Consider the following 144,179-nt stretch of genomic DNA (forward strand, 5'->3'; position numbering starts at 1 on the left):
TTTATTTATTTGACAGAGAGAGACACAGTGAAAGTGGGAACACAAGCAGGGGGAGTGGAAGAGGGAGAACCAGGCTTCCCACAGAGCAGGGAGCTGGATCCCAGGCCCCTGGGATCATGATCTGAGCCGAAGGCAGATGCTTAATGACTGAGCCACCCAGGCGCCCCTACCAAGTCATTACTCTGGAATAAATAAATACTCTTGACTTTGGGAAATGTGAAGCAGGAAGTTGGATCCTGGGGTTGAATCTATGGGTAGTGGGTAGAAGCTTTACTTTGGTAATAAAGCTTTGGTAATAAAGATTAGAAAAAGGGGAAAATCGGGGCACCTGGGTGGTTCAGTGGGTTAAGCATCTGCCTTCGGCTCAGGTTATGATCCCAGGGTCCTGGGATCGAGCCCCACGTCGTGTTGGGCTCCCTGCTCAGTGGGGAGCCTGCTTCTCCCTCTCCCTCTGCTGCTCTCCTGCTCTCTCTCTCAAATAAATACATTAATAAAATTAAATAAAATTTTTAAAAAGAAAAAAAAAGGGGAAATCTTTCTCAAAGAGAGACACAGAAATAAGATCAATGTGGGCATTTCAGAACCCTCTGAACATAAAAAATGACTTTCTGTGATGAGGGAGCAGAAGGCAAGCTGAGGACAAAGCACAAGTTGACACCCTGCAACCCCACCCCCCTCCCCCCAGGTGGGATATGTGTGACATTCCTCTAGCACTCCTGGCTGCCCTAAAACGAAGGGAAAGAAGAAAACAAATGGTTAACTAATAGAGATCACAATCCAGCAGGACATGAGTCTCCCTCAGTTTACAAAATATCTTAATGATTTTGAAGAAAAAAAGCATTCTTATCAATAACCTAACTTCCAGAAGGAAACTCTCAACTATCTTAATGTTAGTACTTTGCTAGAGAGAAAAACAACCTTAACTTGACGATGGCAAGACCTCCAATATCTTGTAGGTCCTCTTAGCATACAAAAGTTCTTTTAAAAACCTCCCTTTTCCCTTACCTCCCCCAACTCCCAAGTATGTAATTAGTCACCCCTCACAACCCCGGAGCTTCTCTTTTCACCCACTGGTCCTGTCCCCATGCTTTAATAAAACCACCTTTTTTGCACCAAAGACATCTCAAGAATTCTTTCTTGGTCGTCAGCTCTGGACCTCATGTATATTCCCAAACTACATCATTCTGAACACTAGTACTCAAATATTTGGTGTGCAGTTTAAAATGTTTCCTTCTCGGTTTAAACTTTTCTTCTGGTCCCATTTGGTAAAGTCTGGTATTTTCTAGAGCTTTCTGGATTGGGAATAAAAGTACCAGGAAATGAAGGGATGGATATACAGACACCAAATGCAGGAAACGGCCAGATTAGAGAATTATTTGTGCTTTGTTTGGGGGTAAGCAGCAGTGAAGTGAGTGATCCTTTATGGTAAGACAGGGAACAGAGAAAGGCAGATGGTGCTTGGGAATAGCCACATGACAAACATAAAGGCAGCTATGAGACAATCCCTCCTCTTTGCCTAATGCAATAGAGAGAGGCAATCCTTGATTTGAGAGATGAGAACACACATGTGCTACCAAATCACACACTTCACAGTGGAGGTTTCTATGGGACATCAGTAATAATAAAAATATGTATCAAAGACTCACCACTCTGATGTAATAGACGAGCTAATGCTGTCAGACTAAAGTCTTCTATGTTGTCAATGTCCTAAATGCCAAATGTATACTAAAACTTGTTGCTTTAAATCATTTTTAGAAAAAAGTTTGATGTAAGTTCATTAATTTCATATCATGTGAAGCTAATAAAGTCTCTTGGTTTTCACACAATAGCAGCACTAAGTGGAGATTTAAAAATAATAAACAAAGTGACTAACTGATAAAGTCATCAGACCTATTAATGAAAACCCACATTTATGAAACAGATTTATAAAGTAAATATATTTTTCATGACTCAATAGTATATTCATTAAAAGGCCAAGATCATTAGAATATGAGCAAATTCTCCAAAACCAACTTTGCAAAAGAGGAATGTTTCTGAAAATAGCAAAATCCCAGCCTTGCCAAAGACTGTTCATTTGGTGCCCGGAACATTCTGAGATCATTTCTCCACTTCCAGGCACTCCTGCCATCAGGTGATTCTGCATACTGCCATTTGCCTGAACTTTTTAAAACAGCACATCTTTCCTGTCATTCTTCTGCCCAACAAAATCTTGTGGTCCTTCAGTGCTTATTAAACTTGGTCCAATTCCTCCTCCTGGTGTTTATGCTCTACCATATTTTTCTACGTATCTATTGCTGCACAACAAATAATCCCAAAACTATGTGACTTCAAACAATACTCATTTTATTATCTCTCCTGGTTCCTGGAGGTCAGGAACTCAGGAGGTGGTTCTGGCATGGAGTGTCCTATGAGGTTGCCGTCAGAGGGAGGCTGGGACTGGAACGCTGGGAAGGAAGCTCCTGGAGCAAATGAGGCATCACTTGGTTTCACGCGTGGCAAAGCTCTCCATGTGGTCCTTCTACAGGTGCTACTTTGAGCTTCCCCACAGCTTGGTGGCCAGAAGGCAGTCAGATTGCTGGCATGGCCGCCAAGGGCCTGGTGTGATTCCTCCAAAGAAGTAGGAGGAAGGTGCATAGCCTTTTATAACCTGGGCTTGAAAGTAACACCGCATCACATTCACTGTATGCTTTTAGTCAACGAGTCACTGAGGCTGGCCCACAAACAAAGGAGGTGGTCTAGACCTCGCCACTTATGTGAGGCGTCTCAGTGTCACATTTTATATCTATAGGAGTGTGTGGAACCAGAACCATCTTGGAAAATGCCGTATGTTACATATGCTCTGATTTCAACTTAATTATTCAGCCTAATGATGTTTTCATTTGGTTTCTATCTATGCCCTCATTTCTCCCTACTCCACAAATTCACTCTTTGATATTTTGGGTTATTGTTCATAAAACAAGCACTCTCTCATGGTGAGTAAAGTATGCGTCCCTGCTTCATTGATAATTTTGTTCGGCCGTGTGACTACAGCCAATGGAAAATTAGCAGATATGATGCAAGCAGAGACTTTAAGTGTGATTGTGTGGGTCTTAAACTACAGTTGTCTGCCCTAAGAAGAGCTTTTCCTGGCACTGGATGCCCCTTTAGCCAGGCTCCCAGAATGAACAAGAATGGAGCTGATCTAAACCAATCCACAACTTGGAGCCAATCTCCACCGATAACAATTTCAATCAGAATGACCCAGCAAATGAGGTTTTGGTAGTTTGCATGTGGCATTATTTTGGCAGTAGTGACTGCTGTTTTAAAAAGTTCAGGCAGTAGTGACTAAAAAGTTTCTGTTGGTTCAATTAAGCTAGTTTCTTTATACGTCTTCTAACTTTCCGTGTATAGTCTGATCTTTGTTCATAGAACTGCTGGGTCTATCTTGGAATGTTATGCCCCACCCTCTTTTATCCAACTGAGATCAGCAGCAAAAGCTACTCACCCACAGCTGACTACAGATGCATGAATGGGTCCAGCCTTCCTTTAACTTAGGAGCAACAATATATGATTTTTGTTTGTTTGAAACCCCTGTGTTTTGGAGTAGTTTGTTACCCAGCAACAACTAACTGATACATGTGTCTTTATTAATACTGCTCAAATATATTAAAACACCAGTTTATATTAACTTCTGTGGGATATATATTTGAATTCATAAAAACAAAATGCAGAGACATTTAAGTAAAAATGTATCATGTTTGCATAGTGTGCAATAAAACCTTGCTGGATAAAAGGATCTTATGCCTTGACCACTCTTTAAAAGCTACCCGGTATTCCAGTGAGAAAATTGATGATTGTGTTTTTTGCCCATAATTCAACTGATTACATACTGAGCCACTTTGGACTAAAGGCCCCATCACACCCTCAAGATACTTAACAGGGAAACCTGAGTGTAGGAAACATCTTTAGCATCACTTTGCCATTCCCCCTCCCTTACACACCCTTCTCTCCAGCAATACCCATTTACTTGCATGTTCTTGAAAAAAAATCATGCTATTTGAAACTTCAGCACATTTCTCCATGCTTTTCCTATGCCCAGAACTTGTCTCTGCTTTTCCCTGCCTACAGAATGCTTAGCTAACCTTAAAATCTCAGCTCATATATCACCTTCTCCAGAAAGCCTTTTCTGACTCAGATTTGCTTTGTAATTCTGACTTTTGGTATCCCCACTCCACCCTGTAAATATTTCTATCACAGTGTGACTTTGCAGGAGTAGCATGTCCTAATCGCTGACTGAGAGACAAATCACATCCTGTAGACAGGCACTGCAATTTGTGGAATAATTCTGTATGCCTCCAGGGAGTATTGGGTATGAACACGGCAACCTAATGAGTCTGTGAGATCAAAGGCAAAGGTGTGGGTGAGAGATGAACAGAGTGTAACTAGTTCGGTTCCTTCAATAATGGAACCCCAAAGATATCACTCGGTGTGTCTGATTCACCCCACACCATCAGTTGTGGATACTGAAGGTCCACAGGCCATCGTGGTAGCTGACCATTCCGGAAATTGTCAGCCGCCCTTGAACTTTCAAAGATACAAATAATCGGGTTGTGAGCCTACCGCTAAAAGCAGTTGTTCTATAGTCTTTTAGGTCAACATTTTGGGAAATGAGTCATAACTGGGGTAACAATGTTTCCTGATTTGACCAAGAAAGTCCTGATTTACTCATTTTAACCTAGCAAAATTATCTTTCACTTCCAAAAGCACCCCAGTTTAGACACTATATTGTTGTCACCATGGTCATACCTTAGATGCAAAATAGATCTTTCCATATAACTAACACCAGCAGTTATTTTAAATTCAACATGAGCCAACACTTCATATAATAAAAGACAGCAATATTTTTTATGTTCTCACTTTTTTATTACTATTTTATTGAATTTAATTTATATATAATAATATAAACCAATTTTAAGTGAACAGTATGCTGAATTTTGGCAAATGTATTCATACATGTATACACCATTCTAATTAAGATACAGAACAAAAAGTATTCTATTTTTTTTCACTTTCTTTTTTTATTGGGAAACAGACACAAGGCACATCACAAGGTAAGAAGCAACATGGTGCCCCCCTGGTAAGCCCCAATTTCTTCATGTACCTTTTTGGTCTATTCTCTGATTCCTCCAGGAAAGAACAGTTTTGATTTCCACCATCATTAATTATTTTATCTGTGCTCCAAGTATCTATAAGTGGAAATATATGGCATGTGTTGTTTTTCATTTGTTTGCTTCCTTTGCCTACAGTAATTCTTTGACATTCATACGTGGTATAGTGTATATCCATAGTTCATTCCTTTTTATTACTGAGTGGTACTCTAGATATGCATAGAATATCATTTGTTAATCCATTCACCTGAAGGTGGGTGTCCAGGTTGGGCTACTATAGGTGAAAGCTGATATGCATATAAAAGTACATGACTTGGGCGCCTGGGTGGCTCAGTTGGTTAAGCGACTGCCTTCGGCTCAGGTCATGATCCTGGAGTCCCAGGATCGAGTCCCGCATCAGGCTCCCTGCTCGGCGGGGAGCCTGCTTCTCCCTCTGACCTTCCCCCCTCTCATGTGCTCTCTGTCTCTCTCATTCTCTCTGTCTCATATATATAAATAAAAAAAAAATCTTTAAAGTACGTGACTTAAAAATATTAAATAAAAAATAAAGAAATAGGGGCGCCTGGGTGGCTCAGTTGTTAAGCATCTGCCTTAGGCTCAGGTCATGATCTCAGGGTCCTGGGATCCAGCCCCACATCGGGCTCCTGCTCAGCGAGGAGCATGCTTCTCCCTCTTCCACCCCCCCCGTTTGTGTTCCTCTACTTCTGTCTCTCTCAGTCTGTCAAATAAATAAATTTTAAAAAAAATCTAAAGGAAAAAATAATAAAAAAATTTTTTATTGGATATGTATTTTTTTTGGATAAAAAATTTTATTGGATAAAATTTTCTTGGAAAGTACCCAGTAGTGAAATTGCTATGTCATAGAGTAAGAATATGGAAACATTTATTAAAACGCTATCAAACTCCATTAACTGATACCATTCTTTACTTCTAGCATCAATGAGAGTCCCAATTGCTCCACATCCTCATCAACACTTGGTATTTACAGTCTATTTAATTTTAGCCATGATGGCAAGTGAAAGTAGTGACAATAATCTTTGAATATTAGTCATAACCAAAAATACTTTTCAAAAATACTTTCCACAAATGCAATCTACCATGAACACTGAAAATAGAGATATTTTCATGAAGCCAACTAAGCACAAAATAAAGGTAATTGATTTTAGATCTTCTAATTCATCTTTATTTAAATACTTTTGAATATATCTTAAAAAGGATTATATACCATTTTGAGAAAAAAAAAGGAGAGCTTGGCAAAACACATATATTTTGACTCTAGTTTTCTTTTATAAAAGTGACTGTCATACTCTGACTTTAGAAATTATTTTCAGTTATGCTGCTTAGTGCCTCAGTAATCATTTCAAAGGAGGTTTGGGGGATTCTTCTTTATGGCAAGCTATAAAATATGGTAATAATCTTAAAATCCTAAAGTTTGATGTATTTCCTTACCAGGTCAGGAAAATTATATCCTTCTTAGTTCAGTTAGGTCACTTTAGAGTAACATGATTCATAAAACTGTGTTCAGAGAAAAATAGGTAATGTGAAAATTTAAAGCCAAAATTCATGATGTTAATTTTATTAAATGGTTATGTGATCCCAAAAGATCATATAAAACCTTACTTAAAAGTGAATATTGGTAGTTAAAGGCAGCTGAGCAGCAGTCTCACCTTGAATGCATTTATTTTTATTTTTAAACATTTTGTTATAGTTATAAGGAACTCTATTAATAAAGAATATTTTTTAAAAGCTTAATACAGTGTTAGACTAAGGAAGAATAATCTAAATTCAAGATAGAATTTGATGTTTATACTACCCACCCACAAAGTCAAGGAAGCAAATGACAGAAAGGTAATTTACCTGTAATCAGTTCGATATCTCAGTCTGCTCAGTGGAGCAACCCAAATTATAAAATGAAAATCTATTACAGCAATGGCTGATTATTATCCAAAGATGAATATTTACAGTGTAACTTTGAGGAAAGACATGCAATGACTAGAATCACTCATCAATCACCATATTAGCAGAAATTCATTATTCTGTCAGCCTAGGAGCTTTGGATAAAATGCATTTGATAAATCTTAATGAAAGATAACCTCTTTGCTAAGAAAGCAATTATAAACACAATTTTATATCAAATAAGAAGATAAACATTTACTTATTAAAGCTACTTTACAGCAATTGCTTTTCCAATATGTTGAATTACTATTAACACAACAGTAACTTTGTTTTACTACCTAAGATACTCTTGACAAATCTCTTACCTACTAGAAAAAAATATAAATACATAAATATATGTAAAATTCTTATTTTAACTTTACCAAATCAGAAGTTAGAATACATTAAACTATGGGTAGCCACACAAAAGCACATAGGGTGATTGGCCATACTTCACTAGGCTCTCTATATAAATGAAATTCCTGAAAGTTCAGATATAGCGAGAAACTAAAAGCATCCAAGATTAAGAAAAAAGAAAAAATAGCCATAAGAAAGTCTTAAAGTACTTTGATAACAAAAGACATGAAATTAATAAAGCAAGGTACATATGCTTTTATTCCCATAGAATGTCAACTAAACTCAAAATATGCTTCTGCTATTACAGCCATCCATGGAAAAATCTAGCACTCTATGAGATTCCCACTCACCCCATGTCCTTGCCTGGACTCAACTGAACCATAAGCTCTGTTTTAGAAGGCTTTTGGTGTGGGTTCCCTTGATATTTATGTATTTTACCTTTTTCCCTATAACTTGGCAATCTCAACCTTTCCATCAAACCAATGCCATACTTAATTAGTTTTGTTTGACTCTAATATGTATTGAAGTGGTTATTTATTCATTAGGTAATTAATGTCTAATTAGCTATACTAGTTTTTTATTAGGAGCATTTTTTACTAAGTTAGTTACAAAGCTGCATAGGATTCTAGTCATCAACTTTTGACTGTTTTGGCATAGGCCCCTTTAATTTTAATCCAACAATTCTGCAGAACAAAAGGGTTTGGGGGGTTCTTTTAAGGAATATACGTATCATGTGGTAGCAGGTATGCTTACAAGGCACACATACATAATCGTAAGAGGTGTTTCTAGCATTCCTAATGTAAGATAGAAAAGGAACCTATATCTAAATGTTTCTGTCCTTGCTCCAGCCCTGCTAAGTGTTTGTACATGCACTCACACACACACACACACTGCTAGTTATATTCAGTCTACCAATGAGCATGATGATGACATAAAACCCCTGAATGCCATAAGGCATATCAAAATAATTTAGTCATAAATTTAGCACATTAGTAAGTACTTAACCTAAGTATGGGAGGGCATATTCACAGGCCCCTGGGTGTTTGCTTTCTTGGGACAGACACACATAATATGCACACAGCTGTGCTGTGTAATTGTATCAAGCAGCGGGAATTTTTGTCAAGACAGGATAGGAAATATCACAAGAGTTCAGAAAAAGGAAGATTGTTGTACAATGTCAAACAAAATGCAGTACAATCTAGAGTGATTAGAGAAACTGGAGACAACAGAAACATACCCATCTTCCTGAGCATCAATTTTACCTAATGGTAATTTAAAACTTGTAATCATATCATTGTGAAACATCGTTATGTGTGCAAGTCAGTTTTCAAATATGCACAGATGACATAGAAGAGCTTTCTACCGTGGGACACTTCAGACTTACTCCACCATTCTTTCCATATCCTTATTTTATTTTTTAATTAGAAAAAATGTCAAACTGAGAATTAAGAAAGTATTATTCTAAATATCCATCTGTGCATCATCCATATTGAATATTTTGCCGTATCTGCTTTAAATCACTTTAGAGAACCATTAAGGAGTCAATGCCTCATTTGTATCCCACTGTGATATCAAACCCATCCCTTTCTCTGCAGAAAGCACTCATCTTCCAAAGATAGCATACATACTTTGTGCCTGTGTGTTCATGCTTTTAGCCTTAGACAGATATCCTGAAACAATGTATAGTATTTGCTTTCAGTGTTTTCCCAGTTCTCATACAAGAGCTCATTTTATATTACATTGTGCAGCTAGCTTTTTTTCCCCATTCACTGTATATTTTTAAGAATTATTCAGGGTGGGGCGCCTGGGTGGCTCAGTCGTTAAGCGTCTGCCTTCGGCTCAGTTCATGGTCCCAGGGTCCTGGGATCGAGCCCCACATCGGGTTCCCTGCTCAGCAGGAAGCCTGCTTCTCCCTCTCCCACTCCCCCTGCTTGTGTTCCCTCTCTCGCTGTGTCTCTCTCTGTCAAATAAAATCTTTAAAAAAAAAAAAAAAAAGAATTATTCAGGGTGATATCTTTAGATCACTCATTTCAATAGCTATGAAACATTCTATTATATGAATATGCCAAAATAATTTTCTCTTTATTGCCTTTGATAGACATTTTTCTCTATTGCAAGGAATGCTTCTAAGAACTTTTCTTGACGTGTCTCCTTTTGCACATGGGCAAAAGTATCTCCAGTTGATTGATAGAAGTGGAAATGCCAAGTCATAGGCTATACATGGCTTCAGTGGACTTTATCAAGTTGCAATGCATGGTGTTGACAGCAAAAGGGACAGCCATTTATGCCATTCACCAAATATATCTGTCGCTCTGCTTTCCAGGCATTTCTGACCCACTTAGGTTTAGGCGGGACCATGTGCCTGATTCTGGCCAATGAGTACTGAACAGAAGAGTGGTTGCTTTTTTTAAGGGTATGAAGTTATTTTGCATTGTATTTCACTTTGCTTTTCTTTGATTGCCTATAAAGAGGTTATGCATTTCTTAATTTGTTTATTGACCATTAGGGTTATTAACCATGAGAATTTCAGCTTCAATAAATTCATATCATTGCCAATTTTTCTATTGCATTAGTTAGTTACATTTTCTCAATTATTTGCCATGCATTTTACATTCTGGGTACATACCAATTAACAAGCCATAAATTTCCACTGTTTTCTTTTTTTATTATTATTATGTTATGTTAATCACCATACATCACATCATTAGTTTTTGATGTAGTGTTCCATGATTCATTGTTTGCGTATGACACCTAGTGCTTTATGCAGAACATGCCCTCTTTAATACCCATCACCAGGCTAACCCATCTCCCCACCTCCCTCCCTTCTAGAACCCTCAGTTTGTTTTTCAGAGTCCATTGTCTCTCATGGTTCGTCTCCCCCTCCAATTCCCCCCCCTTCATTCTTCCCTTCCTGCTATCTTCTTCTTTTTTTTTTTTAAACATATAATGTATTATTTCCACTGTTTTCTCCTAGTCTGCATCTTACCTTTCTCTGTTCTGTAGCATATCTTCCATCATGCAGAATAGTTTTAAATTTAATGTATTTAAACATATAAACTTATCCTTTGATGATTTATAACTGATTGCATATTTAAAGTAGATTTCCTTACCTCATAAATGTAGCCTTATAATTTTGCTTTTATTCTTATTTTGAGTGCTTCAGGAAAGGGAAAAATTGTATTTTGGGATATGCAATAGCACACTTCTTTCAAAAATAATTAAACCCACAGTCAGAGACATATATAAAATTTGTTTTATATAGTATATTTATTTCTTTTTTTAAGTTTATTTATTTATTTTTAATAATCTCTACACCCAGTGTGTGAACTCGTAACAGTTCAAGAGTCACATGCTCTTCCAACTGGGCTGGCCAGGCACCCTGGGTAAATTTATTTCTTAAAAATTATCCAACACTAGTAAATCACAATGTATTTTAAATATCTGATGATACTCTATCATTTATGCAGTGCTAAAAATATTTTTAATAGTGTGGAACCACCTTTCAGTTGCCTCTAAAAGAAAGGATCTTAATTTCAGGTTTCCTGAAGTTAAAAGAAATAGTTCAGAACAGAATAGAGTGAACAAAATAATACTTTATTGATCTTCGTGACACTGTCCAGCTAGAAGCACATGCAATCAAAGTTATTTTGTGCAATGCTAAAATCAATACCTAAGTTATTTAAAGTATCCACAAAATGGGACTTCTGTGAACATTAAGGCCAACTGACTAATTCAGACCAGCCCTTCAAACAGTATTTTTTAAAAGTATGATTTTTTTTTTTTAGATCTTCCTAAAAGTAGTAACCATTAAGTAAATAGTTACCAGGCCAAAACCTAGAAGAAGAAAAGAATACAAAAAGACAAGGCCAAACCTCAAACTTTTCTTTTTTTACCCCGAGGATTTTTTTTTTTTTTTTTGATTATGAGAGAAAAACCCCGAGACATAAATGAGCTCTGGTGATCATGTAAGACCAAGGTGAAGACATCAAAATTCAGAGTTCACCTAGGATTTGAGATGTTTGGGTTGGAATTTTAATTAATCTCCTTTCTTGATGCACAGATTCAAAAGATTAGGTTTCAGGGTAAGTGCGAATTGGGATTGAACTCGCTCCCTCCTAAAATTGAAATACAGCTTTGATTCATCCGGGTGGTCAGGAATTCTCAAGGATTGAACCTGGATTGAAGTGGGTGCGGGGGAAGGAGCTGCACCACCATAGACAGCTGTACATTGCCTCTGGCAGGCTCTGGCAAACCACAGCCCTCTGGCCAAATCCAGCCTACCATCTGCTTCTCTTCATAAAGTTTTCTCCAAACACGGCCACACCCACTTGTGTATACATATCTGTGGCTACTTTAGCTCTGTGATGACTGATGTGAGTACTCACAACACAGACAGTATTGCCCACAAGTTTCAAATATTCACTATGTACCTCTTCACAGAAGGTTTGCCCACCTCCGGTCTAGCGAACACCCTTCTGGGTTATCTTATTTGGATTCTTTGAGAGTTATCATGCCATACTGTGAGTTGTAGATAATTGATATAAATACACAGTAATCCTCATCTGTAGATATGCCAAGTACAGGCTCAAGCAATTTCTCTCCCCCGCTGGGGTGGCAGCTAGTTTTATCTCCAGTTGCAATATTCCTGATCTATAAATATGTCCTTTGGATTTCCCTCTGAGCTAATTTAACATCTTCCCACCTTCCTAATTAATGAGTTAAACAAAATCCCTAACACATGTTCACAGTTATATGCGCATGAAAGTCACGGTTTCAATTTTTTTGAAAATTATTCTTTGACAGGGCTCTCAGATTGACGTTTCAATATTTAAGGTTGAGCTACATAATTGTGTAGTCAAGTCTGTCTTAGAGAACACACATTAAGTTATTGATGAAAGAGGTAGAAATACTTGGTTTCTTTAGACCACTTTGCCATGTTGGTGGCAATTTACATGCAGTTTCGTATTGGACGTCAGCCTTCAGCAGGACAAAATGCATCAGATCCACTTAGATCAGATAGGTTGAGATACATGAAATACAGGGCTCCACACATGGGCAGTTTTGCTGTTTGCAGAACGCCACATATTTGTGTCCTAAAATCAGGGGAATTCTGTTAAATATATTTCATATGAGTTCCATTAAAAAGAAAAGTTGGTGTGTTTACAATTGTACATACTGCATTGTTCAGTCCATTTTTGCAGGAAGCTGATTCAGTGAGAACTAAGTCTTGCACTTAAGTTTTATGCATCTGATAATTAAACACATTTTTCAATGATTTGTTCTGGCTCTGTGTATTTTGTCTCAGTCTGAGCTGCCATAACAAAATACCATAGACGGGGTGGTTTAAGCAAGACATTTACCTCTCACAGTTCTGGAGGCTAAGTCCAAGATCAAAGTGCCAGCCAGGTTGGGTTCTTGGTGGGGGCCCTCTTCCCGGCTTGCCCATACCTGTTGTCCTGCTATGTCTTCATGCGGTGGCCAGAGAGAAAGAAAGCTCTGGTCTCTCTTCCTCTTGTTATAAAGGCAATAATAGTATCATGAGGGTCCCTCATGAGTCTTCTAAATTTAATTATCACCCAAAGACTCCATATCCACACACCATCACCTGGGGGATTAGGGTTTCATTCTATGAATTTGGGGAATTTCAGTCCATGACACATTTCAAAATGTGTTTCTCCTATGCAACCCAGATGTTTCCAGTGCTGCATTCTAAAGGACAGGATATGCTCATATAGGTGACAACAAGTGTATATGAATGTGACTATAAACCACTCAGATGGATTCCACTGAACACAGACCAAAGGCATCCCCATCTCTACCTCCCCTTAGCTGAATCCCAAAAGGAGCTGATCCACCCAACGAGAGGGGAAGTGTGACAGAGAGGAAAGCAAAATGGAAGAAACAGCGGGCTTACTTAAGCAAATGGCAGTTAAAATATGTTACTTTTTTAAGGTCCCGCCAGGGCCCCTCACGAGGTATGCCATAAAATGTCTCCCTCTACACTCTGAAGGCATTCATTTTGTGTCTTTGCTAGCTTAAGGCTTCTACCCTGTGGAAATACATTTAAATAATGACCAATGGTTGGAGAAAGATGACATTTCAAATGTCGTTACATCTTTTTTTTTTTTAAGATTTTTATTTATTTGACAAAGAGAGAGACAGCAAGAGAGGGAACACAAGCAGGGGGAGTGGGAGAGGGAGACAAGCAGATGGAGTGGGAGAGGGAGACAAGCAGGGGGAGTGGGAGAGGGAGAAGCAGGCTTCCAGGTGAGCAGGGAGCCCCATGCGGGGCTGGATCCCAGGACCCTGGGATCATGATCTGAGCCAAAGGCAGACGCTTAATGATTGAGTCACCCAGGTGCCCCATCAAATGTCGTTACATCTTAATGTGATTACAGGATGAAGGAGCACAGGAAATGACCAAGCCCAAGATTTATTTGATCTTGCCTTACTTGATTTCAAAATATAAAACAATGTTTTCAAGGAAAAATCTTCATCTTGCAGCAGCAGGAAGTTTAGCCCCAAATAAAATACTCCATCTGTTTCCTAAGACGAGAAAAAAACCTGACCTTCTCAGATAGTCAAGAATAGAGCCTGTTATGGATAATACATGGCAAATCAAATTTTAAAGCCTTTTATGATGTTGAAGCACATAGTGGTTTCAACTACCCAATTTCAGGTTTAATCAAAGGGCTATAAAGAATAAAAATTGACCTGATTCCTATACATAGGCTTAAATGTTCTTGTGAATCCTTCCAGGTACACGGTTTCCATGAGACGGTGTCGGTGGCACCCTTTTGCAAATCTGGGAAATCATTGCTGCATCATGTAGCTTCTGTGCCTGGGAATGGGTGTATAATAAGTATTTCACTTGTCTTTTCTCATCACCAAAGCCACATCATTAAGAGTGTTTTTTGTTTGTTTGTTTGGTTGGTAGGGTTTGTTGTGTTTTTTTTAGTGCAAAGAGCATCTGACTACTTGACATCTTGAACTGCTCAATTTTCTCATGATTTACATGGGCAGATGTCCCACTGTTCTGGTGCTCACCCACTAAATTTAGATAACTTCTCCACATAAAAAGATTTTGTGTCTGCTTTTTAAATATGTAGGAATTAAGGCTTCAAATGAAAATGTTGTGCTTAGTAGGAAAACTGCAAACTCTGCTGAATCTCTGAGGCTATTTTCAATCAACATGTATTTATTAAATTAGAAAGAGCACTCTGGCCAGTGTGAGTATTGATCTCTAAAGTAAGTCCTGAGCAACCTATCTTTAAAATATACGTGCTTTCAAGTATATCATTGTACATCAGAAATATTAATAAACAATCCTACAAAATAAGTTTAATCATGCAAAAACCTTCCAGGTAATCATATTTAACATACACATTACTTTAACTTTCCCCCCCAAGCCCCAACAAATAACAGTAAAAATATAATTTTAAAGCCTTAGAATATAATTTTATATATTTTATAAAAGGAGATTATAAAAGGTACAAAATTCAAGTTATAAAAGAAAGCAATAAACAATAAAATAAACAAATCACAGGGATGAAAAGTATAGCATAAAGAATATGGTAATTAATATTGGGATACTGTTGTATGGTGACAGGTGGTAACTACATTTATTGTGTTGAGCATTGTGTAAAGAACTGTAGAATCCCACTATGTTGTACAATTGAAACTAATATAGCATTGTATGTCAACTATACTTCAACTGAAGGATCAAATACATATTATATATTCATATTTATATTTTTTCTAAGTTATCTGATTTGTTAGTATATAATTATTTATAGTAACCTGACACTATGTGTTTCTGTGGTTATCTGTTGTATTGTTTTCCATTTCTCATTTTGGTTTTTGAGCTTCTCTGGTTTGTTTTTTGTTTTTTGGGTTTTTTTTTTTTTTAGTTATTGTCGTTAAAGCATTGCTGATTTTTTTTTTTTGGAAAAACTGATCATTACTTTCAATGTTATGTTATTATTTATTCTAGTCTCTATTTTATTTATTTCTGATTTTTCTTTGTTATTTCCTTCCTCTACTAAGTTTCAGCAAAGTTTTTTTTTCTTTTTCTAGTTCCTTGTGATATAATGTTAAATTGTTTATTTGAAATATTTTCTTTTTTTGAACTTTTTTTCTCAAAACAAACATCTGGTATCACCTCAATCATGACTCCTTTTCAACCTCTGAGGAGGGTAAAAGGCATAAATTTCACTTTAACAGCTTCTTTTGCTGCATCCCATAGGTTTTGGAATATTGTGTTTTCTTTTTCTTTGGTTTTGAGACATATTTTGATTTGCATTTGATTTCTTATTCGGCCCATTGATTAATATTTGCATTTAAATATTTAAAATTTACATTGTAAAAAAGAATCAAATATATATCATATATTAACATATTAATTACATTTAATATATATTTATGCAATATATTCATTATATTATTAATTATATAATTAATTAATTATATTATTAATATTCTATATAATTTTAAAAGCCAAAAAAACAATTGGAGAGAAAACTACAGCAATAAAATGTTGAAAGTTGAAAAGTACAAGGACTAGGGTAATATGACTTAGCAACCTAAGAGAAATAAAATTTGAGATTTCAGTGTAAGAAGTAAATAAAAAAAAAAACCTTGATTTATCCTGTAAAGTTCCAAAATGACTAAGAAATTTGAGGCACAAGGAATTTACAGAAAAGGAAAAAACAGGGACTAACACTATAAGGGTGGTTTAAAAATATTTTTTAAGGAAGAGCTAGATTCAAATAATGCAGAAAATCGGGGTGGGGGGAGGGAGGGAAAACTGAATGGGAAGAAATCAGAGAGGGAGACAAACCATGAGAGACTCTTGACTCTGGGAAACAAACTGAGGGTTGCAGAAGGGAAGGTGGGTGGGGGGATGGCGTAACTGGGTGATGGGAATTAAGGAGGGCACATGATGTGATAAGCATTGGGTGTTATATGCAACAGATGAATCATTGAACACTACTACATCAGAAACTAATGATGTACTATATGTTGGTTAATTGAATTAAAAAAAACAATAAGGAATTATAATAAAAAAAGGAACAGCTAGATTCTTAAGTGTTCTTTTTTCTATTCTGGCAAAAAGTTGATCAATAGCAAATAGAAAACTAAAAAGGTAAAAATAATGCCCTCTGAGGTGTGAAAAACGTGGATGAACTTTGTGAACCTTGTAAATCTACATGTTATGTATAAAACTGATAAAAACAAAAGTTTTAAATGTAAAATATAAAAATAGCTGTAGTGAGACTCTCATCCAGGGTCAAGAATAGGTACTAAGACCTCACTGCTGCAAGGGCTTGGGTGCATTTTACTCTCCTCAGAGGTTGAAATGGAGTCATGGTTGAGGTGGCACCAGATTCGATAGACATGCTCAGGTCAATCAAGAGACTAACTACACACCCAGGTGAGATTGTGTCTCCCCTAACTAGGCTCAAGAGTAATACCAAGTGTATTGCCTTCAACTTCCATCAGCACAGGTCAAGAGAGGGACCCATGAGATTCCTTCTTATTCCTGACCACCATCAGCTTCACCACAATTACCTGCCTTGAATCTGCTTGGATGTATCTCAGTAACTGGACATTTATCTTTGTGATAGTTGTTCCAAGTTCACAGACTTCCAGGCCTACATTTCCTTTCCACAAAATGTTCCACACATCACTTCTGCATAGGACTTCTCCCATCTCTCCCCAACTCCTAAAGCCCTTCCACTATGCCCTCTGGAATTGGTGGTCCATTGTCAACAGAACATCTTGTATCCTTAATCTATTCTCTAAACATTCTCTTTGCTTTATGCAAATCCTTGATCTTTGTTCTAAAGACACTGCTTCCTCTGTTGTCCTCTTAAGTGGGGACTATCTTCTTTCTCCTAAGGCTCATTGGCAGTCTCAGATCATTCTCTGTTCCTCCTCCATAGAAATCTGTTAGCTTTGATGCTGACATCTGATCTTACCATCCACTGTCCCCATTTTACTGCTTTCTACTGACTACCCATTTCTCTTCTTCATTCCCCGGATGCTATTAGCTTCTGAATCCTTGTTATTCTTTCCAATCAGAAATCTGTAAATGGAAATATACATTGTCCTTCCAATAGTTTCCCTTCATTTCTCGAGTTTCTCTCCTCTGATGATGCAATGATTTTATCTGGCAGCTACCTCAACAACTCAATTATTTTTAAGATTTTATTTATTTACTTATTTGAAGGGGGGGAGGAGAAGAGAGAGAATCTCAAGCAGACTCCATACTGAGCTCGAACACCGATGCGGGCTTGATCTCATAACCCAAGACCATGACCTGAACGGAAACCAGGAGTTGGGTGTTCAACAAACTGAGCCACCCAAGTGCCCCTCAACAACTCACTTTTAGGATCTTAGTCTAGATTTTGTCACTAAGAAAAGCTACAGTCCCTCCATAGTCTCCATGTTAAGCATCCCAATTCACTCACTACAACTTTTCCTATCTTCATTCCCTCCTTCCACCATACCACCACCACCCATTTTTTGGCTCACACAGAACCTCCAATTCTTTGAGTCTATCACTCATCTGCTGTCCCTCATTCTGTTAATATCTTCATTCCCCCACCTAGCCATCTTTAAGTCCCTGGGTTAATCATCATAATCAGGCCACTGTCACTACCTTCTATTTCCTTTTCCTTTACTCACTGTGATTTTTCACTTGGCAAAACCATGCATCTTGGTAGACACAACTTTACACCCATTTCCTGCCAGAACCCATGTAGCTGTGTGCCTGAAAACAAAAACAAAGACAAAAAATAAAAAACACAACTACATTAACTAGTTTCCTTTTAAACCCATGAGCACAAAGCTCAGTGAGACCTGAATGCTATAATCACACTGTACACCTCTCATCACTTCATTCTCCCACTCTCCTAGAATAACAGATATTTTTCTCCTCTCTCTTTAAGCCCATGTCATCCCCCTCAATCTCAATTTCAGCTGATAATTTTATTAGTCAGCTCAGGCTGCCATAACAACATTCCATAGACTGAATGGTTTAAACAGCAGAAATTTCTTTCCCACAGTTTTGGAGGCTGGGCAGTGTAAGATCAAGGTGGCAGTGAGGTAGGTTTCACTTTGAGTTGTCTTAGCTTATAGGAAGACACAATCTCACTGTGTGCTCTTGTGACCTCTTCTTGGCTTGTGGCTTGTGTGTGGAGAGAGGCCATGATCCTACTATATCAGGATCAGTCCTTAGGAACTTATTTCACTTTAATTGCCTCCTAAAGGCCATATCTCCAAATTCCATCACAATGGGGGTTAGGGCTTCAACATACGAATTTTAAGGGACATAAACATTGAGTCGATAAATACAACTTTGATTCCAACTTTAATAAGGAAACAGAAGCATTCACAAACTTTCATCACCTCTTCTACCCACTGACCAGCATCTATAGCTCTCACTCTCCCTCCTAGTCTGTTACCACAGAACTATCCATATTCTGATCTAATGCCAGTTTCTAAACTTGTGCACTGAACCCCATATTTTCTTTTTTTTTTAAAGATTTTATTTCTTTATTTGAGAGAGAGAATGAGAGAGAGCACATGAGAGGGGGGAGGGTCATGAGGGTCAGAGGGAGAAGTAGACTCCCTGCCGAGCAGGGAGCCCAATGCGGGACTCCATCCAGGGACTCCAGGATCATGACCTGAGCCGAAGGCAGTCGCTTAACCAACTGAGCCACCCAGGCGCCCACCCCATATTTTCTTGTATATTCAAAGATATGGTATCAGATCAGCAACTCTGTGTTCTCAATCCTATCTAATCAAATATTTTCCCTCTGTACTGGTTCATCCCCATCAGCATACAAACATCTTGCATGTTTTCTCATTTCAATAAAAATTTATCCTGACCACACACCCCTGACATTTACATTTCTTTTCTCTTTTCAGCAAACTTTTCCATAATGACCTAATTTACTGTCTCCAATCCCTCTCTTCCTTTTCTCCTGTACCTCCAATCAGGTTTTCACCCACATCATTTCACTGAAATTGCTCTCATAAAGGTTGCGAAGATCCTCCATAAGTTTAAATCCAATAGTCAGTTAGTCCTCATTTTGTTTGTTTGTATCTTATTAGACTGTTAGCACCATTTGGCCCAGATGATCATTTCTTTTTACTGAATATACTTCCTTTAATTGGCTTCTAGGATACCAAAATATTTCAGTTTTCTTCCTACATCACTGGTGGCTTGTACAGGGCATCTTTTGTTTATCTACCTTTCCCTGGCGACTCTATGTTGAGTTTCTGCATGTATCCGTCTTTTACCCTTTTAATTTCTACTTGACGTATATAATCTCATGGATTAAAATACCATTCATAACTTTCCCTAATCTGTAGCTCCAATCTGGATTTCCAAACATCTCTCCTGAACTCCTGAAACATATATTTGGCTGTTGACTTGACATCTTCACTTGCATGTCTTATAGGTAGCTCATATTGAACGTATGCTAAATTGTACTCCAGCTATTCCTGACCCTACTTAATGGCAATTCCTCCATTTTCTCAAGCCAAAACTATTTGGTGCCATCTTGACTCCCCTTCACTTACATCGCACATTCAGTCTAAAAGGAAATTCTGCTGACTTTACCTTGAAAACATATCCAGAATTCCCAGCACATCCACTGCTTCCAGTCTGCCCTTTACCATCATTCTTTCTTATCTGGATCATTGTCTCCCTGCTGTTACCTTGTCAACCATTCTCATTCTATTTTCAATCTATTCAGTAGCCACAGGGATTCCTATACAACCTAAGTCAGGTCATGTCATTGCTCTGGTCAAAACCCAGCAGTGGTTCCCAATGTCCTAGGACACAAAAAAATAGCACTGACAATCACATACAAGGGCCTGTTAGCTCTCTGACCTCATCTCTCCCTTGATATCTTACTGGCCACTCATAAGCATTGTTGTCCGTCAAAGATAACTGGCATACTTTATCTGTACCTACTGCCTGGGCCACTCTTCCCTAATATTTGTTTGCCTGACTCCTTCATTTACTTTATACCCTTCTTCAATATCCCGGGCTAAGAAGACCCTGCCTGACCATCTTATATAATTTCCCATCCTGAAAACTCCATCTCTATAGTACTCACACTCTTTTATCCTGCTGTGTTTTCTTTATCTGTTAACACTATCTATTCTTAAGATACCAAGTAATAAATTTATACATGCCTATTACATCTTTTACTTACTTGATAGCCCTGTCATTTAGTGTATCCTCCTTCTCCTGGTGTGTATGTTCTAAAAGCAGAAATTTATGTCTTGTTCAACAATATCTCCAAATGACTAGAGCAGTGCCTGGCACATAGTAGACGCTCCAAAAATAATTTCTGAAAGCATAAATTAACATTGCAATGTTGTAAGCTAATAAAATATTTAAAAAAAACTCATATGGATAATTGAAGAAACCTAACTGGGGATTTCAGTAGATTAGAGGTTTGGGAGTATGTGAGTTGAATGTAGAAGAGACAGGATAAAAGAGTGCCCCATTTACAGAGAAACTATGAAATAAAAGGGGTTCAGCAAGGCAGATAGGAACATGGATAAAATCTACAACCCCGAAGCCTCACATTTTGTCCAAATATCTGGTTGCCATGCAGCCCAGACCAACTGAGCCACCCAGCCAAAATAATTAAGCTTGGAAACTGATTCTAAAGTTCTCCTAAAATGGTTATCATTGATTCCCTAGAGGTTAATCATTTTAACTTTTAAGTTTTTAAAAATTAAGCATTAAATGACAAGTTTAGTCAAATCCTTAATAGTTATAATGTTGTATTAAATAATAATCCTCACAAATTTTATGTTTTAAGCTTAAGTAATTTTTAAAAGAATTTTGCCTATTGCACTAGCAGATTAGTTTTTAATTTCAATTTAAGACATCTAAATGAGTAATTATTTTAGACTGATATTTTAACTTGAAATTCCACTAGGTTAACAAACAAAAAAAATTAGATCTTAAAGAAATACTAAAAAACTTAGACTCATCTAAGGCTTAAGATTTCCAAGAATTATTTCCATACATGGGAATTTTATTTTTATTTTAGGTGAGGAAATTGAGGGCCTTAAAATAAGAATCAAATATATTACAATTACAAATTATTTTTATATATTAAAATATATTGAATTATTTTGTAAAATTGCTTTTAATGTGGTCATTAAAATGTATCAGGTTTATCAGGAGAAAAATGAGATATGTAGTTGACGTAAAAGCTTAATGATGAATCAGAACTTTGGGGCTTCTCATTGATATTTAATAAATGGGTCATTAATTTTAAAAGTAAAGTGGCTCTGAACTAATCTTTTCTGTGCACAAAAACACCCACACTTTATGAAACATTTCACACTAACATAAATGAGTTAAGCAAAAAGTTGTTGGAGTGATGTTATTTTGAAAAAATAAGGCAGAGGAAGAATGAACATGAGGAATTGATGTTGGGGGAAGAAAGTGAGCCTTCTTGGTAAAGAACTAGGACCAACATTACTTGTCCCACATCTACTCAGCCCAACAATATCAATTGCAATGACAAGTGCACTTTTAGCAGTCCCGCTCACATACCTGCCACATCTCTCCACTTTGCTGCCCAAGAATTTTTTGCAAAGACATAGGAGCTCACCATGAAATTCAAAAAATGTACAGACTCTAATACTGCTGGGGGCTAATATCAACTAGTTTGAGGTTGTGAATTGATAAATGTCCCACCAAGCTTCTGTTTATTCCTACCATAAGGCCTCAGAGGCTCTAGCATAATGGTGGTAACCAGTGTAACAGGGCAATCTATACCAGCATTTCCTTCTATGATATCTTACTTTCTCCTGCCTCTTAGCATCACATCCCAAGTAAACAATTTGTACCTAAGTCCTTTCTCAAGTTGAACTTGTAAGGAAAGGCAAAGCTACGATATCAACATACTCCCAAAAAGACTTCTACTTCCAACCAAGCTGAAGTAACAGTGACTGGATTTACACACCTACTTAACACAACCAAAAACTAAACAAGAAGCAAGGAATTTCTTGAACATCAGATAATGAAAGACAGTGATCACTAACAGATAAGAAATAAACAAAGTTAGTTATACAATCCCCTTAGTTTACTCCCTGAAGATACTGTCCAGACCAGAACACACACGGAGAGACAACTCAGATGGAGCCTGGTGATGTCCCTGCATTGAGAAGATGGAGCTGGGATTTCAGTGTGTGTGTGTGTGTGTGTGTGTGTGTGTGTGTTTTGAGGGAAGCATGGCAGGTGGAGTTTGCAGAGATGAATATCATAAAGAAGACACCTGCACAAAGAGGGAATCAGAGATGTCTACAGAACATCCCTTTCAAATATTCAGTTGAGTACTGATCAGCACTCTTGGAAAACTACCCAAGAAGCAGAAAAGAAGTACTCATAAAAATAAAAATAAATGATCCTCAGGGATCAAGAAAGGCTGGGAATAGCTCCTGTTCCCCATCACCATGGTGGAAAATCTCATACTTCATGAGACATTGGATGGATCAGACATTAGTGAGGAAAATTAGCAACAATCCAATTGCTGCTCTGGTCTATTCAGCCTAACAAAGCTTAAAAACAAAACCTGAAATGATCGACTATTTCCAGATAACTGAAAGACTTCCTGGAGCAAAGCTTGGGAATATTGATGGGACTACAACACATATCTGGTGCTCAAGAAGGAAAAGTGAAATGACATCCAACCATAGGTGGCCTTATATACAAGGTCAGGAAAATAAGACCCAAAATGAGGAAGAAAATTAATCAATTGAAATGGACAGAAAAATGACACTGTTGATAGAGTTAGTAGACAAAAGCATTAAAAGAGTTCTTATAATTGTGTTCAATATGTTTTGGAAAATGCAGGAAAGATTGAGCATGTTAAGTAGAGACATGGAAAATATAAAAAAGACCCAGATAGAATTTCTAAAGTAAAAACCACAGAGTCTGAAATATATGTATACACACACACATGCACATAGATAAACACACACACAGTGGAGCTTAAATGGATTAGACACTGCCTAAGAAAAGATTAGTGCACTTCAAGATACAGCAATAGATACTACCCAAAATGAAACAAAAAGACTGAAAGTAAAGATAAACCGACACTAGTAAGCTCTGGCCTAAAAGATGTGTAACTAAAGTCCTCAAAAGAGAGGAGCAAAGAGAAAGGCATACAGATATAAATTAGCACAGAAAAGGATATCAATATCAGTAGACATGAAGGAAATGCAAAGTAAAGCTGCAGTAAGATCCTGCCACACACCTATTTGAATGGGTAAGATTAAATGACTGGCTCTTGGGACGCCCGGGGGGCTCAGTCTGTTAAGCGTCGCCTTCGGCTCAGGTCATGATCCCAGAATCTGGGATCAAGCCTGCTTCTCCCTCTCCCTCTCCCTGCCACTCTCCCTGCTTGTGCTTCCTCACTCTCGCTCTCTCTCTCTGACAAATAAATAAATAAAATCTTTAAAAAAAATTTTTTTAATTTTAAAATAATAAATAAATAAATTAAATGACTGGCTCTTTACCAAGTGCTGGCAAAGATACGGAGCAACTGAAACTCTCAGACATTGCTGTTGACCTGGCCAAACCACTTTTAGGTATTTACCTAGGAGGAATGAAGGTATAGATGCCCATACAAAGATATACATAAATGTTTATAAGAGTTTTATTTGTCATCACCAAAAATTGAAACAACCCAAATGAATGATGATCCTCAGGTGAGTGTATTTCCAAGTTGTGGTGTAATCCATAAAATTGAATCCTATTCAGTGGTAAAAATGAATGAATTATTGACACATGAAATATGGATCAATCACAAAATAGTGTGTTGAGTGAAAGAACCACCCCCAACCACCACCACACATGAAAAAAAGGTACATAATTGGGGTGCCTGGGTGGCTCCGTTGGTTAAGTGTTGGACTCTTGGTTTTGTCTCAGGTCATGATCTCAAGGTTGTGAGATTGAGCCCCACATTGGGCTCTGGGCTCAGTGTGGAGTCTGCTTGAGATTCTCTCTCTCCTTCTCCCTTTACCTTTCCCCTGCTCTCTCTAAAATAAATAAATAAACCTTTTTTAAAGAAAGGTACATAATACATGATTCCATACATATGAAGTCTAGAAAATTCAAGCCAATATATAGCAACATAAAAATATCAGTGATTGTCTGGAAATGAAGGGTAAGAGAACAGGGAGAGGTGGGGAAAAGTATCATGGGGCATGAAGGCATCTTTGTATGATAGATGTCTTCAATATTTTGATGGTGGTAACGATTTAACATGGGTAAACATATGTCAAAACTTTTTCAAATTGTACACTGTAATAAAATATGAATAGTTTATTATATGTTAATTACATTTCAAAAGGCTATTTAATTGATAAGGAATTAATATCCAGAATATGGAAAGAACTTCTACAACTCAATAATACAAACAACCTGATTTTAAAATGAGTAAAGGACTTGAATAGACATTTCTCTAAAGAAGACATACAAATGGCCAATAAAGACATAAAAAGATGTCCATCATCACTAATCATTAGGCAAATGCAAATCAAAACTATAAGATACCATTTCACACCTACTCTTAAAAAAAAAACAGAAAATAATAAATGTTAGCAAGGATATGGAGAAATTGGAACACATGCATTGCAGGTGGGAATGTAAAATGTTGCAACATGGCAGTTCCTTAAAACATGAAACAAAATTTCCATAAGATCCAGCAATTACACTTCTGGGTACATACTCAAAAGAATTGAGAGCAGGGATGTGAAGAGACATTATTACTCGCACATTTGTGGCAACATTATTCACAATCACTAAAATGTGGAAGCAACCCAAGTGTCTGCTGATGACTGAATGAACAAACTAAATGTGGTACATACATATAATGAGGTATTAGTCATCCTTAAAGAGGAATGAAATGCTGCCATGCTACAGCATGGATGAGCCTTGAAGACATTCAGCTAAATGAAATAAGCCAGTTAAGAAAGAAAAAAATAACATTGCTTGAGTCCACTTCTATGAGTAGTTAAATTCACAAAGACAAAAAGTAGAATGGTGGTTGCCAGAGGCTGGAGGGAGCAGGGAATGGAGCATTACTGTTTAACGGGGACAGAATTTCAGTTTTGCAAGATGAAAAGAGCTCTGGAGGTGGAATTGGTTGTGGTCATTCAAGGACAGGAATGCACTTAACGTCCTGAACTGTTTGTTCAGTTAAAAATGGTTGCAATGGTAAATTTGATGTTATGTATATTTTACCACATTTTTTTAAAAAGCTGTTTAAAAATAAGGAAGGAAAATACAGTTAGGGCCATTGTTGAATGGTTATCCATGTCGCCGATATTGTTAAGAATGGGAGAATGTCGGGGTGCCTGGGTGGTTCAGTCAGTTAAGCATCTGCCTTTGGCTCAGGTCATCATCCCAGGGTCCTGGGATCAAGCCCCACATTGGGCTCTCTGCTCAGCAGGAGCCTACTTCTCTCTTTTCCTGCTGCTCCCTCTACTTGTACTCTCTCACTGTCAAATAAGTAAATAAAATCTTTAAAAAAAGAATGGGAGAATGTAAAGGGTGATCTACATAGGCACTGAATGAGGGATGTAAGCCACAGTTCAGAAGATGACTGCATTAGAGAGGGGTAAGGAATTCTGCAGTGTGCTTTCTCATAATTGCATGTGTTTCTAGAAGCAAAGTCATGGCCACCCACAGCCCAGGAGCAGGGCTGGGGGAAAATGTAAAACAAACACCTCTATATTTTTCTCTAATCCCAACGAATCCTAAGATTCTGTTGGTCCTCCACTGTAGGAAATGCTGACATAAATGGGAAGCAAGAGTAAGATTTATCATAGGTCTATTAGTATCTGGGTTCCCACACTCTATCCAGCTGCATAATGCACATCAAAATAATTTCCTAATCAACCTCAATCATTTTTGTCTCTCTACTCTTGAGAGTTTTCCACATCCTTTGTCTGGGGCTTCTAGGAAGATAGATTAGTCATAAATTAAAATTCTGGGTATGCAATCACTCTTAATTCATCTGTGCTTTTCTGGCAGACTTCTCCTATTTTATTCTGTAAGTTTCTTTGTACTAAAAATTTTGAAACTAATCAATTTTGTATCTATCAAAAGTGTCTATTTTTCAAAGTCACCATGTTTATTTCTACCTTCTATGAAAGTTTTATTCCTCCTTAAGGCATCTTTCTTTGAACAATCTCACATCCAATAGACCTCAGTCTATGTGTCCCACTTGCTGCAACTCACCTTTCCTCAGAGCCAGAACCCCTCAAAATTTTCCAGATTTGTCCCCTAAGATCATGGAATATTCTTTTTTCATTGTACCACTTATGTCACCTTGGAAATTACCAATTCAATGTCTGAAGTGTCCTATGGTAATTTTCTTGATGTCTCTTCCTATAGCTGTCCAGCTATATGATCGTTTAGAGACTAGAATGAGATTCCCCAACTGTCATTTTGACTTCCTTACCTGCAGCTTTTGGAAGGAGGTTTTCAATAATTTTGATAATAACCAATCAATAACATTTACTGAGTATTTATCAACTGCCAGGCCCTATTCCAAACACTTGGCCCATATTAATTCCATCAATCTACTCAACAACCCCCTGTAGAAATAGATACAATTGTTAGCCTTATTTTCTAGGATAGAATACCAAGAAACAGAAAAGTTAAGCTAAAAGGGATTCAAAACCAGGAGTCTGGATCCAGAGCACACACCCTAGACTACTATGTGGTTTGATTCTCATAATCTCTTTGAAACCATAGTCCTAATAACCAGTACAAGTCATATGCCCTCTCCCCCCTTATCCTAGATCTCCTTCTTTAAACCCATCTTTTAAATCAATTAAGATAGAGGATGCATTCTTTTTTTGTTCCTAGTGGTCTCCAAGGAATATCTTTTGTTCCTTTATGTCTTGGTAATCCTGTAGGTGCTCTCTGACATTTTTAAAGGATTTTTTTTTTAATTTGTGTTTATTTGAAACATTTTGTAATCTTTCTTTCAATAGATATCCTTTCACTATGGCTCAGACAATGTAATTCCTGAAGCAAAAAAACTCTGGTTATAACATGTCTTTAGGGATTTGGGAGAGGAGGCACTCTGATTTTTAATTATTTCTTTCAGAATTTTTCTCTCTCTCTGTCTAGGTGGTGACCTCAACATCTCCAAGTTCTTCATGCTTTAATATAAATAAATAAAATGACTCAGGTCCAATCATAAGTGTTGATCAGGGCTTAAGTTTCTCCTAATTATCTATAGCTCCGAATTTTGAGCCCTGCCTCTCCTGATTTTCCCAGCTCGTTTTGATCTTCCCTCCAGTAACTGTACCTTCTCTCCACCCTGTGATGACCCAAAGTCATACAGTCTCTTTTAATCTTGATTTCTGGCAACCACCACTCTCACAGGCAGTTTTAAGGAAATAAGCTTTCATTGAAGAGTCAAGAAATAACACCAGAGTTTATATAGAAACCTAGCAGAACCCTAAAACATAAAATCGAGTCTTACTTATCTCTTTAACAACCTCTCAACCATTCCCACTGCAGGGGATTTTTCACTTCCAGAACCTCTACACCTCTAGACCCCTCACTCATTCCCTTTCTCAATAACTGCCAAAGTAAGCTCAAATTTTGTTTCAATGTGTTAGGCAAGGCAACACATATTTATCAAAATTTTTGCTAAAATTAAGCATGATAATTCTCTACCTGTTTATAAAAATTAATGATTATATGTGTGTGGAGTGGGGGATTTTTGCTCAGATAAGGTTGAAAACTGCTTAAAATTATAAATGTCGCCTAGCTTTCAATGTGTCAGTGTGAGTTGTGTTGGGTAGGGAGATCTTGTAGCAACAACACCACTCAGCACACAATTGGGATACTCTCTTTTGAAGTTTCTTTACCTAGAAGTTTCTGTCAGGTGGTCACTGTGTTTAGATCTTTAGAATTTCTAGGACAATGCCCCATACATGGTGGGTCCTCAATAAATCTTGGATAAATCTAAAAAAATATATAATGAATGAATAAATAAAAGACTGAGGAAAGAATCTGAGTTTCCTGTAATGCACTCCTGTTTGGGATTTATTGGTTCCCTTTGAGAATTATGATTTTTATGTATGAGAATTAAGATTATTGTCTGGTAAGATTACCTGGGCCATCTCTCTCTACTTTGAAAAAGAGAGAAACTCTAAAGAAAATTATTGCACCAGTGAAAGCATCATGCTTCCAACTGACATTCTGTGACCCTCCACTTCATGTAAATCTAAGTTGAAATAGAGGATATTTAGTTATGGGAGGGAAAGAATGTAAGATATTTGAGTATGGAAAGGAAAGAAATAACTTCCACAAACTGAGACATGGAAAACAAAACAAACCATCTGCCTACACACTCTGTCTCTCACATCCTCTGTTGGATTGGGAGCTGGGACAGTTAGTGTAAATACAGGACCCTCAAGCCCAAAAGGAGATCCCTTCTGGTAATGAAGTTAATTGGTAACATCTACTCACCATTGCCAAGATACTTACTGAGGTATTTGTCACAGAACTATGACGTCCTTCCCAGACCTGTTTGTTTTCCCCTTACCAGAGAAATGTATAGATATGTTACCAATTATTATTGTTACTACATTCAGCTAACACGAAGGCTTACCCCTGTTTGCATTAACGTTTGTTAACAATGCAGATAGGTCTCAGGCCCTTACAAGCTCCTCTACACCAGAGAGGAAAAAAAGAATCAAAGTTTTGGCATTATCTTTTCTATTCTAAACCACAATAAACACTCGCTAGGACATTCATCTTTTCTGCCAACTGTATATGCTAAAATATTAATTTTCTAACAGAAAAGAGACTATGGCACATCTTGAGCACATGATGTCTATTTAAGTATCTGTTGTGACGATGTACTAACACGCGATCAAATTGTATTCAAGCCTGAAAGAAATGCACACAACTTCAATTCCTGTTGCTTCCATTTGATGGCGGACCAGGAGAAGCCAGGCGAGAATGGTAACTAGACCCTAGTGCTGATGACTCCTAAATCTCAGCAGATTTCATCCAGTGCATACCACATATTTTATGTCACATTGTAAAAACAGCTATAAAAGAAATGCAAATTCTAATAGATGTTTAGACAAGATTGAGGAAATGCAAAGTACTAACGGATTCCTAAGAAATCAATTTTGCATAAAGCTTCAATTTTTCTATGAAGGTATTCCAAAAGATTGATGAGGAGTAGAGGTCATGCAAGCATGGATGTTCTTCACATCTTATAGGGGTTGAGAGCCCCCATAAACCTGCTTTATTGCTAATTACTGCTGAATCCTGAAGGAAATGAAGCTACCAATTCCTTTCAGAAGTTGAAAAAACTAAATGTACATAAAGAAGGTGAATTGATCACATTTCTCTTGATAGTCACGATAATCCAGATGGACAATACATAGATGTTATGTTCAATAGATTTGGTTGATTAGGTGATTGATAGATGATGATAGATAGGTAGATAGATAATGATAGATGATAGATAAATGATAGATAAATAGATGATAGATAGATAATAGATAGATAGATGATAGATGATAGATAGATAGATAGATAGATAGATAGATAGATAGATGATAGATAGATAGATAGATAGATGATAGAAAAATCTCAATGAGAAAATCCCCAAAAAGTGGAAGGTGGATGTTGGTCAACCTATAGAATAAGATACAATAGTCAAGTAGATTCTTAGAAATTTAATTCATGAAAGCAGTTAATCATTTGTAAAGACTTATTTACAGTGTAGAATCTTGCAATTGTGATACTGTACCCCTGACTAAATCCATGTTAAATTTCTTAGCATCCATATTTAACTCCACAGAAAGACGCTCTGGGCATCCAAACCAACATGTACTGATATCATTAAAGGTTAAGCAGTTTCTCCCAAACATATTTTCTTGTTTAAATTAAAGTCATTGAGAATTAGTTTGGGAAAATAATTTGGGGGAATTCTTATCTTCTATTCAGGTATACAGTATAATTACTAAACTAAACAAAATGCTTTAGCTGCCTATTTTTTGGAGACTATTTTGTTTGGAACAATGATACAAAGTGAGCCATATTTCCCAAAGCATTTAAAAGCAAATGGAAGAAGTAATCATGATGTGTTAGGCAACTTGATAAAGTCTGCATTTTAAAATTTATTGGGTCATAGTCAATATGAATTGGAAGAGTTAGAGCCTGAGGGTAGGAAAAGCAATTGAAAGCCAAATGCACTGGTCCAAGATGAATCGAATAAAAGCCTCAGCTAAGATAGTGAGAAGAGGGCGCCTGGGTGGCTCAGTTGGTTAAGCGACTGCCTTCGGCTCAGGTCATGATCCTGGAGTCCCTGGATCGAGTCCCGCATCGGACTCCCTGCTCGGCAGGGAGTCTGCTTCTCCCTCTGACCCTCCCCCCTCTCATGTGCTCTCTCTCATTCTCTCTCTTTCAAATAAATAAATAAAATCTTTAGAAAAAAAAGTGAGAAGAAAGAAAAAATAAATGCTAAATTTAATTCAAAGCTTGCAAAGGCAGTGATAATTACACAGATAACTTATTAGTAATATGTGAAGAGCAAAGGCTAACATGCATCTGAGTTTTCTAGCCCAAGATATTGATAGATTCTGTTATTAATAAGAATAGAAAAAACTTCTGTAATAACTCATTAGCACCTCCATTAGAGCCAAGAATTGAGAGTTGGGTTCTATCACCTCCTGGGAAAAATTAGTTTTTTTGTAGTGAAAAATTGGTAAAGGGGATTTACAAACAGACTCAATTTTTTTCTTTCAAAATAGTTGTGCAAAAGTTATACTCTGAAAAAAATTGTACTCAGATTTTTCCAGATATAATTTACATTTAGTAAAGTTCACCTTTTTCCAAATGTGCAGTTCAAAGAGATTTGAAGGACCTAAGTTGTCATATAGTCTCTGACAAAAACAGATCATTTCTCTTTCTCCAAAAAGTTCCTTTACATCGCTTTTTAATTAATCCCTTCCCCCATCTTGGCCCCTGGTAACTGATAATATGATTCTCTCCTTACAGTTTTGGTCTTTTCCAAAATGTCATATAAATGGAATAATAAAGCATGTAGCTTTTGTGCCTTTTTCCTTTAGCATCGTGCTTTTGACCTGCTTCCTGTTGCTGCATGCACCACAATTTCTCCATTTCACCAGTTGATAGATATTTCGGCTAGTTCCCATTTTTCACAATTACGAAAAAATCTGCTATAAACATTCATGCATAGGACTTTTTACACACAGATGTTTTCATTTCTTTTGAGTAAACACGTAGGAATGAAATTGCTAGATCATATGGTAAAGATATGGTTGCCTTTTCAGAAACTGCAAAATTATTTTCTAAAGTGATTGAAATATTTCATAAACCTAATTCTAAAACTATAAAACCTCTAAAAAAGAATGTGGGATAAAGTCTGTATGACTTTAAGTTAAGGAAAGATTTCTTTTAGGTAGGAGAGGAGAAGCACTAACCTTTAGAAAACATATAAATTGGAGTCAGTCAAAATAAAATTTCCACTCTTTGAAAGACATTGCTAAGAAAATGAAAAGACCAGCCACAGACTGGGAGAATATTTGCAAAACACATATCTGATAAGGGATGTGTATCCAAATTATATTAAAAAATTCTCACAACTCAAGAATAAGAAGACAACCCAGTAAAACTTAGGCAAAAGATTTGAATAAACACTCATCAGAGAAAAGATACAGATGACAAATAAGAACATGAAAAGATGTTCAACATCATTAATCATTAGGGAAGTGCAAATTAAAACCATAATTAAGTACTTCTATACACCTTTTAGAATGCCTAAAATTTTTAAAAAGTGAAGGTGCAGATAAAAAGCAACTGGGACATTCATAAAGCTTCTTGACCTCTTTATATTTTGTTTCTGATGGCAGATTGATACTTGTGAGAGAAGAGTCTTCATCTGAGAGATAGAATATTTTCCTCTACAATAATGCTCAGGGATTTTTTAGAAACAAGCAGACAAAATCCTCCCATTTTTAGGAAACTTGTTTTGCATAAGACACTTCTCTGAAGACCCATTGATTATAATCAGTCTATGTTGTAAATCAAGGGCCTCCTAACTACTGTCTATAATAGATATGTTCAGTTTGAAAGAGGGACAGACAGAGACAGAAAGAGAGAGAAAGAAGGAGGGAGAGAGAAGGAAGGAGTAAGGTACAGATAGAGGGAGAGAGAATAAACAGATCTTATTCTAACCTTTAATAGAAAGAGACTTTAATAGCATGGAGCTACATGTGTCCATTGGGATTTTAAATCTATGGTCCAGAACTACCCCAATACTAGAGGGAAATTTTTAAATTTTAAAAGTACTTCACTGTTACAGATCGTCTTATGCCAGAATGATACCATTTGAGATTTCCCTTTTTTCTTTTAAGTCATTTTTTTTATACAATAGATCTTTGGGTTACACATTACATTTTAATTGTCTCTACTCAGTGCATTGGCCAATAACTGCATGCTCAAAAAGACAAAACTAGGGCCCCTTTATTATATGGAATATCAAACCCTAGAAGTACCAAAGTAAGAGTTCTGATTTTTTTTTAATCATTTCTATATACCTAACCCACATCAAAATGGGCATTTCTGCCTGAATGGAATTTGGCAAGAGTTGTTTGGGCAGTTATGTAACCCTCCATTTGCTTTGCCTACATATGTCCCCACTGATACCTACTGCCGGGCTAAGCAGAATTTAGATCAGGAATTTGCAGAGTCAGTACTAAAAAACAGCAAGTGAGCAGCAGGTTCAGTTTCTGGTAAACAACCAGGTCACAGGGGTGGTGGGGGCAGCCAGGGGTCAAGGAAATTCAGAGCCAAGTGGGGCAGATGCCAAATTCCATGGTCAAGAACTGGAGCCAAGGAGTCATCAGGAGCCCAGGAAGTATCCACAATGACATAAGATACGCAACAGTTTCTAGAAAGATCAAATTCTGCAGGATGCTCCAGGAAACTTTTATGGATTACCCTGCCTGAGCCGACACCTCTAACATCATAAAGATACTATCTTGACTATAAAACCCTAAGCTTACTGTATATTTTTCTAATACTGTTTATGGATGAGTATAATGATTATTATCGCTATCAAGAGCACAATGGTACCGCTAGTTTTATAGCTTCATCGCTTCTTGCTTCAACCCAATTCTTGTAAACTCTTCAGATTCGCATCATATTTCCTTTTGCGTGTCTCTTCTGGCCGTATGGCCATGTGACAAGAGCAGATACTTGATGAAATATTTGTTAACTAAACTTTTGTCACTCCTAGCTAGAAAGGTAATCCTAGGTGGAAGAAACACAGCAATATCCGAAAGATATAGTTTGGATTCTAGCATTTTTCACTAAATATCTTGGGAATTGCCTACATTTTAGGAGCCTCAGTTGTCATATCTGCAAAATACTAGCTAAATAATACTTGACCTACCTGAACATAGAAAATTAGACCCAAACATTAGCTGATAGTCACAGAAACAGACTTCTGGAATAGTAGAAGAGATCTACATTAGTGTTTGGAAGAATTGGATTCTAGGTCTTGAATCTTCCCCTGTGGAGCTGTGTCACTGTAGAAAATATAGCATGTGTTTCTATACAATTCCACTGCCAGAGACCGGGGTAGGGGGAGAATAAAAGCCTTCAGAGCAAACAGTACCATTAATCCCACCCATTTTAGTGAGATGCCTAACAAACTGTTCTCCATTACTGTGGACCCATCGATCTTACACGTACTTTACCTCAGTTCTATAACTTATGTGAAAATTGGCAAAGTGCATGGCTGAGATATGAGAGTTTATAATGGCTCAGAAAGAAATCACTGGAAGAAGGAGCACATATAGAAAAATCAAATTAATTGGTAAAGGAACCCAACTTCACAGTTCAGTTTCATGATGACATGTTGATCTCAATACATTTCTTCTCTCCTAAATGCTATTTTAACCACCAACAAAAAATTATATGCCAAAATGTGAAGAGAATAACATAAGGACATTATACAGGGACATGTACTATCATTAGACAGGAAAGTGAAGAATTTCTTCACAATACCAAGTGGATATCACCCATTACTAAACTCAAGGAAAGCAAAGTTACCCTAAAGATGAAGTGTATTATATTTTTTAGTAAAACAGCCCAAAACTCAGGGTTGAAAGAAGAGGTGACAGGGCGGTCATGTGGAAGAGTGCAGAGTAACTTCAAGAATTGCCCCATTCCGAGACACACCTGACTGTGGCATTTACACCATGTCTGGACATGGCTTGGGCTGACCACTAAGAAAAGTGGGAATTTTGCCAAAGCAGACTTCGATTATGGGTGTTTGAAGAGAAAGAAAAGATAAATCGTTCTCCAGCTGACTTCCAGACAAACACACATGCAGGGTAAGATGACTCAGCAGAGCAATAAAAATCCCAGAAGCTTTCATTTCTACAGTAAATCCTTCCTTATACTCTCACCCCTGGAAACTAGAATTCAGGCCAGAAAGAAACACCCCTGATATCCTATCATCAGAAGATGGAAGTTTGTTTGGTTTAGAAAATAGACACCAAGAGAAAACTGAAGAATTTTGACCATTCTACCATAGCCAGGAAAAGAAAAACAACTTCTGAAAGCATTAAGTCTGGTTTCCCCATAGTAATAATAATAATGATAATAATAATAACAACAACAACAATAAAATTTTAAATAAAACCAAGACAGACAAAAAAAAATCAAAGTGTTGGTATGGCTAAAAAATATGCCTATACAAATGCAAACTGATTTTGTAGTAGAGAGACGGTAAGCATATTTACCTCTTGACACAGCGACAAGGACTCGGCTCAGTACTCTACTGGGGAAGTACATGTCAGCTACAAAACGGGTTCACACCAGCAATTCCAAGAATTGACACTATTGTCAGATAATATGACGTTGAAGGACACTCAATATCCTGAAAAGAAGCTCAAACAAAGACAATAATTGCCTTTCTGTAATGAAACAAGGTTAATTTACAGGAAAGTAGAAAGAATGTTCGTATTCTCAGTGGAAATTGAAACCATATTGCATCCATAAATCAAGAGCAAGATACTATGACAAATGAATCAAAAAGAACCAAAGGAATTTTTTAAATGTAACTGCTGACATTTTAAAACATTCAATCTTAGCCATGAAATACATGGTGGATGCAGACTTTTTTTCTTTCTTCTCCAGTAGAGAATGAGTCTCTCATTCTATTAAAAAATCTATCCAACCACATGTGCTCTGTAGCCAATCTCCTCCCAAGGAGAGTTGGATGACAGCAACAATAAAAATATGTAAATTAATATTTTGAACAAATATAATAGATAGCTTTAAAAAGCTTTAAAAAAATACTAATAAAATTGAAAATTCCTTGCAAACATTCCCAAGAAAAAGGAATGAGGGGAGGGAAAATAACCATAGTGACAAAGAGGGTAAAATGTTGTATGGGAATAAATTGTTACAATATATCAGCAAATTTGTAATTACAAATATTTTGTTGGAAAATACAAATGACCAACCTTACCTAACAAAAGTTTTAGAAAGCCTGAATAGATCAAAAACAAGGGCATCAGACCCATAAAACTTTACAAGTAGGTTTTAGCAGAAGGTGGAGATTTTTGTTCTTGTTCCATAGCATAGAAAAACATAAGACTCTTCAAGTATTTTTTATAAAGTTGCTATAACTCTAATATACAATAAACAAAGATGGCATAAAAACTAAGATAGATCAATATCACATACATATAGATGATTTATTAATATCCTAAAATTATTAGCTCATAAATTCCAACAGAAGTAGAAAAATACTGTATCAAGAAAAAAGTTGTTCATTTATTCAAGAATGTAAGAATGGTTCAATATTGAGAAATATAGTGATGTAACTCATTGCATTACTCATTAGTAGAAAATGCTAAAATAAAGCATTTAATAAAATTAAGCATTCATTGCTAATCAATACCTCACACTAATCATTTCTATTATTAATTAATGTTCTGCAAGCCCTTGTCAATGCAGTTTGTTAAAAAATAGATTAGATGTATAAATATTGAAATGAAAGAATAAATATTTTATGAAAACTACCTGGAAAACCAAAAAATATTAAGTGGAAAATATTAGAATAACAAGGTTTTACAAGGTTGCTAGATTTTTTTTTAAGAGTTTATTTTATTTATTTATTTGAGAGAGAGAGAGTAAGAACATGCATGTGAGCAGGGGGGAGGGACAAAGGGAGAGGGAGAGAGAGAATCTCAAGCGGACTTTGCACTCAATCTCACAACCCTGAGATCATGACCTGAGCTGAAATCAAGAGTCGGTTGCTTAACTGACTGAGCCACCCAGGTGCCCCAAGACTGCCAGATTTAAAAAAATATATATGCAAAAATCAATAGCACTTAAATAATTATCAATTATATCATATTAAAAATATTTTTAAATTCTATATAATATCTAAGGTAAGACCTAACATGAAATACTGTTAATAGGTAAAAAAAATAAGATAAAATACAAAAACAGGTCGAATAAACAAAAGGATAGATTTTGTAAAGTGTAAAGACTTAATGTTATAAAGATTGAATTTGCCAAATATTTATATATATTCAATAAAGGTTCAATCAAAATTGCTGCTATATTTTCTGGAAATATTTTTATCTTTTGTTCTAAAGTTCACCTCCAATATTAAATGATAGGCATAAGCAAAAAAAAACCCCACTGATTTTAAGAAGTCATTTGAAAACTCATATCAAATCATGGCATGTCCCCCTTGAAACACTCCCATGGCTGGTTCTTGTTTAAATCCAAATGCTTAACTCCGGTAAACAAGACCATATTTTCCCATCCCTTCCCTGTACTTTCATCCTGGTACTATGGACTCACACAGCACCTGTGACATGAGCTCCTATTGGAGGCAGAATAATGAGCCCCCAAATATGTTCATGTCCTCCTCCCTAGAACCTGTGAATATGTTTGATTATATGACAAAAGGGAATTAAGACTGCAGTTGGAATTTAGGTTGTTAATCAGCTGACTTCTTCCAAAAGCATCCTGTCTCAATCAGCTTGGAGACACTCCATCTTATTTTCTTTCTAGAACTTAGCACAATTTGTAATTACATTTCATCTTTGCTTGTTATGATCTCTCTTCTTCACTAAGTTCCAAGCAAGGGCCTTATCTGTCTTGCTTCATGCTATATTCCCAGGTCTTCACACGGTGCTTCAGACATCATATATGGAACTGTGTAAATAGCCATACGATGAAGACACAATAATAAAATCATATGATGGTGGCACACCAAAATATATAGAAATCAACAGACAAATTAAGAGCTCAGAGACAGGAACACAGATTTATGAAATTCCAGGATACAATAGAAATTTTACTTTAAATCCATGAGTGAAAAAGTGGATGAGCTAATACATTGTGTACAGTAATAAGAGTAACTATTTTTTTTAATGTATTACACAATCTCTTGCTATGTTCTGGATATTTTTAAGATTTAAAGGTAAAAAACAAACGAATATTTTTATAACTTTAGAATAAAAAGGCCTTTTTAATAATGACATGAAACAGAAATCATTAAGAGAAAAGATTGATACATTTGAGAACCTAATAATTTCAATGCTCTAACAGCAAATATAAACCTGAAACCCTATAAACCAACCTGAAAAACACCATAAGGAAAATTAAAATGCAGAGGAAGAAATTTTTGCAATGCAGTTTACAGACAATAAGTTACAATACAAAATATTAAAAATGCCTACAAATTAATACAAAAATATATTAATAGTCTTGTTTTAAAAATGGAAATGAACCGGAAGAAACAATGCATAGACTTTCTAATAAACATGAAAAGACAGGCAAAAATAATTCACAGAATTGTCCAATAAACAAATAATAAGATGCTGACTCTTAAGCAGTAATCAAATAAATGCAGATAAGAACAAGGAGATATTTTTCATGCATCAGGTTGATAAATATAAAAATATATTATACCCAGTTGAATTTGGGAAGGACCAAGCACTCACAACTATTTTAAGAGGGTCAATTGATTCAACTTATTTCACAATACCTATCATGCATTTTAAAAAAAGGAATAATTTTTGGCCATACCAACACATTGATTTTTTTTTGTCTGTCTTGGTTTTATTTAAAATTTTATTGTTGTTGTTGTTATTATTATTATCATTATTATTATTACTATGGGGAAACCAGACTTAATGCTTTCAGAAGTTGTTTTTCTTTTCCTGGCTATGGTAGAATGGTCAAAATTCTTCAGTTTTCTCTTGGTGTCTATTTTCTAAACCAAACAAACTTCCATCTTCTGATGATAGGATATCAGGGGTGTTTCTTTCTGGCCTGAATTCTAGTTTCCAGGGGTGAGAGTATAAGGAAGGATTTACTGTAGAAATGAAAGCTTCTGGGATTTTTATTGCTCTGCTGAGTCATCTTACCCTGCATGTGTGTTTGTCTGGAAGTCAGCTGGAGAACGATTTATCTTTTCTTTCTCTTCAAACACCCATAATCGAAGTCTGCTTTGGCAAAATTCCCACTTTTCTTAGTGGTCAGCCCAAGCCATGTCCAGACATGGTGTAAATGCCACAGTCAGGTGTGTCTCGGAATGGGGCAATTCTTGAAGTTACTCTGCACTCTTCCACATGACCGCCCTGTCACCTCTTCTTTCAACCCTGAGTTTTGGGCTGTTTTACTAAAAAATATAATACACTTCATCTTTAGGGTAACTTTGCTTTCCTTGAGTTTAGTAATGGGTGATATCCACTTGGTATTGTGAAGAAATTCTTCACTTTCCTGTCTAATGATAGTACATGTCCCTGTATAATGTCCTTATGTTATTCTCTTCACATTTTGGCATATAATTTTTTGTTGGTGGTTAAAATAGCATTTAGGAGAGAAGAAATGTATTGAGATCAACATGTCATCATGAAACTGAACTGTGAAGTTGGGTTCCTTTACCAATTAATTTGATTTTTCTATATGTGCTCCTTCTTCCAGTGATTTCTTTCTGAGCCATTATAAACTCTCATATCTCAGCCATGCACTTTGCCAATTTTCACATAAGTTATAGAACTGAGGTAAAGTACGTGTAAGATCGATGGGTCCACAGTAATGGAGAACAGTTTGTTAGGCATCTCACTAAAATGGGTGGGATTAATGGTACTGTTTGCTCTGAAGGCTTTTATTCTCCCCCTACCCCGGTCTCTGGCAGTGGAATTGTATAGAAACACATGCTATATTTTCTACAGTGACACAGCTCCACAGGGGAAGATTCAAGACCTAGAATCCAATTCTTCCAAACACTAATGTAGATCTCTTCTACTATTCCAGAAGTCTGTTTCTGTGACTATCAGCTAATGTTTGGGTCTAATTTTCTATGTTCAGGTAGGTCAAGTATTATTTAGCTAGTATTTTGCAGATATGACAACTGAGGCTCCTAAAATGTAGGCAATTCCCAAGATATTTAGTGAAAAATGCTAGAATCCAAACTATATCTTTCGGATATTGCTGTGTTTCTTCCACCTAGGATTACCTTTCTAGCTAGGAGTGACAAAAGTTTAGTTAACAAATATTTCATCAAGTATCTGCTCTTGTCACATGGCCATACGGCCAGAAGAGACACGCAAAAGGAAATATGATGCGAATCTGAAGAGTTTACAAGAATTGGGTTGAAGCAAGAAGCGATGAAGCTATAAAACTAGCGGTACCATTGTGCTCTTGATAGCAATAATAATCATTATACTCATCCATAAACAGTATTAGAAAAATATACAGTAAGCTTAGGGTTTTATAGTCAAGATAGTATCTCGATGATGTTAGAGGAGTTGGCTCAGGCTGGTTAATGTACACAGCTCTCCTCTGGGTATAGCTTATAGGGTTGGTTTGTGAAGATTCTTAAAGAATGTGTAATATTTAGCTGAGAGACCATGTTAGAGACAGCATTCTTTTTTTATTAACATATAATGTATTATTTGTTTCAGGGATACAAGTCTGTGATTCATCATTCTTACACAATTCACAGTGTTCACCATAGTACTTACCCTCCCCAATGTCCATCACCCAGCCACCCCACCCCTCCCACCCCACTCCACTCCAGCAACCCTCAGTTTGTTTCCTGAGATTAAGAGTCTCATATGGTTTGTCTCCCTCTCTGGTTTTGTCTTGTTTCATTTTTCCCTCCCTTCCCCTATGATCCTCTGTCTTGTTTCTCAAACACCTCATATCAGTGAGATCATATGATACTTGCCTTTCTCTGACTGACTTATTTCACTTAGCATAATACCCTCTAAGTTCCATCCACGTCATTGCAAATGGCAAGATTTCATTTTTTGATGGCTACATAATATTTCATTGTGTATATATACCACATCTTATTTATCCATTCATCTGTTGATGAACATCTAGGCTCTTTCATAGTTTGGCTATTGTGGACATTGCTGCTATAAGCATTAGGGTGCAGGTGCCCCTTTGGATCATGACATTTGTGTCTTTGGGATAAATACCCAGTAGTGCAATTGTTAGGTCGTAGGGTAGCTCTATTTTCAACTTTTTGAGGAACTTCCATACTGTTTTCCAGACTGGCTGCACCAGCTTGCATTCCCACCAACAGTGTAGGAGGGTTCCCCTTTCTCTGCATCCTCGCCAACACAGAGAGGGTATTCTTGGCTCAGAGAATATGAGGGGGAAAGCCCCCAAAGAAATCTGTTTGTAAAATATGTAACAGATTGCAGAAGCAAAAACTCAGAGAGCCAGAAATGAGTAATGAAGAGACAAAAGTGGACGAGGCTGGTTTGCACCGTTGAGATTGGGCTCTGCCTCTTGAAAGTGACATGGAGGCATTAAAGAGTTCCAAGTAAAAGAATGACATGGTTGCATTAACTGTTGTCGAACATTCTTTCTAACTCAAATTCTATCATTTTATAACCTTATATAATTGTGCATTTCTTAACAATAGAGAGGTCAGATTTGGCAATTGGTTGAAGTTCTATAGATCCTATAGTAGCGTGTTAATAACAGTGTATTCAATAAAAAATGTTAATCATTTGATAATGTTAAGATTAATTCCATACACATGATTTTATGAGATCACATCTGGAATGCTGCTTTTATTTGGGGGCAATATATTTTCGGACAAATGTTGTTCATCTGACAACATTCACAAAGCATCCAATATAATGAAGTATTTAGAAAACTATGTCTGGGGAAGAAAAGTACTTTCTGTCTTCAAATTTTGAATAGCTGTCATATGAAAGAAAAACAGATATAGGCAATATAGCTTTGAAGCCTATAGATTTAAGATATACTTGTAATCTTGGCAACTTACAGGAAGCACAATTCCAGCTTAGTATACAAAAACAGAATGTGGCAAATTTACATTTTCCAAGAGGGAACAAATAACCTTATGACATACAACTTCAGGCAGAGGTTAAAAACAATCTCTTCTTCCATACCTGGAGCTGCCTTCTAGACAGGGCATAAAGGAATAACCTGTCTTCCACCATAAAAACAATACAAAACAACCTTGCCTTTTTGCTATAGAAAAATGGAGAACACATATGAAAAAGTCAAGTTGAGACATATATTTATCTTTTGCATATATATGAAAACTTCTTAGAATAATGGAAATACTAGATTTTTCTAAGCATGGACTCTTCCATGGTAGTTTTAGAATAAATGCAATAAATGTGTTGCTGTCAAATTAATTCTCTCTTAAGAATATTTTGTTTGGAAAACTGTATTCATGTGAAGGGACATAAAACCACAAATGCTTTGTATTACTAAGAAAGGGGCGGGGGAGAAGCAAGAAAACCACAACCAATGTATTGTGTGATTACCAATGGAGGACACGATACTGGTGAGCATTAAATAAGTTGGCACTACAAGCCTCCAAAAGACGTTAACAATGATAAATGAGAGACATCAAAAGGTTTTAGAAATTCTACCTAAGTGAGCCTTTGGAATCTTATATTTCTTAACTATGCTTACTGAAGTTTTCTTTGCACTTAGAATTTTCACTCACTTCTCAGTTAATTTTTTGGTCATGATTCTCTAATGAACCACCTTTTAAGAACCTCATTTCAAACAGTGTAGCAGGAGAAAAAAGTACAATTAAATTTATTACACACAGTGAGTTAAAGTATCAAACCACTTTACATGGCTAATAATACCAAGCTAAACTCTGTTAATGCTGATTAGAAATATTCACAAAATATTCCCATCCCCTTTATATTTCTAGAATAGCATCAAACATGGATTTTATGCTCTAAGGAGAGAAAGGATTAATAAATATTGAGCACCTACATGGGTTCAAGATATGTCATATATTTTGATATGGTTTATCTATAAACCAAGAAAATGTGTTCAGGTATGCTTTACCTATATTTATGTAATCCATTTGAAAAGTTCTTGTAATATCCTCATGGAAAAGATGGAGAAATGTACTATGAATGATAATATAATTGGGTAAACATCTAATTGAATTAATGACCCTGTCCAAAGGTAATGATTGATTTAATGTAAAGAGAGATTCCTTACAGCTTCTTCTCAGTCGTGGCTGTGCATTTTGAATGATAGCTTTGATTTAAATATTGTTGTCATGCTTACGGAATTCCAAGGTGGTGGGAGGTACAAAGAATAGCTAATATGATGGATGGCAAGATGACCTGAATTTATCAAATAAAATGAACTTGGAACAGATATAAATACCTATGCCTAGATTGTTAATTGTCTGTACAGGACAGGGGTAGAGGAATTTTATATTAAAAAGTGAATGTGCAAGAGTCTTAGTGAATTCTAACTCCCAAAGGGCTCGAATTGGATAGCTAAAGTACCCTTGAATTTTATTTAACTGAATCCAAAGTCTTCATTTGATTTTCTACAAGCTCATTATGCATCCATAGAGTGATATGGCTGCCCAAAATGTTTATGTCATCCTGAAATGCATTTATAAAAATATTGCGCTCAGAATAATGCAGCTCTAGTCTGCATTGTTCAGACAGTCCTGGGAGGTTTGTTCCACAAGGTGTCTCTCTTAGAGGAACGTTGAGAAACTGTAATGCATCTAGAAGACAAAGATCTGTAAAGCACCACATATGTATTAAAGAGACTGATGAACTGAGACTATTGATCCTGAAAAGGAAAACACTTGACATGTTAACTTAAATTCTCCAAGAAGCAGATGTCAAGATGGAATTGGATATACAAGACATTTATTGGAAACTCTCTCTATGAAGGATAAAGAGGGAGAGACCAGGAGTAGGCAGGAATAGCCTAAGACCATGACTCAGCACTGACATCTGGGAAGGATGGAAGAAAGGAAGGATTGTATAGCAAGAGCTGCAAAACAGGGTACCGTTCTAAAAAATTGTCTTGGCCAGACCTACGGAGAGTCCCCAAACCAAACTTGGCTCTTAACAAATCCTCTGTAGGACTGGAATGGCTTCAGTCTTGTATGGCAGCTCTGTTCCCACTGGGCAGGAGTGGCCTGGGGGGAGGATGACTTCTCATCGGTGTTCCAGTGAATCCCAAGGTGCAGCCATTGGAGACTGTCAACTCGGTCAGCTCTTCCAGCAGGTCCTTCAAAGGCACACTTCCATGGCCACTAACTTGGGGAGGCATAATAGTTATTTTTAGTTTTATCAACAAGCTGAAATATGGACAAAGATCTAGATTTCTTCTACATGACTTCAAGGCACAGAAGAGGAACAAAGAGGGGGGCCTGGGTGGCTCAGTGGATTAAGTGTCTGCCTTTGGCTCAGGTCATGATCCCAGCGTCTGTCCCGCATCGGGCTCCTTGCTCAGCGGGGAGCCTGCTTCTCCCTCTGCCTGCCATGCCCCCGCCTTGTGCTTGCTCTCTGACAAATAAATAAATAAAATCTTTAAAATATATATATGTTACATATATAATATATATGTATAATTTCTAATATAAGAGCTCAAAAATGGAATGAGCAGTTTCATGAGATAATAAGTAGTAGAGTCAGAAGTTAGACCAGAAGATCTGTTAAGCCCCTTCTCAGTCTTGAAGTCTAGTAATTAGGAATAAAGGCAATAAGGATAGGAGAAACTCAAACAATTAAGGAATATGGTTTGCTCAAATGAACCTGGCCTCAGAAGCATTGATTTTTTTTTTTATAATAATGGCACATCTTGCATTTCTGTAGAAAACAGTAAGAAATATACTAAAAATCCACTGCCCTCTTATTAGTGTGAACCGATTTTCCCTCTGCGTGGGATTAGAATCAGAGAAGTGTAAACTGGACTTAAATCATAACCGTTCTGATCCCCAGTGTTCTGAAAAACAATAATGTTTGTCTCCCTTTTAATTATTTCCTTTAAAACAATCTTCTTTACTTTCCTTGTCGATACAGCTTTGTCCCTGCCTTGGAGTTCTGTAGATTTCAGTCACGTGATAGTTCCTGCTTCCTTTGCGGGATAAAAAATTAAAAAGCTTTTGCACTGTATATTTTCTCAGGCCAATCACAGAGTTAAGTAAGCTACAGTAGAGTCCTGAACTTGAGAATTGAAATCTGGCAACCAGCCCAGAGTCTGTTTCCAAAAAGAAGCAGCTACCCTACGCCTACACAAAGGAGGTGGTTGCCCTAGCAACAGTTCCTGATAAAAGAAAACATGGCCGGCAGGTACACATACAGGAAGAGGAAAATGGCTCAGCCGCTGCTGCACTCACGAGTCAGAAGTCCTTGAGAAATCTCGTGTTTTAAAGCTGAATCCCCTCATTTCCAAGAGCAGGCATTATCTTTGTGATCTTTATCTAGGTCCTGATCAATGTGTTTCCTAATTTGGCATTTTGTGGTGATTACTGACAAAGAATGTGCCTCCCAACCTAAACACAGCCACCAAAAATGAGTGCCAAGATACATCAGCTAACTCAAAAGGCCACTTTCAAAAAAGACTTGCTCAAAATAAGCATTGATTTTTTTTATCCAGTCTCTAATTAAATTCTCTGATTATGTCCCAGTTTCTTTTTTTTTTTATTATTGTACAGAACTAGGACTTTCATGTGAAGACTTCAACCTGCTCAGGGCCTTTGTTATTTCATTTTACGTAATTATTTGTAATGTATGCTGTTGTATTTTTTTATAAAAAACTACACATTTCTCAGTGTCCTGTTCTTTTAACTGAATATTTCCTAATATGATATTCTGTGGAAATAACCTTAGAGATTTTTGTATGCGGCTCTAAAACAGCTGTGGTCAGTAACACTGTTTCCTTGATTTTAAAGGATAGATGCATTTTTCTTGAAAAGCTTGCAAAGATTGCTTACTAGAGTATCAAGTTTCCCTAAAGGTATGCTTCTGATTAATCTGTTTATAGCTTTCCCCATAATTTATGAGTGTAGTGTTGAGTATTCACTCATGGTAATCAGAATCTCAGTAAGAAGGGCATAAGCCATTGCTTAGTGAACCAGTTTGTAATACATGTACTTTAACTCACTACTCCCCCCCCCAAATAGCCAGTTTTATTCTCAAAAATTATATGACATAAGGAAAAAGACCCAGATTCTTTTAGGACACCCAGGTCCTAATTCTCATGTTTCTATTAGCTTATGAAATGACAATAGCAGGGCCCTTCATCTCTTGAGATTTTAGAGACCGCTTGATGCTTCTCATATAAATGATGGTTCTTCTTGGCTGTGCTGTTCCATGAACATAGGTTTGCATTGTACCAGGAGCACAAAGGTTCTGTTTGGATTTATCCATTAAATTTTGATTAAAGCTTCTTCATCAAGTTTTCTTTACAAGTTTTTTTTTTTCTGCACAAACACTCCTGCTTTTCCTCAGCAAATTAAATACTCCCAGCTTTAAAATCCTAGGTAAACAGTGCATTTTGTACAGTGAATGAAGAACTCCAGTAGACACTACTCAGGGGCATTTTAATGCTTTTTGATCTGGCTGTTACTTGGATTGGAGTATGAAATCCCCAGGACAAATCTAAAAGCACACAGGAAGAATGTATTAAGTGCTTCTTAAAAATGTGGAATAGCAAAGGGTAGGATAGGGCAAAAATAGAAATAACTAGTTATTCTTGACACTGGGACATACTAGGGTGATTTCAGAGTTTTTCATGATTAACTTGAAGAGTTCTCTAATTTAATGTTTCTAAAATCTGAACAGAAACATTTTAAAGGAAAAAATGTTAACCTACATACCCACTGTTGATTTGTGGTACTTTGACTATACTTGTAAATGTGTATAAATATAAAACTAGGTATAAACAACTTATGTTCAGAAGACTTAGTCAGTTACAGAAACAAATTTACAAATTCAATATGAACCAAACTATAAAACCAATAAAATTAAAATTACTGTTGTTAATGTGGTGAATCATCTTGTTGTGCTGAAATTTAACATTTGAAATTCGAATAATATACTACTACCACATCTTGGTTTCAGAAGCACTTGGCAAGCTTATGCTATCATGGCCATCTGCTGATTCAATTCACCTACCACTTTTCTCTCCTCAACTCATGTGAAACCATTATTTGTGTAGTGCTTCATGACATCACTTGGCCTTCACTTCTGGGAAAACATGGTGAACTTTCATGGTCTAGTCTTTTTTTTTTTTTGCTTGCTGATGACTATCAAAGATGTACGATTGGTACCAATGTGATCTAAACATCAACAAGACATGAGGGGCAGTTCTAGAGCCATCATCCATGTGATCCAACCTGTGATCATATGATCCAATATTAGTTTTTTCTCTGTAGTCATAAAATTAAAAACAGAAAATCAAGAAATCATGGTTGAATATTCACAAAACCCCAGTTGGATAAACAGAAGCCTAGTGGATAATTATGTCCAAAATAAATTATGCTTTTCTTGGTTTCCAAGGTAAGTATTCTATTAACCCAAACTTTTTATGTACTTGCACTGTTGATTGAATAAGCAAGCAGCCGTCCCCCTCTTCTCTCCCCTTCTGGCCTCCCCATGAAGATCTGAGAAGAGCCAAATTCTCATTTTCACAGAGCCCTAGGTAGGAGTCTGATTTTATGTTGGTCAATGAAATGGAAATGGAGGACTGCTTTGGATTTGTTAGGAATGTGTTTTGCTTCCCTGATAAAAGTGGTGGGTATGAAATGATAAATTGTTTGTACTCCTTCTTCTTTGTTTCTGTCTTGATAAGGACATTTTTTGTTTGTTTGTTTGTTTGTTTGTTTTTTAATTACTAGAGATACCTCCGACATCTCATAACCATGAGGGGCTAAGACATTAAGCCTGGCAGAGAAAAAGAATAAAAAGATCCTGTGTCCTTTGTGATTTTTAGTTTTTTTTTCTAGATTTCTTGTTAGATAAATATATGTCAATATGGTTTAAGCCCCTGCTATTCAGGAGTTCTATTTCTCACAGCCAGAAGCATTTCTGATACAGAGATCCTATATTGTCTTCCAAATCCCCCAATTTTTCATTAGGTGAAAATGATCATGGGGTATGGTGTTGGAAACTTGATGAAATATACCCTATTTATTATTCCATAGGGTGTTTCACACTGTATTTTATGTTTTATGTTCCCCAAATTTTACATTATATTTGTTAGTTGTCTTGGTTCCAGTATTAACTACCTGTGTTAGGGTGTGATGTTGATACCAACTTGCAATAGGAAAAATGGATCTTTTTGGCAGAAGTTATTGAAATGGTTTGTAATGCTTAGTCTTGACCCTGAATACATTTCCACCCCCAGCCCCAGTACTTTCTATTCTATCTTGACACTGTAATCACACAATTGCCTTCTCTCATGTCTTAGGTGTGACATACTCCCTTCTTCTTGGATTTTGCATATGCTGTTCCTCTACCTGGCATGCTCCTTCCAATCCACTCCTCCTACCCCTCTATCAATTCCAGTTTAGCCTTCAGATCTAAACTAAAGCTTTACTTCCTCAAGAAACCTTCATGAATCCCCCAGCCTAAACCAAGTCCTTTGGTATAACTCACAAAAAGCCATGTCCCTTTCTTCCTAAGCACTTGTACCAATCTGAAAGGACATATTTATTATGTGTCAGACTCTCCTACCAGACTCTTTGCTTGAAACCTACCTGCTTTTTGCTCATTAATGCATCTCTACACTCAGCACAGTGTTGGGTACCTGCTAGGTACGTGATAAGTATTTGTTAAACGAATGCATAATTTAATGAATGAATAAATGAATGAATGGAAAACAACAAGAATAATTTAATGATATTTCAAAAGCAGTAGATACTGAGAACAGATTGCCTGTATTGGTTGCAAGAAATCTTTATTTCACTGTGCTTATTAGCCCTACTAAGCTTCAGATTCATTATATGGATACATCCATTTTTGTTCATTTGGCAATCCAGTGTCAGTGCTTTGGAAATTCAGCAAGGCACATAAGTGAAATTATGATTCTGTATCTTAATGTACAGAAAATTAGGTTCTCTGTGAAGCATACTAACTTGTCTATTACTTACAGATTAAATTTCTTTTTTTTCTCCCTGTCTTTTGCTAAAACTAATCATGTTTACTTTACATGCATCAGTGTCACCCGTGGAGCTGGTTTTAGAGGTCTTATGCATTACAAAATAAAAACTAAATATCCTACCTAGATAATTTAAATGCCATAAGAAGTTTCATTTCTTCTTTTTTTTTAAAATAGGCTCCACACCCAGCGTGGAACCCAATGCAGGACTTGAACTCATGACCCTGATATCAAGACCTGAGCTGAAATCAAGAGTCCAACACTTAATCAACTGAGCCACCCAGGTGCCCCAGAAAGTCTTATTTCTAATGAGTCTGAATCCCCTGAAAAGAATGAGGCTTTTAAGATTTACAGTTACCAATGCAAAGAATTCTCACTATAAGTTCTTTTGTAAATTTCTTCAATGTGACTTTTTCTTCCATTATATCAGTTTGCAGTCTTAAATGGAAGTCAAATATATCACTGTTTAAATTTTCCCACTTACAGATATCTCTGAGACCCTTTACCTAATTCTTGGAATGAAATGAACATTGTAATTACTTCTTCTAATCTCTTTTTAATGCCGAAATCAGGGAGGATAAGAGGTAAACTAAAAATTGAAGAACAAAAAAGTTAAGATGTAAAGCTGAAAGAGTAAGTCTTGCAAACTATATACTTTTAAAATTATTGGTTTATATTCTGTTCAATATTAAGCTGCATATTTTGGAAAATAGTCCAAATAGATGTGAAGAAAATATTCAGCATGGTCATTGATACAGAGAAACAGAGAGCACTGTTGTATTATTTTTTATATATTTACTTATATACTTACTTAACACTTACTTGTTTATTTATATGCCTCCACATAAATTTGGCATTGGCTTAGTTTTTGTGATATGAAATAAGACCATATTTAGGGACCAAATACTGAAAGTTAATAAATCTCCTCTTCATTTCATAATTTTAATCTTTATTCTATTTGTCCTGATTTTAAAGAGCATCCAACTATCCAGGTATTTTTGTTGTAAAAACAATCCATCATTTCATCGTTGGTCAGATATCCCCATATTAGTAAAATTAATTCATGTCAATATAGCACTAAATTATCAAGTTGTAAAAAAACTAACTCTTACCACCAAGGAAATGGAATTGACCCATCAAAATAAATAACCACTAACTCAGATTAAGTCAACAGTACATATTGATGTGATAAAAAGTCTAACCGTTAGGACGTGTTATCCCATGAGATGGTGTAGGGGTGGAGGTGTGGGAAGGATGACCCCTGTGAACATGGGTGTTATGAGCTTTATTATGGAAAAAAAATAATAGGTTTTGAGAGAGCTGGGTTTAATATGAAGAGCATGGGGATTATGAGCTGGATAATGGGGGACAAGAAGTCACATTAAGTCCAACTTAGTTGCAGACCAACCATTCCATTAGCATTTTACTGATACTAAAGGTTTCCTACTGTTCTCAAAGGGCATCTGTGCTGGGATAAAAACACGGCATATTAAGAAACTAAAACAAAGCCCGTGTGTCTGGAGGGGAAAGTCAAGGCAAGGAAAAGGTATTAGATTAGGAGAACAAGAACAGCAGACTCCAGATACTTTAGGGCTTTATGGGCCCTGATGTCGCTCTCTTAATACTAAAAGTAATAGGATATCATTGAAAGGATTTAAAAAAGGTGAGTGACCCAATCAAAATGTATTTATAAGAGATTATCTGTGCAGTTACCATGCTGTTCAACAGTTGTGCTTTTGGGCATTTAATCCCAGAGAAATGGAAATTAAATTTCACACAAAAACCTGTACATGAACGTTCATTGAAGATGTATTTGAAAGAGCCAAAAATGGAAGACAGCACAAATGGACCTCAAGGGGTGAACAGTTAAACAAACTATGGTCCATCCATACCATGAAATGCCATGGAATACTATTCAGCAATAGCAAGAAATGAACTATTGATACATGTAGTAACTTGGGTGAATCTCAAGAAAATTATGCTAAGTGGAGAAAGGCAATCTCAAAAGGTTACATATTGTATGATTCAATTTACATAACTTTATTAAAATGACAGAATTATGGAAATGAAAACAGATTTGTGGCTGCTGGGGGTTGGGGGCGGGAGAGGAGTAAGGAAGGAAAAGAAGAAGGTAGTTAGATCTTGGTTCTGATATTGTACTCTAATTTTGCAAGTTTTGTAAATTACCATTCATGGAAACTAGATAAATGGTATATGGGATCACTCTGCATTATGTTTTACAACTATATGTGAATCTACAATTATCTCAAAAAATAACTTTTAAAAGGATCCTCTGGTCATAGTGATTGCAATGGGCAAGAATGGGTGCTAGAAGATGGGCAGGGTGGGGGTGGGGCTTTTTCATTCACTCAGTATTCTCTGCATCTCATGATAGTGAAAAAGATTCCCCCCAAATACCAGGATTTAGTGTGTACCAATCTTACTGACTTGTGACCTTAGATTTTCTGCTTCTGTGTACCTGACTTGGCTCCCTGATGAGATAGGAAACTTCCAAAGACCAGATAAAAGTGTGTAATTCCTATGACAGCCAACACCAGGCCTTAGATGTCAGTTTTGTATTTTTAAATGACTTACGGTATGCACGTGCACACACTAGGAGACCACAGCCCTTCATAACAATATGGCTTGGCTGTAATTAGCTGCTACAAATAAAGCTATCTGTATTTTTTATTATATCCTTTGTTATACAATAAACTGGTAAACATAAGTAAAAATAAATAAATAGATTAATTAATTAATTGATTGATTGATTAAAATTCCAGAAGGGATGAAGACTCCTGTTCTTACTCTTAGGTCTGAATAATATTCAGTGGGCCGCTGACAGAAGTATTTATCTAGATCATAGTTCATTGACTCTAAAGTTAAAAGGGTGTCTTGGAAAAGCCCGATCATCTCTCTCCCTCATTTTTATAGAGTAGAAATGTCATGTGGCCTTCCTGAAGACCCACAGGTCAAAGGTGGCCGAGAAGCAAACAGTGACTGGATAACACAAGAGGTGATTTATTTGGAAGAGCATCGGGTTAGGAGAAACTCCTCTCATTAAGGGATTAAAGTTGTTTGTAGCTGACTGAAAGCAGATCACTGAGTTGGCATCTCCTGAACAAGACTGTATGTATTTATTACAGATCAGTGATAGGTTTCGCAGTGTCTGAGGACCTTTGTACAAAACCCTGATAAAACCAGAGAAACCAAAGAAGCCTTTGCATTCCCCACATACTTGAGTGATGGTCATTCCACCTCTTGAAAACCCACTTGGAGAGAAAATATATAGCAACAATAAAGTTTCTACTTCATAAAGAGCAATTTTCATATTTTAGCATAAAGGAAGTTTGAGGGATACAATGTCACAAATGCTGTAGGTGACTAAGAATATGACAGACTTATTATAGAAATACTAAAAGATGATATCAGAATATAGTGTGGGGTAGTGCACATAGACCAGTGGTTTTCATCAGGCTGCATATTAGAATCACTTAAGGGTTTTAAAAATATTAGTGTCCAGATACAAACCCCAAAATTGAATCAGAATATTTGGGTGGACTGTAAACTTTGTTATTTATCATGTTGTTGCTATTATTATTATTATTATTATTATTATTATTATTATTATTTGAAGTACCTTGGGGGTTTCTAATGTGCAGACAGGTCTGGGAACCACTCACATAAACCAAAGACAAGATTATACATTCAAAATGCTCCATTTTGTCCAGAAATGGTCTATGCATCTTACTCTCTCTCATTTTTATGAAATAATAGGCTTTCTATAGGTCAAATTTCATGACTTGTTATCTTCAGTCCTTGCCTAGAATTCCAGAATCAAGATGAAAAAAAGTAGGTATCAATCCATAATTGTTATTTGATGTAAGACAAGGAAATTATTACAGATGTAAATATTCCAACAAAGGTTGTATTATTAAAAGCATGAAAAGAAAAATAAACTCAGCCCTCAATTTTTTTTTCTGCTCATAGTCCTGGACACCAAAGTGAATGAATCCCTTCAGTAGACTTGGTTCAAAGGTGATGACATAGTCATAAGCCTAGAGCTCATGTTGACCCTCTTCTTTTGAAAATGGTTCTAAACTCAGATTACTTAAGGTGGTACTAAGTGTGTTTTCCAAGTCATGTAAATTATATAAGTTATTGCAGCACTTTTTATGACATTCCTAGACAACATTACAGAGAGGAGTCTATTTGCCTCCAAACGGGAGAAGAGACCAAACCTTTGAAACAAAGGAATGCATCAGCATCATGGCATGATGAGGCCATGACCAAAGAACCAGAACACTCCCAAGATAAAAGGAAAAATGACACCTCTTCATCCCTGGATACCGGATGCATTCTGAGTAGCACCAACTTTCTGGGATGTAAAATGGACTTATGCCCCGAAGAATCATGGCCAAGGGTTGTCATTTATTCCTCCTATGTTGTTTGGGAAAGCTTTGGGGTCTAAGAAATGGAAGTGGCCTGAATATACTTGATGGCAATAAAATGAGAAAGAGCATAGAAATGTGTTATGCCTTTGATGAGTCGGCATTTCTCCTTAGAAACATGACTCACAGTTAAAAGTTAATTCATTCAGTATCTCTTGAATCCTGAACAAGTCCTCTGGGAGTGTGGGAAATATGAAGACCATTTACAAAGATTTTGTGACCTTAAATAGCTCACATTCTAGTGAAGAAATGAGAGTAATGATTGCAAAGTTATCTGTCTGATTAAACGCTGGATCTAGAGAGGGTGCCAGGTGTCAACAGCAGTGGAATGAGAAGGTAGAAACCATGAAAAATTCAAGAGTCTTGGAAGTGGCCCACCCATTCCTTATATCATTTGCCCTTGAGGAATGCCAGTCAATGTGACACAGTTTAATTTCATGGCAGAGAAGTCTCTATACCAGAAGCTAAAGATGGAACTGAAACTTTTGCCCGTATTGTATGGGTTCTCTCAACAAAATGCTGGTCAGTGTGATTCAAAAAGAAATAAAGTCCCATGTGTTAGTTAATCTTTGGAGGCTAAAAGTGAAACCACGAATCTGGTCACACGCCTTGCCCACGAAGTCAACCTTTGAATTGATCTTTACTATTATCACCATCATTTCAGGAGGATCTTCTGCTTTAGTTGTCCAGCTTGTGAAATCGTTTTTTCTATTCTGTTCTGGCAAAACATGCATGATTTACCTATTGAAGATAAAAAGGCAGTACAAAGGTAAATGTTATTGGCACATTTGAAAGAGAAGAAGTAGATTTTCTGGGAAAAGTAGGCAAGAGTAGAAGAGGAAATAGAATTTTAGAAACTTCATAGCCTCTAGCATATGCTAGCAAAAGGTTATAGCCATGGAGGTATCACTTCGAGAAGGTCCATCCAGCAGCTGTCAGCGAGTGACTACTATAAAAACCTAAACGGTAAGACCTAACCATCTTTTTAAGTAATAAGAAAATTTCCCTTAGAAATAATGGGGTTGTGAAATCTTTATTATTGTAACACCAGCTTCATGAGCAGTCACACAAGAGCCCTAGATATGGATCAAGACCTAGAGAGCCAAGCGATGAATAGTTAAGATCCTGATAACTCATCAAACTAGCAAACACTTTTTAAAAGATTGTATTAAATCCACTGTTGGCAACAGTTCCAATAATAATAATAATAACCTCTTAAGCTATCAGTGGAAGTTTGGCAAGATCCATCAAAATGTTAATGGTCATACCTTTGACCAGAAATTCCATTTCTGAAAATGCATCTTAAGAAAGTAATCAGCAAATGGCTAAAGATATCTGTAGAACTGTACCCATCTTGGTTTTATATATTATGTTAAAAATTGGAAATACCCCAATGTTCATCAGGAGGAAATTAGTTATGTAAATTAAAAGAGAGGACCAAAGATATAAATATTCCAGGTAACCATTGAAAAGCATGTTGGTAATTTGGGACTCTTGTGTACATGGAAAGATGTAAATAACACTCTTTATGATCAAGTCATGCCGACAAAGAATAGTATGCATAGTAAAAATTTCATTTTTAACTATATATATAATATACATATTATATATATATATATACACATACATATATATATACACACACAGAAAGGTCTCCAGAGAGTATAAAATTAAATATTTAAGAATATACAACAAAGCATCAGCAACAATTATCACTGGGCAAGGCACTGCACCTTGGAATACTTTATATCCTTCTGGACACTTTTGTAGATTTACTTCTTTTATTTCATATTTCTGTATTTTCTGAAATTTTTCAATAACAATATAGTATTTTATCACTAAAAAAACAAAACAATGACTCAATTCTGTTTTTTTAACTCTTAAGTTAACAGACTTGAGTAGTCTGTGGTTATCAGAGGTCAGGAATAAGGAAAAGGTCAGCAATCCCAAGTGCCATGTCAGTTAAGAACGAGCAGTCAGAGAGTGGAGTGAATTAGGCCTTACTCTACTTGATCTCTCTGTAACTTTTGGTATTGTTAATCATACTCTTCTTTCCAGAAGTCCTTTCTTCCTTAACTTTCAATTCATCACTCTCTCCTGCATAGTTAAAAATTAACTCCAGTGTCCATGAATTTCTTCTCAGACTCTTCACTGGTTCCTTTTTTGTTTTCATCCTGTGAATATAAGTATTTCCTAGAGTTTTCTCCTTAACCTTCTTGTTATTTTTTTTTTTTTGCACCATTCCTGAATAATCTACGTCATACTCAGTTTCATGTATTCCCCACTAGCTTCATCTACTGACTTGAGGACCCAGATCCAGATCTTTTCCCCAAGCTCCTATCCCACATACACAACTGTTCTTGGACATTTCCAATTATGTGGCCCACAGACTCCTAAACCTACGTAAATATATTACCCATCTGCCCCCCACCCCACACACACTTCAGCCACACATTATCCCTCTGTATTTTCTTATTGAATAATATTGTCATCAACTCTCCAAATACCAGACTTTTCACAGTCAACCTCAACTTTTTCTCCCTTACTACTCCACAAAGTCCTATAAAATCTGCCTCTTATTTTTTTAAGATTTTATTTATTGATCTGAGAGAGAGTGGGAGACAGAGAGCATGAGAGGGGAAGGGTCAGAGGGAGAGCAGACCCCCCGCTGAGCAGGGAGCCCGATGTGGGACTCGATCCCGGGACTCCAGAATCATGAGCTGAGCCGAAGGCAGTTGCTTAACCAACTGAGCCACCCAGGCGCCCTAAAATCTGCCTCTTAAACATCTCACGTATTTGTTCTCTGCTTTCCATTTACACTGCCACTACATTGGTGTAGACTTTCTTTGTATTTATTTATTCTTAGAACCCTTAAATGGCTTCCAACCCTTACACCAAGATAAGCTTTCTCCTGATATACATTATCTCCTCATGTCATTCCCCATTTAAATTTTTCATGGGATAATTATTGACTTCAAATTTGTCATGACCTTTTCTTACCTTTTCAGACTCAACTGCCCATATATCTGCACATATACTGTGTCCTTAAAGTCCCCTAAAAGTACTGTTCTTCCAATGCTTCCATACATTTTTTCATGTCATCTACTTTCAGGATTGAACTTGTCAAGGATCCACTCTAGAGCTGCTAGAAAGCTTACCACGAGTGTTCTCCACAGACATGATTCTGTATTAAGAGAGTTATTGTTTCAGAAGCCTGAGATGACATAATCAAGTAGACAGCCAGAAATATTTTCAAGAAAGGTCAAGATTAGTGGAATGTAAGGAAGCTCATTGCAAAGCAATATTGCCCATAAGGAAAAAAATAGGAAGGAAAGAACAAAATAGAAGAGGTTAATTTGTGGACAAGATGGTTCAAAGAAAGATGAAATAAGATTTAGAAAATAGACGTTGGCTAGTAGTTGAGACTTGAGAAAACAAATTGACAGTTAGTGCTGGCAAGGCACTTTTATTTGGAAACTGGATCCTTTCAAAGAAAATGAGGAAAAGACAAGTGTAATTGCAGAACACGGGCTGGGGGTGGGGGGCTGGGACCCTTGGAATCATCCCCCAGTGATAATTCCCCCAGTCTCTCTGGCCATGATTGATTGAGTCAAGTGTGGAAGGCATATGACCCAAGCTGGACCCAAATGCTCTCCCTTAGGAATTTATGAGGTGGAAGAGGGACAAGCGGAGACAAGCAGCCATGTGGACAGGGTTACATCCTGGCAGTAGCCTGTTGAGTTGTTGCTTTTGATCTCCCTAGAACAACCATGGTTTCCTTCCTTTTGAAGGTTTGGTTTGGACTGTCCAGGATATGTCACTAAATTTTCTTTGTGAGCAGAATACACCCAAAATTCTCCAAATTATTTGGGAACAAAATAATTTTGAGAATCATATGTTCCATATGATTTCTTATGCTTGAAATTTAGATTTAAAGTAACAACAAAATAAAACTGGACCCCAGGAATATGTTGATTTCCAGTGTTAGTGGGAGATGCCTGCTGAGTTTCATGACTATAAGCTAGCTGCTCTCCTGGTTGGTGTTGTGGCCTCTAGTTGGCATCATGCAACTTGATTAACGTGTTACAAATACACTCGACAGAGATGGGCAGATACCAGTGAAGAGTGGCATTTGATTAAGAACAAGGTGTGTGTTAGGTGAAGCTACAGTGCATGCACTCCCCCTTGAGAGTATCCCTTAGGAAGAAATGTTTCCTACACACCCCACCACTTGAAGTCAATGGATAGGTCAACAGTTTAGAGGTTTGCTTTCTAGCAGGTAAGTAATTAAAGTGCAATGTTGGAATAATTGTGCCAGGATTATCCTAGTGAGAGAAGTAACCATACAATCATAACAATTAAAATCATTCCAAAAGAGCCATGTTCAAATTGACTTACATAGCACAGGCAAAAAGGAAAACCAGATTTGAGAAAAACCAAGGATACAACCACAAAGATACACTCTGCGACACATCCAAAGATCGGGGTGAAAACAGGAACGGACATGATGGTGGTCAGCATAGGAGACACTGAGGGTGAATCAGGATGAAGAGTGAGAAGGTGCTGGAAGAATCTCTGTGTTTAGAAACACTCTAATATGTCCTCAACCCAAAGTTCATTATCCTATGACAGCATCCACCCTACTGACTGTCTTGTAGATGTCCCCCACAACCCAAAGCTTAATTCATGAAGGAGGGAGACTGCAGGTTCCTGTGTAGGTCCTCAGCACTTAAGAGAATATCTGCCACAGGAGAGAACATAAGGAGTTGCTGAAAGCCTTTTGAATGAGCTGAGACATTAGCATAGGGTTGGAGCACAAAAAAAAAAAAAAAAAAAAAATTAATCTAGATGACGTTGCAAGAGAATAGCAGAAGCAATATATTTAAATAAAGGTATTTCTGCAAATGCAAATAGACATTCTTTTTTCAGATTGTAAATAATTGTCTTATTCTTCAGAGAAACTTCCAAACATTAAATTTATGCTAGAAATAGGAGGGAAAGAAGCAAATCCATCTTGCTTGTAGCAAATTAGAGTATGCATTTTCTTCTTTTGCCAAATCCCCCTATTCTAGGAAAATAATAACTTTGTGCTCTCCTTGCTTATTTATGACCATTCAGTGAAGTGTCTGTTAAACTTTAGCCACAGCAGGGATCAGTCACGATATGCTTAACAAAGGATACCTTTGCCTTCACACCAAGTAAAGTATTTACACTGCTTTATTGGACACTGAGAACTATACCTTTTAAAAACATCCTATTCATCGTATGGTCCCATCTTAAGATGTCTCTGTACCTACTAAAGAGCTGGGTTTTTTATTTTTTTTTTTTTTTTAAAGATTTTATTTATTTATTTGAGACAGAGAGAATGAGAGAGAGCACATGAGAGGGGGGAGGGTCAGAGGGAGAAGCAGACTCCCCGCCGAGCAGGGACCCCGATGCGGGACTCGATCCTGGGACTCCAGGATCATGACCTGAGCCAAAGGCAGTTGCCCAACCGACTGAGCCACCCAGGCGTCCCTTTTTTTTTTTTTACTAAAGATTTTATTTATTTATTTGCGAGAGAGAATGAGAGACAGAGAGTACGAGAGGGAGGAGGGTCAGAGGGAGAAGCAGACTCCCTGCCGAGCAGGGAGCCCGATGCGGGACTCGATCCCAGGACTCCAGGATCACGACCTGAGCCGAAGGCAGTCGCCCAACCAACTGAGCCACCCAGGCGCCCCAAGAGCTGTTTTTTTTTTTTAAAAAACATCAACTCCAGCTTTGATATCTCAGAATGCAGAATCAAAATCTATAGGAAATAAAAAATTGGAATAAGTCTAATTGCATTAAGGTTTGTCCATGATCAAAATATGAGTCTAATTTCTCCCAGAGATCCTAGCGGTCCTCACTGGCAAGAATGACAAATAAGATAGTAGCAAGATAAGCATGTAAAGTGAAATTTTAATCAGTTTCTCTAGTATTTATAGAAAGATAATAAAAAGAAGTGTCAAAGGAATTGCTATGTATGATGAAGTCTTCCCTCTTAATAAATACGTACAAAAGCTCTAGCACTGTAATAAATGAGCAAATGTTTATTGTGTAAAAACCCAAAATAAAAGAACAAGAAGCCCTCCAAGAGGCTTCATTTAAGTGTTTTAATATTCCATTTATTTTTATTCCCCAAGATTTCAGTGTTCAGAAATGACATGTCCTGTTAGTATTACTGCAGAACTTTAGAGACACTAGAGCATCATGGAAAAGCATGGCTTTAGAATGAGCTAGAATCAAAGTGAGTGCCCACTCGGCCACCTTCAGCAAATCATGTAATCCACTCGAGTCTCAGTTCCACTCAATTGCAAGACAGGATCAATGACATCTGCCTCACTGAGTTGACAGAAGGAATGAAGCAAATGGGATAAAATGTAGCATTCCTGCTACAAGGTGGGTGAGGGAGTAATTATCTGTTTGGGGAGGCCTATTGTTCTTGTTTTGTTTCTTAATGCATGAAGATTTAGAATTCAAAGGGACAAAGCACAGAGTTGGAGAAGAAAGATAAATATGGTTTACGAAATAGAAGAAAACAAATAGGCTGAGGTCTACATGTGACTTGTGGATGAAAACCTGTGTTCATTTCCTGGTATTACCATGGTTTGGGGTCAGCCGTACCCTCTCCCCAGTTCCTCAGCCCTTTGGCATACAGAAAATGATCACTGACTTCCCAGAATCTATGGCTTGATGAATCTGATAAAACCTTCACTAAATTGTTGCTCTTTCATGTCTCGTCACCTCTGCAAAGTGAGAAAACCCTGACAGAAATAATAACTGGAATAATTTGGGGGAAATGGCCTTTCTTGCACTGCCTTTTGGACTAAATTCAGAGTTTGTTTTTACATATATTACCTTAGATGAACTCCACATTTAAGTTGTAAATATTTTCAATTTTTTTAATTTAGTTATCCTTAGCATCCCTGCTTTTAGCTGTTTTTTATGGGCCTTTACATTTGGACCTAAGTTTTTCAAACATCTGGAAAATGTACTGCTTAAATAAACAATATAGTAAGAGTATCTGTTAAATTCCACTAATCCCATCATCTTAACCAGATATTTATAAAAGAAACTGAAGAAAGAAAGAAAGAAAGGCAAGGGAAAAAAAGCATTTTCTCATGTTCCTGCTCAGAGGAGTACTAATGGGTTATGAACCCTTTCAGAGTCATAGAGCAGAGAGAAAGATGGTTGCCTTGGTAACAGGGCAGACCAATCAGCTGCATACACTCTCCCTAGAGCATCTAATTTATTCAGCAAATGCAGGCTAGAACAGGTGGCTAACCTAAATGATGCCAAAAAGCTTTAGCTCTCAAACATCCCCACCCTCTGAATTTTCTTATACACAAAGTTTCATTCTTGTCCCTCATAAAGGCAGACTTAACGAGGTACATTTCAGCGTGAAACATAACACATTAGTAATCAAAAGAGCTCTTTGCATTTGTCACTTTTGAATTTTCTGACAAAAAGAAAGATAATGTGATTTTAAGAAATGATTGCTACTGACAGCTTAATTCTACTAGTTACTTTGAAAGTGGAGGTCATTCTAATTCTTACTATAAAACTCCATTATTTGTTGTTTAATAAATCAAATTTTATTGTGAGTTCTAATAGCAAGAGGGTTTATCCCTAAATTTCACAATTCTTGCTTTAGATAATAAACAGTCACAGAAGTTCCCATCCCTTAAGCCTCTGAAAGCACAGAGGTATTTATAAATCATTGGTTGCAAAATGGGAGAGAAAACAATACCAACCTAGTTAGAGCTCTATTTATTAGAGGGTTAAGCAATCCCATTAGCTATCCCTAACATTAGAAAGGAAAAATCTGGAAAACTAACATTAAGGTGTAAACATTTTTATACTCTATAAGGACTTTTTATGATCCAGGCCCATTTTCCTTTTTGAACCTCATGTCCACACTGCCAAATACATCCTGATCTTTGATCAACAGAACGCCGATGAAATCTGCCTTTCCCATCTCTGTCCTTGGCATTTGCTGTTGTCTCTGCTTGTCTCTAGAATGTCCTTCCGGTCCTGGGCTCCCTGCTCAATGCTTATCCATTCTTCCGGGCTAAAATAAAGCATTTTCTCTCCCCAAAAGCCTTTCCTCCTGTTCTCAGGAGGAATTACAAGGATCTCTCTCTGTTCCCTCTGCAAGTGCTTCCATTGTTTCTATGTCTACCTTCTTCACCAGATTGAGTCCCCCAAACCTTCAATGTAGGGACTGTGTGTTATTCAGTTCCCACTTTCAGAGAAGCACCTGGCTCCTAGTGTGAAATCATAAATAGTTGGTAAAAGAACAAGCAAATGGATGAATGAGTGAAATTGTGCATTACTGACACAAAACCTGCCCAAACCTAATATGTGACAAAACATTTTCAGAAATTAAAATGAAAATTTCACCAATTTAGACAAACTTTAATCACGTGTGCCTGTATGAGTAAAGACTCCATGTTTCTTTAATGAGTTGAATCTTTTCTTCAAATGAAGTGTCACATACAGCTCCTAGCTCCTCTCTTTCCACTTGAATGTCAGTCCCTCATTTAGCCTGTTCATCCTGCTCTTACAACATCTCTCTGCAAAACCCAGCTTCCAAGAGCGCAGCTTAGAAATACTGGGCTAGACTTTCTACATTGTCAGTTTTGCCTTCCTACTTCCCAGGACTTAGTAATCACATAAGCAAGTGTTTGATGCAAATGACATTTAAAATAGGAGACAACATTAACGAGGAAGTTCAGGTCTTGGCATTTCTCTATTGATCTGCTTTTGAAGTCTTCCGATTGTCTCCAAAGGTGACCCTTGCTGCCTGAGGATGTTTCCTTGGCAACAGGGGTGACTGCTTCCAGCATGGGAGAAAAGGCATCTCTGTTTGTTTGATACTCGGCTACCACCCAGAGATGCTACGTGGCTTCAAAGAAAGCGAGAACCCCTCATTTTTAAGTATCAGATCAGCTTTCCGGTTCAAGGGCTGCGTATTACTCTGGAAAACAAGAGGTGGTGATAATTATCTGGCAAGAGTTTCTTCATTTCATGAAAAAGAAAGACACAATCTCTACATTGATGCATTTTCATTCTCCTTCCGGAATTATCCCACATGCCTGCCTGTGCGCGCACACACACACACACACACACACACAGAGAGACAGAAATACAAGCACATCTTTCCTTTCTACTTGCATTCATTTATTCTTTCTTTCTTTCATTTTCTATATTTAAAGCTTTTTGCTTGCTATCAGCTCCCTGCTTTCTGTGTGGTCTCTGTTTTACCTATTCTCTATTTCCAGTAGCAGCCTCTTTGCACATCTTGGTTTCCAATATCTACCAAATTACAATCAGAGTTAAACATTAACTTATCATAGCCAAAAAAAAAAGCCTGGTGAGAGCAATTGAAATTTGATCAACTCTCATAACCTCTTATTATTATAAGATGAAATGGAAAAATAAAATAGACCTTGAGATTAATGTCGTTTATGATCAATTCACCTTTAATTCACATTGCTCATATATTCTTTTAAATGGTATGGTAACATTTTATTTGTTATGCTTTATGCCTTCCCAAAGCAATTTGAAAACATTTTGCAATCAATGAAACTTTTTAATATCTATTTTATACAATTGCATAGCCGTGTCACAAAAGGTCTAGAAAACTAGTGTGTTAGACGTACCTTCATATTAGTGGAATTATTTTGTCTGGATTTTGTCCTCACAAAAAGGGGGGAAATTGATGACGTTGTATAGAGTTGTGCTGGGAATAATTCCTCCTAAAAGATGCTTCCAAATATCTTTTATGCTAATTTCTGTAGGTAAATAACTACATAAATTAGATTTACAGAGAGTGCTTAATGGCATATCAAATGTTCATACTCAGAGACCAACTTTTTCAAGGTAAAATGTATAGAATCCTAAGTATGAACAGTAAAAGTACAACTTCTTTCATGTCCAAAGTATCTAAGAAATACAAATTTGAAAATATCACTCAACAGGTAGGGTTATAAATCCATAGATCCAAAATACATTTTATTCTAATGAAGCTAGTAATTTAGGCATCAAATGAACCTTAGAAATAATGCAATCCCTTATTTTACATATGAGAAAATGAACACCAAGAAACAGTAAAAAAAAAATGCCTATGCAAACTGGTCTCAGACCTTGGATGAATATCAGAAAGTCTTTTGATTCCTATTTGTTTACTACATAAAATGTTCCTATAAAATTCTTGAAGATGAGAATTGCATTTTGCCTTTACTGTTAAGTGTTCTATTTTATAACACAATGCTCAACTTTTAACACTCTCTAATAAATATTTATGCATGTGGTATCAGTTAGGAATGCTTCCACTAAAAATAACAGAAAACACCATTGAGAATGACTTAATAAATATTGGTTTATTTTTCTGACATGACAAGGAGTCTTGAGGAAAGCAGGTGGCATTGTTTTAACCATGGTTGTTTTAGCATGGCTGGACTAACATACCTGAAATTCTCTTGGTATTTCCACATATCTGCCTCCTCCTGGTCACAAAATAACAGCACATGCTCTCAGCATCCCATTCTGCCTTCAAGAAAGGGAAAAGGAGCCATGCCAGATGTCTTTTCTTTATATCAGGTAAATGAAATCCTTCATAAACCTCGTTGCAAGTTGGTGCTCATGTCTCAATGCCCAGAACTAAACAATATGGCCACTTTCGTGGTGAGGGAGCCTGGAAACATAAGAACTTCATTTTTCCAACTCTTATAACAGAGGTAACAATGGAGAAATGTATTTTAATTATCTGATTGTGAGCTAAAAAAGATTAGATGCTTATTTTTAGATTGATAAAAGATAGATGATAGATAGATGATAGAGAGATAGATGATAGATGATAGATGATAGATAGATAGATAGATAGATAGATAGATGATAGATAGATAGATAGATAGATAATAGAGTAGATACAGGTGGACATGAGATAGAAATCAGGAAAGAAACAAAGATAGATACCAAGAAAGATACCAAGTAGGGGAAATGTATTCCACTACAATCTTAAAACAGAAAAATGAGGTATCTAAAGTGAGAAAGAGAGGGATATAAATGTTTTCCAAATGCCTTCCATGGTGGCATCCCAGAAGCATGCTCAGTGAACAGTGTCACTAGTAACCAAAGCAGGCCAATGAGAGGATACAGCAATTTCAGTGGACATTAAGAACCTGTATATTTTGCCAGTTCAGGGTTCAAGAGAAACACCAGGAAACTATTGCTAAGAAACTTGATCACTCAGGAGCATCAGGAAATTAAAATCACTACACTGTGTGAATAATGTAAAATGACTTTTACACAGTCTTCTTAACACAGAATTTAGAAGAACAATATTACAACAAACAATTTGTTGCTTGATTTTTAAAGTCACTTCCAAGTATTCTGAAGGTGCACACTAAGATTCATAGAAGTTCTTTTTTTCCTTTGGGTCATCTTAGTCCAATAAGAGAACCAAGTAGGCCAGATGAATTGTTACAGTATCAAGTCAATAAGCTCAATTTCTGGGTCACCCTTGCCTCTTTACTTTTCTGAAAACAAGTGTGAAGTTTTATGCTAACTCTTAATCTTTGGTCCCTGCTAGAATGTAAGCTCCATGGTAAGGGTTCTGTTTTGTTTGCTGCTTTTTCCCAAGTGTTTACAACTGTGCCTGGCACAATGTTGTGATTCAATAAATAGTTGTTGCCTTGGTAGGTAAAAACTAATCCTTTGTATATCATTTACCTACTAGGTACTACTAGGTACTACTTTGAAGTGAAATTCAATAGATTTTGCAAAATTCTCTTCCAACATGAGTTGTACAGCAATATAGTTAAATAATAGACCCTTCTTCAGAAAGTAGCTCCTTGATCAAAAGGATTAGGCTATAAATGTCTTGAGAGTGAGAACCACATACTTATCTTTCTGTTGCCAAGCCCAGTGCCTGGCACATAATAAATGTTTATAAAATGAATTGCTGACCAGATTTTATAATGAGTGATTATTAAAGTGGTAACAATCAATATTTTGGTTCAAATCTTAAAATGAAACTAAATTGACATGTTTCCCATGAACACTCAACCTCTGAACTTCATTCTTAAGAATATTATTCAGGCTAAAAGGTGTTGATCTTTCCAACCAGAAGGCTAATGAAAATTGGAGAGGAAATTCGTAAAACCAAGGTCAGTTAAACATACATTCACACCCGCATGCACAAGTCCACATATCACATAGCTTGTTTTCTCCTATCATTCTGGGCTTGAAAAAAACAAATTGTTCTCAAAGAGAAAAAAAAAGAGTCCAACTAAGAACCCTTGCCGGCGTGTCTGTAAGAACATAGAACAAAGTAACTATATGGAGAACAGGATTCTATAAAATCATGTTTGTTAATTTCTATGTATGCAGTTGTAAACACAATTTGTAACAAGTATAAATGAAGATAATTCATTTCTTTAGGGCTAGAAGATGAAAAGCATTGCTTTGTTGACTCTTTTTATGGTTGTTCTTGTTCGTACTCAAACCAGCCTTAAAGCGGACTCCCATTAACAAACACCATGGTAAACACCATTCTACACACAACAGAAAATGTAGGTGTTCTCAACAAATGAGATGTTGCATTTATTGAAACACTTTTAAAACAGGCTCTACTCTTTGCATTGTGATGGTTTTATTGCCACAAGCACGCATAGCTAAGTGAGCATGATCACACATTAATATCCTGTGGGTGTGCATGTACACATTTCTTAAAAGCACTGTAATTTCTCCAACTCTTATTGATTTCAGCAAAGCCATGAGAAGTTCAGAATCCTTCTCCCACAACTGCAAGCACAAAGATATTTTTAGTTTAAGCATTTTATTCTGTGAAATGAAAAGGAACACCACCAATAAAAAAAGATCCAAAGCAAAACATACTCCAAAAAAAGACAGAAATAAATCTGTCGGAAAACAGAAAACTGAAGCGTTAATTGAACGTTACCTTTTTCTCATAGTGAGGAGGATGCATCATGGTCATTTCTATCTTTTCTCACTGTGCTGATTTAAAACCCCCAGCTGAGAAGGCAGCTGTGCAGAGCAAGGATCTGGTGAGCTCAGCAGGAGCCCTGTATCCTAATGCTACTCCCAGAAATTCATGCTTGCTTTCAGTTGCTGTGTTGTCATTCGTAATGCCAGAAATGGGAAATGCTGTCCTCTTTTCTACAGCAGTGCTACAAACATCACAGTGATAGTGTCTTTAAAGACTTCAAAGCCTGGATCACCCTGTTTTTATTGTTGTTTATTTTCAACGTAGCCTCTAAAGGGAAGGCATTGGCTCCTTTTCAAGCTATTTAAAATTCTGGAGTCTTTCATTAATCATAATGTTAATGGAATAGATGGCAAAGCAGACATAAAAGTTGCAGCATATGGAGAGGGAACGGGAAGGTTGCTTGTTGCCCCCTCCCAAGCCAAAAAAAAAAAAAAATGACTTCACTGTTATATAGCGTTTTTTTCCTACATTGCAACAATGAAATCCTTCTCTTCCAACCACAAAAAAAATGCTACATTGTGTGCCTCTGGCAAAGGTAGCAATATAAAATTAACTTCCACCTAAAATCAAGAGACATTTCTTAAAGCCCTTAAAAATGGAATTAATTTATTTCTGTTTCCAGATAGTGGCATTAAAAATATTTTATGAAGTACTCTGGAAATGACTTGAAAAATAATTACAGGGAAAGTACTGGGCAACATAATGGCTGCAGTTGTTACTGCAGGACATGATTGATGTTGTCATAAGTGAATAAACCACATCCTATGCAGAGCTAGGAATTCTGGTGAGGGTTAGCCTTCAAAATCAGAGGATATATCAATTGTTTATGTTTCTGAAGGTATAAATGTTAAATATGTATTTTATAGAACATGTTCTGAAGACATAAATGTTAAACATATCTGTAAGAATAAGTATGCTTCAGGTATAAAATTACATTTATATGTATAAAATATGCATCTGTTTTGGTATGTACGGTCAAGGACACTAGGTCTCAATATTTAAAATAATAGGTACTGTAAGTGCATCAGTACTTAAAATAATTATTAAAATATTTAAAATAAAATCTGAACTGCAGTTTAAAATATATACTGTATCGGGTACATTTGCTTTTTACCTGAAGTTACAATTAGATACAAAAGTCAGCACAAAATAACCAATAAAGGCGAATAGAGTTTAAGTCGTTTTAGGAGTTTTTTCTTATACTCAGTTAATTTTGTAAGTCCATTTTGGGAAGGACAAAGAGCTGAAATACTAACATTTAAAGTCTTATTTACCTGTGGATTATGTCATTCAGTAAGTATTTATGAAAATACACTTGGTGTCTAGAATTCCACCATGCTGCCTTAAACCGAGATTGCATAAAACAAAAATTCAAATACATACATCATTGAAGCATGTCCTCCTTTTTAGGAAGTGTCTTTTGTTTTTCAAATGGGGTTCCAATGAAAAATACTTGGGAAGACAGAGAACTAATACATTCTTTATTGCTGCAAACCAAATCACCACAAATTTAGCAACTTAAAGCAAAACACAGTTGTCTTATTTTGGGAATTGAAATGCACTAATTTTATAAAGAAGCATGCAACTCAAATATGCTGCCTTAGCATCCTGTTCAATGTTTATATCCCTTTTTTTTGGTATTCATTCATTCATCCGTCCATTTACAGTATCTATTGTTGTGGTTTCTGCCAATAGTTGAAATTTTTGCCCTGAAGAAATTATTTAAGTATTTTGCTTACTAATGCATTGTTTCTAAAAATATCAAATATTTAGTTTTAGTCTCAACACATATATGAAAGTCTGCCCAAAGATGCTTTTCTGTATGGGAAAGTGAACATGACACATGATGGGAAATTAAGTAGATAATATTTCAGGGATGCATGTTTCAACATTTTTCAAAATAATTTTGGGTAGATTGAAGAGTTCAATTTGATAGTAGAATCAAATTTGGAAGGATGAAAAGATGTATGGAATAAGAAGCACATGGTCAAAAGTTCAAAGAAAGAATATTGACTAATTGAATGATATATAATTTTTGATATGCTAAAAAATTATTTTTACACTAGCCTATAAAAATCATTTTCAGCTGATTACTTTAAGAGATAATATAGATTCAGTAAGAAATATAAGGTATCAATGGACTAATTGACAAAGCATGTGAACAGATAATTTGAAAAAAAGTAAATGCAACCCATAAAGACACATGTAAAATAAATCCAATCTCACAAATAATTATAGGAACTCAAATAAGTTAAAAATTATATTCCATTTTTGCCTATTAAAGAAGTCATGTTTCAAGTGTGCAACTCATGAGGCACCTGAGTGGCTCAGTGGTTTAAGCATCTGCCTTCGGCTCCTGTCATGATCTCAGGGTCCTGGGATTGAGCTCCATGACAGGCTCCCTGCTCACTGGGGAGCCTGCTTCTCCCTCTCCCTCTGCCCCACCCCCCCTTGTGCTATTTCTCTCTGTCTTAAATAAAATCTTAAAAAAATAAATAAAGTGTGCAACTCACGATAATGAGGGAGGTAGAGTATCATATTGTTGATCATTCATACTGATATATGGCAATTTGGCAGGAAAATGGTGGTAATAGAGAGAGATCATAAGAAAAATACTACAAATTGATACTAACAGATATCTCTGGGAGCCTGTTCAAAAAAAAGAAAAATTGCTATATATATAATGGTGTTCAGCATATCACATCATAGAATTGAAAAAGTGGAAAAACTAAGTGTTCAACAATAAGTAAATGTTTTCAAAAAGTGAAAATCAGCCCTGGCAGCAGGCAGTTAGAACTGGACTATCCTAGGGACGCCTGGGTGGCTCAGTTGAATAAGCGACCGACTCTTGGTTGCAGCTCAGGTCATGATCCCAGGGTTGTGAGATTGAGCCCCAATTCCAGCTCCACACTCAGTGGAAGAATCTGCTTGAGATACTTTCCCTCTGCCCCTTCGTCCCCCGCCAAAGCTTGCACTCTAAAAAAATAAAACTTAAAAAAATGAATAAGAACTAGGCTATCATAAACAGCACATGTAAAACAACAACACTCCTCAGGGAGGTGTAGCTGTAACCAAGTCTAACAAAACGGAAGCAAGGACACTCAGCAACCACATAAAACAACTAAACAACGCTCTCTTTGTACTAACCCAAGTGACTACTACTTATTTACCTATGACATCCAACACTGTTTCAATCTTCTTACCTCCTAGAAAAAATTGCCAATTTAGGGGTGCCTGGGGGGCTCAGTCAGTGAAGCATCTGCCTTCAGCTCAGGTCATGATCTTAGGGTCCTGGGATCGAGCCCCGCATCGGGCTCCCTGCTCATCAAGGAGTCTGCTTCTCCCTCTGACCCTCTCCCCTCTCATGCTCTCTCTATCTCATTCTCTCTCTCTCTCAAATAAATAAATAAAATCTTTTAAAAAATAATAATAATTACCAAGATAGCCAATTGCTGAATTGCCCCTGAATTCTGACAGTATCCAGTTCAGAAATGGCCTCCTCTTCTTTAAGCCCTGCTTAGAAACACCCAACATAAGCCCACATCCTTTAGAAGACCTTTGCCAAAATCCTCCTATTGAGACCTCTACAGTTCCTCTGGAGAGAACTCTCCCTTGCTTCAGCAGCCTAAGGTTATCCTTATTTTGTTTCACTGAGACATGTTAGGATCTTTGGCTGGTGGTTTTCAGTAAGTTAAACTGTGACAGCCTGTTATATTGAGAATAATGTGGCCATTCTAATGATGGAACACAACATGGTAAAGCATGATTATAACTACATGAAAAATGGGTAAAGAAAATATATCAGGTAAAGCACTGAGTTTATCAGTACTTTTCCTCCCAATAATTTCTTGCTTATTTTCTTTATTTCCTAACTTTCTTAAAGTTGAGTAAACTAAATTTCTAATAAAAATTATTTTGTTAAAAATATGTAAAATATGAATGCCTTAATCCATTTGGGTTACTGTAACAAAAATACCAACAACAGAAATTTATTTCTCACAGTTTTAGGGGTTGGGAAATCCAAGATCAAAGGACTGGCAGATTTGGTGTCTGATGAGATCCCACTTCTTCGTTCAGAGACAGCTGATTTTTCACTGTGTCCTCATGTGATTGAAAGGAACCAGAGAGCTCTGTGGGGTGCCTTGTATAAGGGCACTAATACCATTCAGGAAGGTGCTGCCAAAGGCCTCTGTCCAAATGCCATCATATTGGGGATTAGGTTTCAAAATGTGAATTTTTAAGGGACACAAACATCCATCCAGTCCCTACCAGGGAATAAAACAAAATCCCCTCAGTTAAATAGGAGAGTTTATATATTCATCTTACACACTGTTTTTTTTTTCTCCTTTATGTATTCAGCAAGAAATAAGTGTGCACATAATCATTAATTGATATGCATTATTAATTAATTTGATGGTCCTAAGTTGATAATGATTGATTAGTTCATGTACATAATTAGCTGATTAATTGATACATATAATGAGTTAATTTATATGCATTGGTAATTATTTGATATACACAAGGCAATAATTCCTTCCCTTACATGTTCATTAATTTATTTTGTGTGTTCATTCAATTATTATTTCATCGAGTATACATTGAACTTCTTTACTTGTCCAGATCCAGGGCTGGGTGTGGTGAGGCAGAGTTGAACATGATTAACTGCCTGCTAGACAGGAGCTCACTCTGTACTAGAGAGGCAGAGAGGGCAAATATATTATCAAACAGGGATACGTGCTCTATTCTTATACAGATGATGCTATGGGAGCAATGTCAAGGGGACACTTACTTCCTTGTGTGGTAGAAGGTGGGAGTGCTCAGGGATGACTTCAAGGAAGAGGTGCTGCTTACCATGAGTCTTTCATAACAAGAATGTGTTTGTCAGGCAAAGGAGAGAAGGAACTGTATTCCAGGCTGTGTAAGAGTCTATAATTAAGAGCTACAATGAGGGGCACCTGGGTGGCTCAGTCATTAAGCATTTGCCTTCAGCTCAGGTCATGATCCCAGGGTCCTGGGATCGAGCCCCGCGTCAGGCTCCCTACTCAGCAGGAAGCCTGCTTCTCCCTCTCCCACTCCCCCTGCTTGTGTTCCCCCTCTTGCTGTCTCTCTCTCTGTCAAATAAATAAAATCTTTAAAAAAAAAAAGAGCTACAATGAGAAAAACAGTTACTGCTTCAAGAGATTAGAAAAGGGGATTCACGTGGGTGTAAACAGTGGGAGCTGTAAAAGCAATACTTGACCTAAATCTTAGAAAATGAAGAAGGTATAGAGGTGGACAAAGAAGATTCAACTGCAGTCACCACATAAGCCATTGCCCTAGTCTGTGATGTGGTGGGTGATATAAATTGGGACAGGATAGTTTGCTTGTGTCCACAGAGAGTCATCAGATAAATTAGGAAGCAAACTTTCAGTTTTGAGGCAATCACTCCAAGGACCATTCTATTAATTACAAATTAAATCAGATCTCCCACGTGACAGAAATTCATTCTTGTAGTAGTAAAGGGTTACTCGTTATAGTATCTTTCTTGAGCTAAAGGAGGTTCACACACAAAGAGCTGAAAAGCTTAGATGAGAACTTTCTGATCTAATCCAGTTGTCCCATGAAGACACCATCTATCTAACAGGATTGTCTTCACACCACTACAAAGAGATTTCTGATACACTGCTGCATTTTTGTGTTCTCTGAACTCAGAGTTGGGCCAAAAATGATAAAAGTAGGAGGAAATACTTCTTTGAAATTAACTAGCTTTAAAAAAAAAAAAAGGAAAAAGGAGATCAGTCAGATTTTGATAGAGAAAACTTATGCCAAGTTTCAAAGGCATAGAAATGCAAAATACAGGGAAGGATATTTTTCAAACTTCAAATTGGGTCTGGAAATGTTGCAGGGATGGTTACATATGGAGACAAACAGAACACATGCCAAAAAAGGCAAAATGAGTGTGAGAAGGTGTGAAGATTGATCTGTGCATGTGAGGGAACATTAGCAAGAGAAACTATCTGTATAGGAAATGGGCCACATTTGTATAGAAAAGAGCCCAATAGAGGGAGAAGTTTTGAACATTATTTGAGTGAGGAACCAGACAAATCACAGCTTGACGATTTTAACTTCAACTTTATGTGATTTTTATTTCCCCCTCTGGTTTAAATAATACTCTTTTACTTCTTTATTTTTCTTCAGATTTTGTATTTAAATTCTAGTTAGTTAACATATAGTGTAATATTGTTTTCAGGAGTTGAATTCAGTGATTCATCACCTACATATAACACTCAGTGCTCAACACGACAAGTGCCCTCCTTAATACCCATCCCCCATCTAGCCCCTTCCCCACCCACCTCCCTCCATCAACACTCAGTCTGTTCTTTACTCCTTTATCTAGAACCACGTTTCCTCTTTTCCATTTCATTAGCATCATGTAAAACAAACCTGTTCCTCATTGTAGAGTTAAAATCCAGACACATCTAGGAGTAATCAGAAGACAGAACCAAACATTTATTTTGTCCCATTTCATTTTAAGGGCACATCTTTTTTTTTTTTCCTTTAATGATTGGGAGTCAGCACCAATTTGGGGGAAAATCACATCAAAATGCAATAGAATGACTCATGTGTTAAGGAATTTTCTTTGAAATATTGTATATATAGAAAAGTATTATTATTCTGAAAAAGCAGAAGGCATAACATTCTTTGTGTCTAGTTTCAAAATTCCTATTTACAGAGATAACTCCGTTAACATGTATTGATGCAGAACAAAAGTATTTTCACAACATATCACTCCTCTTATTTAAAAGCAGAACTTCAGGGCATGTGGGTGGCACAGTTGGTTAAGAGTCTGGCTCTTGATTTCAGTTCAGGTCATGATCTCAGGGTCGTGAGATTGAGTCCCATGTCAGGCTCCACATCCAGTGGATTCTCTCTCCCTCTCCCTCTGCCCCTCCCCACTTGCTTTCTCTCTCTCTCTCTCTTTAAAAAAAAAAAAAAAAAGCAGAACCTCATCTGGCAACTTGGTTTTTTGTTTTGTTTTGTTTTGTTTTGTTTTGTCTTCTGGTGACTTGGTTCTAATATTACACAAAATATATACTACAGGACTATATAATGCTGCATAACAAATTACCCCCAAATTTAGTGTTTTAAAACAGCAAACATTTATTGTCTCAGTTTCTGTCAGTCAGACACCCTGGTGCAGTTTGCCTGGATCCCTGGGCTCATGGTCTCTCACAAGGCTGTAATCATGTCAAGACTCGACTGACAAAAGACATGCTTCCTTGGCAATAACTGATTTGGCTTCTATTTCTACAGTGTTTCCTCTTCCACAATCTCATATAACTGGAATCACAAAGTACATAGCATTCTAATACTGGCTTCTTTCTCTTACTTTAGTCATTGAAGATTCATCTATGTCTTCACATGGCTTGATAGTGCATTCTTTTTATTGGTGAATAATATTCCACTGTAGGGATATACCACAATTGTTTCTCCATTCACCATTTGAAAGACATACTGATTACTTTCAGGTTTGGGCAATTATGAATAAAACTCCCGTGGACATTCGGGTGTACAGGCTTTTGGGTGGGCATAAGTTCTCAGGTCAATTGGGTCAATGCCTAGAAGTATAAAATGAAGGGTTATAAGGTAAGTTGAGGTTTGGCTTTGTATCAACTTTGAATCAATGATGTGTATGTACACTAAGTTACATAAATTTTCAGCATTATATGCTTTATGCATTTTTTTCTCACTGCCCCCTCCAAAAAAAATGCTTTCTAGTAAACCATAAGAAGGTTGGGAGAGAACAAGGTCAACGGTTACTATAAGGTAGCATTTCTTAGACTGAATTCTACTGGGGAGGGGGCCAGTGGAAGAGAAAGATCTAAATGGAGACAGAAAATGTCAGTTAAGTTGTAGAGATGAAAAGAGTGTTTGAGGAAGTAGCTATCAGGAATGGCAGGATGTGTTTCATATCTGAATTTGGGTTTTAAAATGCAGACTGGAAAGGAATAGCAGAGTCTATAAAAAAAAAAAAAAATCAGTCCTGGGAAAAGAAAGACATATGAGAAAAGACAGACACAAAGTAAGTAACTAGGGAGATAAAGAGCAGAATGAGGAAACCATGAGAGTAGAAGCTGGAAGTCCATCATGATGGCTGGGGAGGTGAGCTCTGGAATCATAGGGGGATAAGGATTTTGGTGTGATGTACCTTCTTGATAGCAAGCCTAATAGCAATCTCAATTTCTTTGATTGACAAGAGACTTCAATGAATATTTTTAAAAGCTGTTCCTCCCTGTGCCTTCACCCCTTTTTATGCCAATGTCTTTTATAGGAATGTTTAACAAGTGTTCACTGAATCTCCTCACACTCCACCCACATCCACTTCTCGTATATGTGGGGACAGATTATAAAAGTCATAAATGTAATAAAAAATGAAAAGGATCCAAAAAGTTGTTCTATAATCCAATCTTTATGCAGAAATGTGATGTTTAAAATGTAATTTATTGTGGCTTCTGAAATGTTCCTTCTAGGAGCATGTGAATGAATGGTGAATGAATATGCAGGCACTTAAATAATCAAATGATCATATAAGGAAAGAGGGCACAGAAATGTTTCATCAACAGATGTGGTAACATTGCTATAACCATCTCACACAGGAAAAATCATGCTTTCCTAGGTCTTGTTTTCTGCACTTCTACAAGGGAAGCTCTTGGCTTGTCCCTTTTGATCTCTGAAATGATGGTGGAACTATTTGTTTCTTAAAGTGTTCTGATAGTCTGGATCCCAAACTAAGATGCTCACAATGGATGCATGACTAAGTATGTTTTTTGTTTGTTTGTTTGTTTCTAAAGTACACATTTCCCTTATAAACTTCTAGAATATTCTCATGAAGCTTGGTTTCTCTTTCGAGCTAGCCTCACTTAAACATGATCCTAAGTCTCAACTGTCACCAGTATTTCTTCAGAACTCTGCAATACAAAGAACCAAAATTATCAACTGCAAAATATATGCATAATTGAGGTAGCATTGAAAAAATACACTGAGCCACTTAACTTCATTTATAATCTTCTAATTAAATAGCAATAACCTTTTTAAGTACAAGTTAGTTTATTCTTTTTTAACTATTTCTCCTCCTCCACCATTTCTACTCTAGGATTATCTACATACAAAATGTGGAGGGAAAATTAAAATTTGAGTCCTTTTGTAATGGCTGTCTTATGATATAGCCCTGATATATTTGTATTAATCTGTCATCATTTCTTGATTTCTACTCTAATTAGCTTCATATTCAAAAGGCTTACAAAGTTACCACTGATAGGAGAGACATAAAGGCCTCTATATTTTAAATAACCAAAATGCGGAAGAGCTAAGCTGAGTCTAAAGGTAGTTCTCCATTTCACTGAACAGTGAAAATCAGTGGGACATTAAGCAGGCACCATTCACTGCATTAGCAGTGTAGGAGTCTTCTTTCATTAGGTAGATGCACTAGATCATATAAGACAGGACCACAGACTTGCAAGGACCCTCAGTAAAAACTCATCAATATTTTCAAAACACATCACATTCTTCTTGAGCTCCTTTGAGATACATTAGCAACCTTATTAGGTTCTCTGTTCTGAATTATCTCCCTGTCTTACTCCTTGACCTTACTCCTTACTAATGTCCCAAAATGCATTAAGGCAACAATTAGTTCCTTCTCTTTATGCTGATTGGGCATTTGGCACTCTCAAAAGCATAATACAGCTCATTTTTCTTCTCCTGCTTCGTGTGATAAGGCTTTTATTTTAAATAAGTGAATATAAATTACAGCATGATGCCCAACAACTTCAGTGAAAAGACTCTGGGAGTGGAGATGGAATAAAAGGAGCAGGGGGAGGAAAATATTGAATTGGGAGAATATTGATGATTCAAAATAATGCCATTTTAAACCTATTAAATAGAACGATTTTTAACCATCTTATTTTACATCTGAAAAATTAATTTGAAGTCTTACATTTGAAGTCTACAGTTTGCTTTATTTTCACTATTTTTTTCCTTTGGCTGCTTTTCCAGTAAATAAGCTTTCTATTTTCTGTCACCACCACAGATTCTTCTCTTTGATGTTTTGTGTTCTCAATAATATAAGCCATCACTTCTCTATGTATTTTAATGATCGAAATAGAGTGCCAAAATTCTACGTGTGCACAAACATATATACACACATATATAATCAGTATTACATATATTATGTGTAAATGTGATTATATAATTAGTCATGAAAACAGACATTCATGGAGACTCCAAAATTATTCTAAATTATTGCCAAGTTGTTCCTTAGTCATGTGATAATTTTCCTGGACCCTCAAAAACCCCTCTATACCTTCAAACCAGTCCTACATATTAGCAGCTTGTGTTACTTCCAGTCAGAAATGCAGTTCTTGGGGTACCTGGGTGGCTCAATTAGTTAAACAACTAACTCTTGAGTTTAGCTCAGGTCATGAATCTCAGGGTCGTGAGATCGAGCCTCCCATCAGGCTCCACACTGAGCGTGGAGTCTGCTTAAGATTCTCTCACTCTCCTTTGCCCCTCCCTGCATGTTCTGTCTCTCTTAAAAAAAAAAAATGCGGTTACTAATGACACAATTTTCTTGAAGGATTTGTGCTCATACCAAGCAGAAGGTGATTGATTGTTAAAAATGAGACATTTATTGACTCAGCTGAACCCAAAAACCTAGAACAAAAAGTAGCCACCAAGTATTGCCCTTTAAAAGTGAGCTGCTGGATCATCCCTGGATCACTTGACAAGATGGGGCCTGACAGAGTTCTGCCACCACCATGGATCCTATAGGGGAGACTGAGGACATCAGTTTGGATAGGGTTGCCAGTGAAGAGTGAAGTATGAGGGCAGCCAACCACAGGGAGCTTCAAGGGACCACCAAGGAGCTTGACCCATGTTTCTGGAAGTTCGCACATATGGCTTGATGAGGTCGTGACATTCGAAATATTTAGCAACTGTCATTCACTGGTGCTGACAGATATTGGAGCAGGATCCTAGAGCCCTGTGGTGCCAGAAAATACCTTTTGGTTACCAGATGCTGGAAAACTGAGCAGAATCATAGAAGAAAGGGAATGGGGCAGGGGCTCTTGACTTGATTAGAGAATTCATGGTAACCCATGTACCAAACTTAGAGAAATATTTTCACATATGAACCATCCTCAGGCTCTGCTACTGACAAAGGATCAGCTTTGATTAATACCTGATTTATTTGGGCATAATAGACGTTCAAGAGAATCTGATGCTATCGACCTGAGCTGAGAGCAAAGAGAGAGACAGAGACAGAGTTAGAAAAGAGAGAGAGACTGGTGAATCTAGAATGAGAAATACTTTCACACTGGAGCCGGGCAGAAGGAAGCATTAATTTTCAATCTTTGAATTTGATTATTACTCTGGTCTGGATGTTTTAATGACTGAAGTGAGACTGTTCTCTGGAGTTTTATTTGAGCTTTTTATTAAGAAGTGTAATTGAATAAAACTCTGAGGCACATCTGAGAGTCATCTAGGGGCAAAGAGAGGACTATTCCACAGTCCGAATAAAAAGGTTAGTGGCAGGAAAAATGAAGTTTATTTTCTATTTGTATCTCAACATCCACTCGGTAAAAAGATTACAATAGCAAGGTATCCAGTCTGAACTTCAACTACCATTCAGACAGGGCTGGGCTTGTCTGACCAACCGGTAGGAGGAGTCAGGGCCATTCGTTTGACATGATGCTTTGTTGTGTTATATTTGGTCGGTTTGGGTTTTGTTTGGGTCAGCACCAGAGAAAAAAAAAAGTATAGAAAACCAGAACTGCTCCACAATCAGTTGCAAGAGCTCCTGACTGAGGCTTTAGGAGAACACTTCAGGCAGAAGCAAGAGAGGCTGTTTTCACCAAAGTCCACCTGAGAAGCAGGGTATCTGCTTTGGAGCATGAAAGGTGGTTGCCCTTCCTTGATATATACACTGTAATGTGCTCTGGTAGAGTGAAGATTCTAAGAGATTAACATCACATCAGAACTCTAGACCTCATACTTTGGGGAGTGTAGGAGATGAATTTACGTCCTGGACTCAGGCCAGTCCTGTCAGGCCTTGGCAGCAAAAGTCACTGTGAAGTGTTGCCCAGGTGACTCTGAAGGAGCCAAGGTGACAGAACAAAGAAAAGGTGAACCCACAGGATTGGCTACATTAATAGTTACTACACCTGTAGGCCCAGGGAACCCTCTACACTCTTATTTTACGATACACTACCAAAAATCACATTCATTAATATCACCACTATCTCAGTCAGCGCAGGCTGCTGTAACAAAATATAAAAGGCTGAGTGGCTTAAACCACAGACATTTACTTCTCACAGTTATGGAGGCTGGGAAGTCCAAGATCAAAGTGCCAATTAATTTGGTTCCAGATGAGAACGTTCTTGCTGGCTTGCCAACAGCATCCTTCTCACTGTGTCCTCACCAAAATGACAGAGAGAGAGGGAAAGAGAGGGGGAGAGAGACAGAGAGGTCTACAGTCCTTCAAATAATAGCCTCAGTGTCTCTGTCTTTGTCACTCACTTTGCTTTTGGCTTGGGTCAAAAGCATCAGACTCAACTGACCTTCTATTTTGCCCAGATAATTCAGGTACCAATCAAGGCTGATCTTTCATCAGAGGCAGAGCCTCATGGTTCACATGTGAAAATACTTCTCTAACAATATAGGTTACCCTGAGTTCTCTAGTCAGGTCAGCAGCCTCTTCTCCATCCCCCATCACCTGTGATTTTCCTCACTTTTTCACCATCCAGAGCACAGTCTGATCTCTCTTTCTCTTCTCCCAAAGGCTCTAACCCCATCATAGAAGCCCCATCCCCATACCTCATCCAAGCTTCATCTAAACCAAATCACCTCACAAAAGCCCCACCTCTAAGTACCATCACACTGGGAGGGTTAAGTCTTCAACATATGACTCTTGGAGTCCACAAACATTCATCCATAACATTCATCAATTTTATCAGATTAGTCTTTACATATTGCGAAGCTGTTAACAGGGGTGAAAACTGGTTTTTTGAAATACTTTTCTTCATTTGAAATCTCCAATTTTATCTCAGCTACAAATATTGTCTTTTGTTTACCTTGAAGTGGCAGGCTCACCTAATTCTTTTTTCACAAAAATGTCTGCCGAATATCCAAGTCTGAAAATCAGAGTTTGTCTGTTGGCTGTTCTTTAAGGTAGAATGAGTATTCCATGAAAAAGCAACCCGTTCAGCTCGTAACTCAAACAATTGCATAAGTGTTTTTCCTTCGGAAACCATCACACATCATCACTGACATATTAAAAAGACATGTACTCAAGAGTAGATTTAATAAACTTAATAATTTTCCAGCTTTGTCCAAGACATTCTCAAGTGAAATTAATTTTTTTTTTTTAATCCTGCAAGTGTATGGTGGTGAAGAAGGGAATGACTGCAGTCGAGTTTTGTGCCACCACCTTGAATCATGCTAAGGTCCCACCAGTTTCCCACTCCATTGCTTTTACACCTTCAGTGAAAAAGACATATTAAATCTATTTTGCTATTATTATGAAAGTAGTTTTTGACCTTTCAGTCCTCCCAAAAGAGTGTTGAGAATCCCACAGGGATCCATATACTACCTTTGAGATCTCTTGGACCAGATTATAGAGTAGTCAAGGGGGACAAATTCCATGGTTCATGTGAGGGAGAGAGAGCATCCTGGTGTCTTGAGGTGAGTTGGCATAAGAGAAGTCACACAAAGCCAGCACTGGAACCCAGGCGCCCTGGCTGCAGATACGAGACAGAATCTTTCATACCACATTACAGTCATGATTAATTGCTCCACTCCTTGTTTCATGAGCCTTAGTTAAAGCTACATAAACATACTCTTACATCCTTACAATTTTTCAACACCCTACAAAAAAAAGAGAAAGAGAAAGCGTGTCAGATAAGATGATTATGCTGATTTAAACCACAGGATAAGATGCCTGTCCTGTGAGCCCTTTGGATAAATGCATTCAGGTAGGGAACTCAGTCTGCTTCAGGAGAGAATTTGTGTTATTACAGCCACAGTCTCTCTCACCAGCTTGGTGACATTGTCTTCCTAGAGCTTACTGGCCACCAGGTTACAGGGAATGCACTGAAAGGCATAACTGGCTTTTTGAAGAAGATATAAAAGGAGAAAGTTGGCTGCTTTGTTTTATTAGAAAGCATCCTCCTGCACCTGGAAGGGATCGTGTTTATCAAGCAGAGTTGTGTCATTTATGAGCGGCAGAATCGAGGTTCTCCCTAGGGCAGCCGCTAAAACAAAAATACAGCCCTCACCTCTCTTGTTTATGAAGGAAAACCAGAAGAAATCTGGAGCAATTTAGTAGCAAGAATAGAAAACGCTGTAGGGTTTTGGAGGCTAGGTGGAGGGCAGAGTGGCGATAGATTTTGAACCCAGAAGGTGCTTGATATTAAGGCATTAACACTTAGCTCACAAAATGTAAAAACCAGCCCACTTTGCCTAATGGTCATGCAACTTGGGTTGTCAGCACCACTTGGGCTGAAAATACTCTCTGCTGATTGGATATGAAAGATGTGAGTAATGGGAAATTTTCAAGGCAAAAACAATGAATGTTATGCGTAAGGAATGCATAAGATATCAAGGGTACAAAGAAGTTGTAGTGTTGACAGTTCTTACTGAGAGAGAATGTTCAGTCTATAGAATGAAAAAAAGCCAACCCTGAATATTTTATATACATATGTATGTATTTGTTATATCATAGTGAACAATCTACAATAACCCAAAGCTTCAGAGATAACATAAAAAGATAGATATCCATTATTTAAAGGGTCTTTTAAACTTACTGTATAAATGTTACTTCTTACTCCAATTTCTCTCACCCATGTGATTATTAAAAATTTAGAAAAGCTATCTAGTATATTTTATTAGACTTATAAGTACATGGAAGTGTTTCCATGCTAATAGATTTGCCTTACAATTTTGGAGCTATTAATGATGTCTGCTATATACTTGTGAGAATTTATTAAAAGATTGTGCATAATGATTTTTGATGTAACTATTCACTTTGCCTTAATAAAATCATTTTTACTTACTAAAAAATGGACAGTATAGAGATACAGCATGGGTCAGCAAAATTACTCGCTTAAACATAATTGAAGCGATTTTCAGTACCCCTGTGATTCTCTGTTTGAAAGATTTTGTAGAGATGTTTCCTAAAGCAGTATTTGTTGTGTTTCTAAATGTGGAAGAAGAGATCAATAAACCATCTACAGTCCTTCAATAAGCTCAATGGCTTGTGTCAGTTCAATGTCTGTGACTTTCGGAACGTGCCATTTTGCCTAACACAAAACTAGCAACTATTATACATGACTTCTATGTGTCATAAGTAAATTTGCATAGTGACATACACATGGTAGAATATGGTTAGGCACAGCTCTTTGTGTGAAACAGGTATAGCTATGGAATTCTGTGATGTCGGCAAAAAAAAATAGAACGATTTTCTTATGAATGTCTTTTATTTCAGAGAAATGTTTTAATAAGCCTTTATGCTTTGTTTTCTCCTGTGCACACAAATTAACTGCAGAAATACTTATATATCAAGTATATTTAATGTCAGACTCTTGACAATGCTTTATCAAAGACAGTAAAAGACTTTAAGTTGATACTCAAATGAAGAGATGATACACAAGCACTAAGTAGGGTCCTATTTAAACAATGGCAAACAAAATGGACCTGGCCTTTCTATTCTATTCATATTTCATTTCAGTGTGTATGAGAAATTGATGAAAATAATTGATATTCAGTGCAAACGTGGAAGAGAACAAAAGTGTTGATGACTTTATCAACGTGCTCTTTATACAATCTTTATTTTATTCCAACAGTCTAGTTCTCGGGATTCACAAAATAGTTTTTTATTGACACCCATGAAAAGGGGAAAGAGTTTTACTTTCTTCTAGTACATTTAGAAATAATGCTTACTCAGCTACACTCAAGGAAAAACCTGTCAATCAAATTAAGAGGAAAAAAAGAGGATCACCCACTCACCTGCTAATTGCAGAATTAAGGTAATTTATACAATACAACAATAAATTCCTCCAACTGTCACTCTTGTTTCTATTCCACTGCATCCTGCCTTCCAAGTACAAGAGTCTGCTTCCCTTAATATTCTATATGCTCGTGCACTACAGTGTTTATCCCTCCATAGCCTAGAACTTTGCAAATAAGTTTGCATTCAACACACCATTATTTTCCCATATGACAAGCTTTTTTTTTTTTTAAAGATTTTATTTATTTATTTGACAGAGAGAGACATAGCGAGAGAGGGAACACAAGCAGGGGGAGGGGGAGAGGGAGAAGCAGACTCCCCGCCGAGCAGGGAGCCTGATGTGGGACTCGATCCTGGGACTCCAGGATCATGACCTGAGCCGAAGGCAGTCGCTTAACCGACTGAGCCACCCAGGCGCCCTCCCATATGACAATCTTTAAAGACAAACTCCTATGATCATTCCAACAAGTACTTTCTTAGAACCTGCTCCATGCTTGGCATTGTTGGAGACACCAATTCTGATATTTCCGGCCAGGAACTTTCCACTTTTCTGACAAGGACAGTCCCAGGGTGACCTGAAATTAGTGACATGGTGAGAATTAGCTGGCATTATTAAAACCAATACAGATGCATCACACTCATGGTCATTTGCTAAAATGGTAACAAATTAAAAGGAGAAATGATGTTTGCTTTTTTTTTTTTTTTTTTTTACTTTTTGCTAGATAGGCAAGCCCACGTTAGTCACTTACAAACCGTTTATCCACCTGATAAAAGTTATACCTTTGATCAACCCATCACTAAAGAAGCAGCAGAAACATTTTCTCTCTATCACTTTCTCTCTATCACTGGAGGTAGTATATTTTGAAATGGCAATTAAAGTGTTTCTGATCACTATTACCTAAAATCCAAAATGGACAGCATCACTCTAACCTACTAAAATATTTCTCCTAGGATGATTGTAAAGCCTTTCATTTTAATAGAAAATATACCTCATTAAATATTTCTGTGGTCCAAAACAGCATGTTTCTGGAAGATAAAATCCTTCTGCCACCGTCTCTGACTTTGGCTTCTCTATCCCTATGCAAAGAGGAAACAAAATACACAGTGTCTGGGTTCTCTTCTACCTTTGGGATTCTGTGACTTCTTTCATGTGAAATACATCCTTATTTATTCAAAATGTCTAAAAATATACATTTTAGGCATAGCTTTAATCAACACATCATATAAAATTCTTGGTAGGGCAATACATATTAAAGAATAAAAAGATCCATTTTAGTCTCTAAAATAATTTTAAAGGATAAACATTTTGATCTAAGAAAATTGAAGCAAAATAAGATAAATTCATATCTATCTCATGTAGGAGTAATCTACATAAGCAAGAAGATAATTGACTTTAAGAATGTATACTTTGGGGGCGCCTGGGTGGCTCAGTTGGTTAAGCAACTGCCTTCGGCTCAGGTCATGATCCTGGAGTCCCAGGATCGAGTCCCGCATTGGGCTCCCTGCTCAGCAGGGGGTCTGCTTCTCCCTCTGCCCTCTTCCCTCTCGTGCTCTCTGTCTCTCATTCTCTCTCTCTCTCAAATAAAAAAAAAAAAGAATGTATACTTTGGGTTAAAACATTAGTATTTTCTCAAACCTGTACTTAATTTTCCTAGAGAAAGATCCTGAGATAAATGTTAGAATGTTATCCCTACATAATAGAAACATAGCTTCTGCCAATATCGGGGCCAAGACTTTAGTATTCTCTTTATACACACACACACACACACACACACACACATCATTACTATTACTGACTGAATGCTTGTGTTTTCCAAAAATTCCTATGTTGAACACTATCCCCAAATGTGATGGTATTAGGAGGAGTGACCTTCAGGGATTGATTAGGATTCAGTAAGTTCATGATATTGGAAACCCCATGAATGGGATTCGTGCCCTTGTAAGAGTCACAAGAGAGGCTTTTTTTTTTCACTGCTCTGCTCTCTGTCGTGTGAAAATACAATGGGAAATCATCTATCTGCAATTTTGAAGAGGGCCCTCACTAGAACCTGATCATTTTGGTGACCTGATCATGGACTCTCAGTCTCCAGAACTGTGAGAAGTAAATTTCTGTTGTTTATAAGCCACCCAGTCTATGGTATTGTTGTTGTAACACCTCAAGCTAAGACAGTTACCTTAAGAGATATTTATGCATGCTGACATGGCTTTGCCCAAAAATATTTAGTGAGCACCTACTATGATGAATCTTATGCAGGCTATTTGTTCAATAGTAGTCATACTGGGGTTCTGCTCACTGTAATATTCAGTGAACCAGGATGCTGTGGACTTGACCAACTCATGATGCCATCCCCTCAACAAGAACCTTTAACTGTTTTCTGCCACAGGGTTGACACCACACTACTCTTATATGATTTCTTTTCTAGAAATGACATATATCACTGTGCTCACGCTTTGTTGCCAAAAGAAGACACTTGGCCATGTCTGACTTTAAAGGTCAGGGGCATGTGATCCTCTAGGGGGTCAGGAAGTAAGGGGAACTAGGAATATTCGTAAGGAAGAATAATGTTTGTCGTGAAACTCAAATTTAGCTACCCCCCAAAAGATACTTTGACATTTGATGATGTTCCACTTATAACTTTATAATATGCAATTTAATTGGAAGAGGGCATGTCATGTACTCCTGTATATTTTCCAAAGTGTTGGACATTCATTGGAAACTCAAAACTACCAGAAAGAATTGATTAATTAATCACTGAACAAACAAGCAATGAACATTTCATTGTCATCTGGGCATGCGATTGCTACAGGTGGATGAGGTTCTCTCTAACAAAGAATGACAGGAGCAACATGAGGTCAAGTGGTGCTAATCAAGGTTGGCTGCATGCCTAGGCTGAGTAAACGAAGCATCTGGAGTGAGTTGAGGGGTGAAATCCTGTCTGTCCAAGAGAAACTCTGCCATTGCTGTGTCAGCATACCTTTCCCTTTCCTATGGCACCTAAAATACCCATTCCTAACCAGCAGATTTGTGCCTTTTTCTCCAAATTTTAAAAGCTAAGGACATTGCTTTGAAAAGGACAGAGTTAACGTTACTTATCACAAATGACTGTTGAACTGAATTTTTGAATAATGATGAAGTTACTAAAAAGAAACAAAAATGCAAGGTTTGGCTCTATTAATAGACATGAGTATCAGAATGCAGAAGGGAACAGACCCACTTCTCAATGCTAACCAGGCCTTATCTGGAATGACATGCTTGGGGAACTCTGCATTTAAGAAAGTTGCCAATATATTGAAGCTTATTGAAAGATGAAAAGTGGGGAATCTATATTATAAAAAATATAAAGGAAGCCTTGAAGTCTTGCGCATCTTTTATGCCCCAAATGCCTAGAACCATCTTCTTCCAGGTCATATGGTCTGTCTTAGTCAGTCTGGCTGCTATAAAAAATTAAGTTAGACTATTGGCTTAAATGACAGATATTTGTTTTTTACAGTTCTGGAGACTGAGCAGTGCAAGGTACTGATTAATTAGGATTCTGGTGAAAGATTTGCAGACAGCCACCCTTTCCCTGTGTGTTCACATGTCTGAGAGGGTGTTAGTCTCTTTTCCATAACGGCACCGATCCCATCATGGTGGATCCATTCTCATGACCTCATCTAAGCCTAATTGCCTTCCGAAGGCCTTACCTCCTAACATCATCCCATTAGGGGGAGGGTTTCAACATATGAATTCTCAGGAGACACAAACATTCTCTCCATAACATGGCCTTATACCTCCTTTCTGGGGCAAAGCAGCAGCTCCCTCACTCAACCAGCATTTATCCACTAGCACCTGCTTCGGTGGGAGCGAACCCAGAGCAGCTGAGGACAGAACAACCCATCACAGGCATGTGCTCAGGTTATGAATTAAGAATCTAACCTGCCAGTTTGTTCCAAGCTGAAACTTAGCACAGATTTCAACCAAAACAGGATTATCAGAGTTCAATCTTAATATATATGCTTCAGTAGTGCTAAGATGATGTGCCAGCACTCATTCCTTGTTTCTGACATGACTTTCATTTTAATAATTCTGAAAAGCAGATATTACAGGAACATTGAAATCATAAAAGAGAAAATTATGTTTGAGTATGTTATTGTCCTGTATATCAAGGCCAGACTGTAGTGTCCCCATCTCGTGTAAGATCCTAGTTTTCTTCTAAGCACCGAATTGATAGTGAATGGAGGAAATGCCATGTCAGATTTGCAGAATCACTATCTTTACAAATAAAAAGAAGTGCTTACATCTAAAGTGGCCAGAAACAGAGGAACATGCAAATAAATGTTAATACATCAATTTAATGGAACATCATTCCACGTTTAAGTAGTTATGAAGACCATGAATCAATATTCTATAATGTTAAGATTAATGGCATACTATGTAAAATGAAGGCACACGTAGTAAAATGATGTTTGCATATGAAAAATTATTAGAAGGGAATTTAGATTAAAATAATTACATTAAAATAGTTGACATTTTAATTAAATTAGATTAAATATGTTAGTCATGTTCTACTACCAAACCTCTGCTGAGTTTCCTCCATTCATTTAAAAGTCATTGTGCTAGCTTTGAGATATACTGAGATACAATCACTTTTCTCAGAGCACTGAAAGGTCTTTGTAAGTAAAGAAAAAAAGTGAATAAAAGCGGGCATTTACAGTTCAGTTTGGTAAGAATAATAGAAACAGAGCCCCCCAGCCCCCGAGGAGCTAAGGGAATCCAGAAGAGACACCTAACCTAATCTGGGGCGAGATGGGTAGCGAAGATAGGGTGAAGATTTCACAGAAGTCAGGATGCCTGACTGACAATTGCAGGTGTTCGGCACACTTGGAGCTCAAAGCGGGAGAGGGCAGAAGAGGTTGTAAGTGTGAGGAGAAGCTGACAGGGCACCTGACCACAAAGAGCTCCTGGAGCTTGTCGTTCTTCTAGAGACATAGGGCCTCACCCAAGGCAGAAATAAATTCTACAACGGGCATTCTGATGTACTATGGGAAGTGGTTTTTGATTCTTCAATAGTTCAAAAGGAACTACATAAGAGCCTGAATGAAGCCAGTGGCAGTGAGGATGGAGACAAAGAGCCCAAGGCCCTAACACGGTGCATAAGTGGAGCTTGAGAAGAGACCAAACTTTGGGGCAGGGGAGAGAAGTAAATCCAGAATGATCCCTATGTGGATGGACACTTCAGTCAACTTGATGCCTCAAGGTGGGAAGTACAGGAAGATGCAGGATAGAGTGGACGTGAGTTCTATTAGGGTTTGTTATAGGTCAGTGACCATGACAGAGGTTGGATAGATGATCTAGAGGGCAGGAAAAGATCAAGACTAGGAATAAAAATGTGAGGGTCATTAGCATATGGGACACATATTTGAAGACATAAGAGGATAAGCTCTCTCAAGGACGTTTGGTTGTGCTGAGAAGGACATTGGGAAATCCTGGAGGAACTCTAGAATTTAAAGTCAGGGTGGAGGGAGGGAGAAAAGTCCAGAGGAGACTGGGAAGGAACAACCAGAGAAGTAGAAGGAGAAGCTGGAGAGGGAGCTTTATCTATTTATCAATTAAAGATAGAGTCTCAAAATTTAGGGGTGAAGAACAGAGTCAAATGAAACAGAGAAGACATTGTAAAATGTCTGTTGGCCTTGTAACGAAGAAAACACGGAAGCAGCCACAGGAAACTTACCAGAGTGATGTGACAGAAGCCAGTGCTCAGGGGCTCCCAGGATAAATAAGGGGACAGGAGCAAATGGGCAGTAGGAAGGGAGACAGCAATAAACTTTCTCATAAACTTGGATGTGAAGCCAAAAGAGACAAAGTGGGCAGGTGGAGGAGCAATGAGAATGGATGAAGAAATAGGGAAAGAGCGGAGTAATCAGATTTGCTTGCCAGTGAAAAGGGAAATCGCTTAACTTATCTTACAACCATTCCATTTTCCCCATCCACAGTGACACAGTCTTACATCTGCTTTCTTTGTTTGGGGCCAGGATGATGATAATGAGTCCCCATTCCCCTCTTGTCCATTAAATGGGCTGTAGAGGGAGGTTTATTTGGGTTTCCTTCTCTAGTTATGTTTTTTAAAGATGAGAGACTGTTGAGAAGGTGAAGGGTCAAGAGAAAAAAAAAGTCCAAGAACTATGAAGAATGGAAAGACTAAACATTCTAGAAAAGGGGAAAACAGAGAGTGGGAAAAGTAGGAATCTGTAACAGAGGCCAACAATGAACTTCAGAGGAGGGACATTTCTATCTCTGAGCAAAAGAAAAGTGGATAAGGAAGGGTACAGACAGATAAGTTTACTGGCTGGGGGAAGAACAAAGTTGAAAAAATTGTCTTTTTTTTTTTTTTGTATTTAATCCTTTTGTCAAGCAGCATTCAGTCATTATCACAACTGATGATATATTGTGCCCTTTGCTTATTTATGGCATGGCCCTGCAATCAAAAAGTTTAGTCTGTGGGGCGCCTGGGTGGCTCAGTCGTTAAGCGTCTGCCTTCGGCTCAGGTCATGATCCCAGGGTCCTGGGATCGAGCCCCGCATCGGGCTCCCTGTTCGGCGGGAAGCCTGCTTCTCCCTCTCCCACTCCCCCTGCTTGTGTTCCCTCTCTCGCTGTGCCTCTCTCTGTCAAATAAATAAATAAAATCTTTAAAAAAAAAAAAAAAAAAGTTTAGTCTGGTGGTTGTAGGAAAACTCCAACAAAGCACTAGACAGCATGTAATCATTGTCAGCAAAGCGACCAAGAGCTACAGGACAGCATTTCTAGCTAGATTGATCAAGGATACCCTTAAAAAGGAATCTTTAAATCATTTGTGAAAATTATTGTTTTAATTTTAATGGGGAAAATAGTATTATCTAATTTGCAAGAAACAATCCAGTCTATGATCCCCAAAGATCACATTTAATGATTATCTGGACCCAGGGTGATTCAGTCGAGCTGAAGGAACAGGAACAGGAAAAAGACAAACTGGTGATAGGACAGCACAGGGATAAGGAGGGGATAGAGTTCCAGGGAATGCCTCGCAGGACCCGCCCACTCTGTCACCTGTGACCACTGTCTGGTGACACACAGGCCGTTCTGGGTACATTCATGCAGCCAGCATCCTCCTCACCTGTCTGTTTCTCACCTAGCCTTCCCTATTCTCACAGTGTCTATAACCTATTTCCCTCCATCAAGCAGAACTGGTAATCAGAAGAAAATTGACCCATTGGTAGAAACCTCCATCCCACCATTTACACACGCTCAACACCCAGTTTAGTTCAGGACAAAATTATGGAATGTTTCATATTCAGTCCCCCTGTCTTCCTTATTCTTTGCTATTTTCCTACTCGAAGTCTCTGACACTCTTCTTGAAGTGTCTGGATGTCATGTTATTGACCAAATTCTCTGCTCACATGTTATCCACGCTCCCATGCAAGGAACTGGTAATACCTTTAGAGTATTGGAGAATGTCTGATCTACACTTTGTTTTTTAAGGATCAAAGTCTTGATAAAAAGATATTCTATATAAATATTTCATCCATGAGGAGAGGGGGAAGTAGTTTGTCTGTATTAGGGAAGGAAGTGGCCACCATCATAACAATGGAAAAAGCTTGAATTGAAGAGAAAAAAAAAATTTTTTTTAAATAAATAAATAAAGAGGGATTCCTGTTTAATGTTTTGACTTGCTGTCAAGGATTAAAACAAAGAGTACGTAAAGTGCCCTGCACGGTGCTGGAACACAGCTGACCTTTCTGAACTGTTTTCTTTCCCCTTCTTTGCCAAGCATTTCCAGTGACCATAGCCACAACTATATGTGGATCCACAGCAAAAGGAATACACAAACCTACCAGTTCTACAATATCGTAAGCAAAAAGTGAGAAGTCCCTAGTTAATGTCTGGACTGCTGGCATTTCTTAAAATTGGGACAAGTGATAATTAGCAACAAACAAAAATTCAGCATAAAACCAAAACACTCAAAAAAAATATCACCTCCCTGAAAAGAGAGTTTTAAAAAGATAAAGCAATGGGAGAAAGAAAAAAAAAAAAAAACAGCTGAAAATTCTCAGGCAAGAAAATGAAATTTACTAGACGTAAAAATCACATAAAGAGCAACAAAAAGAGATTAGACAGTAGAGAAAATATGCAGTCAGGGACGTGGAAGTCAGGCTTGACAAAATGAGCAGCCATGACCAAACTTCGAGTCATCTACTGAATTATATTCTAGATAATGTTTCAGTTTAAAATTTATTTTTTGGCCTCTGTCTGGCTCTCCTTAGGAGGTGTGATAATTTTTGTTCAGGTTATTAATAGTCTTCTCCAGAGTCTCTGTTTTTTTAAGGGCTTCATCTGTTGGTTCCTTCCCTCTCTGGCTGTGGGCCCCCTTAAGTCAGACGTCCACCAGCAGGGGGGCCTTTACTGGCAGTCCTGGAGAGAGTGATGGGAATGTAGCACTCTTTCCTCGGAAGGGCAGCAAAATTCTAGGACTTTCCTATCAAGGTACAGAAAGCCTTCCTTTTTATCTACAGCCTTGAGAATGTAGAGGACTCTGCTTGTGACTTTAATTTCTTCTCAAGGCCCCAAGGGTAAGAAGGCGGTAGGAGAAAGATACGTATGGGCCAAAGTTGACCTTCCTCCTGAAGAATCAAGAATCTGACACATGCATGGTCTTTTCCCCAAGGTTCTCCTATATTAGCATGCAAACTCTCACCCACATCAAAGGAAAGAAGCCTCCCTCCCCTTCAGAGGAAGCAATAGGTCAGAACTTCTTGGCTCAGGGAAGTAGACCGGTTTAAAAGAATTAAGAGTGAACAATCCAGAATCCACCTAAAGAGATTATCTAAAGGTGATAAAGAACAGCAGATAATAAGTATACCAGCCAAATCTGAGTTGCAGAGAAGGACGTAAGAGATAGTGAAATTGTGTCAATTTTCTCATCTTTATAGAGAAGGGCAATAGTTATTTTCTAAACGAAAAAAAAAAAAAAATCCAAACTAGGATTTCATTATATTCTAAAAACTAATTGAAATAGTTCTAAATTATCAAAAAAAAAAAAATTAAAAATTGAATGACCAAAAGCTGACAAGATAGTTAATTCTAAAGAAAAAGCAAGGAGGGAATTTAGGATAGAAAATAATAGAAGAAAATATCTCATTTACAACAGCAACACAAAGAAAGCGTAAGATACCTAAAAAAGAATAAACCTAATAAGGCCTATGTAATAGGTCTTTCTGTGAAGAAAATATAAAAACTCTCCTGAGATACATAACAGAAGACACCAATACATGAAAATAAATATTATGTTCTCATAGAGGAAGAGTAAATATTTTAAATAGCCCAATTATCCCGAAATTTATTATCTATTTAATATTCTCAATACAATGCTATAAAAGAAGGTTTAAAAAAAATCAACAACCTAATTCTAAAGCTTATATTAGAAAACAATGTGTAGGAATACCCATAAAATTTGGTATTTCCATGAAAAGTGGTAATAAAGATAAACCTGCCAGGTAGTAAAATAACAATCAAAACATTTCAATACTGGAGAACAAATAGACAGATCAAGGCATAGAGTAGAGAATTCAGAAATATCTCCAAATTAAAAAAAAAAAGTAAAAATAAAATTGTGGAAGGATTTATTTGTAGGAAGATTGAGTAAACATACTTTCCAAATACTTCCACTAAGTACAGTTTAAAACCCTGGGCATTATCTATAAAACAAAGATTAGAAAACTTTGAAATGTGGAGTAGAAGGCCTATGAACCACAGGACATGTGACATCACTCAGTGGTGAGTTCCTTGGATTTCTTTTTGCCTAATATATTACAGACTTGGAGCTGAAGAAGCCAAAGCTGACAATCTGGAAATACTAATGGATCCAGACCAAAAAAAAAAAAAAAAAACCCTGCTCTCTAGCCAAAAAAAACAAGAAAGGGACACCTAGTAAGACAGAAACTTTTATTTTTTTTTATTTAAGGATTTATTTATTTATTTGAGAGAGAGAGAGAGGGAGAGAGACAGAGAGCACACAAGCAGGGGGAGGGGGAGGGGCAGAGGGAGAGGGAGAGAAGCAGACTCTCCACTAAGTGGGGAGCCTGACGTGGGGCTAGATCTCATGAACCTGAGATCGTGACCTGAGCAGAAACCAAGAGTCAGATGCCTAACTGGATGAGTCACCCAGGCGCCCCAGTGAGACAGAAACTTTTAGATAAGAAACACTCTATGCCAGCCAAATACCACACCAAAAAAATCTTTGTCCCCACACCACTTGCTTCAGTGGGGACTGATATGAAAAATATAGACTTCCACCCTTTCTAGGCTGTAACAAGGGACCTCACCCATGACTGGTTTAGGGAGTAACATGGGGAAGCCAGTCTTCCACCCACAGCTGGCAGTAAAAACCACCCCATACCTCCGTGAGACTGTGGTGTCAGGGGAGGCCTGATGGGGTCAGGACTTTCGCCACTAGCCAACAGTCACGAGGCCACCCCACTCCTCTGTGGGATCAGTAGTGACCATGTGGGCAGTAGTAATGAGTTCTTCCTAACCCTCCCAGCCAGGGAGCCACCAACAAAGACCTACTGGGGAACTCAGCTATAACAAAGAGCCCCAACACCAACATGACAGAGATGTTGGGATTATCTGAGGAAAACTTTAACTCAGACATCATAAATATTCTTCAGTGAGCAATTATAAACTCACTTGGAACAAATGAAAAATAGTAAGTATCAGCAAAGAAATAAAATCTATAGAGAAGAACCAAATGGGAATTTTTTTTTAATTTTAATTGCAGTATAGTCAACATACAGTGTTATGTTAGTTTCAGGTGTACAATATAGTGATTCAACAATTCTATACATTACTCAGTGCTCATCATGATAAGTGTGCTCTTAGTCCTCTTCATCCAAATAAGAATTTCAGAACAGAAAAGTACAATAACTGAAATAAAATCTCAATGGGTGGGCTCAACAGCAGAATGAAGGGGGCAGAGGAAAGAATCAATGAACCTGAAGATAAATCTACATAATTTTCAAAATCTGTATAAAAAGAGAGAGAAAATAGATTGAAAAAAATAACCAAGTCTCAGAGACCTATGGGCCTATAAAACAAAAGATCTAGCATTCACGCCATCTGAGTCCTTGAAGAAGGAAACACAGCTTAAATTTCCCAATCTGGCAAAAGACATAATGCATAAATTCAAAAAGCTGAATGAACCATAAGGTACACCCAAAGAAATCCATGCCAAGAAACATCATAATCAAACTTCTAAAAATTAAAGACAAATACAGAGGCAGAGCAGTGGTCAAACCTAGTACAATCTCTGGTCCAACTGCATCTTTCTACCAGTGTTCTTTGGTTCTCCTGTATCCTCAGGCTCTTAGAAAGATGGACTCAACCCTTCTGGGTCTCCAACCTCTCTCTTGATGGCTTTATTTTAGGATTGAGAATACTTTTTCCCAAAAGCTACCAGTAAATCTTCTGTTGGGTTTCATTTAGCCAAATTTGGTTATATGGCCCATTTCTAAAGCAATCCCTATGCAAGAGAATGCCTTCTGCTCACTGGCTGTAGCTGGATTTTCAAAACCAATTTTTAAGGCAGAGGCAGAAATTTCTTTATTAGATTAAAAATTAAGTCCCATCATGGTGCTCTTCTGCAGTAAATCCCTCCCAGTTTCCCAGAAGCCATACTATTGACTTCTGTCAATGAACTATCAATCAAGTCTTATCCTCCTGCTAATGGATGAGGCCAAGTTAATAAAGTCTATCTTGAGTTCATCCTCTTCTTTTTCAGGTAACTTGTGCAAATCAATAGTTTTTCCTGTAACTAAAATCCCCAACCTATGATATGGGATATCTCTGAGGGTGAGAATTTCAACCCAAATAGGAAGGGCAGCAGTGGGCACAAAGATGACAAAACCAAAGTTCCATCATTTGCTTTTCTCCCTTCACTTAAAAGTATAGATAGATGATAGATAGATAGATAGATAGATAGATAGATAGATAGATAGATATAGTTTTTCTTTTATTTAAATTCAATTAACCAAAAAATTAGTTTTTGATGTAATGTTCAATGATTCATTAGTTGCCTATAACACCCAGTGCTCATCACATCACGCGCCCTCCTTAATGCCCATCACCCAGTTACCCCATCCCCCCACCAACCTCCCCTCCAGCAACCCTCAGTTTGTTTCCCAGGGTCAAGAGTCTCTCATGGTTTGTCTTTGTCTCCCTCTGTGATTTCTTCCCATAAGAGTATATTTTTAATAACTTTTGCCTACCGAGCAGATTTTTATCACACAGACTCCCTACAAATAAGCTTAGGAAATAAAGTGCCAAAAACATCTCATGTTGCAGAAGGAGGCCTCCATTAGCCTGTGGTACTTCTGAGAAGGTGAGGAAGCCTGGCCCCCAGCCTTGGTCTAGCCCATGCATGTGTTCTGCTCACAGTATCAGCTTCTCATTCTGCAGCAAATAGGATCCCGTACATGAAAAGTCGCGTGCCATCCCCTGCCTTCCCCCTTCCCCAGTCTTACTGACAAAAGAAGAAACTAAGCCTTAGAGAAATTATGACTTACCTACTATTATATAATTAGTAAGTTTTAGATTCATAACCAGCTAGTCTAACTTTCAACTCAGGATTATCTTCACCAAACATCTAAGATTTTTTTTTAAGATTTTATTTATTTATTTGAGAGAGAGAGAAAAAGCATGAGCAGGGGGAGGGGCAGAGGCAGAGAGAGAAGCAGGCTCCCCGCTGAGCGAGGAGCCCGATGTAGGGCTCAATCCCAGGACCCTGAGATCATGACCTGAGGTGAAGTCAGACACTGAATCCACTGAGCCACCCCAGGCACCCCTACACCTAAGATTTTTAATTAACTGATATTATCATTCACCAAGACAATTTTAATTCAAAATTGTTACAGTATGTTATAAAAAATATCCTTAAAATATAACCCTTCTATTTTATATCTCCTTAAATGCAGGTAATTCAGAAATAGATGTGCCTGCTGTGAGGAAGTCGCTGTCACATGTAGACACGTGGCTGAAGAGAAACATGGTTTCTGGGTCTTATTTAACATGGTGGTTCATGAATTAACTGTCAGAGGTTCCCAAAATATGAACTTGTGAAGGCATATAACTGACACTCTCAGCTAATTTATGTAAGGGAAAGTTTATGACTTCTCCCTTAGAGTCCATCCTTAGAGTATCAGGAGATGCTTGGGAATTGCTCTAAAACTCAACTGGAGGAGTTGGCCCAGCTTCAAGGTCCACTAAAAATAAAAGAATAATAAATTCTGCCACAAGAAAACTTATTGAATTTATCAGTTAGTGCCATGATGTCAGTAGTCTGGCCCCAAATGGAAAGATGAACTCGAGCAATTTTGCTATTGAATCCCTATTACTTTGAACATCTTTCCCTTTGTTGGCTTGACATTGTAAGCAGCAAATTACAGACATTTTCTACAATCCTGTGCCATTAGGGGCACCAGATATTCCTTCTTGTTCCCCAGAGCCTTGAAAAGCTGGGGACCCATCATTGCAAAAAGTCTCCTTGCTGGGCCACTAGCAAATGGCAAGGGAAATTTTCTGACATGTTTGCTAATGGACTACAATTTCAACTCATGGCAGCAAGAGTAGCCTAATAAAAATATCAGATTATTAACTAAATACAATCCTAATTCCTTTATGAATTTTATGCAGAGTGCAGGGAAATAACACCACTGAAGGTTGTGTGATAAAACTGTGGTATACTGATAAACGAAATAAAATCTAAGCTATGGTATAACCACATATCTAGAACTATCTTAACAAACTATAGACTGTAACGACAGCCAGTGAAGAATTTAACAGATCTTTGTGGTGAGCTCTGGAACTCTTTTCCAAAATATTAACCTGAGGATTCAGGGTGACAAATTATCTGTATTTCCCACAGCCACCCATAACGAGCCTAGAAGGAAATACAGCTTCCGTAGCAGCCAAGCTGTTGAAGTGAATAATAAGTGGGAAAGTTCATAAATTCAGTAAAAATGACCTATTATGGAAAAAGCAGCTGGCTTCTGACAAATTTAAGAGTGTCCTGGGGGTTTGTCAGTCAACATTTATTCATTGAGCACTTACTGTGCTCAGACAATGTTCCTGGGACAGGGGATACAGAAGTAAACAAAATAGTGAGTATATCTATCCTTTAGAAATTTATATCCTCAGGGGTGTGAGGAGAGTGGCAGCTAATATACACAGAAACTAACTCAGACACTACGAAGAACTATGGTTAAAGATAATATCCTACCAACGTGGAGTAGTCAGAAAGGTATTTTCTGAAGGGTGACAGCTATGTTAAGAAGGGACATTCATGATGGTGGAGGGGCTGGTAAATATCCCAAGAGAGAACAAGTTCAAAGACAATTTCTGAAACTGGAATGACTTTCCAAATTTTTTTGTCATTGTTAATTGAATCTCATGTCGATCCCCCCGGGTATGAAGTGCTTCCATATATAGGAATTTAGCTAGTTCTCACGGCAACCCTGAGACATGCATACTATCATCCCTATTTTGCTAAACAGTGATGTTTAACAACTTTCTCAAGGTCACATATGCATCTGCAGCACAGCCTGAATGTAAACTCAGTCTCCTAATCTCAAATCCTATGTGACACATCATCTTTCATAGATGTCAAAGCTCTAGTGGGTTAAGAACAAACTGGAACATTTGTAAGACTTCTTTGAGTCATTATTATTATCCAAGATAATAAATATGTCCTTTGACATATCTTGGATATCATTATCAAAGAAAGAAAAAATAAGGTCGTGGTTTCTTTAAGAAAACAGGTGTTACAGCTGAGCACCCTGCCTAAGGAGGACTCCCCTGGAGTATAGAGTAGCTCAGGCAGTTGACATTTCATTGCATTTGTCACTTGTGAAAAGACAGTTTGGATGCTCTCTGTGGAGGCAAAAGAGATAATAATTAAGAAGAAAAGGGCAGAAATACAGGAGTGCAGAAATTTAAATTTCAGATGACAAGAGGACATCATAGATCCAAAGAACATGGGAACCATTTGGATCATTTGAAGTTCAGAATCGTCCACAAAGACATACTTCAGTGTCAGTGGTAATCGACATTTGTATTCAATGTGGCAGAATTACTGAGCACTGACTTTTTGTTTACTTTCACCAGGGCTCAAAACCATAGAGATGAGACTGAGAAAACAGAAAAAAATAAAATGAGGAGAAAGAAAAGAAATCAAAGACATAGAAAATTGTCATTAGTACAGCAAGGCAGTACTATTCCATGGTATCATTTTGGTGGTATGCAGCTTTTTTTTTTTTTCTAATCTGATTTTTAGACATAAAACTAAGGCACATACATAGAAGATACACCTTCTCCTGTCAACTAGCCATCTCTGAAGTCAACCTACTCATATGACTTTGTAGCTCTAATATACCCCTATCTTTCATGTGGGAGCAGATTGTGATAGTAAAATCAAAGAGGAATCACATACTTCAAAATCTAAAGGCCTGTTTGATTTTAAATTTAAATTAATAAAATAAAAATGAAAATTTAGTTCCCCAGTCATACTAGCTGTATTGCAAGAGCTCAGTACCTACAGGTAGTTCATTGCTCTTGCATTGTGCAGCATATAATAGAACGTTTCACAGCCCAGAAAGTTCTGTGGGACATGACTGGACCAGATGGCATTTGTGCAATGACATAAATCTCACATCCTCTCTATCCAGTCTCTCACATGCCACATGTTTTTCACTCCAAATATCTCCTTGCCCCACATCTCATTCTGGTCTAATTTTGATGTGTTATCTTAAATCTCTTTGCCATATTAGTCATAGCATAAAAAATTTAGATATAGTTGTGAATTTAATTTCATTTGTTCCAATACCATTATTTTATACATGAGGAAATGCCTGCCTGTTGTAGTAAAATATATCCATTAATTCAATAAATATTTAATTAGTGTCTATATATTCCAAGCACTTAGGACAGACCAAATCCTGACCCTCGTGGAGCTTAAAATTGAATGCAGAGGACAGACAATAAAAAGAAAACAAACAAACAAAAAGAAGTATAAGGCTAAGAAGGAAGTTAATGCAAGACAAAAGGACAGAGGGAGGGGATGGGGGCAAAAAGAAGAGGAGTGGAGAGAGTAGCTGTAGCTCCTCCATGGAAGGAGGCCAGAGAGAACGTCTCTGCAAGAGAAACAAGACCTGAAAATGTGAAAGGACAAACCATGTGAAGGTCTAGGGTAAGAGCATTCCAAACACAGGAAATAGCAAGCACCAAGTCCAAGGATTGGAATAAGCTTGATGTGTCCAAGAAGAATAAATAAGGGCAGAGTTTCTGGAGAAAAGTAAGCAAGGGGAAAGTGAAGGGAGCTGAGGTCTGAAAAGCAGTCAAGGGCAATCCTCTAGGGCCGTGTCTTCATTATCTATTGCTGTGTAACAATTAACCCAAGACGTAGTAGATTGAAACAGCATTTATTATTATTCCACAGTTGCTTTAGGTCAGAAATCTGGGTAAAACTGGGCTGGATACTCTGCTTCAGAATCTCTCATAGGCTGCAATTCAGGTGTTGACAAAAGCAGGGGTCATCTGAAGTCTCAAGAAGGATCCATGTCAAGCTCATTTACACAGTTGTTGCCAACATTCAGTTTTCTGTGGTCTTCAGTTTCTCAGAAGTTCTTGGTCATCAGGCTACCCTGATGGAAGTCACAGGCTTTTATAATCTAATTATAGAAGTCAGGTCCCATTTCTTTTGCCTTATTATATTTGTCAGAGCAAATCAGGTCTAGCCAACATAGGATGGGAAGAAATTACATAAGAGCAGGAGGCGGGCATCACTGAGGCAGATTTTCGAAGTTTGCCGAAAACAGGTCTCATGAACCAGGGTAAGGACTTGAAATTTTTTGTTAGGAGTGATTGGAGGCATTGGGGAGCTTCAACAGGGACACTGATACAATCTGATCTTCAGTTCAGGACTGGCTGTCATATGGAGAAGAGATGTAGCAGGCCATCAGTGGAAATAGCGACAAGGTAAGAAACGATTACAACTGCTCAAGTGACTGAGTTAAGAAGATAGTGAGACACCACCAAATTGGAGATCTGTTTTAAAGATAGAGCCTACGGTATTTGCTGATGGGTTGGACATGGAGAGGGAGAGAAAGAGACAAAAACTCTCACAAGAAAGCTGGAATTGGTGATGGACAGGTCCCCACAGAAAGATTTCCCAGAAAATCTTCCAAGAAGTATACCTCATATTTCCTTGCACTTTCTCTTTTCCTTCTCCCTACGTCTCCTTTAACACTTATCTAATTATCAAAGTCATTTCACAGTGTTGATGCTTAGAAAAATCTAGAACTTCCACACTTTTAATATGTTAAAATAGAAGTCACAGTTTAAGGGCTGTAGAGAAGTGGGGAGTCATCAAAAATATAGATGGTCCCCCCATTACGATGATGGTTCAGTGCATGAATTTTTGACTTAAGATTGTGAGAAAGTAATGCACACGCAGTAGAAACCACAATTTGAAGTTTGCATTTAGATCTTTTTCCAGGCCAGTGGCATGTGGTCTGATGCTCTCTCATGATGCTGTAGTGGGGCAGCTCGCAGTCAACCTCATGATCACAAGGGTCAGCCACCAATACGCTGACAACCATCTGTCCCCATCAACCATGCTGTTTCTCACTTTCAGCACAGTAGTCAATAAATGACATGAAATAATGTCATTTATTGGTGTTAGATGATTTTGCCCAACTGTAGGCTCATGGAAGTGTTCTGAACATGTTTAAGGTAGGCTGGGCTAAGTTGTGATGTTTGGTAGGTTGCATTTTTGACTTACAATATAGCCAACTTATAACAGGCTTAGGAAGACTACCCCATCATAAGTCAAGGAAGCTCTGTAGTTGCCATTATTAATTACTAAAAATGTGATACTATCTTTCTAAGTTTGTGCCCCAGTTTCTCATATTCACCAGTAGATTTAACATGCCCTTATCATTCCTGATTTCTTTAAAAACTGGAAATACTTTCATTGTCTTGAGAAAAAAAGCTAATAAAGAGAGAAAATGAATTGCTTTCTCAAGGATACTAGGAAGCTGATTATACATTTTTAATATTTTGACTCCAATAATAAATTGCTATACTCTTTAAATTCGTTGACTTATGAATAATTTGACTTACAGCACTCAGCCTCCCTATACCCACTAAGAAGAACCCAACAGGTTAAACAGGGTAATGGACATATTTCATGAGCCTCCCTGATTCACTCAATGCATTGTCTTAGGCTAACACTGTGTAGCCAAATATCACATAAACAAAACTTAAACAGGTCATAGTTACTACTAAACAATACATTTTTTCTTCCCCAAGTGTAATAATTAACCCAGATTACTTCACAACTAATGCAACTAATACCATCTTTGCCCTCAGCAGAATACGATTGCACTTGGAAATTGGCCCACTTTCCCTTCATGCTTCTTTCTCTTATCTGTCCCACCTACTCCCTGTACACCAGGTCCTATCTTGGGTTTGTTTTCCTCATTGGGAATAGAATACCCAAAGACAGTAAAGACCTGCAGGAAGAAACACCCCATAGACCCTGAGCTTCTCCCATCACTCAAACTTAATTTCACCAGACAGGTAACCTTGGCAGATAACTAAAAGCATTGGACATCCTCCATTTTATACGGAACACGTGCACTCATCCAATCTCTCTGACAATTCCTTTGTGTATTCTAGTAAAAGTGAACTTTAACCCAAAAACAAGGGAACACATTTTTCCTGACTTTCACATTATATCCCTTCAGAAAAAAAAAAAAATTAGACTGCTTCTTATAATCATGCCCAATGGTTTCATTTTTTCCAGGGTAGAGAGACAAAGAGAGAGGGAGAGGGAGAGAGAGAGGGAGGAAGGGAGGGAGACAGAACAAGAGACAAGAAGGAGGAGGAGGGAGTAGAGGAGGAGGGGGGAGGGGGAAGACAAGGAAGAAAAAGGAGGAAGATGAAGAGAGGGAGATGGAGAATATGAAAGAACAAGGCTGGAACACTGAAGGAGAAAAGGGAACAGTGACTCCAGATTTAGTCTTGAAGGGCCCATGGTGAGCTGCCTATTCCCCTGAAAATATGCCAGCTCTGGAACTATATGCATGTATGTTTCATCCCAGGATATAGCTATGGACAAGCTGCTCAAACACAAAGAGATTAGGTGACTTGCCTAAAGCCATATAGTGAAGGGGGAAAAAAACCCTGGAATAACACAGGCTTCCTGATTCCCAGATTTAAATTTCTAAGGCACTCACAGACAGCTAGAACTTTTATAGAAGACTACTTCAAATGTCAATGAACCTAAGGTTCCTCAAATACACACACCCTTCTTTTTAAACCAATTCCTTCAAAAAATTCATCTTATGCCTTTAATTTAACTGTCAATATTGATGGTGAGCAATTTGATGTTTCCTTTAGGTAACACATACAATGTCAGGTCTGGAGAGCACAGAGATGAGTAAGACCCCTTGAAGTCCTCTATTTCAAGCCCCTTCTGTGATTCAATCCTGTTTTCCATGCCCCATCGACACACATGCCAAGAGACCTGACTCTCTACACTGGCTTCAATCTCATTGTTCTCAGATCCACCCTTCGCACCAAGTCAGATCAAATATACAATTTTTCTCTGCCCTGCCTTAAAACCCTTTTCTTCCCATTTCCTAAGTTTCTATTTGCTCTTCTGCTACTTTTCCACATGGACCTAAAACCTTCTTAGGTTTCCTTACCTAACCCCATAGGCCATTCTACACAGGATCTTCCTTATGAAAGTCCACTCATACTTCAAGATGCAGGCCACATCTCATCCCTCAAACTGACCTTTTTTCATGCCTGCACTGACGTTGGACATATGTCTATTTATCACATGATATTATAATCAGTGATTTATATGTCTATCTTTCCCACTATATTATAAATCTTTCACAGAAAAGAATGGACCTTAATTCATCCCCAATGCGTAGATTAACTGCTTAGCTCTTTGTCGATAGCCAATACATTTTTCTTTTTTTTTTAAAGATTTTATTTATTTATTTGAGAGAGAGAGAGAGAGAGCACATGAGAGGGGGAGGGCCAGAGGGAGAAGCAGACTCCCCGCTGAGCAGGGAGCCCGATGCGGGACTCGATCCCGGGACTCCAGGATCATGACCTGAGCCGAAGGCAGTCGCTTAACCAACTGAGCCACTCAGGCGCCCGCCAATACATTTTTCTAAATGAAATAATGCACTATGATAGTTAATGATAACAATAGCTAATATTTATTGAGAACCGACAGCATTGTAGGTACCACTATAAGAGCTTTTCGTAATTTATTTAATCTAATCCTCATATCAAGCTCATAAAGTAAGAGCCATTATTATCCCCATATTACAGATAAAGAAACTGAAGAGCGAAGTTAAATTGCCCAAAGCCACAAGGCTAGCAAATGAAAACGGTGGGATTTAAACCTAGGCACTTCTAACCGCTGCACAATTTGCTGCCTGTAGATTAGGCATCAGCAAACTTTTTCTTCAAGGACCACATAATAAATAGTTCTGGTTTTGTGGGACAAATACAACTATTCAACTTTGCTGTTATAACAGGAAAATGGCTGGAGACAATATGTAAATGAATGAGTGTAGCTGTGTTCCAATAATACTTTATTTATAAAAATGGTCAATGGCCTGATTTAGCTCAAGGCATGCAGTTTCCTGACCTTTACTGTAGACTCTGCCCTATGTATTCCAATATTGTGGACTTAAAAGTTCTAGAGAGCACATTCAAGTACTTGAGTACTAAAAATGGATCCTCTGGGGGTAAGAGACATTCTTTATCAGTAGAAGAGAAAATAGTTACAAATGTCCAGTGTTTGAGGAGACTGCCCTGCTGCCCAGCTTCTAGACCTGTGCTGTCCATTGACATGGCCTGGCTCGCACCTCTGTCAGTTCAACCCTCACAGACTCTGGGGAGCGGCAACCGCTGACATTGTATTCTTGATGTCAAGCCCCTGCCTGTTCTTTGTCAAACCCATTCGGTTTCCTTTAAGCATGACCACTGTCCTCAAGGATTTCTGAAGGAACTGCCTGGTTGCCTCTCTGCCTTTGCAAATTGAACTCCTGAACCTATTGGATCCCCCTGCAGCAGGCCTCCTCACATTGTCCCAATCTTCTGGATCCCCCACGCTTGCCACCTGTCTCTCATTCACTTCCCTGCTCATTCAGTTTGACAGAAATCCATCCTCTCTGGACTCTCTCGGCCTTTTTCCTTGCTTTCCTGATTTGGTTTTTGTCTTTTCTTCTGAGCTTGATATTTTTATAACCATTCTGACAGCCATGCTTTCTCATCTCAACCCAGTTCATCCCCTTCCTACGGGATTCCCTGGAGGCATTTGCCATTGTCATTCGTCAGCTATGGACAGGAGAACAGAACCTGCATTGACCTTCTGCAACCTTTTATCTTGTAGGCGTGGTTTAATCTCCCACCTGCCATGTTCCATTCCATCTGCACCATTTGCTGTGCTTTACAATCCTCTATATGAGTGGAGGACTCTTCAAGGGCTTTTTTTTTTTTTTTTTTTTACTATTCAGATCTTGTTATTCCCTGTCCAAATTCTAACCAAGAAAAAAACTAGTCAGTTTCACCAAATATTTAAGAAAACCAGTGGCTCCATGTGTGCAATTAAAAATAAAGAAATACCTCACTGTTTGCTGTCAGTCAGTATTTGCCTATAAAAGGGCAGGAAAAAAAGTGATGACATATTTTTATTGTTTACATTTTTTTCTGTAAGGAGTATGGATAAAATGGGTTTAATGGCCCATTAAATGAAGATGTTGTTCAGGTACTTGCTAGTACATTAAGGAACAGCTCTACGAAGTCCAAATTTTATGCCCACTTACTGGAAGCACAAAAATTAACTCAAATGGGAGCAATTGCTGATTTTATTTTTTATCTGTTTTTTATTTGTAACATGATCCTAAAGAGATGAGAATATATTTGTTCTCAGTTAGTTTTCTGATCACTCCAGAAAATGTCCAATATTGTATTTCTTTGTGCATTGTTCAGAGGCTGCTCTGGTGGTTTGAAAGAGACAAAAGACATCCCCTAGTGAACACTGCCATTCCTCTAGGGGAAAGCTCTACCCATCTAATAGCTATTTTAAGATGTTGAAGATGCATTACCACAGGCTGCAATTACTCTGTGAATTCCAATTTGAATTGAAGTATCATCTCTCAAGGGTGTAATCCTAGGGTCACATTTCCTTTTCCAGGCAAAGTAAACCATCTCTTTGACTATTCAGGCCACTGTAAGAAATCTCAGATAGCCAAAGTTCCTCTTCATTTTTAAGTAAATAATGTTGTTTTTTTTTAATAAGCAATTTGGAATTCACAAAAACAATAACCTACAGTGATAAAAGGAACAAATCAGCCACAAATAATCACTTATTATGGTCAAATGTTGAATAAAGATCACATGTAACTAATGAAGATCCTGTAAGCATCATATTTATGTGGTACTGAAAGAAATCTTATAGAAACCTATCTATGATCTTTAAAACTTTGAATGGGCTTTTGTAAACCAATGGTGCCGTGTCTTTATGCAACAATTATTATTTACTGTATTTGTGTTCCAAATGGTTTAATGACTTTTTCAATCAAGTGGACAGAAGCTCCAGACCTGAAGTGCCCTCTCAGCCTTTTGGTCCTTATCCATGGTCTTCATCCCCTTCAAAGGAGAGCACAAAAGACCCCACCCCTGCCTGTGGTCTGTCCAACAACGCTATATTCACGGGCTCAGAGGGCACATATATTAAGCACAGTCTGGCATCTTGTTTTGATTTTGCTCCCAAGTGAAATAGCAAACTTACAAGTTACCAGAAAAGTATCCCTTCTATTTACATTTCCTTATTATTTCTGCCTCCTCAGTTGTAACAAAGGTTAATCAATTTTGCTAAAAGGAAAAACTAAACAATAACTCTAAAAAATAAATTATCGAAAATTATTACCTTTACAAGGATGATACAACTGACCTGCAGATTTTTATCTGTTGTCTTTTGACTGTAAAGACATATTCATTTGGATCTTTTCTTGTTCTCCCAGACCCGTGTAACAGAGTTTACCTGAATGACACCATTTTTTTTCCCAATCCCTGAGCCACCACCTAAGGTCGGGTGACCTTCCTCTCACATGGATTGTTGTGCCACCTTCTGACTGGCTTCCCAAGCCCTGGTCTTGTCCCCTTTTCCACTGTAACCCATTCTTTGCACTTCAGTCATGATGGGAACTCCAAACGCTCTAACCAGTTCATTGAGCCTTTCACATTCTAGCCTCTTCTCACACTGGCAGCCTCATCAAACCTTCCTCCCTGCTTCATAATCCAAGCCCTAGACATACTGCCATTCTTTTTGTTCCTAGAACATGTCACATTCTCTTCCCTGTAGTTTTGAAGGCATTGTGCCTCAGTCTGCCTAAACACTACCACCCCTCCACATTCCTGGGCCCAGCCCTTTTACACCTTTGAAATCTCAGCATAATTTGCATTTCCTCCCCCATGCTTTCCTAGATCTTTCTTCCCCACTGAAAGGCCTAAAGGCCTCTACTCTGAGAAGTACTAGAGACATATTTTTTCTGTCGCATTTTATTTGAAGGCTTCATGTTCTCTTCTTCCCATGAGAGCAGGGCCTTATCTATCTTGCACACTGCTATATAACTAGAACACAGGCTAGTATTTACTGAGTGAATGACTGGTTCATCAGCTGGTTGAAAGGATGGATGGATGGATGAATAGATATTTTTTAATATATGGAGTTAGGATGATTATCTGAGAAAAATCAGAGACAGCAGAACTTGTAGTTGCATCTTTAAAAACATTCCACCACACATTGCTTTGATATAAGACATATTAAAAAAAAATGTTTACAACCTCATTTATATAATCAAGTTTTAAAGAAGTGATTTAAAAATATTTATGTATTCATTTTAGGTATATGACAGTGATTGAGCTAGTACCTCATGATAATTAGATAAAATTCATTGTTTCTTTCCCTAAGAAACTTACAGCCTAGGGATGTGCTATACAATGAACTTTTTAAAGAAAAAGAAAGTCTTTTTAAAGAAAAAAAAATTAAGCCATAATAATTCTACATTCATCAAAAAAACAATATTATTAATCACTTTTTTAAAGTCTTAATACTAAAAATGGTTTTGACTGGAAAAAAACATGAATTTTTAAATTTAAATTCAAAGATATTTCTGATTTGTCAAATATTCAATCTTATGAATTCTATGAAAATCAACTAAAGCATATCTATGGTGAGGAAAAAACAAAATAAACGTGGAGGGGGAAGATATGAGAACTGGGACCTAGAAAAAATTATCTGGAAGGGTTGAGAGCCGAATCTTACCTAAAGAAATGCTCTCCTGTGGTGTGCTAAGTAAAATATTCCCTCACAGTCTCTTGAATGTGATGAACCCTATCTCGTCCAGTATGGAAACCAGGACCTAGACAAAGTAGCCCTGCCATTTGGGGTGATGGATAGATGGTGCTTTCCAGTGATGTGGGGGAGGCTTAGGTTTCCCAGAATAACTAAAGGAACAGTGAGCACTGAACAGAGAATCCACACAGAGCCAGACTGCCTAGAAGCATCTCACAAGGGAAAGCGGGTGACTTCAACAGTGCTTACTTGGTTGTCACAAAAATGTGGCTGTAGCAAAAACAGGAAGGACTATAAGAAGTGCTGCACTTGAGTACCTTCATCCAGTCCAAACAACAATCAGTGCATTTGTGATCAGCAGTGCTGACCACAGAATGAAAGAGAGTCTGTGAATTTTACCTTCATCATAATCTGCTACAAAGCAGAACACAGTCTGAGAGAAAGGGGAGGAATCTGAATTCAACTAGTGATCTTGGCTAAACCTTTGTTTTCCTCTTCTTTCTGCCCTCATGCCATGCTTTCCGATTGAGTTACAGTCCCTTACATGTGTTCCTACAGTAACCATGCAAGCTTCTGTACTGGCTCTGCTTTATCCAGTGGTTTGCTGGAAAAGGTTTAACAACCTGCTCTTGCAGGGAAAAATGCAGGGATGCATATGTGTACATAATTCTATTATAATCTCTACTGATGCACAAGGGTGTTAGTACATAGCTTAGGAAAATAATAAAGTACACAATACTCTTTATTGTAAATATGACATAGCTCATTTATCCTCCCAGAATACTGAGCCTGGTTTTTGCTGAACTCTTGCATTTGTAGCTAAATTATGATTGCAATTCAACCATGATTTCACAAAATTAGACTATGAATAAATGCTTGATTACTTCCCAATTCAGAAGTTGATCATGCCATTGACAAACTAATATAGTTCTGATATAAATATTAGTTGATATTTCCATTTATCTTAATGAGTAAAACAAAAGGGGGGAAAGTGTGGATGTATTGACAACTTCACTCATTCATGAATGACATGAGGACTTATTTGCCAGATACTAGTTTTCAAACCCTGGAAGGATAGTTCCTCAATTTTTTGGTGCTATTTATAATGTAATGGCTGGAGACATGACATCATATATTTAAGTTTAATCCGCATTATTAACATTTTCTCTATTACTTCTTTAAGTCTAGATAATCAACAAAACAATAAATCTAATCCTGATGATTTATATGATTTAATTTTTAATAACACTTGTGTTTAGCAACAATGTGGCAAGGCTTCCAAAAAGACTGACTCTATTGAGCCAGTATGAGCCACTCCAGCACACCAGTGGATAATCCTTCCTGGATAACCATGCCCTCTCTTATGACTTGTCACAAGCATCACACTATGTAATGACTGTTTACTTGTTTGTTTTCTCCTGAATATCAGAGAATTGGGAATGAGATCTTCTTTCTCTGTGTCACAGGTCCTTGCAGAGCCTGGAATGTCATCGAGCCTTGGCAGATGCTCAGTAGACACAAAATGAATACCTGGAACTCTCAACAGTTCTGCTGGCCCAGAAGCTGGGGAAATGCTATTGCAAACACTTCCCAGACTTTGTTTCTTATTTCTCTCTCATCATCAACTCAGCTTAACAAAGGCCACTCTCTCCATATTGCTTCCCATTAGAGGAAGCTCATACAAATATTAATTAGGCACTTTCTGTATGTTGCTCACATCTGGTACTAACCTCAGAGTATTGTATTATAACAGAAAGGACCCCTGCACAAAGTAAGCTAGTGAAGTTTCTCATGCTGGTTATTCTTCAGATCCACCCACCCTTAGTAAATCTTTATAGAAACTGGCCATACTTCCCCCTCTTCCTGCTTGTCCCCCTCTTCAAGACTGAAGCTCTCATTCCTTTAGCTACTGAGGGCATTAGTAACCAAGGTGAGGTTCTCACCTTGGTGAGTTTCTCTCCAGAAACTCTCCTTGTCTGAACAAAGCTACCAGACCAAGATCACTCCTCTCCCCCTGTGTCAGTCTGTAAGAAATGTCTGGTCACTTCAAGGGCATGAGTACCTGCCCTCTTGCTGTGATTTGGGACACCTCTACAGGGCCATCCCAGCTACAGTGCTCTCTGGTAAACCAGTCTTTTCCCTCTGCCCAGTTCCGCTTCTTTAACTCCTCAATCAACTTATAAACACAAAACTTTACCTCAGGATCTGTTCCTGGAGGACCCCATGTTCTGCAGCCCTCAATACTGCATAATGCTTATCAAAGCATACATTTTAATACAATCTCATGCCAAAGGATGCATATTGTGAAAAATATTGAAATAAAAACCTGGAGCATAACATTAATGAATAGAACAAATAATTGCAGTTTTGGGGTCGAGTCTTTTGGGTTTTCCACATAAAGTATCATATCATCTGCAAAGAGTGAGAGTTTGACTTCTTCTTTGCCAATTCGGATGCCTTTTATTTCTTTTTGTTTTTGATTGCTGTGGCCAGGACTTCTAGTACTATGTTGAATAGCAGTGGTGATAGTGGACATCCCTGCCATGTTCCTGACCTTAGGGGGAAAGCTCTCAGTTCTTCTCCATTGAGAATGATATTCGCTGTGGGTTTTTCATAGATAGCTTTTACGATATTGAGGTATGTACCCTCTATTCCTACCTAGAACTCATACGGGAATTCAGTAAAGTGGCAGGATATAAAATCAATGCACAGAAATCAGTTGCATTTATATACACTAACAACAAGACAGAAGAAAGAGAAATTAAGGAGTCAATCCCATTTACAATTGCATCCAAAACCGTAAGATACCTAGGAATAAATCTAACCAAAGAAGCAAAGAATCTGTACTCAGAAAACTATAAAATCCTCATGAAAGAAATTGAGGAAGACACAAAAAAATGGGAAAACGTTCCATGCTCATGGATTGGAAGAACAAATATTGTGAAGATGTCAATGCTACCTAGAGCAATCTACACATTTAATGCAATCCCTATCAAAATACCATCAGCTTTTTTCAAAGAAATGGAACAAATAATCCTAAAATTTTTGTGGAACCAGAAAAGACCCCGAATAGCCAGAAGAATGTTGAAGAAGAAAAGCAAAGCTGGCAGCATCACAATTCCGGACTTCAAGCTCTATTACAAAGCTGTAATCATCAAGACAGTATGGTAGTGGCACAAAAACAGACACATAGATCAATGGAACAGAATAGAAAGCCCAGAAATGGACCCTCAACTCTATGGTCAACTAATCTTCGACAAGCAGGAAAGAACGTCCAATGGAAAAAAGACAGTCTCTTCAACAAATGGTGTTGGGAAACTTGGACAGCCACAAGCAGAAGAATGAAACCGGACCATTTCCTTACACTACACACAAGAATAGGCTCAAAATGGTTGAAAGACCTCAATGTGAGACAGGAGTCCATCAAAATCCTAGAGGAGAACACAGGCAGCAACCTCTTCGACCTCAGCCATAGCAAATTCTTCCTAGAAACATCACCAAAGGCAAGGGAAGCAAGGGCAAAAATGAACTATTGGTACCCCATCAAGATAAAAAGCTTTTGCACAGCAAAGGAAACAGTCAACAAAACCAAAGGACAGCCGACAGAATGGGAGAAGGTATTTGCAAATGACATATCCGGTAAAGGGGTAGTATCCAAAATCTATAAAGAACTTATCAAACTCAACACCCAAAGAATAATCCAATCAAGAAATGGGCAGAAGACATGAACAAACATTTTTCCAAAGAAGACATCCAAATGGCCAACAGACACATGAAAAAGTGCTTAACATCACTCGGCATCAGGGAAATCCAAATCAAAACTTCAATGAGATACCACCTCACACCAGTCAGAATGACTAAAATTAACAAGTCAGGAAATGACAGATGTTGGCAAGGATGCAGAGAAAGGGCAACTCTCCTACACTTTTGGTGGGAATGCAAGCTGGTGCAGCCACTCTGGAAAACAGTATAGAGGTTCCTCAAAAAGTTGAAAATAGAGCTGCTGTATGACCCAGCAATTGCACTACTGGGTATTTACCCCAAAGATACAAATGTAGTGATCCGAAGGGCTATGTGCCACCCCAATGTTTATAGCAGCAATGTCCACAATAGCCAAACTATGGAAAGAGCCAAGATGTCCATCAAGAGATATGAATGGATAAGGAAGTTGTGGTATATATATACAATGGAATATTATGCAGCCATCAAAAAACACGAAATCTTGCCATTTGCAATGACGTGGATAGAACTAGAGGTTATTACGCTAAGCGAAATAAGTCAGTCAGAGAAAGACATGTATCATATGATCTCACTGATATGAGGAATTCTTAATCTCAGGATACAAACTGAGGGTTGCTGGAGTGGTGGGGGGTGGGAGGGATGGGGTGGTTGGGTGATAGACATGGGGTAGGGTATGTGCTATGGTGAGTGCTGTGAATTGTGTAAGACTGATGAATCACAGACCTGTACCTCTGAAACAAATAATACATTCTATGTTAAATAAAAAAAAAAAAGATAGTAGGAAGGGAAAATGAAGGGGGAGGCATTGGAGGGGGAGACGGACCATGACAATGAACTCTGAGAAACAAACTGAGGGTTCTAGAGGGGAGAGGGGTTGGGGGATGGGTTAGCCTGGTGATGGGTATTAAAGAGGGCACATATTGAATGGAGCACTGGGTGTTATACACAAACAATGAATCATGGAACACTACATCAAAACTAATGATGTAATGTGTGGTGATTAACATAACATAATAAAATAAAATTTAAAAAAAACAAATAATTGCAGTAGATTTACAACTGATTTAATAGAACAATCTCAGTTCTAAAATTATGATTTTAAATGCATCTTTATAGAAATAAAACTATGTATTAGCTTAAATACTACATCTTCTTCTAACTCTAGATTGTTTTCCAATATGGAATTCTTTCAGTGTGTTGTAAGAGTTATTTCAAGGCTTGCATGAAAGAGAACACTCTAATTCAAATAACAGAGTTATACTGACAGTATTTAATCATTTGCATTACCAATGCAGTGTTGGGAAGATTGAGGTGAGTTGAAATTGGGCATACAAATAAGAACTTGCTTAGCTAACATCAACAATCATTAAAAGAGCAAAAATGACCTTAATTTCTAAAAAGAAAGGGTATAGTTAATGATCCCTTATTATCAAACTCCTGTCTTATACAATTACACATAGGCAGCTCCAGACAGAAAATATGGCTGAATAATCACCACTCTCAGGTGAAAAGCATTTCAGATAGCATGGTTCCTTCATTTAAAGAGGTTTTTAGTTCCAAGATGTGAAAACACAAAGCTAAAAGGCATTCTCTTAGAATTCCACCCCAATTAGCCATATTTGAAAGCTAAATGACTGCATGTTAAAAAGCAATTAAATCTGTTATATTTACATAGCCACTTAACACAGAAGAAGAGCACAGGATAGGTGACCTCCAACCTAGTTATTTTTTGTCATGACCACATAGACATTTCAACAGTTTTGCACTCTCTAGGCATTAACTGATGACAATTAAACATTTAGATAAGTGTAGATTACTCAATTTATATTCACCCCTCTCAAAAATGGTTAAAAGAAATGCACTGAAATTTTTACAGATAGGAGAAATTGCACTGAGGCCAAATGTAAAATGTTAACATACCAAAGTAAATTTAAGACACTGTGAGTGATTTAAAATAATGTCTCTCATTTTTTTATTCTTGACACAAACTATAAAAATATGCTCTTTCAAATTGCTTTTGACAGCTTTCTGAATACTTATCTGAATCCTTTTTTTTATTCCACAAATACAATTTTATTAACCCAGTAAGTGAAGGCCCTGTCCCTTTCCACTCCCATCCCCTTCAAAGGGATAAGGTTGGGTAAGAAAGAAAGAAACCTGGGGTGGAAATGTCCCCTATCCCTCAAAGAGGAAGACTGAAAGGAGGAAGAGGGACTGTGCAATTAGGTCTCCAGAGGGGAGGGGAGCTGGAGGGGAGTATCAGACCAGGACAACAGTAGAAGAGGAAGAAGAGGATGGGGAGGGTGATGGAACTATTGAAGACCCAGGAAAAACAAGCGGAGCTGGGGCTAGGGAGCCAAAGGATGTGGGAAGTGTGAGGCTGGAGCCCAGAAGGGGGGTCCGTTCTGTGGCGGGGTGGTCCCTTGGCTCCCCTTCCTCATCACCCTCTTGCCCCTGAGTTTCTTCCTCCTGTTCCTCTTCTCTGGGACCCCTATGAACAGGCTGCTTGCAGATGGGGCAGGTCTTCTGGGTCTGAGTGAGCCAGGGGTCCACACAGCGGCTGTGATAAGCATGAGCACAGGGAAGGACCCTCAGCTTGTCTCCATCCTCATATTCATCCAGGCAGATGGCACAGACGTCGTACTGGTCTCCCTTCTGATAATCATGTATAGGAATCCGCTTCAGCTGCTCTTTGGTCAGTCGATTCCGCTGGAGCTGTTTCTGGTGCTGGATAAAACGAATTATCAGCCCCGCTCCCATGGACAAAATCAGCAGTCCCACAACCCCTGTGAAAGGGCTGAGGCAATAGCCCAGGAGGAAGTTATTGTCTGGGACCAGAAGCACATGAGCTCCCTTCTCATAGACAAAGAGAGCACGCAGGTACTTGGAGCTCCTTTCCCCAGTAAACACAGACGGGATCCAGATCTGCTGCTGGATTTCCTCACTGTTCCACACCATATTCAGAAGTTCATTGGAATTTACATTGTGTACCACAGCTGCATCATACCCAGCCTTCTGAACGTTTAGGACCTTGAGATCAAAGTTGCAGTCGAATCTCCGAAGAAGTGCAATAAAGACTGACCCGTTGGCCGAGGCCGGGGGTGGCGGGCCAACGGGGCTACAGGCGTTGGCTGGCTGAGCCTCCACAAGGAATCCGCGAAGTCCCTCATGGCTCAAGGAAGACCCAAAGAGAGCTGGAAGGTCTGCAAAGTCCATGCTGTTATTGTGGTCAGAAGTCGCTCGAATGAGCCCCCGGATGGGGGCCGCTCCCCACAGCACAGTGGCCATAGGCATGCAAAGCAGGAAGGCTGCAGGGTGCATGGCAGCGGGAGGGGAGAGGCGGGGAGGCCGCGTCTGGTAGCAGGTGCAGAAGCGGGATTCTGTGCTTCTCTCCGCCCTTCCTTCAGTGTCCCAGGAATCCAAACATCCCAGCTACATAGGGGCGTGAGGCGGGAACCCCAACTCGGGGAATGAGATATCCAACCGGTTCAGCGGAGGTAGTGGGGGAGACACTAAAATTATTCTTTTCTACTGTAAGGATAAAACAAGGAAAGGAAGCAAAGGCAAACACAAACGACAGGAAAACTTCTGGAAGAGTGGGAGAGTTCAAGGAGGCGGGACTTCCAGCCAAGTGGCTGGCTTCCTGCTTCCTGGAAAACGGTTTCGCACAGTGAAAGTCAGCGCCCTATCAGCACCCGGCTTGATCTCAAGATGACGGACTTCCGGTCCTCCTCTCCTCCCTCTGGTCCCTGGGGCTGTGGTATCTTCAGGTCTCGCGAGAGTGTTCACCACACTTACGTCATACCCGCTGACAGCTTAGCTCGTCTATCGCGGGACGTTTTAACTGGCTTGCCTGGCACACTCAAACTCACTACGAGGCAGGCCATGGTAAAAAATTACTAGCAGATTATTACTTTCAATGTAGGTTTTATGGCAGATGAATCCAGTTTAAGAATGCACATCAGTATCTACAAGTGTGAGTCCTTTGTTGGCCTACCTGCCAAACGAGCGTGTGAAATGTGAGATAATTCACAAGCAAATGGCCCAATATGATACGGATAACCAAGGATCATCTGTGTTTAAAAGAATTTAACATTTTAATGATTTTATCCCAGTAACTCAATACAATATTTTAAACTAATAAGCTTCTATTGCCATTCCAGACACATTATGAATGGAGATTCTTGTCTCCATAAAATCTTACTTCTTTATGAGGACCAGTTTTGGCTAGAAGTTAACCTGCTGGGTGTTTGGATGGTAGATTTTTCTAACCTATTGTAGAGGCCTGGAGATTATGCTATGGAATTGAATCCCTATGAGCAAGGAAATCACTAGGTTAGCAAATCATGGGAAACCAAGATAGATTCTTTCTTGTGGGCCCATTTACATGAAAAAATATCCACTGGTTCTTTAACTTTACATTTCTTACAGCTACCCTTTCTGTCTTTAAGTGTAATACCTAGAAGTCAAAACCTAGATTAGAAAAGGAAATTATAGGGGCGCCTGGGTGGCTCAGTTGGTTAAGCGACTGCCTTCGGCTCAGGTCATGATCCCAGGGTCCTGGGATCGAGTCCCACATCGGGCTCCTGGCTCGGCGGGGAGCCTGCTTCTCCCTCTGACTCTCTCCTCTCTCGTGCTGTTTCTCTCTCACTCGCTCTCTAATAAATAAATAAAATCTTTAAAAAAAAAAAGAAAAGGAAATTATAGACCACTTTAAATAAAGATGTGTCTGATTGGCCAAGTCAGAAATGGAAAGGTTTTATTCTGAGCACACTGCCCTCCAGATTTGGGTGGCCACCTTCTCACATTACAGGATTATCCTGCCATTTTTGTACATTGGTTCCATTTGCCAAAATGTTCTTTCAGACTTGTTTCATCTCCATTTCCCTGTGTCTTCCAATTTGGAAGTGTAACAGGTTATTATATGCTGTTCTTCCTGCTTCATCATAATCTCGCTAAGGTAAAGCACAGAACAATAAGCTCTAAATACACCTACATTTGAAGACAGATGCTAAATCATTCCTTCAGGATGTTTTAAATGGGGTGGAGGAGAGGGGACAGCAGTCCCACACTGGTCCTGCTGCGTGAGCTGGTTACTGACCTCAGTCTAAAAAGATTGAAGGACTGAGACGATCTCTTCAGAGCGAGTTATCAGTGAGCTGTGTCGACCCACACACACCCATGGGGAAGCAGAGGTGATGTTTCCCCTTAACCTCAAGCCAAATGAAAGGGACTTGAGAAATTCAAGGCCTAGACAAAAGGAGAAGGGAGTGTATTAGGTCAAGCTGCATCTCCACACCCAGAGAAGTTTCTCAAAATCCAAACATGGACCTTGCCGTGGGAAGCCCTTACAAAGAGATCCCTTGAAGGGTTCTATCTGAACGGGCAAAGGGACACCAAAACAGAGGGTGGGTACTAGAACGAACCTAGGGGCAAAGGGGTAGTCACAGGTGGCCAGCCCAGGGAAAATATTGTCTTCGTCAGGGGAGCATCAGAGAAGCTTCAGAAGAAAATATTGCCGAGAAATACACAAAAATACTCAGCGTGTATGAGTAAAGGGGTCAGACTGGGATGATTTGCTTTGTCAGCAGACACTCATTGCTACTGCACCAGCCACTAGTGATTATTCCCCCTGAGGCCAATCCTAGAGAGGTCAAGAGCAGAAGCGAACCAGAGCAGAAGGGAAGCAAAGACAAGAGAAGCCTGTAGTACCTTCCCCCCCGCCCACACCAAACACTCTGAAACTTTGAAATCTGAATTGGAACTGAGCTGGGGGAGGAGAGACTATGTAATGAGTCCGGGATTTTATATTATATCAGGCTACACTAGCATTATGCAAGTGTCATTCTGGACTGAACACTTAAACTAATCAAAGGCAGGGATGGATTCAGGTGTTTTTGGTCCTGGAGTTTGGAAACCTTCTTCAGTCAAAAAACAAAAAACTTGGGACGTCTGGGTGGCTTAGTCAGCTAAGCGTCTGCCTTCGGCTCAGGTCATGATTCCAGGGTCCTGGGATCGAGCCCCACATCGGGCTCCCTGCTCAGCAGGGAGCCTGCTTCTCCCTCTGCCTGCCGCTCCCCCTATTCGTGCTCTTGCTCTCTGACAAGTAAATAAATAAATCAATCTTAAAAAAAAAATGTGATTTCAAAATCAGAAACAGAGCCTTAGGGAGGCTTATGCAAGTAGAAGACCATGAAACATTCTCCCAGTTCAGGGGAGCAAGAATCTTCTCTATTGCTTCTAGTACGAGGATTCTGTCCCAGAAATGAAGTTGCTTTGTAGGACATCTTTTTACCATAAAATTTGTGTTAAATATGTATTTTATACACACATATATTTTATATGTATAATATATATTATGTCTAGAGATTTCTAGAGATAATACATATAATATATACATCTGTATAATTATATATGTATCAATATATAGTGTTAAATATATATTTTATACATACATATATTAAATATATTTTATATACACATGTATTTTATATCTAATATGTATATCTCTAATATAGATATAAAATATGTATTAGAGATAATACATATTAGATATAAAATATATACATGTACATAATTATATATGTGAATATATAATTTTAAAATAACAGTCTCTTAAGTTAAATACAAGTTCATTAGCTTAACCTGTTAAGCTGTCTTCATTTTGTGGTTAGATATTCCGGATCAAATCCTCATCTGTTGTCACAGATGACTGGTAATTATCTCAATCCAGAATGTTTAGCTGGTAATGGTGATCAAAGCTATCTGCCTTTGTTCACTATTCTTCAGATGAATTGACATATTTGAAGGATCTCCACATTCAGCAGCTTTCTGATCTATCTTTAACTTTTCCAAAAAAATCCAAAGTTTTCCTCCCCCTCCCCTTAGTAATGGCCTTCTGAGAAAACTTTAAACAAAAGGAAATGTTTAATGTAGAACAATAAGGCCCCTTGATATGGTATCTGACTATCTGGGGTCCTGTACAAGCCTTCCAATCCATACTGTGTCCTTCCAGTGGGAGAAAACAGTCAGTCAATTCAGCCGTGGAAAAAGAGTGAAGGTGTTGATGGGCATTGCATTATCTAAACAATTAGTGAATATATAGATTTTTCTCAATTTTCAACTCATTGTCCATACAGCAGAGACAAAATCATGTTATTGAAATGTAATCATTAATCACTCCAGCTTGCAAATATAAATGATTTCTAAGAGATTAAAAAAAGATGCTAAATGTGAAGTATGCCAACATTGCTACTGCTCTATGCTCGACCACCTCTCTTTATAGATTTCCATGGTCTCTTCACCATTCTTCCCCACTGGATCCTTTTGGGTAAGATTCTTTATTTTCCAGCTTGTAAGGGGTAATTTACATTTAGATTATGGAGCCATTGGAGAGAAGGAGAAAAAGGAAAAGTAGAAGGAGCTAAAGCAGGGTCCAGACTCCTGACTTTGTCGTTCCAATGCTCCCAGCCAAGACAGACCCTGCACCTGTGTGTTAGATCCCCCTCCTTTCATGCTCCTGCAAGGTCATCCATTACTGTAGCCATTCTCCCTCTTCAGAGTCACCATTTTCTCCCTCCTTAATGGATCAATCCATTGGCCTATGAACATTTCTCCCAGGATTAAATATGAATGAATGAATGAATGAATAAATAAATAGATAGATAGATAATTGAAAGGTAGATAGATAAAATAAAAACTCTCTTTTGACCTCACTTTCCCCAACTGTTGTTCTCCTTTCTCTTCTTCCCTTTTAGCAAAACTCCTCGAAAAGGGCATTCTATAACTTACTTTCTCCAATTTTTCCCTTTCTGTTGAACATTCTTGGATCATGATTTGTCTCCCTCACTCCACTGAAACTGCTCTTCTCAAGGCCACAAATGATCTCCATATCACTAAATCCAATGATCATTTTTCAGTTCTCATCAGAACTGACCTATCAGAAGCATTAACCCATTTGATCATACCCTCGCTCTGGAAATGCTCTCTGGAAATGCTTTCCTCCCCTGGCCTCCAGATCAGTGCCTGCACCTGTTTTCTCCCTATGTCTCTGGCTCTTCTTTCTTGTCTCTTCTGTATTCCTTTTCTTCCCCCCATGTCTAAATGTTGCAGTGCCCGAAGTTCAGTCTTTGTACCTCTTCCCTGTGCTATCTGTATTCACTCCCCTAGAGATCTGACCCAGTTCCATGGCATGAAATACCACTTCTGTTCTCCCAAATCCTTATCTCCTGCTCAGACTTCTCTTCACAATCCAGACCCAAACCCGTGTATCCAGCTGCCTACCTATCCATCTGAGTATATAGTAAGCATCTCAAACTTAATTAAATCCCAAACTGAGCTCTTGGTATTTTTCCCCAAACCAACTCATCCTCAATCCTTGCTATCATAAATAAAAACAACTCTATTATCTCTCTCTCAACTCCCAAATTGTCTATCAAAAATAATCCCATTAGTGATGCCTTCAAAATATATTCAAGATCCTGCTGCTTCATATGACCCCCCTTATCATCACCCTGGTCCAAAACACCATTATTTCCTAAATTATTGTAAAAGTCTCCTGATTGAGTTTCTTGTGTCTACCCTTGCCTCCCTTCACTCTAGTGCTTCTTTTATTAACTCAGAGCCTATTAAAACATAAGAGGATAGTGTCACTCCTTTACTCAGAAATTCCCAATGGCCTCCATCTCATGCAGAATAAAGAGAAAAGTCTGTCTATTACATGTAAAGTCACATGCATTCTCTGATCCCCTTTCTTACTAACCTTCCCCTTCTACTCTCTCCTTCAGCCACAAAGACCTCCTTTCCCATCCTTGGACATGTCAGAGTTACTCTACACAGATTTTTTGTAATATTGTTCCCTCAACTTGAAATGCTTTCTTCTAGTATATTTGCATGGCTTGCTTTTTCTTGACAGTCCCTTTCTCAGCAAGAACTGCACTGGCCACCAACAGACATTGTAGACTCACTATCACTGTTTTTGGTTCTTATTGTTTATTACTATCTATTATTTATAACTAGACAACTGTATTATTTTACTTATGCATCTTTTTTATTGTCTCTTTCCCCCACTAGAATGAATAGCAGAGGATCATGAGAACAAGACTGCTTTTCAGGTTTATCCACCAGTATATCTTTATCATTCATCAAGTTGCTTCAGAGGTTGTTTATGTTCAACAAATATCTGTTGATATTTATTGAGTTTAGAGAAGATTTGGGTGGAGATTGAGATGGAAAAGGAGACCAGTTTGGGGGTTGGAGAGTGAGGGATACGGAGAAGCAGCTACAGGATATGGGAGATATTGGTAGAGAAGAGAGTGGAGGAGAGGATTTTAAGATGTGTTACTGTAAGTTTGCAAATTAGTTCCCCTCCACCATTTTTAATATCAATTTAACTTCTTTTAATTAATTTTTATGACTGGACTGCATTTCTGTTAATGTGATCTATGCAGACAGCATACCACTTAAGACCAGGTTTTTTAATTAAATAAAATCTAATTGTAAATGTTTACCTTTGTGTATATCATTAAAAGAAATATAAATTTACCCTTGTTGCAAAGCTTAATTCTGTTTGACCTCTGTGTACCCTTAACTCAGATTTCAGCTCCTTCACCAGCTTCTGTAGGAAATCCAGTTGCACCTAGAATATGGTAAAATCAGGGTAGGATTGTTGAAAATTTGCTTCAACAGGATCCTTAGGATGCCACTAAAAAGAAATCTTCATTGGACTGTCTCGTCTAAGTGCATGCTTTCCATTCCCAGTCATTTGCTGCCCCTCCCTCATGCCCCTGCCCCACTGCACCCCTTCCTGCACCCTCCCCCTCCTTTATTATGGCAATGAGCCCTCTTCTTCCCCTGAAACCTGGACTTGGAAAGTATCCTTGCAGCAAAGTTGATCTCCCCCTACAATGACTATCTTTAAGAACTGTTAAAAATATATTTGCTCCATGTTTGTACACTAAGAATGAAACAAGCAAATCGGAAAAATTATTGATTAAAAAAGAGAGAGAGACATCGACTTGTCCTAAAATCAATAGTGACTTTAACTGTTTGTAAACTATATTTGTAAACTATATAAGTTTCAGAAACCATCACAAAAACACTTAGACTAACTTTTTTTTTTTCTATTACTAAATGGATTTAAAAGCTTGGCACTGAAACCCCCAAAGTTTGGAATTTACAGGAATGTACTAGGTTGCTCAGAATTTTTGGAACTAATGTAAAATTCATTAAAATGACATTATTCACAGGATGAGAGTGCATTGAAGGATTAAATTAAAACACAGATTTATTTTTAGGAATAACCCATCATTGGAAAAAAAAAATATTGGTCTTCAGCCAAAAACGTAATCTAATGTGCCAAAATTAAGTAAATATCACTTACTGTTATAAGGAACCATCCCTGGGAATATGCAATGTTTCTTTGGTTTAAAATTTAAGCTCCTTAAAATCATGAAAGTTACAAACTTGATATTGTAATACCATATTAGCAAAATTAGCTAATGTTTATTAATAATAACCAAACTAACAGGTTGCAACTCCAAGTAATTGTTTTTCAGTAAAGAAAGAAATGGAAATGTAGAACGTTACAGATCATTTCTTAATTAATGATATGATCTAATTTGCTCTATATTAACCTTATTCCCAACTCAGTCACCCCATTTTAAAACTACAAAAAAATCCTTCTAATTCTTTCTTTGACTCAGGAGTTGTCAGCCTGGTACTCAAGACTCTTAGTCTGCTCTGGGGTCTTCTATGATATATTTCATGTATGATATCTAAAATAATAGTAGTTTATTGCTATAATTTAGAGATAATGTGTCTATACCCTCAAGGATCTTAAATCTTAAAGTAATTGGAAAAAAAAAATGAATACACATTCAACAAAATTCATGTATTCAGGCCAGATGTCAAAAACTTCCTTGAGGGAATCACAGGATTCAAAGCCCATAAGCTAAAATGTGTCCCCATACCCTCACTTTGCTATATCTCAACCTAGAACTACAACATTTATATAATGAGTGTGACTTTTAATTTTAATTTAAGAGCCCTCATTCAATAAAATGGATAATGAATATGAGCAGAAATAGTTTTTCAGGAAGTAACAAGATTGATCCCAAAAGGAGGGGTGGTCTACAAAGTGGAGCCTATGTGTCCAAGAAAGTCCTGAGCCAAAATTAATAAGCCTGACCCCAAAAAGCTTAACCCATGAATATCATGAAAGTGTCAAAACCAATACAAAGAAGTTTAACTTCCCAACCCTGAACATGACACAAAATTTCTGTTAACCACAGATTTGTCACTCAGAAAACAAGAACCTCTGTGTGGGAAGAAGGTAGCTGTGTATGCACATTCACACCTTCAGGGTAGAGACTCTGTTACAGATAGACATACTGTTAAACCGTGTGACCTTACTCTGACTTTTGTCCATTTTAATACTCCTTTCATCTCTTTTCCAGCAGAGCAATTTAGCTTCCCCTTGCTCAACCTTGCCTAAGTAGACTGGCCTGGGCATATTCTCAACGTTCTCTTTAGTCAGCAAAAAGCCCCAACAATGAATAGTTTCAGGGCACCCTGCTTTTGCCTCAGGAAGGAGTTTGTCTCTCCCTGGACTCACGAGGAGCTAGTCAGTATCCGTTTTTGTCCTTCAGAGAGCAATTTTATTTTCTGCCATTCAAGTAAGCAGTGTCTTCTAGGACTTAGTGATTCTACTTTCTGTGGAGATCTAGCCAGGAGAAGCATAGGAGGAATCACTCAGGGTCGTGCTAAGAGAACATTTTAGTGTTTGGAGAGGAATATCAGGCTACAGAGCCACACAACGCCCTACGGGTGGGGTAAACAAATTGGTGCTTACAGTGGTATGGTTGACATTGGCAGGAACTTAAATAGCTCAAACAAAGACAGAAATATATCGATTCACGGAATTGATGGAACAGATAAAACAGCCACCTTGGAGTGGAATTGGGGGTGCGGGTGGTAGTTCCACGGGCTCGTGCAGTGCAGGGTTATGCCCGCTCCTGATTTCTGTATCTCTGTGCTCATTAGCCTCGTTCTTCTTCACTGCAGACTGGCTGCCTTCACACAGCAAGAGACATAGCCGCTGACAGCTCCTGAGTTCAGCTTCTTTCTGCTTACTCCCCAATACAGGTTTAAGTAACAAACCTCCGATGCCAACTCTGAATACTAGGGATTGCTTTATCAAGTTTGGCTGGGATGACTCAGAGTATTTGCCTGGTACCTCACTTCAGACTCCTGGTGATGTATGCAGTACATTTTATGTCATTGCCCTTGCTTGATATTATGCACTAAATTATGCATTAAATTAAAACAAGACCTATTCTTATACACTGGATTCTACTCATGTTTTATGCCCTTTTTCCCTTTTGATAAGAGCATGAAATTTCTTGGGATCAAAGGTTTGATTATAAGCTGAATGCTTTAGGGGCACCTGGGTGGCTCAGTCAGTTAAGCAGCTGGCTTTTGATTTTGGCTAAGGTTAGGATCTCAGGGTTGTGAGATCAAGCCCCACTCAGCAGGGAGTCTGTTTGAGGACTCTCTCTCCCTCTCCCCCTACTCATGTGCACGAGCTCGCTCACTCTCTCACTCTCAAATAAATAAATAAATAAATAAATCTTTAAAAAAGGATAAGTTGAATACTTTAAATCTTGTTAACTTTGCATATAGATAAATAAATAATATTTATTTTTCTATAACATTGTATTTTTTATTTTTACATAATAATTTAATATGGATTTACTTTTTAACTGAAAAGCTTATTTAGAGAATGTGAGATTTCAGCATGACATAATGATTCTTTTTTCTATCATTACAGACCAAGAAATCATTAAAAATAAAGATAAGATCATTTTTTTTCAGTTCATATTTTCAGTAGTAAAATAGACTTTGTATTATACCCATAATCTGGTTTCTTTTTTTGTTGATGAGTCTCGAGTTAAATTTAAGTCAATAGGACCTTTGGAGATTTGTATTGAAATTAGTGTTGACTTGGTATTGGTGTTGAATTAGTTGTATTCTCGAGCTTCTGTATTCTAATAAAACTATACTGGCAATCATGATCACAAGAATGATGAGGGAGCAGAAGGCTAGCTGAGGACAGGCAAAAGTTGATACCCCACAATCCCCCCCCCACCATGGGATATATGTGACATTCCTCAGGTACTCCTGGCTGCCCTAAAGGAAAAACAAATAGTTAATTTATAGAGATTACTATCCTGCAAGATATGAGTCTCCCTCAGTCTACAAAAGTCTTAGCAATTTACAAGAACAAAGCATTTCTATCAATGGCCTAGCTTCTAGAAGGGAATGTAGATACAATTAAATATACTTACAATCTGCAGGCCATTGACAGATAATTGAAGTGGGCAAAGTGTAATGTTCCTCCAGGAAGCTCCCAACTATCTTACTGTTAATGCCTTACTAGAAGGAAAAACAACCTTAACTTGACAATGGCAAGGCCTCCATCTTACAGGTCCTCTTTAGTGCATGAAAGTTCTTTTGAAACCTCCCTTTTCCCTTACCTCCCCCAGCCCCATAGTATATAATCAGCCACCCTTCACTACCCTGGTGCAGCAGCTCTTTCTGCCCATGGGTACTGTGCCTGGGCTTTAATACACCACCATTTTGCACCAAAGACACCTCAAGAATTCTTTCTTGGTTGTCAGCTCCCCACTCCACCCCACTGAACCTCACCTACATTCCAAAACCCCATCAGGAAGAGTTATACTCATGTGATTTAAGTTAACAAATACACTCCTCAAGCTTACTCTTCATGGCCTCCACCACCCCAAACTTGCTACTCACTTCTCAGTGATCTAACTTTGCAGAAAACCGTCAAGAAGCCTACCAATCACTATATGCCCACCCCTGGAATTTTAATTTCTAGGGAAAAATAATGCAGATCTTTTACTATTCTTAGGGGAAATCACTTTATTAGTTTCTCTACTAGCTTTTCTGAAGTAAGAAATAAGAGAAGGAAGGAAAGAAAATAGACTAAAATATCCAAGCTTTGTTTGGTAACAAGGGTCTAAACGATTCATTCATGTTATATATATTTATAGGAGAGTAATCCAATCAGTGTCACAGACAGCTCAATAAATTATGCTTTGAGAGTTGAATACTCTCAAATCATATGAGAAACTGAATATCTACCAGACTCCCAAAGGGTCAAAGAGCACGTGGAGACCATAAACGGGGTGGGCATCTCCTCAGTGCTCCTTGCCTTAGACAGTGGGGTGGTTTTACTGCTGAAGAAAAAAGAAACCTGCAGGCCAAACAGATGGATTCAAGCACATGCATCTTTTTGTAACACTTCCATGTGTTTTCTCCTCAAATTCTATCTACCTCCCTCATCCCTGAATGCGGTGCCATCATCCTTATGGGAAGGAACATACACACACTTCATAGGAAGTCATTGAAATAATGCAACAATTTTTTTTATGAACAATTTTTAAAAGATTATCAAAAACAGTAACTTTCAGTGTTTTCATTTTGTTTTTCTTGTTTTAAGTTTCAGCGAGACTGAGGTATGACTGACAAAAGTGTAAAATATTTCAAGTGTACATCGTGGTGATTTGACACATTTATATATTGTGAAAGGATTTCTCCCATCTCATTAGCACACCCATCACCTCACCTTCAGCTATTTTTCTGAAAATACTAATGGGTAAGAGCTCTGGCCAATCAACCTTACTTGGCTAGTACTCACCACTTACTCTGAGTCAAATCAAACTCACACATGTGTTAGGCATCTGTGTGGAGAGAGCAAAAGGAGCCCCACTTTGAGGAGACTCTGCAAGCTAAAAACAAAGCCTTCCTAGGGACCAAAAGATCATTGTGTAGATTCTCTCTCTAATAGAATACATTTTAAAATTCTTCTGAAAGACAAAAATTGTTTCCCAGATTTGCCATTAAATTCTGTTTAATAGGGTACCTGGGTGGCTCAGTCCGTTAAAGGTCTGCCTTCGGCTCAGGTCATGATCTCACAGCCCCAGGAATGAGTCCTGCATCAGGCTCCCCCCTCAGCGGGGAGTGTGCTTCTCCCTCTGACCCTCCCCCGTCTTGTGCTCTCTCTCTCTCTCAAATAAATAAATAAAATCTTTAAAAAAAATTCTGTTTTAATAAAACATTACTCTGAAAAAGAAAAATTTTACCCAAGAAGTTATTACAAAATCAACTCATGAAAATGTTAAAGCAACAACAATGACAATGATGGTAAGACAGCGACTTAGAAAAAGATACAGTCAATTCCTTTTTTGAATGCTTGTTTTGAAATGCAAATTTTGTTCTGCCACAATTGATATGTTAGGGCAAAATTTGAGCATAACAAGGGTCTTGAATTTCTCAGTTGTTTGTAGTTTCATCTGCAAGAAACACTAGGTGAAAGCAGAAAATCTGAACTGAACGGAGCTGAGTAGAAATACAGAAAAGTCACAAACAAGAGTATCTACCAGCTACCTCAGTCTAGGCACGGGTTCGGAGCCAGGCCCATCCCCATGTGGAGTTAACCTTCCCATGACTTCAGAATAATTGTCTTTCTACCATTTCACAGGTACACAAGCTGTAACAAGTCTACAAGCAAACTTAAGATTAAAGTGCCATATTTATTGTATTTATGCATCATATATGTATTTGTGTAATTCTGAACCCTTTATTATGTATGGGATCATACTGCCTGTTTTATCCACTTTTTATCTTTTTATGTGTCAGTGATGACGATTTGGAGGGTTATACACCTAAACCTCATTTTCCCCACAAACTCTTTTGCCTTTTATTTTGTGTGACTTTGCACAGGAGGGTGACTTTCAGGAACATGTATGTCATGTTGTAGCAGAACTGACTGTACTTGTACTTTTCATATTTAAGGAGAGTTTATCAAAATAAAAAACATCGAACAACCCAATGACGTGCTCTAAGGTGCTGGGTAGCATAACGTCTCTTCTTGAAGCGGTGGGGGACCACTCACTTATTTCACTGAGAGATCTTGTTCTACAATGATCATACGTAAGTTAGATCCACAGCCTGAGCCCAGACACATATTAGAGCAAGACTCAAATGTAACCCTAAATGTCACTGTGTTTTTCATGATTCAGATAATTCTACTTTTCTGAAGAACCTCCTTGAGAAAGAATTTGTACTCTAAACATCAGGATAGGAGCAGATGTGTAGATTGGTGAAAACAGAGGCTTAAAATCAATTTAGTGCCACAAAAATGAAATTAAACACTTTGATTCACTTTTGATTACTGACCAGAACAGAGCCATTTGCAAACAGCCCATTCTCCTGTATTTACAGAATTTAGTTCCTAAAGTCACAGTTTATGCAACACAGCACCATCCAAAGGCTTATGCCCTCAAGCAGCTTATTTCACTGTAATGTTTTAGGGGGGGTTTTGGTTTGGGTTTTGGTTTTCTGCTTCATTATCTTGGGTACGAGGGAAAAAACCTGGCAATTAAATGACTGGTCTATTTCTTGTCTTACTAAGAATGTAATAATGTCTTGGTTTGAATTTATAAGGCAATGGTTTAATATTACTCTAAGGACAAAAGTTGGATTTGTTAACAAAATCTACCTGAAACCAGTGATATAACCACTCTGAAAGCTATTTACATTTTTATTTTTCTTCAGGGAGGGGTGTAGTACTTTTAAAAATAAAATTTTGTTTTAATTCAGTCAGAATATGATAGAAAAACAGGGGCATGCCTGTCAATTAAGATTGTCATTAAACCTTTATAAGAAAAACGTTTCTGTGTTCCAATTTGCTCCCTTCCCATTAGAAAGAAGGGTAGACTAGACAATAAGAAGCAAAGTGAAAATTTCACGTTCTCTGCTGGTTCCATCAACCAGGACAGGACTGGGTTTTCCATAAAGAATTAACCACACTCATGTGTCAGGCCTTTTCACCAAGCCTCAGGCATCCGTGTCTTTAGTTTATATCAGGTCTAACTCACACCATCTTGTTCTCACCAGAACAGAACTATCAGTCACCTGCATTTGTATTTGCCCACCGCCATAGATTTGCACATAATGTGTGTAAAGGTAAATTCTTTATACCAAAATTCAGTATACTACAGCCACCCCAGCTGAATTCTGATCTTCTCCCTAAGTGTTCCCAATCCAAACTCGGGCTGGTTTTTCCTGTGACTAGAAACTTCTCTTGATTTCCAATTTCTTTTTTGAAGACCTTATCACTTCCAACCAAAGTACTCAGTAATTGCCACCATACACTGCCCCACCAACAATGACCAAGATTTGTCTCCTTATTGTCCACAAGCAAAAATTAAGTAGTCATCAATGAAGTAGAAAAAGAAGAAAATAAGACTATTTCTAAGAAGTCACCACATTTTTCAAAATCACATTAAAGGCTTAACCCTAAAGGATCGGATAAGGATCAGATGGAATTCATTCATAGATCCAAAGAAATAATATAATGCTCCAAGGTGGGCTTGGTGAAATATGGAAGCTGCAAAGAAGAGACAGAAAGGTATATATAAACTACTCATCAAAGCATTTTGAACAAGCAACAGGCTTAGCCAGTAGAACCAGAATACTATAGTCCGTGGTCAAGATCTTTCTTACAGTGGTGAAAACAATAGACTAATTTAGCCTATTGACAGGAAACACTGCAGTACATCAAACCAACGTTCTATGTTCTGATGCAAGTATCCTGATCAGAATTTAGCTTTCCTTACATGCTGACATACAGGGAAAAAATGCTGAGATCTTAAGTGCTCTGGTTCTTATGACAATTACATCCTTCATGGCAAATGGATAAATTTACTTTCTATGTCCATATATCAGCCTCAAGGTCAATTACTATGAACCTGAGCCGTAGAGATAGATGACTCTCGATTGCCTGACAAAACCAAGCTTCCAAGTCTATAAGCCTAAATAGCTTAATAACTCCCTGGCAGGTATTTAGGGGAGAAGGGTGCAGACATAAACTTTTTTGAAGGAGTGAGTCATTTCCTACTGAGATTTCTAAATTCCAACCAGCTCATTTGTTGGATCCATATTGCAACCTACTCCCCTGGCTTCATACAGGAAGGGCCATTTGAATTTTCTGCTGTATAGACATCTACTCACCATCACTACCACTATCACCATGTTTGGCTTCTTGGTCACCAGTATCTTCTGAAATCAAATATAAACTTACCATATTCATTGATATTACAAAAATGTATTCCTACTTGAGGTTGTCGCCTGCAACAGAGTCAATTCTTGTTTCTTTGCCTGATTCCCAACCCTCTTCTTTTGGCAAAACTGTACATAGGGTGTCCATACAGCAATAAGTAGTTTTAAGACAAAATGCTCTTAGATGTGCTGCCTACCTACCAGTAGCCCATTCTAGGTGGAAAATATTGACTCTACTAACCATAGTCTGTACCCCATCAGGTGTCTGTACAAACAGTACCTATAGAACATTATGAACGTGACAATAAAATGGGAAAAGTTGATCCCATACACTACCATGAAAACAATCAAGAGTTCATTAAGCATGATGAGTATGGCGATGGAATGTACACTGAGTATGTATTTCAGATTCAAGTTCCTCCCAAACGACTGGTGATTATTCTCAGCCTGTTATAGATAACAAAAGTGTTCTGGAACAGCTTAGATGTTTTCAGTGTGTCCCTTATTACACTTGTCCTGTGACTCCTGCATTGGACTACCTGCTACTTGCTTCAGGAAGCTTATTAAAAAGTCTTAGACTTACTAATGTGCCTGATCAAAATACTACTTTTTAGAAGGGAATGTTTACCAACAAACTTTAACGAAACGCTTTGCTTCTCTCAAACATGAGCACCCAGTGTTAGTTTTGTCTCTAAAACCCAAGTATTTCCTGCTCCTCTTTTCATTCTCTTTGAGGTTAAGGTTTTCTCCAACCCAATCATGTTTCCCCTTTGGGATTAGCATCCCTTCTGCTATATAGACAGTACTGGGCTAGGTACGATGGTAAGAAGAAGTAAAAAGTTGCCCTCAGTGGGCTTCCACTCTATAGGGATATCAGGCAGAGGCATATAAAACAATTCTATCTAGCAAGAGGAACTATGTCAGTGCCAAGGGATTAGTAATAAATAAAATGCATCTGTAATGGAAGAGATCATTTGGAGGAATAATGGCCCTTAAGATTTCTTAGAAAAAAGCAAGGTCATTTGCACCTCAAAGAATGTGTAGGTTTTAGATAAATAAAGGATAAAGAGGAAAAACCAGCTGGGGCAAAGAGGAGGTTAAGAGGGTTGGCAGGGAAATGGTCTATGTCAGACACATATGGGATGTGGTAAGGTAACTGGCAGAATCCATTTGTTGGTCATCTCCCCATGAATTCACTGATTTTTTCAAATCAGTGCATTTGCAAAAATCACTGACTCAGAATTTCCATGCATTGCCGAAAAGATTCCATTCTTCCCAAACGCATTACTGAGCAAGGTAAAGTTAGCAGGAGGTTTTGCAGGGAAGATAGGGGGTGGAGAGTAATGGTTTCCATGATACAATCACCATTACACAAATATAGACCTCCATTCAAATGGTTTCTTCTCTGGGAAATTTTACTGCTGGAAAAGCCAAGAGTCTTTCTTCCTGAGACTGTACCCCTGGGGCTCTGCCCTGTGGCACCTCCTCCCTTATCTTTTCTTTGTTCTGTGGAAGAACTTCCCTATTTCTCTCCCTATCTGAGTGCCTTCCTAAGGATCACTTCTCCCTTTTAGGGGGACTCACCAACACCTCTTCTTCAAACAGTCTGTCATTTTGCTTTCCAATGCTAAGAAAATGGACTCCCCCCAACCCCATTGATTAGACAGAAAGAGCATTCACTTAGTGGAAGCATGAAAAACAAGGATGGAAAGTCAGATTTTCGCCAAAAGGTAGAGGGTTCTTGGAATTCAAACACTACTAAGGACCATTTAGAAATGTATAAGCAGAGTCACACGAAGAAAAGTGTTTTATGGAAATTACTCCAGGGTCTGTAGTCAGTATATCATGGGTATGCCACCTGTGCAGGCAGCCTCCCAGGCCCTGGGCTCAGAGAGCCCCACACATGCTCTAATGCCCTGTTCTTGCCGGGTTGAAATTCTTAATTATTTTTGAACTTGGGGCCCTGCATTTTCATTTCACAATGGATCCCTCAAATATGTAGCTCTTTCTGCCGGAGACAGGCTGGTGCCCAGCCCCTAGCAAAACACCTGGTACATATAGTTACAGATTTGTTAAATGAAAGAACAGGTATTTTCTCAATAAATTGTGCACAGGAAATTGAAAAGGGAGGCTATCAGATTCCAGAGGTCTTTTGCAGATGTCCCATTAGAAGGCAACGTGGCCTGACCAAGGAGAGGTCGTGTGGAGTAGTGGTCAAGGCAGAGAACTGAGTATCAGGAGACATGGGCTCTAGAAGCAAATTTCTCACCACAACACAAGTCAACTTTCTGAGGTTTGATTTCCTCACAGGCAGCTAGGATGACCTCCAGCCTCACTGGGGACTTTTCTAATAACATTTGAGTATAGTCTCTGAAAAAGATAACTATGGAAGATATTGCAAAAAATATATATGTACATATGCACACACACACATATATATAATACGTACATATGAGTGTATAGTCATTTTAAAATATATAGAATTTGAGAAATAAGGAGCTGAGGCCCGCAGAAAGAGGAAAGAAACCAAATTTGCCACAAGAAAATAAACAAAGCTTCGGGACCAGGTCAAGTCCCACCTAATGAGCAGTTGACCCAACCCAAGGAAAGTGTCCAGCAGAAAAGAGGCACTCAATAAACTGTTTCTTGAAACAAATGTTTTCATGTTCAAACATTTAACAAAAGCTATAGTTACAATTTCTGGTCACAGTTAACCGCATGCTTTCTTTCTCCCTTCACTTATAAGTCCAGAACGATCTATTATTTGTGGTTTGGGCTTATTTACATTCAACTCGCTGAAATGTTATTCATGAAGAGACATTTGATGCCTAAGAAGATTTGTGAGGCTCTTTAAAGAATATTTATTAGAACCCATGGTGCAGTGTGATGCCAAATCTATAAACACCACAGTCTAAACTTAGCACCAGGTCTTTCCATCTCAAAATGGCCTTGAAGTTGGCAAAGTGTCCATCTCTGCCGTGAATATTAACGTCCAAAATGCCTCAAAGGGGATAATAAATATTAATGTGTATTGGGCAAAAATTTCCTGTAGAGTAGATATTGAATTTGGTCTGTGGTATTGGAGCCATATGCCCTATTAAAACATGCTCAACATCAACGTTTGTGCCTGCCCTGATTCTGTTCGTCCAGATGAAGTTTTCTGGCCATGTTAAATATACTGTTGACAGCCGAAATCCAAATGTAAGCATATGGTTCCTAGCCTGGCTGTTTAATCAAATCCTAATATCCCCATATTTTGTTCGTCTCACAATACACATTCACAACTACTAATATGTTGTCAATATTTCCAATCTACTTAGTAGGCTCCATAACTGTTTTAGGAACCAGCACTAAGTTTTACTTCAAACATTTCAATCTATCACTAATGTAATTTTTTTAATGAAAGTTATTAGTTTCATACAATCAAATCAAACCTCAAAAATGCAAGAACACCCAGAGTCTATTAAGCCCTCGATTAGGAAATGTCCCCAGTCACCAATTACAATGTTTTCTGCTTGCCAGTGAAATGCCATTTCCAATTTAAAAACAACAAAACAAAACAACAACAAAAAAAACCTCACACAAAAAAAAAAACAAAAAAGAAACTCTGCTTATTCCAGGCCATGAATCCAGTACTAAATATCAGCCCATCTGTGTACTATATTATTATTCACATACTTATAATGAACATTACTGCTTTACTCACCTATTTATGCCCATTTCTGTTCATTCTGTTATTAATTTGATTTTAAAATATTCTCTACTTTGGTACCGTTTCAAAATGTCCTTATTAATGCTATTTACTTCTCCATTTCATCATTAAAATGAATGTAGATATGAAGTTCAAGATCAGGATTAGAGAATGCAATTCGGCAGATAATTTTCCTGCAAATTACAATTTCCTTTGTCTATTAGTGCAAAAGAGACATTGATCCTTCTCTGATATTACCCTTCCCCTTTTGCTGGCCATAGCATCCTTAGCACTTCTAAACAGAAATCATACAGTACTCTGGTTTTCTTGACAACATTACCTTTTGTGACAGTACTCTCTCAGAAATGAAATTCGGTTTAGTAGCCCTATGTCTTGTTTCAAATAACTGAGAAAATATTTAGAAGCTAAGAATAGGTAAGTATGTCAACAAATATAGTGAGTTTGGTGGAGGGGAAGGGAACTTTCTACTTCGATCACTTTCTAATCACTAATGTTTGCAATTATATAATAAGGGAAAAAGCCTTTATTCAACATTTAGATAAGAGCTCACATTTCACTCTGCTGGAAAGGAATAGCGTAGCGTCTGAAACTCATAGGAGAGAGATTATTATACGTGTCCATATACACATGGTGCTAGGGTCCATTACTGTGCTATAAAATAAAATGCACCCACCACAAAGGGGCTGGGTGCTGCTTTCAGGTAGCAATTTGAAAAATTGTGAACTCCTTCGAAACTGACTGGTTTTGACTAAAGTCGGCCCTCAGAATGAATATAACATTCAAATTGAACCAAGGTAAATGGACATGGTCTTACAGCATTTGCCACTATAATACCCAACCCCAAGGCCCCCTGCTCGTGGACAAGCTGCATCAGCTTGACTGTGCTCAGAATAACCTGCTTCCTCATGGAAATCGCCAGACTCATCAAGCTCACCATAGGCCACCAATGAAAAGAATATTCTATATGCTTAATTCTGTATCCTCATGCCCAAATGGACAACATGATTCAGTGTTCCATGCACCACTGTAAGTGTGAAGCCATTAAACAATAAAACCTTAGTGAAGCAGAAAACAGATGGCCTTTAATCTCAGCTCTCAGAGCCAATAGGCTGTTTGATCTCCAGAGTAGGGGGTGCATCCCAGAGTGCACAAAGCCATTTATGGGACTGGAAGAGAAAAACACTAGAATAATTTTTATTTTTTATCTTGACCTTTTTAAAATTCTGTTACCTGTGTGTTTGGAATGTACAGATTAATGCATGCATATAATTTATGATTTTATATATACAATAAGTATATATGTGCATATATATATACATGTGAGACTATGAGTAGGTATGATGATAAGGTTTGGGGGCCCATGCCCCTGGGACAAGAGTTCTATACAAGAATACAAGTTTTCCCAGCACACTTCAATCCAAAACTCTTCTCCCATCAAAATTCAAGACATTTGCAAACCCCTCGCCACCACAATATTTCAGAACACTTACACACATTTGGGAGAAGCATTCTGCCCTAATTGTTGTGGGTTTTTTTTGAGAGCAGTTCTCAGGGGAGAATATGTCGCATTCGAGAAGAATGACACTCCCAGTGTTCCACAGGATTTTGAATTGGCAAATAAAAACAAAAATGGAGCAATATAAAAACGGTTAGTGAACAACTGTATCAAAGGGAGGGATGATGGAAGTAGGTGGGAGAGAAGACTCAACCTTTGTGTCAGTGGAACCCAAGAAAAAAATAGGTTGCTCTCAACCTGGTATCAGTAGTACCAGGAATCTACCAGATTAATGTGGGACACACACCTAGTCAAAGTGTATCAGCAGATGATTGAAACAAGCAAAACAACAACAAAAAACAGCTCGGTCAAAAATCTGCACAAATATCTTATCCTAGACATTCTACTCAGAGGTATTTAACACTAACCTAAGAATATTTCAATCAGAATATCACGCCATAGTTCCTGGAAGCATTCGTACGGGTCAAAGTCAATGTCCATCACCTGTGTCTCATTTTCCAGTGAATATCAGTTCTTATCAAAAAAATTGGTCAGATTTAAAAGATATTTCAAGTGCAATTAAAAGATATTTGAACCCGTTGGCTCCCAGTGATATTGGAAGTCACATTCTTGTATAGATAAGTGGCACTTTTTGGTGAATTTCTGAAAGAGGTTCATTAACATGTGATTGAGTTACATCTTGGAGAATGGTCACATAATTTGATGAAATATTTTAAAAATATGTTTTGTGGGTACCTGGGTGGCTCAGTTGGTTAAGCGACTGCCTTCAGCTCAGGTCATGATCCTGGAGTCCTGGGATCGAGTCCCACATCAGGCTCCCTGCTCAACGGGGAGCCTGCTTCTCCCTCTGACCCTCTCCCCTCTCATGCTGTTTCTCTCTCTCTCTCTCTCAAATAAATAAATAAATAAAATCTTTTAAAAAAAATAAAAATATATTTTGCTCTACCATGTCATTCTCTACTCTGCGATGCTAGGTGAGTGTATGTGTTATTTACTTTGGAACCACAGAGCTTTGTCATCTCACTTCCTCAGTTCCTCGTGACTTAAGCCAGGATTTGACAAACCAGCGGGCAGGCCAATGCTCTTCTGCCACCTGTGTTTATATGACCTGCAAACTAAGAATGGTTTTCACATTTTTTAATGGTTTGGGAAAAAAAATCAAAAGAAAATATGTCATGATATGTAAAAAGTATATAAAATTCAGATTTACCAGCGTCCATTAATAAAGTTTTCTTGAACACAGCCATGCCCATTACTTTACATGATGTCTATGAATGTTTTCACACTATCATGGCAGAGGTGAACTGTTGTAACACAGACTGATGGCCCCCAAGCCTAAAATATTTCTTCGTGACTTCTTACTGAAAAAGCATGCTGACTCCCAATCTAAGCAGGCTAAAATCTGACATCATGATTTTTCACCGCTCATTTTAAGTCAGGCTACACTTGCCTTTTTAAAGTCTATTTGAGTCTTTCAACAATTTTTCAAAGGAGATAAATTCTGAACAGCTTTACTGTGATTAGGTAAGAAAAGAAAGGCAGATTTATCTTACATATCTAGAACTATTCTAATTGCCCACATGGGTCATTTGTTCTAATGCCTACCTTTACCTTAATTAATTTTAGTGGGTAATTAAGATGCTAATTGATCCCACAATTGTACCACCCTCTGCATCCCTTTATCTGATACATCCTGATACCTGAGCCAGACCCGCTGATCTTATCAAATGATCTTATCAAAATGAGCTTAAGGACATGTTAAAATGGAATTAGATTGGCAGAGGAGATATTTTGTTCCCCTCTAAACACTGGCATGTCTCCCCTTTCCAAAATAGTATCCACTCAAGAGCTAGGCAGTCCTAGACTGAGGGCACTTTCAGAAATACTACTAGCGTGAAATTATGCCAGAAACATGGCTCCTCACATTGCACATGATCTAATGGGACAGCAGATCGTCACACAGCAACTCAATCTCCTTAAAAAAAAAAAAAAAACCACAAGGGATAAAAAATGGCAACAAAACAAACTAGATGGGATGAAACATATAGAACAGACATGGGGCTTATGTCTTTTCTCTTTATAGTTTTTATCTCCCCTTTGAATATCCTCTTCTCTTTCCCTCCCAGCCAAGTGCTACTTCAAGTCAGAGCTTACATCACTGCCATAATGATGTCTTTTCTCTGTTATATCAAAGCATATTGCATGTGTCCTTATGGAAACACTTGTCACATGATACTACAGCTACTTTTTGCTGTGTTGCATTTTTAATTTGTCTGTATCCTCAGTTGGATGATTCGCTTTTCAGAGGAGGACCCATATTCTTTGCATCTTTGGTTCTCAACAGTGTCAGGTGCATAGTAAGTACACAGTAAAAAGTAAGTGAAGTGATTTAACTTTTTTCTCTTTTACAATTTTAAGTATTTCTTTCAATAGACAGTCATTCCTCATTATCATTCCCACTAGTGAGATACTGATTACAACCCTACTCAAAGCAAATACTTAGCTATAAAATGGCAAAAAAAAAAAAAAACTGATGTATTTCATCGAAGTAATTTATCATTAAAAGATTAAAATACTACTTACAGTATCATAGTGATTAACCGTTAGAGGGGAAATCAGAGTTGTCTCTCTCTCTCCCCCACCTCCCAAATCCCTTCCCCCGGTAAATACATTGTACATTGGTCGGAAAGCCTGAGACATCCACGACCCTTTCATATACCACCCGGGGCTGGTTAGGAACTCCCGCCCTCTCATGTGTTGTGTGTCTGAGGAGAGGCTGTGCCATCCACCACACAGGCCAGATCGTCCGCCCCCAGCCCTGCAACCAGCCGAAACTGGGCAGACCCCTCTCCTGGACCCTTGACTCTCCAGGGAGAAGCACAGGATTTGAGGATGGATGGACACTATTGGCCATGGTGATAGTGTCCAGGCTGCTTCTGCTAAGTGACTCCAGGTGCAACTTCTGATCCCAGAATTGTGCTTTCTCTTGGTTCCTGGCCATTCCAAGATCTGGCCTTGCAGCCTTGCTCTGACTCTCTAGCAATCTTCATCCAAAAAATTCCTAAGATGACAAGTGTTGCTTTCTCTGGCTCACAAACAAAAGTCTTGACTGATAAAGGTGGTACCAGATAAGACTATGCAAGCTAAGCTTAAATTGAGCTGAGTTTGGAAAAATGTCAGTGTATTTAGTGAATAATAATAATAATTTTTAGTAGTAATTATTTATTATTTCATTTCATTTTATTATTATAGTTTATTATTATTGTTGTACTTTGTACATAGTAACCCTTCACTATGTGCATTGAATCCTCACAGAAGCCCTTTGAGATGAGGCAGTTCCCTCATTATGATCTTCTGTGGGTAAGAAAATGAAGACAGAGAAAGGACAAATCAGTGGTGTAGGGTCACATGGCTCGTAAGGATGGAGCTTGGCTCCAAATCTAGGCAACCTGTCTTTATATTATTCATTCTCAATAATAATAATAATATAATCATTATTATTAATACCTGATATTTATTATGCACTTACTATGTATAAGTGCTGATGATTTATTCTTCACAATCTTGTATACCTTATAAAGTCCCTTCTAATCTTATCATGTATAATCCTTATTTTACACATAAGAAAACTGAAAAATAATAAGATTAAATGACTGGCCCAATTTACCATGCTAGGAATTGGTAAAACCAAGATCTGAACTCAAGCAGTCCCCACCCATACACACCCACTGGCCATCACGGACTCTCAGACAGGAGCTTTGCCACTGTGGAGACTCAAGCTCTAAAGCTACACTTGGATGAATTAGCTATGTGACTTCAGTTGTAACTTAGTTCCTTCACCTGTGAGATGGAAATAATATTAGCCACAACTAAGATAACATACAAGGTTTTTATGAAAGAAAAATAAGATGTGATTTTCAAGTGTTTTGAAAAATGCTATTTGTGTGAACAGTTATTAGATTTTTTATGTTTAGAACTTTGAAAGGCTTTGCTGCATTGTTTATTGTTGTCGGGTTGGGGTATCTAAAAGAAATGTATGCATGGACGAGACTTATTTATGAAACAGCACTGAGTCCATTTTAGAGAGCTAGAACATTCAGAATGCATAGGACAGCTCACACAACAAAGAACTATCCTGCACAAAATGTCAGTAGAGGGGTACCTGGATGGTTCAGTCAGTTAAGCATCTGACTTTGGCTCAGGTCATGATTTCAGGGTCCTGGGATCAAGCCCCGCGTTGGGCTTCCTGCTCAGCAGGATTCAGCTTCTCTCTCTCCCTCTGCCCCTCTCCCCACTCATGCTCATTCTCTCTCTCTCTCTCTCTCTCTCTCAAATAAGTAAATAAAAATATTTTTTTTAATTTCAATAGTGACAAGTTTGAGAATCCCTTATTAAACCCCTTACATTGTTGTTATGTAGAACTTTGTTCCAGAAGACACTTTTGGCTGAGAACAGTGTATTTCTGTTTTGCTTTGTGCTTTTCCCGGAATTGGCATCTGGAGATTTTAAAGGACACATATCCATCTGAGTTGCATGTGAATAATTGGTAATTACCCAATGTAATTGCTCTTATGCAGGGCTTCTTGCCCAAATGACTAGATACAAATGCTACAGATGAATCACTTGATACATGATATCAAATTTCAATCAGGCAAATTGAAAGGAAATTCAAGTGGGAAAATTATTGTTTCTTTCTAAAACATGAGAACAAACACCAAAATATTCAGTAAGGACTCCAAGATGAAGGGGAAAAATCGTAAGGTGAAGAGAGAGGAATGAAAATATTTCCCAACTTTAGCCCTGAAAAGCAAGAGAGAGGAAAGCTCAGTCAAAAATAAGATTCCTCTCCTAACCAAGAAGCAACCTCTTTTATTCCAACCCCCAATTTTTTCTCTCAGTACATACAATCCAAGTGACCAACACTGTGACTGAAGCTCAAAGAGATAGTGCATCACATTGACTTCAGATTCTCAGTCCTCACATCCAATACATAACTGCTGTCGAGATACCGATGCTGCCACCGCTGTCCTTGGTCCTGAGTCTCAGTTTCTCCAACCTCATCCCCAATGGCTGGGTTTGTCCCAAGGTGCCATTATGGTACGTTAATACCCGCAACTACTTAGACCATTAGCAAGTACCTACTAAGACTGTGCTCCCAGAGAAGTGTCTGAATATAGATAGAATGAGTCCCTAGTTCCCTGGGTGCACATACCTCCACTAAAAACAAAAGAAAGCAAAATAATTCTTCCATGCCTTAAAATTTATAACTACATCATGTAAATGTCAAGGTAAGCATCAACATAATTTAGAAACTATGTCAGAGATAAAAGCAGTATGATTAACCTCCTCATTATCCTTCTATATCATATCAGATCGTACACCTGTAAGACAGGTTGAAATATCTTGAAGCATTTCTTAAAAGAAAAACATTATATTTTCTTAAAGAAATTAAATACTGACACCAATTTATAATAGGAAACATACAGTATAATACAAATATCTTAAACTTTATTTGGAAATACTATTGTAAATAAAACCATTTTTCTTTCTTTCTTTTTTTTTTTTTAATAAGACTCTGCCAGCTTTATTGCCAGATGTTAGCTTTCATGTATCTCTTTCCCAGCCTTGTGGAATCATTCTGTAGATAATATGGCTATTAGAACAAGGGCTCTGCAAAAGGCTACCCACCTTCCAAGCCTTCTCTCAGGTTTCTGAGCTGTGTGATCTTGGACTTTCCTTAATCTTCTGCATCTTAATTCTTTTATCTTCCAGATAGGGATAATAATAGCATTTCATAGGTTATCATGAGGATCAAGTGAGTGATTTGGGAAAAGTGCTTAGAACAAGGCCAGGCACATAGTAGTGGTAGGAGTGGTGGTGGTGGTAGACGTAGTAATAGTAACAGCATTACTATCATCCACGTTAGCATTCCTGTTCTCCATTCAAGACATCTTATCTTGTTGCAAGACTTTTGCCTCTGCTACAAATACCACTTATAATATCATGCTCTTCAGATGTCATTGTCCATACCCAGTGAACGCTAGAGGAATCACTCTCTAGTCTGGGAATAGGACATTTCCCATGTTGATTTTTTTCTGAACATGGAAACAGGCTCCTTTTTCATTCCCTATTTACAAGTGGAATCAGGTGACAGATTTTAATAGGCTCTGCTGGAGGTCAGAGACCGTATATGAGGTACAGAGTGAGCAGAACAATTTATAACTTACAGACCTGGCAGTCTCTTCCATTTGAACAGTGATATCATTGCTCCCATCACATGCCCAACACTCCCTTCCCTGGATCTACTCCAGAAGTCTTCATGCTTTAGAATCTAAAAGCAGACTCACTTTTAACCCCCAAATGAAGAGATGCTTTTTACTTCCCCTCTGTTTTGTGTTCTTCTTCCAAATCCCTCTTTCAAAATGACTGACAATAGGGGCACCTGGGTGGCTCAGTTGGTTAGGCGTCTGCTTTCGGCTCAGGTCATGATCCCAAGGTCTGGGATCCAGCCCCCATGTTGGGTTCCCCACTCAGTGGGGAGCCTGCATCTTCCTCTCTTTCCCACTCATGCTCTCTTTCACTATCTCTATCTCTCTCTGTCAAATAAATAATAATTTAAAAAATCTTTAAAAAAATGACTGACAATAAAAACATTGAATGTCCATGGGAAGGCTGATAGCAGAATGGTCTAACCCTATAAACTCAAAAATACAAGTAATATTTTCTATTAAAACTCTACAAATTTAGAATAGATTCAGATAAAACTGGCAAAATGGGTCAATTTGGAAGAAAAGTATACTTCAATTTCAAACTCTTACTACTTGGTATCCAAAATTCAGGACATGAATAAATTCAGATAACTTACGTTGGTCCTCATTATCTGAACTCACTTCTGGAACTCTCACTATCCCACCTTAGAGACTGAATAGATCTGAATAGCAAGGGATAAATGCATTATAATAATAACATAGTTTAAAGTTGGTATATTTCCTAGAATGTGGAATTTTTCATTCTTACCTATGTTCCCCTCATTAAGGTATAATATACAAAGTTACTTAATGAAGCTGGCATACTGTAATATAGAACTCTAGAAAGAGAGCACACCAAAAGGAGAGAGAGAAAAAAGGAGCAGAAATATAAAGAATAATAGGTCTCCCATGTTTGTTGTCTTTGGTTAAATGAGCATAATTTTGGATTACTATTTCCTTGCAAATAAAAAGCTAAAGATAATCAAATATAATATGTGATAATATATGTTCCTGTTCTTTGAAATGCCTGTTCCTAAGAGGAAAAAGATTAAAAATTTAACATAACATCTGAGGCCAAAAAATCCTTAATTAAAAAATCTTTCTAGTTTATTCTATTTTTCAGATTATGTCTTTGATCAGCTTTTACCAAAATTAAGGTTTTGATTTATGCCATGTTTTGGATTCTTTCAATGTGATTATAAAAATACATCAATCTAAGAATGAATATGGAAGGGCCTCATTTTGCTGACATTAGCTAAAATGACACCATTTAGAATTTTTTTTAATAGTTTTTTCAGTAATTAAATAATAGAACTAATGTATATTCATGTGTCCATGAACCAAGGGACTAGAATAATTAGTAGTACCAGCAGAAATCACGGCTATTGCAAACCTTCTGCTCTCCCCTGAGCCAGGTGATTCTTAGGACTCAGTCCCTTGAGTCAGTGGGTGGATCGGCCAGCTTAGAGAGAGTGAGTCAGATGGGAAATAGAGTCAGATCCCCGGGAAGGAGCACAAACCACGTAGAACAGATGCCCACACAGATGGAGGAAGAGGGGACGACCAGTGACCAAAGTATTCAAAGGACTTTGGGGTTTCTTGGACACAATAAGCTAATTGAACAAAACATTAGAAAAATAAGCAATAGAATAGAAGCATGACACCTGTATCACCATAGGCAGATGATTTAAGCTACACAATGTTCATTTTCTCACCAGTTAAGTAAGAAAGTTAGACTAGATGAATTGTAAATCTTTTTAATCCTAAAATTCAACGGTTTTATACAAATAACTTCCTTTTACTCATTTGCATATAAAAACTCTCAACTATATTGGTTAGTAAAGGAAAATAGTGAACTACAAGATAAAAATAATCATCTAAAATGAGCTTTAGCCATCATAGTATGATGGCATTTATGGCAATAACTTTCTATTATGTTTTAAATACATTGTTTTTTGAATTAGCAATTTCACATCAAGGATGAATTGAAAAAGACAATAGGTGACCCCTAGGCAAATGAGTAAGAGAAACTAAAAAGAATAAACAAATCTGTGTTTGTATCACATCCTTCTCATAAGTCATTACAAAAATCCATAAATTATGAGCTCCTTTATCTTGAGCCGTTGACCTTTAGATGTTGCCCATTCCATGTTGATAAAAATTCATCCGTTTATAAATAAGCCACTATTTCTTGAAGCACCTTGCCATCATTGCCTCATTAGCAATGAAGTGGAAATGAAGGCAATTGATTAAAGGTTTTCATATAAAAAGAAATATGTAATATTTTTAACTTCCCACAAATTCAATCTAAAGGTATAGTTTCAAGATCATAAAGTAAAGGTAAATGTGACATCACTTTAGGTAGAACAAAATTAGATATCAGATCCATTTATTTGAACTTGATTTATTATGTAACCAATATGTTAATCTACTCATCTTCTGTCCTGAGGTCACAGAATTTGTTTAAATTTGCACCATTTAAAGAACAAAGGTGAGTTTTTCCACTTTCATAATGGTTTCTGTAGGATCATTTGTTCTCTGAGTCTCATTTTGTTACAAGTATTAAAATCAAGTTCGGGGCGCCTGGGTGGCTCAGTTGGTTAAGCGACTGCCTTCGGCTCAGGTCATGATCCTGGAGTCCCAGGATCAAGTCCCGCATCGGGCTCCCGGCTCTGCAGGGAGTCTGCTTCTCCCTCTGACCCTCCTCCCTCTCATGCTCTCTGTCTCTCATTCTCTCTCTCTCAAATAAATAAATAAAATCTTTAAAAAAAAAAAGAAATCAAGTTCGTTTATGGCAACTGTTGGTTTTCATTGGCCATATCCAAACTAGTCATATAGAATGTGGGCTCTTTATGGTACATTGCAATAAAAAGAATTGTCTTTTTTTCTTATTCTTTAGTAGAAATTTACATATTATTGCTTGAACTACTTTGACATTGTACTTTACGTTATTTAAACTGTTAACCTTTTTGGCATGCAGCCTTCTAAGCTGGCTGACTGATCCTACTACTTCATTTTTATGAATGTCAGAATATCATTGTGTTAAAGAAAATCTCATTTTTATTACCTGGGTCCAACAAATGAAGTGGTTGCAAATGTGTTATGTGCAAGCCGTAGGTGCTAATAAAATTCATTTTCTGGAAGGAATGAAAGCACACCTAATAAGTCATCATTTCCCTACTGGTATTAGAGCATGAGCTGCATACTCGAGCAAGGGCAGAGAAGAAGGGAGAGTAGTAAGGCAAATAATTTCCTGGAAACTCAGAGTGCTCCCTCCAAAATATAAGCAAAAGAGCAGGAGTTCTAAAAAGACAAATATATTTCAACCAAGTGATTTTCTTCTGTTCCTTCTTCAGTGTCTTCATTACTTAACTAATAAGTTTATTTTTCTGGATTGGTTCTTTAGTGTTCCTGCAGTGTTCATTTTAGAGGGACTTTAAGCAAAATGTTCAGGTTTTCATGTAAGTCTGCAAAGTCTCCTTATACTTTGTCACCAAATAAATGCCTACTTTGCATGTTTAGATCCTGAGAAATTTCTGGATAAGATTTTTTAACCTGTCCTTTAGACGGGTTTGGGAAAATCGAGTTCCCACCCTTTGCTTGACCTCACTTTCTATACTAGGCTTCTTCCGCACATAACTGCTTTTAAAAAGTTGTGACTGTTTCTTTTAATGATGGCAACAGAATTTTTTTTCCAAATGCCCTTCTCTGACTGCTCCCAAAGAAAAAGGTGTCATGGTAGATGAAGCATAAAAAGAAAAATTCTTTTGAAAATTCTTCAAACACCAAATACCTCTTAGAAGTTTCATCTAAAGGTAAAGAAAAATAATTAGAGGTATAATACATCATTTTCTCCAATCAT

General features: G+C 37.8%; 1 protein-coding gene across 1 annotated transcript; it reads right to left on the reverse strand.

Moving 5' to 3' along the window:
• Positions 1 to 112,953: 112,953 nt before the first annotated feature.
• LOC110591613 (E3 ubiquitin-protein ligase RNF167-like) lies at positions 112,954 to 114,015 on the reverse strand. Its single transcript, XM_044916684.1, has one exon. The coding sequence runs from the start codon at positions 114,013 to 114,015 to the stop codon at positions 112,954 to 112,956; it is 1,062 nt and encodes a 353-aa protein (XP_044772619.1).
• Positions 114,016 to 144,179: the final 30,164 nt, after the last annotated feature.

This window comes from Neomonachus schauinslandi, chromosome 7 (genome assembly GCF_002201575.2).
Source record: "Neomonachus schauinslandi chromosome 7, ASM220157v2, whole genome shotgun sequence".
Classification (NCBI taxonomy): Eukaryota; Metazoa; Chordata; class Mammalia; order Carnivora; family Phocidae; genus Neomonachus; species Neomonachus schauinslandi.

Bases quoted from the DNA above. Each gene is read 5' to 3' on its own strand.
- LOC110591613 (XM_044916684.1), bottom strand. From the start codon at position 114,015: ATGCACCCTGCAGCCTTCCTGCTTTGCATGCCTATGGCCACTGTGCTG.